The sequence below is a fragment of the Lutjanus erythropterus genome, chromosome 10 (genome assembly GCF_056507025.1).
Source record: "Lutjanus erythropterus isolate fLutEry1 chromosome 10, fLutEry1.hap2, whole genome shotgun sequence".
Classification (NCBI taxonomy): Eukaryota; Metazoa; Chordata; class Actinopteri; order Lutjaniformes; family Lutjanidae; genus Lutjanus; species Lutjanus erythropterus.
The window spans coordinates 30,888,045-31,032,223 of NC_139326.1; the positions used below are offsets into that span (position 1 = coordinate 30,888,045).

At 39.6% G+C, this 144,179-nt stretch overlaps 1 protein-coding gene across 11 annotated transcripts; it reads right to left on the reverse strand.

Moving 5' to 3' along the window:
• Window positions 1–2,395: 2,395 nt before the first annotated feature.
• Window positions 2,396–107,861, reverse strand: mef2cb (myocyte enhancer factor 2cb). 11 transcript variants are annotated; one of them, XM_084729021.1, is made up of 12 exons: window positions 107,585–107,861; window positions 94,166–94,295; window positions 63,204–63,417; window positions 44,948–45,151; window positions 25,752–25,895; window positions 25,428–25,565; window positions 21,782–21,968; window positions 19,371–19,418; window positions 9,818–9,990; window positions 7,706–7,835; window positions 6,402–6,537; window positions 2,396–6,162 (listed from the first exon to the last, which is right to left on the reverse strand). In XM_084729021.1, the coding sequence occupies exons 3-12, from the start codon at window positions 63,255–63,257 to the stop codon at window positions 5,814–5,816; spliced, it is 1,563 nt and encodes a 520-aa protein (XP_084585147.1). In that variant the 5' UTR covers window positions 63,258–63,417; window positions 94,166–94,295; window positions 107,585–107,861; the 3' UTR covers window positions 2,396–5,813. The 11 variants fall into 11 exon arrangements, with proteins under 11 accessions (XP_084585147.1, XP_084585148.1, XP_084585145.1 ...); XM_084729022.1 differs by having other exon boundaries at window positions 21,791–21,971; XM_084729019.1 differs by having other exon boundaries at window positions 21,782–21,971.
• Between the last annotated feature and the right edge of the window lie 36,318 nt (window positions 107,862–144,179).

The following is a 144,179-nucleotide window of genomic DNA, read 5'->3' on the forward strand; positions in this document are numbered from 1 at the left end:
TTTGACCTTTTGAGAAATTGTGAGAATAACTGTTGTCGCTAAAGATGATTTCTGACAGACAGTAAATTATATTGTGCAGACTACAGTCAGCCGTATTCACCACAGGCTCGCAGAATTAACCCCTCAAAATCCACTGTAGGGTTAAATTAATGAGGCAGCAGAGGGACTTCGTGCAGCGCGGCCTAATTAAAACCTGCGAAAATGCTTTCGAGCAGCCAACCCACAAGACGGTGCAGAGGAATTCATGTGCGGCCGGAAAATTGTCAAGATAAAAATATAAGCTACAAAAACAGCACAAAGGTCGCTTTTGAGCAGCAGAGACAGAATATTGCAGTAACACACAGCAATGTCATATAAATGGTCTCTTGAGTAGGCCACTGTGATTCATATTAGAGAGTGTTTCAAGAGGCAAAGTACAAAATGTTGAGAAATTTCGTTATTTTCGATTTTGTGCACTTTCACTAAAACATTTGATGACGATGGTGCGTCACAATACATTACGTTTTTTTCGTTTTTTTTTCTTGCAACCCTTTAATGAAACACTTTGTAATCTGCTACGTAAATAACATTTTACCCACTCTACTACTTACGTTACTCGTGAGATTAAAACACTGTCCAAAACGTGTCGAGCTCACTTTTTTGAGGGAACGTGAGAACACAACGTAATAACACGTTATAACACTTGGATTTGATTGAGGGGATTGCATTTTTTTAATTATTATTATTATTTTGCGTGTTTTTTTTTAAAGACATATCTTTATAATAGGATTATTAATAATAAATAATAAAGACAATTACTTTTCAGACTTACTCTCAAATCAATAATTTAATGGAAAGAATCGCAATAAAACTGGTTTAATTGTGACATTTTTAAAGAATTGAATTACTATATTTAAATTCTTTTAAAATTAAGATTTTGAAATGAATCAGGGAATTAAATGTATCACGACGAACAAACGAAATTTAGCCTACTTGTACAGGTAGACCTACATTTAGGTAAGCCTACTTTTAATAAGGTAACTTTTTTTTAATCTTCCCTTAAAAAACTCCAATCAAGCTAATTGACGCTGCTGGTTGATTAAAAGGTGAAATGTGATTCTAAATATGTGTCCTGAACCTGAAGTGAGTCAAAAGAAGAAGTTTCTTTCCTTCGAGCTCGGTTCATTTTCACAGTCGAGACGGAAGAAATGTGACTTTTAGTGACATGTGTCTAACCTGTCAAACATGCTTATGTAAACCAGATTCTGACGACACGAAAAACAAAATCTAATAATAAAAAAAACCACAGACATTATGTTATATAACAATAAATTACAATAATGACAGTTTGGGAAATCAGAAAAGGTTCGAAAATCTCGCCTAAACCTATCGAATTTCAAAGATACTAGAGATTTATATTGAAAACATTTTTACTTTTGCTTTTGCTTTTTTATTTTTTTTAATCCACTATAGATGATAAGAAGTATATTCAAGAGAAACAACTGATGATTTTTTAAGGTAAATTAAAATCATCAGAATGCGAGCCATTCTGTGGGTAGAAAAGAAATTCACATTTAGCAGGAGAAGAGGCCTGCAGAAATTCGCCCAGCTTGGATCAAATGTGCCTAATTTTTTATAATTTCCAAGTTGACAACATGCTGTCAACATGCATATAAACTCTCAATAAAATATATAACTGATCTTTCTGACTGCTGTATTTTCACAAGCCTGAAAATGCGTCATCCAGCGCCAGTTTAATTTAATTCGCAGCTCCATTTCTTTTCGTCAGACATTCACACCTGATTGTTACAAGGAAACCAAGGAAACTGAAAACTTTTTTTTTCCTTGGAGGAAACCACGAAAAAAAATAATAATAAAATAAATTCATGGATATACTGAATGAGCTCTTCTTTCCTCTTTTCTCTCCTTTTTCTTTTTCTTCTTTTATTCAGGAATGAATGAGACAGTTTTGGAGTAGGCCTTGACCATTTGCATGTGTATGTGTGTGTATTGGGGGATATTTTTTACATCTCTCTGATTTATAGGAGCAGACCACTGTGTTTGGATCTTTATAAACATATGTTTTTGCCTGTGAATATAAGGTTAATGTGTATTGTGTATTATAGCATAATGTATCACTGTGGGAGATGATGCCACTGTAATGCTAAGTGAGATAAACTTTGGCTTTAAATGCCAAATACATGTCTCCAGAATGAATACTTGTAATGTAAATGGACAGAAATGTGAAAATTATGCTTTTGTCATTATTTCATTGTCATATAATTAATATTGTCTTAAAGTGAAGCTGCTATGGAAGATTTTCATGTTGATATATGGTTATTTTATGGCAGGAACTTTTGCAGATGCATGCAGAAACAAGTCAAACACAATGAAATCACACCAAGTCACATCAGGATAACTAAGAAAGCCAGTAACTTTACTGAAATCTCTGCAAAATACAAATAGCCTTTCCCTCCAGCAGAGGAGACTTTTTTATTTCATCCCCATACGTTTTCACTACATACAGCTGAATCAAGTCCCTTGAGTTACAGAGATGTGGATTTAATTTAATACCATCTTAGTCTCAAGTGGCGACAAAGGCCAGCTTATGCCGCTGAAAGCCGCTCTCGCGTTCCAGAAAACATTAGTTCCAAACCTCCCCCCATTTTTCAGGTTTATACAAGCTACATTTGATACTACAGACTGACTTTTTTTTAAGCATTGTAACATATTAACTCTTTTTTTTTAAAAATTCCTTTTTCAGATTTTTGAATAACAACTTAAATAAAACCACAAACACGGTGGAGCAACACAGAATCCCATGTGAATGTAGGGACCGTAAGCAATGGTATTACATGGCTATTACACATGGCTGTACAGTTGTATGGTCTCCCCCCTTTTTTTTCCACTGCGAGTGACTTTATCAAAACATCAGCTGAGGTACTGCTTGGGTCAGATTTTGAGGTACCAACATTTAGTCTATTATAATAATAATAATGACAAAGAACAACTGATCAACAGGTGATGAAAAAGAATGGCTTCAAATTTAACAAACACAAAAAGAAAAAAGAAAAACAAAGATATAAAGACAAGTTTTCTCCATGTCTTTGGTTAAAATTATTGTAAGCACTCTAATTAACCATCAGGACACGCTGGCATTATTTCAATCAGATAAAAAGTGTGTAATGTGCTCAAGCCTAAATGATTATGCTGAGTGAAGAACAAATTGTAAATACAAAGTTGTTTTTTGCCTTTTCAATGCAATGCACAGGGGGACAAATGTGCGACAAACAGGTAAATTATTATGGTTTGTACTGACAATGCAGCTCGATTCTAAAGCCACATCTGACTGACTGAAATTGAAATGTGAAACCAATTGTACATTTGAGCAAATTCTTTTTATTGTCTTGTTTCAATGCTTGCAAAAAACCATAAATGAATGTGAAAATAAAAGTTGAGTTTTACAACACAGAAAATGCCACTGGCTTTGGTTTCTCCACACTTTATGCTGCCTGAAACATCACGTTTATTTTTTTTTTCTCAACCTTTTTGTATTGAATTTTAAAAAAAAGAAGAAGAACACCATTATAGAGGCTCTGCCCCTGTTTGACTACACAGACTGTATACAGTAACAACATAGTGAACCTGCATGAAATATGCACATAGAAATATCATAACACTTAAGTGACAGCAGATACGGGAAGTGGGAGGCAGAGAGATATGTGGCTAGTTTCATTGTTTTTAAAAATGAGAAAAAATCAAAACAGCTATTTATTTATTTAAAATAAACAATTGTGCTTCTTCCATACCAGCATGATCAATTTTGTCCTTGTGTGTCTGACGCTGCGGCGTCACTGACATGTGGTAAAATGATGTGGAACCTGTTCTGAGGAGTGGAACGTGAGGAGTCACAGGACGACACAGGATCAGGGATAATTACTCACAACGCACTTGCAAAATTATGTCAAATAAATATGATTCAAAGTAAAATTGTACAGATTGTTTCTGGGCTTGCGCACCAGCTAAGAATTAAGATGGAGCAGATGATATTAACTGTATTAAATTAGATAATTAAGCTTAAGAATGATGCATTAAAATGCACCTAGATGAGCTGAGGGTCAGTCATATTTCCTCATTAGTGTGACAATCATGTCCATCATGTGTCAACATTTATTTCTGTGTCATCCCCAGTTCCAGTCTCGTGACATTTTCCACTCACAGGTTGTTTTTTTTTTCAGCATTCAGGTCTGTCTGTCTGTCTGTCCTCCATCCGTCCATCTGTCAGTCACACAAACCCTGGCAATGCTTTCCAGCTGGTTTTTAAGGTTAGACTAAATACACGCCTGAACAGCACTGTTCAGGGCTCAAATGAAACAAACCAGACAACATGTGCAACTGCACATAGAAACTCCACTAAGAAACCAACAAAAATCATTAGTATATATATTTATATATTAGAAAGCTATACACAAGCATGTTAATTTCACAGATTTTTTTTTAAAGATTCTTAATATTACCATTATTATATATAATTAGAAATACACGTTTAAAAACAAACCTCTACAAAGATAAAACAGTTCAGCAAAGCATTGGATCTCAGTCTGTTTTTCATGGCTTAGGGCTTCAGAGCCCTGTCATTTCCCCCTCTGGGTGAACTATCCATCTCTTATTAGCAAAGCTATCAAAAAACACATTCTGGCTTATAGAAACTACAAAAAGCCACAAAAATGCTTTGCATTGTATTCCTTTCATATGAAAATATAAGCAAGTGTATCGTACAATTGTTTTTTATTTTTCCTTTTTTTCATTTATTAACACTGAATATTAATACTAGATCCAGAGTTTTCTTGATTACACTAATGTAGCTCTTAGATCAAAGGGTGGTCCTCGCTTGGCTCCGTTCTTTAAGGGGGAGCGCTAAAATCAAAGGTTCCACACGTTCTCGCATTGGGTCTGCCTGTTTACCTGTACAATCCTTCAAATGTTGCATAATAGCTTTTTCATTTAGTGAGTAAATAAATCTTGTAATGTCTGGCATCTTTTTGACCCCTGCCTGCCCCTTTTCCCCCCTTGACCCTCATATTTACATAAATACGTTGAACCTGCAACATGACATCATCTAATGTTAACACACATTTTTGCAAGGGAGAACTGCAGAGAAGGTATATAGCAATGAAACCGACACTGTACACATGTTATCGTCTGTCCAACTCAAGTGCTAAGGTGTTTTTCCACTGGACACACTCACTCTCATGTTAATGTTTTTTTGTTTTTTTTTTGTTTTTTTTTTCATCTCTAGTCACTGATATAATTGCTGAGGCAAAGTGTACGTACGTTTTTATGAAACAGAGTACCTGACTATTTTTTTTGTTTATTTGTTGATATGCATATATGTACACATACACACACGTGTAAAGATATATGCATACGTGAGTCTTTTTATCCACACACGATACAATTTATGCATAGTTCCCCAACAAAAATACCCCCAACCAACACCCACCCACTCCCAAAACCCCCATTACAACACCCCACTGGTTTATATAATGTCAATATGTATAGCACACACACACTCAGCAAAAAGAAAATAAAAAAGGAAAAGAAATTACAAACATATTTTTGATAAAAAGGGGCTGTCCCTTTTCTTTCCTTCAGCGTTAAAGAGATAAAAGGAGGAGGCCATGGGGTTGGGTGGCGGTGAGTGACTCGTGATATCGAGTGAGAGGAGGAGGAGGGAGTTGACTTGGGGGGCATCGTAACGCTGCGTTGTTGTCGGGGGGGGGGGTGGCGGGCTCAGGGCAACTTGGGGCACTGCCGGGGAGAGGACGCAGCTATCATGTGGCCCATCCTTCTGACAGACGCACCCGTTTGATGGAGGGGCTCTCGCGCTCGTCCAGGGCGGGCCGGGCCAGTCCCAGAGGTGAGTGGAACTCATTCCTGTGCTCGTCGCGGTCGCTGCCCTCGTGGGAGCTGCTACAACTGCTCAGGCTATCGACGGGTGAGCGTCCCGAGTCCTGGCGGGACGAGGGGTTCTGGGGAGGTGGTACGCCGCCACCGTAGCCCCCTGGTGTGCTGCTGGTGCGATCTCTAGGAGGAGAAACAGGTTCGGACTTGATGTGCAGGCTTTGAGCAGAGGGCAGGGAGAGATTTGAACCCTGACATAAGTGAGAGCTAGAGCAATTTCTGTAGGAAGGAAAGGAAACGCAAGGAGTTACAGAGTTACAGAGCAAGAATCAAAGTGACACACACACAAACACACTCATACTCATTAAAACAGAGGTGTCATATTTGTGTTGGACCTTGCAAACGAAGGTTGAAAACAGTGAAGGACTCTCTGTGTCTCAAAATAAAATCTCTGGTGATAATTTACGTGTTACATCATGCATCCACACAACACCTCAGATTCAGTTCAGTGCACTCACCCTAGCTGTCCAAGGGCTGAGTGCTGCATGTTCTGAAGGTGTTGCTGTTGCCACCCGCTCATCGAGCCGAGGTGAAGTGAGCTGCCGCTGTTGAAGCCAGACAGGGAGGACAAGTCTGCACTGTTCAGGGAATACTCTGTGCACAAACACACAAGAAGAGATTTAGATTATAGGTTGTTCAGAGGAGTTCAAACGAAGTTGCAAAGAGAGTGCAGCTCTGATACAAGCTGCTGGGATGTTACATCAATGTGTTCAGTGTGACAATAGCACCCCCTGCTGGTAGAATGCTGTCTAACATCTGAATTTGGGAAGGAGGTTTCAAAAGCAATGCTCACTGCATGCTTGAAATAAGGGTAGTAGGCATGGTTAAAAAAAAAAAAAAGCAATCAAATTGTGATTATTTTGACAGATGTTGCATTTTGGATATGAATCATGTTTAGGGGGTTTTGCGTTACAATTTAAATTTTTACTGAAAAAAAAAAATTGACATTTGTTGGGGTCTGTACCAAACAAACATGTTTTCTTACATCTGGAGAATAAGATTTGTAGGCTGTGACCTCTGCAGCTCTACAGTACTTGACCATATTGCGATTTAATAATATTTCAGTTGATTGTGCAGTACTACTTGAAATTAGAGCCTGACTGATACTAGATTTTCGGGGCTGATGACGATATTAGGAGGTAAAAAAAAAAAACATCCAAAATTGTTATCATTATATTGGCGATATTCTTCTTATTATTTTATTGTTATATTATTTTATTGTCATTTCAGTAAATCGTTTTATTTTGCTGTTGTGAAACACTTTGTAACTACGTTTTGAAAGTTGCTACACACAGGATTTGTACGTATTTTACTTTTCAAAATTCCATATTTTTCCAGATTCTAATTTACAGACTTCTCAGTATATTCTGACATCTGAATACATATAGTTGTATTGTAATATTTGTTATGTAAATAAATGATTTTAAAAATCCAACTGTGAAAGCTGGACAATGTAATTTCTGATGTAATGTAAACCGTTTGCTTGAAATGCCATGAAAAACATTCTGTATGTATGAAAAGTGTTTTCACAAGTTATGAATTTTATATTTTAGGAAAGAGAATGGTGGCAGTAGTCTGGAAACACAAATATTTTTCTATCTTTTTTCCAGTCTTGGAAATTACTTAAATCAAATTCCATATATTTTCATGATAAATACATACATAAAGAAGTCTAAATCTAAATCTAAAACCTGTACAAGGTAATCACAGAGAATGAGCCTGTGTTAATGGACACATGTATGTGTATGTATGTGGTACATACCGGTACCATAAGAAGTAGAGATGGCAGATGGGTAACCACCCATGCCCTGTCCTGGTAGGGTGGGAGTTGCTACTGATACCACTGGGGTGGCCAATGACTGAGCAGACTGAGAGTTGTTTATTCTCTGGTTCTGTGACAGAGTAAAGGAAGAGGACACAGACAGAGAGCAAGAGAGAGAGGGGAGAGGCTTGAGAACATGCAATCAACTCCCAGACAAAACAAACAAAAAAACTGCAATAAACCATGAAAGTTTTTTTTTGATTTTCTTTCATTTCGTTCTTTCACTCAACAGATGCTGAGAGAATGAATGTGATGCCAACTTCTGGGGAAATTAATCACTTGACATGCGGCACGGCTGAACCCTGCCAACCCTATCATTTACCACCCTTTCCGAGGGCCCACTGTCGCTATAGTAACACCATCGGTCTCCACAGCAACGCAGGGTAGCGACAGCGAGGGAGAGGCACTTTACTCCAGCACAGGGGAGGGTTTGGCAGAAAAGAATGGAGGTTTGATGCAAAAATTAAAGTGTAGTCTTTTGTTGTCCTCCACTTCTACATTCTGAGTAATAAAAGCTGTGAGCTGAATGTGTGCAGCGCAGACAACACGCAGGCGAGAAGATAAAAAGGAAGGAAGGGAGGAGTAGATACAGAGGGGCTGAGGCAGAAAAGAGGCCAGGCTGCTTTTACTCCAACGCACCACTGGATGGCAATATGTGCCCTCGCAAAATGTCATGTGAGGTGACATTGGAGCCTTCAGCAGAGTCAGCAACAATAAAGGTGAAAGTTTCTCTGGAGTCGGGGCCGCTTTTCTCGAAAAACTCTGTATCTGGTGTAATAATCTCAGTAGTGATAGCAGCAAATTAAGAGGTTAGACTCAGGTGACTGCAACGCTCTCAGTCCTACCAGGCTGCTCTCGAAAAACCGTTTTCTGATGAGAAAACCTCTAAAGTTTCAAATTCTTAAGACCCTGTTAGGGTTGTTTAAATTCTAAATTTGAGTGGCAGTCTGACTTACCAATAGCAGATCGACATCCTCAGACTGACGGCATTAAAAGGGGAGGGTAATAAATTCAAATTAGTGAGTGTGAGTAAGAATATAGGCTAGTAGCGGTGGCTAAGGGTGGAACTAGGGATGAGGCTGCTGTAGGAACTGCCCAACCAAAACAGAACTAATGTGAAAAGAGAATGCTGAGAGCTACTAAAACTACACTTACTTAACGCACCTTATAAGAAAGACAGGAGAACAAAATATCAGGGACTATAAGTATCAACATACGCACACAGACACAGCAGAGGAAACATATCTGACAGTATATCAGACTTGGGTAAAAAAAAAAAAAAAAGCCAAAAAATAAGAGTTTTTAAGAAAGTTTTAAAGAAAAGTGTTGGTGATTTGATATAGGCTTGTATGAGGTACTGGATCAGACAGCCTTATTTAGACGGAAAGCCAGTATTATACAAGCCAAATATTGCTCTGTCCAAACCAACCAAACTCCAATGTAATTTAACGTTGCAGATAAATGGAGTTGCTGGTCTACTTCTGCCTTGATCTATTAGTTTGTTTGAGTTATTGTGTGACTTAAGTGTTTTAAGGTGATAGTTCAGATTCACCAAAGTCACACAATAACACAAACAAACTAAAAGATTGAGGCAGTGAAAGACCAGTGACTCCCGTGTTAAAGAGGTAAACTTACCAATTTCACCTATGGAGTTTGGTTGTTTTGGAAAGAGCAATATTTGGCTTATATTAAAGCAAAGGAATTATTCTAAGTGCACACTACTCCACTGTACCTCATAAAATTCTTTCAATAAGTACCGCATACAACCCCACGTCAAATAATCTGAACTATCCCTTTAAGAAGCTGCCAAAGCACATGATAAAACAACAAAAATGCCATGAACCTAAAGTCAAGCTTATCACAAACATAACCTCATCAACCCAAGCCTGATATGAAGAGATGAAAGCCGCAGAGAGAACATAAAAGGAAATAAACAATTGCAAACAAACCCGAAAGACCCCCCCTCATAGATAGGAGGATATACAGTAGGGAATGGAGCGGTGGGGGAAGGAGGAATTATGACATGAAAAGAAGAACAGAATGATTACTCACGATGGAGGGCATGTTGTTCTTGGCACCAGGGGGGATGAGCACACGTAGGTCAGGTTTGCGGTTGTTCATGCCTAAGTTCATGGGTGGGGGAGACTTGGCCTGCATGTTCTTGTTCATGCCACCTGGAGAGACCAGCAGACCTGGCGAGTTGCGGTGGTTCCCATATCCATTTCCTGAGAGAGGACAGAAATGTTTGTGAGAAAGAGTCAGAAAAACATTAAATATACCATCATTTTTATGGTATTTGAACCAAAAATACAGCCGCATGTTATTGAATCTGTTTCAAAAGTTTAATGCATTTTGGAGATTTTCTGTTATTGGGTCAGGTCATTACTAAACACAACATACAGTATTCTTTCTATGCTGATGATACACACTTTTATGTGTCTTTACATTTCTGTATAATAGCAGCCCAGCCAAACTTACACCCCACCGTTTTGAGGTGGACTTAAAGACAAACTTAACAATGACAAAAATGAAATTATTGTCTTTGCTGCACCCAAAAGTCTGCAATCTTGCAGCCTTATCACATTATGTTAAGCCATCTGCAATGAATTTAGATTCTTGCCATTGTTTTGTTGGCCAAGTAAAGAAGGTTGTTCAGTCAAGTTTTTTCAACTTAAGTTTATTTAAAAAATTAGATCATTTTTATCCTTTGAGGATTTACACAGGGTTATTCATTCCTTCATTTTGTTTTCCCCGTTTAGATGACTGCAATGACCCCTACACAGGAATTACTCAGGCCTTTAATTAGTTAAAAATACTGCTGTTAAGATTCTCACCAGGTTAAGAAAACAAGATTATATAAGACCCATTCTTCTATGCATTGGCTTCCAGTTCAGTTTTTGAATTGATTTTAAAATGTTATTGTTCACCTTCAGACTTCACATGACCAGGCCCCTAATTATATCAGATCACGTCTGACCCCCTGTGAGCCTAGGCATTGTCTAAAATCAGCTGATGGTGGCTTTTTGGTCATTTCCAGAGCCCGACTGGTTACTTAAGGCAATCAGGAGTTTGCAGTCTGGGCCTCCAAACAGTGGAATTACTTAATTCTCTTCTTTAAAAAAAAGCTTTTATCTCTCTGTATATTTATTTTCTTTTCATTGTAATAACAGTTTTATTTTATCTTGTTTTATTGTGTTTTTATTTCTTTGTAAAGCACTTTGTAACAGCGTTAAAGGAGCAATATGTAGCAATTGCACGATGAGTTGGAGCCATAAACGATATATTAAATAGGTTGAAATCCTATTTAATAGGATTACAGTTCTATCTAATAGGATTTTAATAGGAAATACACACTCTGGAGATGGAGTTAAGTGACTGTCTGCCTTCTACCTTCCAGACTTCATTAACATATTGCTCAGTTTAAACATGTACTGCTTCTAAAACATTATTCATGATTTCTTATGATTCATAAACAGACACTAACTCATTCAGCAAAAATTCTGCATTAATTTTAACTCAAGTATTTCAATTGATCTCTGGTGACATATCATGATCATTTTATAATTTAGTACAGCAAATATATTACAAGAAAGTGCCATAAAATTTGCTATTATTATTATTTATTACTAGAAAGTTTATTAGCGCAACAATTTGAATGGACTTGTAGACTGACTTTAAAGAAAATGGTAGACACACACCACTGTTTGCTTAGTAATCATACTATGAAGGCCTCCACTCGAGAGGACCTCGCCCTCCACCTCTGTCACTGTCAGTTAAGGCTACATGTGCCCTGCAACAGCCAGCGAATCGTGTAAAAACATCTAATTACGGGTAGTGAGACCACAGAGGGATGGGGCCCGTCATTTGGCCATCAGAGCTAAACACATGTGCGGTTCTTCCAGACAAAGACCCTGCCTTGGGGTTGCCACCAGATCTGCATTACCCTTAAGTATGGAGGGCCAAGTGCAGCACCCATTTCCTCCTCAAAAAGCCAAAGGGGCGAAATCCCAGCAACATCATTAAAAAAAAACTGAGAGTGGAGCATTCTTGCAAGCAACATAGTCTTTGTTTCTAACCCAATCCCGCAGGCTGTTTTTCCCCTTACTTCTCCTTCCTTCTTCCAAGGGGTAGAACACAGGGCACTGTGTGGACGTTCCCACTTGAAAGACGGGCAGGAATTATACGTTAGACATAAATGAATTTCCTAATCATATACTCCAGGGGAAAATGAGTCGCAGATGTCTTCCTGGGCAATTTCCCTCGCTGATCTTTGTTTAATTTGAGAGCGAGGTTTTTGTTGTTTGGAAATGAAAAGTCTCAAAAGCTCAATTTGAACAATCTGAAGAGTAAACGACCGCTAGCGGTGAGAGAAAATGAGGCCGTGTGACAGAAAATGAGAAAAACAGTGTGTGCGACTGCTGCTATGTGTATGTGTTTGTGCCTCTGCTGTCATGTGTGAGCGTGTATAAGTTGATGTTAACATAGACTTTGTGTGTTTTTCTATGTTTTGTCGTCTACAATTTTTGCATGTGCATGAATCTACAGTATATAAGCACAATTTTCCTGTCAAACGCAACATACACGAGCACTGTATGACTTGATTTTATGAGACATGCTGTTTGACTGCTTATGCACGAGCCATGCATATGGATGCACGTGTGTGTTTTGTATTGGACCCTCTTAGTTCCAGTGTCAATCTCACATTAGCAAAGAGGCAGCTGCCTCTTCAGTTTTCCCGCTCTCTCATTCTCATGGCTCGCCCTTTGTGAGATTGAGTGGGTGCATGTGGAGATAGATGAATGAGACCTCACACACACATAAAACACACACACACGCTACACATACACACACTTTAGTAAATAACCCAGCAGGAAGTACATAAGTGTTTCTGTACAGATGAATAAAAAAAGAGATTGAGCTATAGAGAGACATTAATACACACTTTGGTCAAGATGACACGGACTTCATCTTGCTGACAGTTAATCAGACATCTGGGTATTGCCACCCTGTCGAGATGGCGGCAGTCCAGTCAATTATCTGCTGGATGACTATGATCATGAGTGGCATAGGCCAGTCCTTAAGCACTTCAAAAGTAAAATCATTAGCTAATTAAGCTAATGAAGGAAGAACTGTGACTCAAATCTTTCTATTCTGTAGCCTGATCACCCTGATTTTAGGACAGTTGCATTTAGTAGTGACACAATGACTCCATTACAGTCGTGTATTGAAACTATACATCTGGTGCCCACCGAACAGACCCACAACGCTGATTTCGGTGTTTCGTTTTGTTGCCACTTGAGCTGTCTGTTGACATAGTTGCCCTCTGGTGCAGACACTACAGACAACAGAAGCATCACAGCATGTGCCATCTCTAGTTATGTTCAGACAACACTATCTCTGCATGGCTCTGGCAGCAGGTAACGCAAGCCTACTGTCTAGCTAATAGTAACCTGAAACACAGTTAAAATGCCAAGCTAAATGTTTTTAGGTCCGGCTGTATTTCACTCGAAAGGATTCCAAAAGCGGGTGGGACATAGATGTCTGAAATTCATTAAGTAATAGCTAAACAGCAATACAGTGCGTGACAAAAGGAGCAGCGGCATGACACAGAAGCAAAGTACCCGGATGGGTTACTGTCATCCCTTGTGTGTAAAGGGGATAAGCATCTGGTGACGCTCCGGCTACACTTGGAAGCAGAGGGATGCCCTGTGCTTGCTTGTGACTCCGTGCCAAGCACATCAGCCGGCAGAACGGGTGTCCCTGACCCCGGCGATGGAAGATATAAAACACTAGATGTGACGTGGCATGATGAGTTGACATTCCTTTTTATGAAGGTGAGACCACTGATGATGACGACAGCAGCCTTTCCTCAGGCTAAAAAATATGATAATATTTCTACAAAAGAATTGCCAAGTTATGTTATTAGCACTGCAACTGTTGTGTTAAAACAGTGTAGTTCAGTTAGGCTTTATTTGTTATGTGAATTTCTTATATAAATTAGTTAAGTGTTTTGTATTTATTTTTATTTATATATTTAAGTATTCTTTACACTGTTAACAGTTGAGCTAATGTACTGTTCAATGAAAAGCAATGCAGGCAATGAAAACAATGAATAAAGCAGTTCTTTAATGTCATTAAGCATCATTTTGTGCTTCTTTTTAAAGTATTGGTTCAGACACCATTTTGGCACCGGCACAGTTTTGAAAGTATCGTTTTGACATTGGTCTCAGAAAAACCGAAAATGATACCCAATCCTAACTACAATATCCAGAGTTCACTTCCATTCTCCTCTTCTAATGCAACTCTGCACGGTCGAGCTGCGGCGCAGGCTGCCGTCGACCGTTTAGAGGAAGTACCAAAATGAAACAGAGCTCAGCCAGGAGTCTGCTGCTGTATCAAACTCACACATCTGATCTGAGATTCAGATAAACAGCTTTCTGCTATTTCTGAGGTGTGTGGGGACAACTGAGGTCAAAGCTGAAGGACTGCAATCTGTTTCTCTATAGGTGCCATGGTTACAACTTAGCGCACTTCGAGATGCATGTGTTTGACAAAGCCCCCCTAGGAGTGTTTGTTCTCTGTCTCACACACACACACACACACACACACACACACAAAGGAGAGGTGTGGTTAAACTCATGTACATTTTACTGTTACTGAACAAATTTCTGATGTCCTGTTGTGGTCTAACAGGCGCACTCCATTCTATTCCCCATACACACACTCTTCCGTTGCGGTTTGGCCAAATGTGCATTCAACTCTGAATTCTCCAACTGAACTAAGGTGTCACACTCGTGCTTACAGCTTGTACAGTTGCTGCCAAGATTGAGACACATTGTTTGATCTGCTGAACCTGACTTGCTTTCGCTTCTTGTATGAATGCTTTTTAGCCTGTAATTCTGTGTGATTTTGACCAGCGATGCCTTCAAGATGTACCTTGTATGTAACTCATTTAAGGGAGTAATTGGTGTGTGATCAAGGTGAGAGGTGACACAGGTTTCTTGTTAATTCCTTGCGGTGCTTTGGTGAGCGGGGTGCTGATCGGAGCATAGATGACAGCTACATAATTGCACAAATGGAGGTGGGAGGTTTTCACAAGCTGAGGCCTGGGTCCAGAGCTCCCTTCGTCAGCTTTCTTTCTCTCTTTCACTCATGTTTTGACTCTTTCCTCAACTTGCGCCCTCTCCCAGCCAGAAAAAGAGTTGACAGATTGAACACATACTGTATATAAATGAGCGAACATACACACACACGCACACACTTCCCACAATATTTCCATAGACCGAGACATGATGACTCAGCCTTTCAGTTACATGCCCTATTTGCACTGGACTAGAATTACCTGGGGAGCTCGTGTGATTTAGACCTTATCCCCCTGTCTGAGTTTCACACAGCATATTTGCACAGAATAAACAAAGTGTGTTGCAATTAAATTTGCTACCAAAATCCCAAGAATTATCTCCACATATGATGATTGAAATACAGTACATCTTCATGCAATAGCAGGGAACTCTCAAGTCTGTATTTTCTAAACGAGAAATCGAGTACATGACATGCTCGGGGTTCAGGTTTAAGTCATGAAACCACTGTTGCTAAGCAACTAACAACAAAAATGACTTTACCTTGTTCCTTTATAAAAATGGCCAATGATTTTGTGCTTAACTTCATAATTATTGATAGTATAAAAGAGTATCTCCCAGGTTATGACATTGTGAAGAAAATAGAAAAGAAAATGGGGAAAAAAATATGAGAGTAAGATAATTTACTGAGATGACAATCATACATATCTAAGGGTGGAATTCTAACTTTACAAATTCAGGACATGGTGGACTCTTATAGGATTGAAGAGATACTTTGGTTTATTTGATGCAGAGCTGTATGAGGGAATTATCTGTAGTAGAGAAGGACACCTTTGCATGGAAACTAAGCAGTGAACAGCTGTGGATGGGGTCAGCACCTTAAAAAAATCAAGTTTAAGTTTTGTTTAATGGGTGTTGTTGGTCTATTGCTGCCATGGACAAGCAACACCTGATTTCACCTATGGAGTTTAGTCGATTTGGAGATTATAATTTTTGGCTTATACTGGCTGTTTGGCTTATATTACAGCACTTAAGAGTCAGAAAAGACTGCCTGATGAAAAAGTGGTGAAAAAAAAACTTCTTTTATTTGGAGCTTTTTAAAATTACTTTTGTTACTGACTCTGTCCACATCAGTTCATTGCTTAGCTCTCATGCTGATGCCCCTCTGCTTCTCCTGAATAAGAGTGTACCGACCGCCATCTATTGTAGAGTAAGTACCTCATACAACCCCACTTCAAAAAATCCGAACTATCCCTTTAAGACACAAACAACTGCTGCAATCCCAGGTAATGTTAATCCCATGTGAACTGGGCTTTAAAAGCTGTCATTTTCTTGCTTTACAGACAGTGGAAACATGACATCTGAGGCACAAAGGAGGCGTTTATGTGCATGTCTGAACCACACACAGATACACACATCCACACACACACACACACATCCACACACACACACACACACACACACACACACACACACACATACACACACACACACACACACACACACACAAGGCCCCTCCTATGTCACTTAGGCCACGCCACTTAAGACACTCGCCCACGGGCCAGACAGCTACTTGTACGATTAGCTTATCAAAACTTACGGTGAGGAGGAGAGGAACATTAAAACAGGCTTTGTGGTGCCACAGTGGCCGGGCCACCTCACACTGAGTCACTTAGAGGAACATCATTAAAATGGCTGACCAAGTTCACAGAACACTTCCATCTGTGTTCCCCCACTATTTCTACTTTGCACACATGCTTCCACCATCAGTGGATATTCATCACTGGGGTTTCCCCCCCACACGCTCTTTCTCTCTCCCCCTCGATGAGATTTAAGAGAGCTTTGAATGGAATCTTTTAGCTCCCACATGACTCTCGCTCCACGTCGTGTTTTTCGCTGCTGCTGAGCGACACACAGCTCCTCACAGAGCGCCTCTGTTCCTTCAGCGCGGTGACACAAAGGCTACATTTGAAGCATGCTCTGCAGCACGCCGTCGACGGAACACACGCCACAACAAATGGTCCTGTTGTGTGTGTGATGAGTGACCAGACAGAGAAACCAGGCATTGACCCCTTGTGATGGAGCCCTAGGGGCCAGACAAGGCTGCCCAGCTGTGCCCCACTGAACCCCCCCCTCCCCACTCTCCATTTTTACACTCTGCACTGTACGTCGAAGCTGTAAAATTTAACCCTTTAAAAGGGGAGTCATTGCTATAAACTGGCCCTGACGTGTCCTCAGGGACAAACCCATTGACACACAGAAGCTAACACATAAGATTCCTTACACATGTTCCTCAAACATGGGCTGCTCCACTCTCCACGGGATCATTATGGCATGGTGAGCCACTCCAAACATTGAATTAATTTAGTTGCAGACATATGATAGCAGTTACTGTGCAGTGAGGTTGTGTGGCAAAACAAGTAGTTCCAAATGGGGGAGCTATGGGCGCTGTCATTTTGAATTTACATCCAAATCCATGAAATGGCTCATCATACACAGTAGAGGTGCACAGAGGCACCATTATCTGTATCTGTATCTATCCAACAAACAAAATTATCTGTACCTGTATTCAGATAGAAGACTGGAAGTGGGTGTGGCTTACACAAGAAGTCACATTCAATTGGACCGATGTTATAGTTTCTACATTAATATGAATAATACAGACAAAAATATAGGCAGACGGCAGAGTCTCTGTTAATAGAGCCACCGGCACACACTTCTCGTGGTTCAAAAGTGATGACCGAAAGTGATCACTTTATATGAGTCTATACATTGTTTTAAAAGGAAAACACTGCATATTATGCCTTTAATTTTGGTGTAGGATAGGTTGCGGGGGTTTACAAGAAGACTCCTCCTCGATGCGAGAGTTTCCCTGAGTGATAGCCGGAAACGATCAGCTCTCAGACCACTGCCTGCTGTGCACTGACTCTGTGAGGGCGGCTACAGAATATAGAGATCACTTTTCAATAATGTGGAGTAAATGAAATGACTAGTGTGTGAAGACAGTCCAAACTGTTACTGTTACACTGCACAGAATCTTTTGGGTCTAAAATACATCTGCATGGCATTATTTGAACATAAATATATGCATATACATATATATATATTTATCTACATATCATAATATTCAAATAACTGTTACATGGCTTGTATTCCTATAGTGCTTTATAATTCAATGTACAGCATTATTTATAGTTTCTTTATCTACTTTCCCATAATGTCAAATAACTGTTACAAGGCCCATACTGTTGACAGTTAAGACCTTTGCTATATATATTTTTATTCTGTTCACTGCTCTCATTCCACTGCAGATTTGCAGATGTTTACATAGGTGTGCATACTGCACTTTAAATGCCAGTACTTTTACCATGTGTATGTTGTCTTTATATACATTGTATTTTGTGTATTTCTTTGTTAGCACCTTGGACTGTGAGAAACATTTTGTTCCTGTATACCCTGTATGTGGAAATGACAAATAAACGACTTCAACTTGAACTAAATTGCAAACAAAATGACCACTTTTATCACGTGGCCATCTGCAATGATATGAATCAGTTTGAAGAAACTGACACAGATTTTTTTTTCCCCAAAATAATAATGAACATCTTTGGATTGAAAAAATATTTTACATTATTTGTGCTTTCCCAAATAATGTATTCAGATTTGGGTGCATCTAGGGCTGGGTATCTAACTTCAGTACTTTAATGGAACTGACCACATTGCTGCATTACTATCTAGTGTTGAAAAATGACATGTCATTTGATACCAGTTGTTGATACCTTAGGGCTAATTCTCCAATTTGTGGTTTATTTTTTATTGGTAAAAATGCTTTGAATGGAAAAATGCCAAAGTGCTGAAACATACAAGTAAAAGTTCAAAAGGACAACTTAAGTTGAACCACATTGTGGGAAATAGATATATATTTTTGTGTTATGAAACTGCTTTGAGTGTGTAGAAAGAAGCTGAAAACTGAAAGTAAGGATTTGTACAATAATGTGTAATGTCATTTTTTATCTTGTTAAAATTGAGTTTATAAATTTGGTATAGAAAAAAGTATAATTTAGGGTCCGGTATCAAAGTCAAGGTATCGCTACCAATACTGTATTAAAATTTTTGAAGTGATATCCAGCCCTAAGTAGATTCCTAATACAGAGAAACAAGAAATTCAACTGCACATTCAAAAGTCCAGCACCTCCCCTGACTGCCTGTCAGTCAATCTGCAGCTCCAGTATTCAGTGCAATTTTATTTCTCTTTTCCCCCACTTGTTCTAGAGTTTTATTGCTGAATGCAGGCAGGATGTGTCACAGCCCCAGCACTAGGCAAACATTCCCAGATGAACTCCACGACCACTAACATCAACACATCATGGACAAAATCTCCACTTGGGTTTGGGTTACTATTAGTCATGCATTTTATGGCCCCGAGAGGGTGAGTGGGTGCCATGTATGTGTGTGTGTGTATGTGTGTGGGTGTATGTGTGTGTGTTTGCAGACAACTGTGTGTAAGAAGAGGAGGCCATTCTTACCAGCACTGGTGCCTGCGCCAGTGGTGAGGTCAGCACCCATGAGGCCACCTGAAAGATGAAAGAGAGAAGAGAGCAGAAGAGAGAAAACCATTAGAGGATAGACACCCACGTAACATCCACAGTGGCTCCTGTCTCTTACCTCGCTGGCCTCTCACAAGCTAACTCCATTTAATCACAATCCACCCTGTGTGTGTGTGTGTGTGTGTGTGTGTATGTGTGTGTGTGTGTGTGTGTGTGTGTCTGTGTATGTGTCAGTACACTCTCAAAAATAAGAATCCCAAAAGGGTTGAGGGTCTATCTAAAACATTTTTTTTCCAAAAAACCTTTTTTTGTTTGTCATGGGTTCTTTGTAAGTTGCATTAAGAACCCGCTCCAGCCAAAGAAGCTTTTTTTGGAAGACATGTTCAGGGACTGTTGAAATCCCTCAAAAAAATCTTTTGTCAAGGATTCTTTGTACCATAATAGAGTAGAACCCTGAGATGGGTTCTAGATAAAACCCTTGGAATATAAAACGGTTATTAATAAAATTCCATTGGTGCGTTGTAGATACAATCCTTGGAATATAAAATGGTTCTTGATAACAACAGAACCCCCTTAATTTATTCTAGATTAAACTCTTAGAATATAAACAAATTCAATATATCCCAAGAGGATTCCCTGTAGAACCTCTCATAGGGGGTTCTAGGTGAAACCTTTCACAGATGGTTCTAGGTATAACCCTTTATGACGGGTTCTTGGTAGAACTCTCCGAAAGATTTCCAAGTTGAACCTTAAAAAACATTCTATCAGGAACCAAAAAGGCGTGTATATCATGTGTGCACTGATACCAGCAGTAATACTTGTTCCCACTCAGGCCCGAACACTCTGAACACTCTGAGCGACTGGACACTGTGAGTGGATACATTAAGCCGCCATCCAAGAAAAATGACACATTATTATTTTTAAGCCATGTGAGGTGGAAGAGTGGGAGGGTCCAGAGCGTGTGCGGTTTGGTGTGGATGCTGCGAGCGCCAAAACTCATATTTAGTTTGTGCTGGCGCTCCTAGCATCCAGTTGTAATGACAGGGTGAGGGTGTGGGCAGCAGCCTTCAGACCAGAGGGACAGAAAAAGGACTTTGGACAACAATAACAAACCAACAGGCCTGATTTGCTTATGTCACCAGCAACTCAATGCCTATACATAGGACCAGACATCCCATGTGTAGAACCTCACACTAAATCAACGAGACTGCGGGTTGGGGTTTAATATGATATTAAATCATCAACTTATTTTAAACAAAATACTGAGCAGGCAATACGTGAATATATAGCAGAGGGGGATGACTTTAGATTCATTCATTCCCTTCAGACGGGGCTTGAAATGAACCTTTTTTCTCAGTGTCCTGTAAATGTCCAAAATTCTATTTTCAGCTGCCCCAGACATTACAACCATTGTCCCAAACCAAAGTTATTTTTTTCATTCTGCTCATTAAAGATTCCCGAAGACAAGTACGCAATTATACATTTTTTAACAGCGCAATTATTATTTTGAAGCTTTCATTTTGTAAGATGGCCAGTATGGTGCAGCTCAATTAGCACGTGCAACTTTTCTGGCCCAGATATTATGGCAAAGCACCCGTAAAGGGAAACTTTTCATCTGGTTTCCAGTCAGTGTTGATGTTAAATCTAGTCTGTTGAAGCAATAAATTCCTCTGACCATGAAACCTGACTTCCACTGCTGCAAAATCTGTGATTCTTTTTACATCCAGTGATGTCACTGGACTACAGGTTATTTCTGCTTGGATTTCTAGTCTCCACCTCTGGGTAGTCAGGAGGCATGTTGAGTATTTTTGTCATTTTTATATTTAATTATATCAGTAGTTTTTTTTCCTTCTGTTGCTTATATGGAAAAGAAATCTCTATTGCTGTTTTGAGCTACACTGTGCAACATCAGTCTGCTTTACGGCTATGATGTCATCTTTGTTGTCGCTGTGCAAGTGTACGATACATGAGTGCTGGTGGCTGCTGCCTGGAAAAAAAACAGTAAAAAAATATACAGCAGACTCCTGTCTTTTTAAGAGTGCAACATTATACCTTAAAGGTGTAAGGTCTAACATGACCACGCTGTGACAATAAAAGCATTTTAGTTATTTTAAAAGAAAGTGCCTTGGAGTTTTTTTTATAATTTTTGTGAATGCCTATTGAAAAATCTGCTCCACTGTTTCTGTAACAAGTTTCAGGGTCAACAGGACATCCTCAATTTTGAGCGCTGTCTTTAGGTCAAATACTGCGACTAGCTGTCATAAATTTTGCTCATTGGATGTGTGTGTGTCTGTCTGTCAGCATGGCAGACCGGTACTCACACAGCTAGTAAAATAGACAGATGGGAAAACAGCATGTACATGGGTGCATGAGTGCAGGTAAGGCCCTACCTGTATTACCTGCACTGGGGGGTCTGTGAGTAACGCCGGGGGACATGCTGTTTCTCTGTAGGCCATGGTGCGCCAGGGGCAACAGGTTGTGGTTGCCTAGGGAACCACCAGGATGGCTGTAAATGAGATTGTTCTGGTTGCTAACGGGAATGGACACAGGCATGTCGTAGTTTGATGGGGGCACGGCCTGCTGAGAAAAAGAGGGGGAAAAGAGAGACAGACACACAAAGTTTGATTAGACACAATTTCAGCAAGTGAACAAGCTGAAACATGGACCCAGAAAGAGAGAAAGAGATGTGACAGTTCAGAAACACTCCAGGAACACAAAGGAATTTAAAATCCCAAAACAGTAGCAGTCAAACACAAAGGGAAAAACACAGAAGACAGCCAAGTTCAAAAGGACAAGTGGACATCTAACAATAGACAGCCATGCATAGATGAATGATACAGAGAACAAAGGCAAAAATACAAGACAGTATGGATGGTGAAAGGGAGCACAGCACAGAAATGACAGGGTAAGCGCCTAGAAAACTCCTCTCAGAGTTACTCAAATTGCCCTCAAGATGATATATGGTTTGGCAACACTTCATCATTCCAGCTTGATCCGGCATAGGTAGGTTACTTTGGAGGCTACTAGCATCTTCCCGTCACTCACATCTTGTTACATTTGTCATTTTGAAGGGGAAAAGTTTGACCTGAGGAAATACTGCGATGTGGTCACTGCATTTATATATCCTGAGATGCATTCCTGGTTTATTACATTTACGAAATAAGACGGCTATGGTTTACTGGGAATAAAGCCAATGGCATCCCACTGTTCTAAAAGAGCTAAAGATAATTCAGTCTGTCTTCACCTCACTAAAAAAAGGCTGCAGTATTTCTTGCAAGAGCAGCTTCAAGACTTGGAGAACTGAATGTAATTAGGAATAATTTATTTTTCTGTCACACGGAGCTAATGCAAAGTGTTTTTAAGTGGTAGACTCGGATCAGTCAGCAGTCTCATCAGGAACATGAGGAGAGGTAGCCTGCTGGCCCCGGGCGTCTAGTTTGTCATGTTTATTGTGTCACTTGGCAGAAGGGCTTAACCTTGGGAGTGCCCTGGAAGTGGTTGATCCTGCATGTTAGCTTTAGGAAGTAGAAAATAGGGCCCTAAATTACTGCCATGTGTCTCAGAGCCACGGAGGGAGCGCATCAGGGGGATCATCAGCCCAGCTTATACGTGGAAGTGGGACGTGTGCCTTAGCGCTGCTTCGTCTTCTTCAATTTTCTCCCTCTTGCTAACGTTCTTTTCGCAGGCCAAATATTATTTCAAAGCACAAAGACGATTACCTTAACCATATTTCGTTGCGGGCCTCTGCACGTTTCGCTTTTACTGCAACTTTACGCACGAGTGGGTTAGCCAAGAGCTATGGATGCTTTCTTTTATAACCAGTGAGGGGCTGCCTCTGGTTTTATTTTCTGAGGACTTTCAGTAATTTCTTCCATCTCGGATTCCTTGTTGGAGTTTTTATACCTCATGACTTCTCTGTGCGGTGGAGACGAGTGGGGGAAGCTGTGTCTGTGTGCACATTTGCATGAACACTATGGTTATTGGAGATAACTAAAAAGTAAACTAAAACTAAACTAAATCCAAGTGTGAAAAAACATTTTAGTCAAGTTAATTAAAAATAAAAAACAGACTTTAGAAACAAATCTAACTGAAACAATATTGTGTACTTACAAATTTAACTAAAATAAATATAAAGGAAATGACTTTATTTTTAGTCTGTTTAGAGAACACAGTAAGCATGAGGAGGCATTGTTGCTTGTAATATATTTATTGTAATAAATCATAAAATGACCATATATATGTCATCACCAATAAAGGAAAAATACTCACTTCTCTGACAACAATGCTAACAGCTGCAGTGTCCTCCTTTGAAATTTCTATTCCTGCAATAACTTGTGTAATTGTTTACCCATTTTATGTTTACTATAGTTAAAATTTATGCAGAATGTTCGGCAAGTGAGTAAGTGTATGTTTACGAGTTGTAAGAAATCAATACGAATCCTTTAGAAGGAGTAAATTTTTATACAGCCTAAAGTGAGCAATTTGTTAATGGAGTTTGGCAGGCAGTCACTGAACTACAACACGCTCAAAACAACTAGCTTCCACCATAGATTATAAATTGGGGTTTAACCTATTTAACATACCTAATTTATTAAATATAAAAACTAAACTATAAGAAACTGAAGCTAAACTGAAAAAAAACATTTAAAACAAGATAAAAACTAAAGAAAAATACAAATCTATACTATACAAAACTATAGTAACTGTGGTATACACACATACACACCCCATTGCTGGGTGCCAGGGCCCCGTCTGTAAGCTAAGCTGTCCTTACACTGGTGCCATCCTTCCTGTTTTCACTCATCTTCCTCCTCCGCCTCTCCCCACAGTCCCCTCAACAGTCCCCTGCAATCCAGAGGCCCAGTGCTTGGCAGCCACCCTGACCACACACTGAACTGCCACTTGTTGTGTGCAGAGTCCCCCCCCCACCTCCTCCAACACCACCACCCCCTGCTGTTCCACCCCCCCCACCATCCCCACCCAGCTCCGATCCCAAACCCACTCCACCCCGCCACACCAGCCCCAGCTCACCAACCCCTGCCTTGCTTCTAACCACATGTCCCCCTGCTCCACACAGCTTAGACACTACTGTTCTTCTCTGAATTATCTACCATGGAATTATCTCTTTCTCTGCACTAACCATTCCAATATGGTGGATTCTGAATGAAGGGCAGGCTCAGTTTACATAGAAAGCCGCTTTTATTTTGTGGTTTCTGGCAGCTGGTGATAGATTATATTCTTCTGTAAAATTAACACGATGTAACAAAAATTCAACATCTCACATGTCTGATATACCTACATATATATATACGTGCATTAATAAAGATATTTGTTTTAAAGATGATACAAAGCTACACAAAACTTTGCCTTTAATTATTTCAGTGAGGACAAGAGAGAATTAGAGAGAATTCAGCATCTCATGTGTCAAATATATCTACTACATATCTTCATCCATGAGCAAAGATGGTTTTTAAAAAGATGATATTGGGCTAAACAAAACTTTTCCATTAATTATTTCAGCGAGGACAAGAGATAATTTGAGTTTTGTGAAGTTCAGAGATGTGCTTAAGAGTGTTTGAATGTCTGCTCTGCTGTTATTGCCACAGTGTCTGTCCTTGCTGTTGCGGGTGACTGAGCGCTGTGTTTTGGTGCAGGAAAAAGGAAAAGCACATGCAGACCGCACCTCCCCTGAGAGCCAGGCAAGGCATTATGGGTAACGGGTTCAAGGAGGGAGCCCAGTAAGGTTAAAATTTGTCATGAGAGAAAGTCTGCAATTACTCTAGCGATGATGTCTGCTAGTTATGGTTACAGTTATGTCAAATTAGAGGACCGTTCCTCAACTGTAATCAAGTGAAATCAAAGAACTGTCATTTCTTTCACTGTAAGTATACAATATAATCCTACTCTCACTCTCACTTTGTGTATTTAGTCTAGTGGCAAACAATGGTGGTTAGCTGGGTTAGCTCAACAGTTACTGGCCAGTCAGCATTTTGTTAGCTTGCTGAGGGTGCGGCACGGTGTCAACCCAGTACTTACAGGTATCTTATGAGTTTTAATCATGTGATCAAACTCCTCGTTAATCTGTTTGTATTTCTCCTCAGTGCGTGGGGTGAGGATCAGAGCAGACTCGAGCTCCGGGCTCTCGCCGCCTTTGTTCTCCTTCTTGCTCAATGCCTGCCAGGTCCCACAACCAGAGAGACGGCCGGACGGAGGGGGAGACACAGATGAAGGGGTGGTAGGAACAGATGACGAAAACAAGGAGACGAGGACGAGGTGGCAGAAAGCACAAGGAGGGGAAAAAGGGGAAAGAAAGGAAAGAAAGGTGAGAGGAAGGTTCGGGGTTCAACGAGAGGTACTTACACACAGTCTCTGTCTGCTGATCATCAGATCAATGTCCTCGTTTATTTTCCTGTACTTGTCCTCGGACTCGGGGCTGTGGCCGACCGAGTCATCTGCGTCGGGGTCTGGGCTGTCACAGCCATTTAGGCCCTTCTTTCTCAATGTCTGCAAACAGAGCAGTTGTACAACATAGTTGAAGGGCTTTCGGGGTAGGGAACAGAAACTCAGGTGAACAGTTTGGGAGGGACAAATGGTGATGAGCTGTGAGGAGGCACCTTTTAGAATTGATCCTGACAAAAGACAAGTCCAAATAGAGGCAATCTGGAAGATTTCTTTCACAAAAGTATACAGGGTTCAACAATAAGGACTGCCTGCTTGCTCCGGGCAAGTAAAATGCCATGTCAGGCAAGTAGATCTGGCAACTGACTTTCTAAACCAGGCAAGAGGTAAAAAAAAAAAAAAAAAGAATTTAACAATTAAACTATTTTGATAATCGATTAACCGTCATTAATCCAATGATCTTTCATGCACAAATGTCAGAAAATGCTGGTTTCAACCTCTCAACTAAGGACATTTTTAATTTTCCTTCATTTATTATTATATTAAACTGAATATCTTTGGGTTTAGACTAACAAAATGAGACATCTAAAGACATCCCGTTGGACTTTTTTTTTTACGTTTTAAACATAGTACAGCTCTAGATTAAACATGACAATTTAGTCTTAATTGTTATTTGATAAGCGCTAACAAATAAAACAATTCATACAAGGGTAAGTAAGACTTGCCAAACCAAAAACCATTAAAGTTAAACCCTGGCATATCTTGATTAGGGCTGCACAATTAGTAAAAATATTATCAAAATTGCAATAATGCCAAGAGCATATCCAAAAGCTGCTATTTTTTGATTAAAGAAATGTCTGACAAAACAGCATTTTAATGAAGCACTGCAAGTGCTAAAGAGATGCCATGGCCTACAAATCTTCCATCCTCCGGATGTAAAAAATGTTTGTTAAGAACAAACCCCAACAAATGTCACATCGTCATGATTTTAATAGTTTCTTTCAGTGACAATGAAATTGTGAAGCAAAAGTGATAATTCCCACTAATCAGGAATCACAGTTATAGTATGTGTCAAAATAAACCCAATATGATTTTTTTTTACCATATCATGCAGTCCTGATCTTGATATATTTCAAATAAAAATGTCCAAAGTACTTTTTTTTTTCTAGAAAAAAACTGTCCTACAAAAGAGCTTCAACCTTTCCGATGATCATTTTGGCAGGCTCCATTCTAACCTCCATCAGTGCGGGGTGACATGAGGATACACTGGCTGCTTTGTGAACAAGTAAACATGCAGCTAAACATTCAAGATGGCACAAAGGATTTTTATCGTATCCAGTAACAAGACATAACAAATGAACAAACTTTTGACCAAAATGACAAATCATGGGACCTTGAAAACCTCATAATTACACAGGAAAGGGAAAACTCATAAAAGTAAAACAATTTTTAAAAACCATAATCATCAGTGGGTCATGAAATAGGATTAAAACACAGTAGAGGTGCGTGAGTTCATGTCATGACTGTGGTGTGTGTGTACTATTAAAAGTGGCAGTTTCTGTTTTGGCCACCTGATGGCCACCTGCCCCCATTAGAGTGGCCGGAAAACAGCAGACAGGCAGAAACGCACACTTGCTCACCACTCCCTCTGAGTGGAGGAGAGACACAGACAAAGAGAGAAAGCTGCCTCGGTCCTTTTTTAGATATTGTTGACAACCATAACAACAGGGATAAGTTTCAGAGCACATTACTGTGTGTGATAGCACGAGGGTATGTTTGCTTGAGCAAGCAGGCGTGTACCGATAGGTGCTGTGTTCATTTGCCTCGTAAAGTGCGAGACAAAGACAGAGCAGAAGAGAAGAAAAGTACAGTAGCTGACAGTTAGAGATCTCATCAAAGGCACCCCCCCTCCTCCTCTCCTCTCCATCCCCCTTTCACTCTCACCACCATCTTCCCCTCCACCCCTCCTTCCCTCTCTCCTCCTGGCTTTAATAAAGGGAGATTAGTCTACAGGAGGAATATCACGGGCCTGCTCCTGTCTGTGCAGTCGTCGCTTCACACTGCGCTCTCCTACTTTCATCTGAAGCTCCATATCAGACAGACGTAATTAAATTTACTTTAGCACACCCTGTATTTGATGCTGATCAAGTGTGTGCGTCTCTCTCTCTGTATATGTTGTAGTGTGTGTCTACTGGTGTGAGCGTGTGCATGTGTGTGGGAGGGGAAAGAGGGGAATGAGTCTGTGTTTGTGCATGCATGTGTGGGTGTGTGAGAGTGGGTGTTAGCGTCAAGAAAAAAGAAAGAGAAGAGTCTCGAGCAGGAGAAGGGAAGGAAGATAGATGCTAAGATAAGTTAATCTCAGTGAACTTCTTCCTCTCATTTGTTTGTCTCCGTCAGTACTCACTCACGGAAGAGATACGAGCGCTAGCTACTCCATCACAACCAGCGGCAGGAGTGACAGGGAGCGATCTGCCTACTTTAGAAAACAAATAACAATCCAGTCATCTCTCATGTCAGCACAACAAAGGCCTGTTTTGAGTGTGGTTTTAGTGAACTTAGAGGGCTTCTTTTGTGTGCGCGATAACTGTTTGATTCCTGAGGCGTCTCGTGGCGAGGCAGCTACTGTAAGCGTGTCAACATTCGCTGGCTCTCCTCTTCTCTCTCTGAATCCTCACTTGGCCCCCAGAGTGGAAATCTGGAATTCTGAATTTGAAAGCGTCTCTTACATCTTTGACAGTCTTCAGGAAATCACACCAAACAAATCAACCAAGGCGATGCAGGAGATCTGACTTCTAACAGACCCACAGTGAATCAGGCACTTCTTGCTCTATCTGAGGTGGATGAGTCAAAAGAACAAAGGGGTTGCAGAGGTTTAGCATGCTGTCTTTTTTGGCAAAGGCGTGAGATGTAAAACTTTTGCTGTTTCTTTTGTGTAGTTTCGTTCTGGCCTTGGCGATGCATCATATCGAACTGACAAGAGCTGAACCACTGGCCTTTTTCCGTTCACAGGAGAATGCATGCAAGAAAAAACAACTTTTCCTTCCTAGTTGCACAGATTTCCATGAGAGATTCACTTCCATTCTCGGAAGAGTAGCTAGGAGAGGAGAATGAGAGCTGGGGTAAAGGTGACACCCATATGGGGCAAGTGAGATGGTGGTCTGGCAGGGGGTTGGGCAATGGTTGTGTTGGGTGTTGATGGGGTGCAGGCAGACAGGGCATGAGTGTTATATGACTTTGAAGCATGTGGCTCAGGCTTAGCTTTCAAGCAGGGCTCAGCACATTGAGGGTGCAGTACAAGGGCGGTATGGCACTCATCCTAGTTATGCCCACCTGTTTAAAGACATCACACCTGTTGCCAAAGGGTGACATACAACCCAACAGCCAATCAGATCTGTTAGAGTGCTCTTATAGCCATAGAAGGGCCTTTCACTCTTGCGCTCACCGCCCTGACGCCCCTCTCTCGTCATCCTATATATTTTCCCCTTCTCTAATAGCCCATTGCTTTATCTGTGCCCTGAGTTTGTTACGTATTTCATGGCTCTGCTCCACAGAGTCGCCGAGTGCTGCTCCAAACAAGGCTTCGGTCTGTTTCAGTGACATCATCACTATATAAGACACATAAAAGATGTATATTTCAAAATGACTGGGAGAATAATGATCACTGGAAAAAAGCTTGCCACCCTTGTATTGAAGGAAAAAGAAGTACGGATATGAAGAGCTGGCATGAAAATAGAGTCTTTGGGGAATATGCTAATAGGATGAGGATTAAACAAAAACACTTTGGTGCAGTTCACTTGTGCCAAGAATTTTATGCACAAAATATTCACCCAAATTATCATTCTCATATTGAAATTATTCAATTTATCAAGTAACTAGGATTTTCAGTTTCATAGAGAAATGCTCATTATTTAATTCTTACAAAATGACTGCTGACATAAAAGGAAGACTTTTTACAAAGCATTGTTATTATTTAAATTCATAGCCATTTTATTGCCTCTGTTTACGAAAGTGACATCTTAACCATTAATTTATGATTTTTTGTACTTATCCAAAAGTCAAACAGTTTTTGAAATAAAAAAAAAGACTGAGAAAAAAAGAAAATCTTACATACTCCCGCTACAGTTTACACAACAGAAAAAAATTCCATTACAGTGAAGTGAGAAACCAGTTCATAAGAGAGACAGACAGATGGAGTTAGATAGGATAGATGAGACAGATATTTCTCAACATCATATTAACTATTTTTTGATATATTGTTTTGAGTATTTTTTTTTTTGGGAAAAAAGAAAAATGTCCCCTATGACAATGAATGGAATATCTTTGGGCTATGGACAAAATAAGACATTTGAAGATGTCACCTTGGGCTTTGGGAAATATTTTTCACCAATAGCTATCAACAGATTAATTGATAATGAAAGTAATAAGCAGATGCAGCCCTGAATGAGAGAAAAAGAAAGCCACAAAGCTATAAACTACTACAGTGTGAGCAGTCACTGGGCATGTTATGGAGTGTGAGTACAGTAAATGTGAGAGAGAAGAAGCAGAAAAAGTATGACAGAGAGGAAAGACTGCAAAAAAGCTGTGTATGCTTGCTTGGCTCTGTGTCTTTCTCTGTGGCCCCTTTGGAGGCTTGCTCCTAATTAAACTCCTTCTTCATGATGCTCCCTCATGACTCGACTTGTCACAGGGCCTGTGTGAAGCAGGCACAGCATAGACACGGCGTCCTACATATTTAGACACCCGTCTCATTGGTACCCTTCAGCACTGCACCTTCAACTAGGCTAGCCTAGACTAGACTGGGCTGGAGGACTATACTGAACAAGTCTAAGGGCGCATCCACACCAGCCTTGTTTAGTCCGGTTAACCGAACCGTGTGAACGCCAGACTCAAACCAGCCAAACACTTTCTGTTCCTCCTCAAAGGGGTGGTCTTTGGCTGCTGTCAAGTGAACTCTGGAGCGGTTCAGTTCTGGTGTGAACACCATTAGAACCAATCACAGAAGCGTACAATTGTATGTGTCATTTCACTGATTAAAAGAAGTTTTCTCTTCCTCAAAAGTCACAATAAACTCCAAGGTACTCTCTTTTAAAGCAATTAAAATGCCTTTATTGTCACAGCATGGTTATGCTAGACCTTAAAACAAACACAATCTAATGTGTTGTGGCATTACATTGTTTTAAGGTCTAACATGAACGTGCTGTAACAATATAAGCTTTTTAATTGTTTTAAAAGAGAGAGCCTTGGTGTTTTTTGTGATTTTTGAGAACACATGTTCTATCCAAAGAGCACCTCAAACAAATGTTTTGTGAGTCCAGGAAGTGCTCCTACCTAAACATTTTGGTTTTCTCTTCCTGTTTTGGTGACTGGTGATCAAGTAGTGCAATGGCTATCGAAATGTGGACTGGCAGGGGAAGAACCTGGACTCACCACAAAGTGACAAATGCCTGCATTATTAAATCATTTAATACTCTGCTGATATGCGCTCCAGATCAACACCAACATGAAGAAGACCAGTGTAAGACCAAGAATTCAGTGATATTTCCACCACATGACTCTTTGTTTACAGTTGAAACGTGAAATGCACATTTGAGTTTTGTCTTCGACACAAACCCAAACGCTGGAAAACGTATCATCCTCGCATTGGTTTGATTCAGTAAGCAGACCTTTGGGTGTGAATCCACCCTAAGAGAGGCAGCCTGGGCTGGATTGAGATAATTAGAGGCTAAGTGAAGCAGGCATGGGCAACAAGGGAACTGATTCAAAGATCTGCATTCTCTGGAAAAAGTCCAGCTTTATACTCATTTCGTAGTTTGGGGTGTGGGTGATAACTTCATGTAGCTTTTGAGAAAAACTGTGGAGGGTATTTGGGTGTGAATTCTGGGTGGCCCCAGGGGGTCTGCTAGGGACAGCTGACGCCTGCCCAGAGCTCCTGCCATACCAGGATCCGTCTGCTCGGCATTCTGCCACCCTGCTCACCCTCTCTATCCCTCTATCCGTCTCTCTGCCCCCATCTTTCTGTCTCAGTCTGCTGCTCAGTCTGTCTCTTTCTCCCTACCCCTGTCCTCTTCCTCTAATTTTCTGCAATACTACCAAGTCTCAACAGAAGCTGAGTCAAAACATTGTTGGCTTGATGGGTACAGCTTTATTTCTGATAGACTCAGGCTAGTTGATGGGTTGTGTTTGGAAAGAGTTTCATTGCTGACCATTCCCCCTCTGCAGTTATCTTGGCAGTGGCTGGAGGGTACGACACATTCAATATTGTGTTTATGGCTATTGGCGACAGCCAGGCCAGTGAATGTTTCTCAATGTCTTCAACCCAATGGCTGACAGCATCAGTGCAAAAACCCTCTGCAAAAACAGCCAGTTTATAATAGGCCTTTTATATGTTTGCCAACACTGTATGGTCTTCAGAATACACACACTATTGTAAGCAAAACCAAGACTTATGAAAGAGGATAGTATAGCACTGGGGAACAAAGAGTTTTCCCCAATAAAAGCAGCAGTTTATGGTTTTGCAGTATATTTCAGCAGTCGATGGAAAACAAGTCGCTGACAGTCGAGCACAATATAAAAGCATTAATATCTGTGCCACTTATGGTTAATCATGTTTGCTGTGCTGTTAAAATATAATAAAACTGTGCTGGAATAAACAGCTTTGCCTGGCAGGGTCTCAGCCTCTGTTTGTCACAATGTTAAAAATGGTAGAGAACAGATTGATTCACTCTGACTATCAAGAGATATTCCTTGAAGACATGACAATATGCAAATTATACAGACCTGCCTTCAGAATGTGTGAGGATTTGTGTAGGTTGAGTGTGACCATAGGGTGCACCTACAGTATGCTGTACAGTTTTTTTCACTGACTAGTTTAGGACCCAAAAGTGAATCACAATGGAATATTAAAGGGCTCCAAAATAATCTGCAAGAAAATGTCATCTAAAGCTGAGGGCTACAATAATTAAACAGGCTTTTTTAATTCACAGAATGTACAGAAGTCGCTTGCACTTTATTTAACAGTACACGCATGAAATCACAGCTTGTTATGTCTTATTAATGTACTGTAAAATAAAGTGCAACCCATTTTCTTTGACTTGTTTTCACTCTAACGTGCAATCGTAAGATTTAGATCGTGATTGTTTTGGGGGGAAAGTGAAAAAAGAGGAAAAGTTTGTAAAACCACAGGACAACAGGGAGCTCCCTCACTTTTACCAATTGACAAACTCAATTTCGTTGGAGCAGATTGGTGAGGAGCAATGTGGCTCAGTGTCAGCAGGGGTGAGGCAGTGGGGAGAAACGTTGTCCCTTCCCATCAGACATAACAAGATGGAGGTGGTCATGAAGTGGACCCGCTGTGGATTAAGACCCCCCAACACCACTACACAATGAGCACACTCAGGGTGGCCTTGCTGGCAGCAGGAATGGGGTAATAGTATGTTTGAGATGTGCTCTCATTCTCCTTATTTCTATTTCTTTTTTCTGTCTGTCTGGCTCATTCTTCGTTGCTCTCGTTTTTTTGTCTCTCCCCCTCACTCTCTCTGTCTCTCTGCTTTTCAGAGTGGAGGGAACATCAGAGGGATCAGGCTGGCTTAGCTTATTGGAAGCAGATGGCAGACCAAAGGCAAGAAGGCCACAGTTTCATGAAGCGTGGTTTGAACATGCCAGGACCATGTCGAGGGGCATGCCCATGGATGATGGCTACACGGTGTGTGTGAGTGAGTATATGTGTGTGTTAGTGAGCATTTGTGGGAGATGGTTGATTTTGTAGGTTACCAATCTGAGGAATGGGACCCCAAATCACAGCCTGTCCCTGCCTGTTTTTTTTTTTTCAGTCATCATCTGTGCATCACTTTGCACTGGTTGAGACGACGCATCAATGACTTTTCAGTGATTTGGTGGCTTTGAAGCCCCTTACTCCTGCTGCCCTGCTGGACTATAATCAGGAATCAAAGGCTGGCGCCTGGAATCCATCATCCCTGGGCAAAGTGGTCGTGTGTTCAGTAATAACGCCGGCTAACTGTGTAATTACTAGCTGTCTAGGGATTACTAGATTGGCTAAACATTTAAAAAGGGAGTGAGAAGTGGAGCAAAAAATAGAGAAAAGTGTTAAGAATAAGTGAGAAAGACAGAAAGGGTACTATGCACAATAAGGTTCCTCCACATTTCTCCAAACTGTGGCGTTTGATGGTGCATGTGCTAAAATCGCCATTAAGAAGAGCCCGCTGCAGACGAGAGCCCACTCACAGACAGACAGTCTTAGCTAGCCAGGACACAGCACAATACCAGATGGTGCAGTGTTTCCCATATGGAATAGACAAACACTAAGCACATGTCAGAATCCAACACTGTTTGCTACAGCAGCATGCCGGCCCTGGGAACAAAGTGGTCATTCAAACTAGTCACTACACTGTATAATTACCCAGATAGACATTATGAGACACAATGCCAGCTCAGTGAAACTGAATAAAGAGGGCACTTATGTCTGCACCCTCAACCTACCCATCTTTTATCCCATCTACACTTCAGTTGCGTAATACGGCTCTATTCAAATGAGAAAAATGAGAATATGTCTATATGTATTTCTCATTCAACATAGAAATCAATTTGTCAAGGCTAAATTGTGTCTGGAAAACATTCCCATACATGCTACACACTGTATGGGCAGTTGATGTACTACCACTCATGTCACTGCACTGTGACATTATCTATAAAGCCTTCAGTTACATATTTTAGTTCATCAGATAGCAACAGTGAACAGCCTCAGCAAAATGACTGGTTCTCTAAGGGTGTAAGTAAAACTTCAAGTCACCCTTCAGCCATCATCTATTCCTTCTTTGTCTCCCCACCAATCGTCACTTATAGTCTTTTGTCTCTCTGTCTCTTATCGTGCGGTGCCACAGCAGGAAAAGGCAGCCTGAGGGAGGCCTTGAGTAACAATGACCAGCCGGTTGACCTCTATACTGTGACCTTGAGTTTCCACACCCTGTCCAAAACGGCAATCATGGCCGGGGAGGGGCTGCGGCCAGGGGGGAAGCTCCAGGCAGGGCAGGGAATGCCATCTATAAAAATAGATCTTCATTATTCTGAATTTTCCACAAATAGTTTCAAAGAACAAGGCATCATTTCATCTTAATGGCTGGCGTGAATTGTTTTGGGCTGTGTAGTGGAAAAGCCTTGCCTTTTGGCAGCGTGTCCTCAGAAGTGGCCTGCCTTTTTCACCGCTCCACACCACAGGGACCACATATTGGCACATTTCAAACAGTCTATTTTTAAAACCTCTTTTTGTTGTTGTGTGACTACCTCAGACTTCCGCTTCAGTATATTGACCTTAAAAAACACCTCTGACAGAGATCCAAGTGCTACTTAGTTTCTTGTCTGAGGTTCTGCTTTTCTGGGCAGCGGGCGTCTGATGTGGAATAAAACGCTCAGCCTTTAGATCATGTACATTATCTGTCATCTTGCTTTTAGCCTCTCTTAAAAAGTGGAAGCATATAGTCTATAAAATAGGAACTCAGTAAACTTGCTCTCTTTATGTCTGAGGCTGGCGCCGCACACAGATGTGTTCTAGTGTGCCAGCCTAAAACTTAGACAGGGGTGGAATGCGGCTAATATAGTACTCCACTGCATTTGTCTGGCAGCTTTAGCTATTAATTAAATTTCAGATAAGAGTACATACAGATACTTTAAAGGGATAGTTTGGAGTTGATGTGGGGTCGTATGAGGTAGGGATGTGGATGTAGTAATATTTGGCTTGTATAATCCCATCAGAAAAGGCTGTCTGACATTGCTTAGTGTCTGCTGGTGCCCCTCTCTGCTTATCTAAACTGGGGGTGTGCTGACTGCCATCTACAATAGGTAATACATTACATTATCCCTTTAAGACTTTCACACAAGTGCAATTTGTATGACTTTCATTTTTAGTCAAGTAATATTTTAGCATGATATCTTCAAGTATGACTTTCAGGTACTTTTTACAAAACTGAATTTAGAGAAGACAATGAGAGGCTGTGAGAGGACACTAGCTTGGTTATGCGAGAATGACATCTCTAAGGGATGTTTTATGGGTAAACCTACTAATTAAAATGCACTAACTTCTGTTGACATAAATAATATAACTGTCCAGTATTTTCTCAAATAAAAAGTTTTTGAAAACAACCAGACAGGAAGCCTCTGTTTGGTAAAGTGTGGGTGGAGAAAAACAAGTGAATTAAATAACAGACGTCTTTATCAAAGGGATCAAATGTTTATGGGCACCGCAGGGTCTTAGACCGATGATCTTATGCATGTGGTCGCCGAGGGCAACGCTTCATGGTCGAGCCACAGAAAGAGAGAGAGAGAGACACTTGGAGGCTGAATGAATAGCCTGACACTTCGCTTACTCACTCCTCTGTTTCAAAAACAACCCCCACCCACCCTGTTGCAAACACATGGCGGGGGGAGTGAAAGAGAGAGAGAGAGAGAGATTCCATGCCTATTCTTCTACCCTCTCTCCCAGCAAGGACCGCCAGCTAGGCAACTATTTTTAGCCTCACCACACACTATTTTTAGACCGCTACCACTTTTTGAGGCATTTATTAGAAAAAGAGTACATCAAATAAAAGAGAGTGATGGTGGTGGTTGTTTTGGGGGCGGTGTTTTATTTTGACCCTCTAACAAACTGGTTTTTATGCGGTGAGTTCTGTACATTTGCCAATCACGTTGGAGTATGACTGGCTAAAATGAGACACATTTAAAGGATAACATGGACAACTACTTCTCATGTTTCTGCTGTCTGATTTAAACTTTACTATGCATTAGAACATACAATTTTCTATCTGAAGATAGAAATCCAAACAGAAGAGGACAGAGACGGGTGTGGACAGGAAAAGGAGGACAAAGGCATGTCTCTGTTTGTGTAATTCACGACACGTCGGACACCAGAAAGATGTTTCACGTGTACGGTATATAGAAGGTGTTCATGTGATGCCACAGAAGGTACAGTTACACCCACTGAGTGGCAAAAAGACTAAGTGCCAGAGTTAGCATTCAGCCTGCATGCCACGAAAACACAAAAGACACATCTAAAATGTGAAAAAGCTGTTGTGTGATTGACTGAACAAATAGATTCAAAAAGATCTTTTTACAAACTGCCAAAAGCTAAAGAAAAGAGAGGCAGATGGGTCGCTGCAATTCACAGGAACAACTGGAATCAAGGCACTGAATCGTGGATTTACAGTTGCCATTTTGTGTCAGATACGTTGGATATTAGGCCTGGGAAGATTCTATATTACTGTAATACTTCGGTACCAATTCAATATGTATGTATTATCAAGTACTGTCATTTGCGAATTAATTGTGATTTTTGTTAACTTTTTTTAGCACTAGCCCATGGGAATAAAGATGAATCATGCACCTCTAGAGACTGTATATCATGATTCATATTTCCAAAATCAATGCATATCACATGTCAGTCAGTCTTTGTGAGCTTTATTTCAGCAGCATCATTGCTATACTGCATATAAAGTGGTAAATAAAATACTTATTGAAGTAAACTGAGAACTAAGATTTTTTTTTTCTCCCATAAATCAAACCTTAGGTTATACTGTATTGACTAATGTTACTAATATTTAGTATCATTAATTTATATTCCATGCAACACCCTCAACACAAATGTGTCTCTCTAATAATGTCATAAAATAAAAATATCTGTATGGACAGAATATCCTTTGTTGTTCACGTCACTTTCTAAATCAGGTACATATTAAAGATCACTGCTGAGTCCAACTGCTTTTTACACATAAACTCAATTGTTTAACTCCCCGGTTTCCCCTGTTAAAGACGGCCATGTTGCAGGATGTTGCCACTCAGTCTGACTGATGGGGGGTGTCCCTGTGCAAAAGTGACATCAGTGCATACCCTCTATAGTGTGTTTATTTTTTCCACAAACCTCTTAGCTTGTTTGTAACTCTGTGAAAGACTTCCAAAGCCAACTTTACCACTGTTGGTAACACTGTAAATATAAATTATGAACTGAAAGTGGAGGTGTGTGAAAAGTTACGGACTTTTACTTACTTCTCTCACCCACTCTTCAACATGTAATAATCAACCTCATATGCTAACTCGCGTCCTTTATTTCTCTTTTCTAGCGTACACACTGTCATCAGAATCTTTGTTTTAACAAACTGCTATACTGTTCGCTCGCCAATGTCACAAGGTTAATTTACTTAGTCAGTCAAAGCAGCTTCAGACCTTAATCCTCAGCTCCCCAGGAAAAACAAGCCATGTTGCTGATGTGTTCATCACTAGTAAACACTGAGGCACTGTGATCGCTGTGACAACCCCACCCCTTTACCTCCACATCATGTTAAATCACATGTGTCCTCTCCTAAAACCTCAACATGACTCCATGCAAAATTACTCTGGACAAGTGTAAGACAGGAGATACGATATGACTCCTTTATTTCTTTTGGATGCTGACACATGTCAAAGTCGTTGGGGGATAAATGAGCGAATGCATTCAAGCCGGAGTAATTATACAGTATATTTGAGAGCCATGAGAAGAAGCCATTCAGTGAGCTGATCAACACAGAAAAACTCCTTAAGGCTAATGTTCTCCATGCTGTTTAGAAACCAAATAAGCACATAGAATAGCACACATGCTGGAAAATATTTTCACAGGAGTGAGGCAGAACATGAGCACACAGGCACTTCAGAGAAGAGAAATCACATGTCTTGTTGACTTGCAAGAACGTTACGAGAAAGCAGAGAAAAAGGCGTTTAAATTAATGAAGATGGACATTTTTGAGGTAAATTAGTCTCTGAAGTAGTTAGAATGTGTGGAAATTGCCAATTGAAACATTGTGCAAGGCATGTAGGGAACTGTGTGCATGTGTTACATTACTCTTTTTGCCATCTTCCAGACATACTTGCTTGATTTACTTTCTCTTTATGTTTCTTCATTTACACCCCCCACCCCCCACTTTCCCTCCCTCCCTCCCTCCCTCCAGTGGACTGTCACTGGGCTGAAATCACACCTGTGCTTCTCACACATCTCGGCACACGGGTGAAACATACGCAGGGTGAAACATGGTGAGGGAGCTTTGCTGAATCTCATTAGCCAAGCGGGTAGTCATTAACAGAATGACCTTTGGAAATAATTACCAGCCTTCCTCCCTCCATCCCTCTTTCCCTCCCTCCTTCTCTTCTCGCACTCATCCATCCCTCTGTCCCTCCCTCTCCCCCCCCCCCCCCATTCAATAGTTACTTCTAGGTGAGGACGGAGGGAGAGAAAAGGGGAAAAAGAAGGGAGAGAAATGAGTCGAGGATAGGTGGGGAGGCAGATCCCTGCTGCTGCTGCTGTTTAAGATTACAGGGTGAGCTGAACTTTCAGATTAGGTTAATCTGCTGGAAATGGGATTGGCCAATGGTCTTTCCTCTGGCAGGTAGTGAAGCAGGCAGGCAGGCAGGCAGGTCAGCTCAGTACCAGGAGCCATGTGCTATTCCATGTGATACTTGAGCCAGTGCCATCAGAGTGTGCTGTGCTGGCTGAGGTCATCACAATGCCGTCAGCTCTGCAGGGTTCGAGCCAATTGTCACCGTGTATGTACACACACATGCAGTGCAGCCATTGCGAGCACAGGCAAAACATACTTTTATGTCTGTTCATACGACCACAATAGCTGCAACTAACAATTATTTTCATTGTGGATTAATCTGATCTGCCTTTTTCCCTTGATATTTATATTATGATTATTATTATTAGTGGTAGCACTAGTTGTAGTAGTAAGATCACATGAGGCTGAAATTGAGCCTCAGTCTGGAAAGCTTGTGTGGTTTGTGTAATGTAACTTGTGTAATGGCATCCTTCAACCATTGTCGGGCACTGTAGGATTCTGGCATGTGACATTCACGTGTACAGCTGATTAACTGAGAGATGGCCCCGATTTGCATAATTTCCTAGGATGCATTGCTGAGAGTTTAAATTTGCAATTTTATGTTTCAAAATGCAAATGTTACTGTTTGTAATGTGTTTGTTCAGAACATGGTGGTTTATGGTGGCTCATGTTGAAAAGCAATATTCAAATAAACAAAACCCATGACAGAGATGTGGCAAACACATGGCAAACACGCTGCCGAATTTAGATCGCAATGTGAACAGGTTTCGCAAGTCTGATACCTGATGAATGCTTTATGTCAATATCGGGTCCTAATATTGGATCAGATCAGTCTCATCTCTAACAATTATCATAGCTTCCTTACCTCCTTCCACTCAAGTTTATTCAGAGGTATTGAGGGGATAAAGCTCCCTATCACAGCTTACTTGCTAACCCTTTAGTTGTTTCACAAACCTGTGTTCTTTGTTTCAACAGAGGGGAAAACAAACACATTGTGGAAGAGGGATTTGGCACTGCCCAAGTGTGTTGTTGGATTTGGGGCCATTCAATCACAGCAAGAACCAGCCAGCGCTGCTTAGGTTTAGGCTGCAATCATCGGGAGGGGAAAGAAAGGATTCTTTCATGTGCTATTGCAATTAACAACCCCCATACCGGCATAATAAATCACCAATAAGAGCTCAAAGTGATTATTCTTAAGCAGGAATTTTAAAAAAAGAAAGGAAAAAAGGAGAGATGGATCTATGCTCTTGTCATTTCCCAACGCGTCTTCCCGTTTCTCCTCTAATGCCGTTCACATGTCCAGGAAACCGTCCTGGCAGACAGCGAGTATAGGAAATCTATCTGCATGTTTGACTGTTTTATCTGGAGCCAGACTCGGAGTGTACTGTAGACCTGCCAGGACGACACACTTGGACATCCAGTGATGGAGGATCTGCCTCCGTGTTTGCTTTCATCAAGCTACGAGAGCCGAGATGTGCTTAGATGTCTCTTTGAACAATTAGCATTAATTAAGTAGACCTCCCCACTTGTTTAGGTAGCAGCTGATAGCACTGTACATGTTTTATTACAGTCTCCTGGGGGGAGTGTCTGCAAGTTTAGATACCACTGTATTAGGGCTGTGGTGCAGAATGTCCTGGCCTTCAAATCTTGCTTTCCAGATGTAAGAAAACATGTTTTTTTGGTACAAGCCCCAAAAATGTCTGATCAACATGATTTAATTTTTTTAATGTGGAAATTAGAGATCAAAATGATCATTCCCATTAATGGTGAATTACTACAATCGCAATATCTGTCAAAAATAATTGGAATATTTTTTTTTTATCATATTGTGCAATCCTACACTGTATCCTGTATGGCAGCACATGTGGTTTGGGATCAAATGTGCTCAGTTTGTTTCAAATTACCAGTGTATTTATGTGATTATTATAGGTTTCTGCGTGTCACGCATTGTGAATGTTACAATAATAACTTGTAGCCATTTTGATTAGCAATGCTTCTTTTGTTTTACAACTTGTGCTCAGAGGAGGGTTAGCTTTGGTTTCTTGGTCTTTTGCTTTCGCAGATATTTGTGGAAGTGTCATTCCCAGCTGAGACTGTTTTCAAGTGAGTCATCAAGACCTTCTTTACCACTCCTCTCCATCTCTCTTTCTCCCTCTCTTTCTATCTCCCTATTTCTGTCTCTCACATACATATACCGATTGACCCATACATAGCTTCAACATAACGCAAAAAAATCTTTTTTAAGTATGTATGTTCAATGAAAAAAATGGATAAAAAAAGAAAAAAAGAGTGAGAGAGAGAGAAAAAAGCCCTCCAGCCTCTTGTAAACATGCTGTAGCTAGAGAGGCTGTGCAACACTCTCAGTGCCACTCTCTCAACAACGCTAATTATCAACCAAAGACATGCTAATTACATAGAGCTTTATTGCTAATGTAGCAGGCCTCTATGCCAGCCGCCCACACTCTGAGCTCCGCTCCCCTACCTCTGTCTCTCCTCCCACTACACCTTCAGGCAAAGCAGCAACAGAGGGAGAGAGATGCACGCATTTTGTATACTTCTAAAGACGAAAGCTCTCTACAAATTTGAGATTAAATATGTCACGTATCAGATGTCATATTTGAGGTCGTACTGTTCCTCTGAGGGGGAACTATTGAGGATTTAGTTTACACCCCTAAATCCAGCCATTCATCTTGTTCTTGACCTCCTACTCATCATCCTGCCATATCAACAGGAAGTCCACTTCACCCCCCCTAAAACTCAAGGACCCACCCACGTTCCTGCACCTGTGACGTAGCCTAGCAGCGGCACACAAGGCTCGGCGGGAGAGATCCAGCCCCCAGTTCCCCCTTGCTCCCTCCTCCCCCTCTCGCCCATGCTAAACGTGCTAGTGTCAGCCCTGTGGCCAATCCCGTTAGCACGCCGCAGCTAAGGCTGAAGGCCTCTTCAGATCGATTTCTCCCGCTGCGAGTCGCTCAGAGTCCTCCAGGGATCACAGTGTAGGTAGTACTCCGCAGCACTCTCCCCCACTAGGCTCTTTAGCGTCTTCCCCTGACACGGCTGTTTACACGTTAGCCATCCTCTGCTCTCTAATGGAGACACAGTTAAAGAGAGAGCTTCAAAGCAGGGAGCTCTCGTCACAGGCACTTGCTGAAACATGTGACAGCTCTCTTCATGGGTTGAGCTTGGGCCGGGTAATACACTGACTGTACAGTGGCTGAAGGGCTTGGTGCATAAAAGATATCAGTGCTTGTAGGCACACTAAGGATATGAGTGGATGCTAAATGGGTTAATGTAAATGATATAATGCACAGAGGATTATTTTTTATCCCTTCTGATATACTTGGATACGATTAATTTCACACAAACGGTGGCAATTCATATTTATTTCTAATAAGACTTAAACTAAGCTTTGAAGACACAGCCTATATGTAAACAGCTTTACTGATTATTTAATGTTTAAGAGTTGCACAACATAATATAACCATGACAAAAGTGATGTGTTTTTAAAAAGAAAGTTAAAACCTCAGTCACATTAATAATTTAAAGAAGGCTCAATAATATGAATTATAGGAAGGGAATAAGAGCACATACATATTGCAAAAAAGAATAAGCTGTTATTTCTGTGTCTAGTGGATTTATCTGTGCCTCTAAACACTGCCCATGTTAATGCACCCAGTCCATTCTCTTTGTTTTCATCATTAAGGTCAGCCATATGTTGAGTGCTGTTGTATCCCTTGATGTATGGGCTACATTAACACACTACATATTTGACGGCACCAAAAGGAAATGGTGATGCATTTATTTATGTTGTTTTGCTTTCTTTACCTTCAACATGATATGACTGAAGAGGTAATCGTATAAAAGATGGGGGTAATGTAAGGCAAAATATCTTCCAAAGCAGAAGACAATTGATATCAATGTCTGTAAATTCAAAAGGTTTGTAGCCAGGTGCATAGTGCCATCTGGAATAGCAGGAGTGTTCCCGGTGGGCCTGACCATCCGGGCAACAAGCCCAGCAACACCCATATGAAAAGATAAAAACACGTCCCATGCTGTTTGATTCAGTGTTAGACTGGCCAGCCAGCTTTATAGGTGCACGAGTGCTAAAGGTATTGCATCTCGCTGCTCCCCACTTTTCCTTATGGTCTTTTTTAAACCCTGAGCACACGACAGACTTGCTGCGTTGTGCAGGGCTGCAACTAATGATTCTTTTCATTATCAATTAATCTGCAGATTATTTTCACGATTAATACATTAAGTCTATGAAATGTCAGAAAAATTATGAAAAATCACAGTTTCCTAGAGCCCAAAGTGATCTTCAAATTGCTGTTTTTGTCCAACCAACAGTCAAAAACCCAAAGACTCTTCATGTACTATCATAAATGACAAAGAAAAGCAGCAAATCATTACATTTAAGAAGCTGAAACCAGCAAATGTTTGAGATATTTGCTTGAAAAATGACTTAAATAATTCACCAATTATCAAAATAGCTGTCAATTTATTGTCTTTATTGATTATTCGACTACCCGCTGCAGCTCCAGTGTTGTGCATGACTTGTGACTAAGATGATCTAACAAGTTAACATTATGCTGCCAGCAAGTGGCTGTTGAATTACAAACTGAGCATAAACAATACAAATTATCTCTAATATCTACTATCCAAATATTATAGATGCTGTATCTACCATAGTCTACATACAGAATAAATGAAAATACAGACTTCATCTAAAATACTTCAAAAACTAGGCCATATCTCTAATAATTGTTCCACTTGTGTTTGAATTGTGATATGTCTGCAGAGTATGAACCATGAAAAACAAACAATATTTTAATGTTGAATTACTGACGAACATGTATGAAATGTATTTGACATCAAGAATTGTATATTTCATGTAATGATGCAGGAATGAAAAATGCCATCTGGATTTGCATATTTAACACCATATATGCATCCTATTGCTCTAAAGGATCCATGTAACAAGCACACAAAGAACTGAATATACTGTATGTGACATTTTCTTACATCTGAAAAGAAAATTTATTCAACATTACTTTAATCAGCAAGCATGGTGTGAGTGTAAAAGCGTGTGCGCAAGAGAAAGGGATAAACTCTGCATGAATGCATGCATGTCTACGTGTTTGGCCCACCACGTTTGTGAGAGCTCCAGTGTGAAGGTTGCATAACAGGTTCATGTTGAGAGCTTAAGGATCCTGGAGGGTGCTGGCGTCATTTCCTGCTTTATCTACCTGCCTACTGGCTGGCCTGACAGCGCTGTTTAACATCGCCTTGAGCCACACGAGCGACATGTGTCCAAAGCAAGTCAGATCAACATCCTCGTCTAAGAGGCACATCAATGGTGACAAGACACCAGAGGGGCAGGGGCTGGTGATTACACACCACAGGGGACAGTCTGAAAGGTCCAGATCAATGATAGGATGCCACTTTATTGTTACAAAGTACACACAACTCAAGGAAGCAATTAAAATAAACATATTTTCTTTAATTAATGAGTGAGTGAGTGAGTGAGTCTTAAAATACCATTTTTAAAAGTGATTGATATTGAGACTGAGCAGACTGACAAACTATGGGAGCAATTATTTCTTACACTATGTTAGGTGTGAAGACCAAAAGAGAGAAGTAAGGGTTGCTGAATGAGTCACAAATGCTGTAACCATCTGTCTGCTTGTGCGTTTCTGTGTGTTTGCATGAGTGTGCGTGCGTCTGTGCATGCTCCCGCGCATCTGTGCGCACATGCATATGTGCCGTCTGTGTTTCCTTGTAACTTACCTCCACAATATCAGAGTTGGTCCTGCTCTCGTGGGGCTCGTTGTACTCGGTGTATTTAAGCAGGACCTTGTCCATGTCTGTGCTGGCGTACTGGAACAGCTTGTTGGTGCTGTTGAAGATGATCAGGGCAATCTCACAGTCACACAGCACACTCAGCTCATACGCCTTCTTCATCAGGCCAAACTTTCGCTTTGTAAATGTCACCTAGGTAAAAAAAAAAATAACAGGAGGAGAAGAAATTAGGATGATGACTAGAAGAGGCGAGAACAATGTATAAATAATTTCTATCCACAGTGAGGAACTGCAGATTTGTGTGCACGCATACAGTGCAGCTGAACTAAATCGGCACAACAGCTGCAGCAATTAATCAATTAATCCATTATTAATAGATTATGAAAATGAATCTGCAAGTATTTTGATAATTGATAAAATGATTTGAGTAATGTTTTAAGAAAAAAAGTAAAAAAATCTCTGATTTCAGTTTCTTAAATGTGAATATTTTCTGGCTTCTTTACACTTTTGTGTCAGTAAGCTGAATATCTTTGCATTTGAGGATTTGAGGATTTCATTGTGGGCTTTGGGAGACAATTGTGACCATTTTTGACATTTTATAGACAAAACAACAAATTGATTAATTGAGAAAATTAGACAAATTAATCAACAATGAAAATAGTGCTGTGACTAACAACCATTTTCATAATTGATTTATCTGATGATTTTCTCCATTAGCTGTTTGGTTTGTAAAATGTCAGAAAATGGTGAAAAATGTTGATCATTATTTCTTAAGGTGCAAGATGCGAGACAGCCCAAAGATGAACAGTATCCTGTGACACTGAAGTAAAGGAAACAGAAAATATTCACATTTGAGAAGCTGAAATCAGAGAATTTATTTTATCAAAAATGACTCAATGGATTAATCAGTTGTCAAAATAGTTTCTGATTAATTTAATAGTTGATTAATAATGGTATAAGTGATTAATCATTGCCGCTCTAAATGAAAATAAGCGTTAGTTGCAGCCCTATCTGGCACCCGCATAATCAAATCAACCATCTTCTTTTTGCAGTAATTATTTAATTATAGCAAAAAAGATCCCCACCTTCGACACATTCAGTTTGTAATGAGGGAGTGAACAGGAATCTGGCATATTAACTTTTCCTTTTTAAAAGGAGCGTTTCTCAGAGAAACAGAATTAAAGGAAAGTGAATTTACTGAAGCTTCACCATCGCCTGACTGTAACAGTCCATCCACTATACCAGGAAAAAAGAAAAAAAAAAAGAAGCTGGGTGTACATTTAAGGAACTGAAAACACTCTGTCTCAGACAGATAACGGTAAAGAAGATCAGTTATTGCTTGTACATCAAAGTGAGCAGAGGTTCATCATGGAACATATGTCACGTTAAATCGTCCCTTTCATAATGCCTGAGTGCGGTTGCGCTCTCACTCCCGCATTTACAGAAAAGAAATGCACATACATATAACTATTTTAATCTCCCAAAAAAAGCTGAGGCATACTATTTTCTCACAGTGACATTAACACACGTTGTTCAGTTGTGTTGCCCAATTAACCGCCTCTCATAGTGAATAACAAGCTATTGATATAAATAACGGATGGGTTCCCTGCCTGTGCTTGAAGCTGTTTGTGTGTGCTCAAATAGTGACAATGCACTCAACTTAAACCACAAAAATTGTCTTCTCTAATGGGGCCTTTTTTCTCTCCCTCTGTTTGTGGGTATGTGCGAGCGTGTGCACATGTGTGTGTATGAGGCCCAAGACTGGTACCTTTAATAACACGCGCATACAAGTGCCCACATTGTCAAAATAGAACAGCCTCTATTCCTCTATTGTTTGGATCAAAACTAGAGCAGTGAAAGTGAGTTAATTCCAGTGAGCTGCACCTGGTTTCTTTTCCAAGCCATGTGTGTGTAAGCTCTTTGGCTGTATGGGGAAAAAAGAGAAAAATGTGCCACTGCCAGCTTCCTTCTCTGAATAACACTGCTTTTTTTTTGTCTTGAACTTTCTTTTATTTTCTTCTTCTGTGACTGTGTGTATTATTTACATTGGAGATCTGTATCGACAAAGCTTTTTACAGAGAGGAAATACTGCCAGGACTGTGCCCAGCTGGTAGCTAATGATCTCAGTTTGTTGATTAACTGCATGTTTGTCTATTCTCTTCTGACACTTAAGTGGGCCAAAAAATACAGAATGAAAACCTCCCAACACTCAGTTAAACATGCTCTGAATACAAGAATTAAGACTATAACTGCAGGCTATGTAAACTCTTACAACCCCTTTAAAGGACCAGTGTGTGGGATTAGTGGCACTCCGGATGAGACCATGTTTATCACAAACAGGCTCAACGAACGTGACAAGAAGGGAGTCCACGCAAGAGTTTTCCTTAAAAACAAGGTTAATACAAATCATAAGGCAAACAATAAGACAGTTATGCAGGCTGGATGCTAGCTGTAGGAAGGAAGAGGCATAGTGAACAAAGGGCCCAGCTTTTAAGCTCAAAGGTCTAAGTGAGCTCCATCAGCAAATGGCCCTCCCTTGTCAGCCAATTTCCCGATGAGGTTGGCCAGGGCAACCTCCAAGACAGTGAGGAGGCATCACACATCTAGTGGTGAGCTTGTAGACTGCAACCAACTGAATGCTGCTCACTTCACCCTCCCCTTCCAAGCATGTAGAAGAACCTACGGTGGCCTTGAAAATGCAAAAAGTCTGTATCTCGAGTCAGTGTTTGGTTTGTCCATTCTGGGCTGATGTGGAAACTTGGGCTGCAAATAATGATTATTTTCACTGTCAAATAATCTGTTGATTATTTTATCAATTAATCTATTTGTTATATCGGTCTATATAAGTATCAGTGTATATGTTGTCTGAAATGTGCCAATATGAAAACATTTTTTGAGTGAACATAATTCAAAATTATTTATAGTTTTAGAGTTTTTTTTATTATTTATAATTACTAAAAATACCAGTTTAGGTTTACTGTTTCAGTGACCTGATGTAACTTTGGATAATAAAGTTTATTATCAAACTGTAAAAAATCATCCTGCCTCTATTACATATCTTTGTTACAAATGTTGCAGGCATTTGAGGGATCACTGCAAAATAAATATCGATATCTTATTTATTTATTGTATTTTTAAACTTATCATTATCAGCTCCAAAAGTCCAGTATCAGTTGGGCAACGGTTGTCGATCAATTTAATAGTTGAGAACTAACTGATTAGATGAATAATCTTTGTAGTTTCAGTAGAAAAATGGGGGTTCGACATGGTGGCCTCCCTGAAAGACGGCCTGCTCCTTCTGCAGATATAAAGGCCTCGTTCCAAAGTGATGAAAACAAAACCATTTTTATTTCCATGTGATTATACACTGATGAAAACATAGTTATGAATATTATATTTCATTACTGTCATATTCTCCCGATGGATCCAATCTTCCACACTGGTACATTAAAGTTGGGATCTCTGTGTGTGGTTGATCAGGGAAATACATGAATAGATTTGTGGCATAAATCTATCATGCATTGCCCTTCACATTTTCACTTTACAACTCTGAGGTCTGAAAGAGGAGATAGGGTTCAATGGATATTGATAGATAGGTTTGGATTTCCTGAAATCATATCTCCCAGGATGAACCAGGGAAACCGAATATCAAACTATCTCTCACATCCACCCCGTCTTTCTCTCTGTCTCCCTCTCGACTGAAAACCTTACATGAACCGCTGTATCTTGGACCAGCTTCCCCACCTAAAAGTTTTCCAGTGATGTCACTGCGTCACGCCGAGCTGTGTGTCAGACAACTGAAACCAGAGACAAGGCGTTCAAACTCCGTACAAACTGGTGTGTGCGATGTCAGGTTCTGTGCCTCGGCACAAACACTCATCTGATTCACCAATGGCATGAGGCAAAAAAAGCTCCCCTGGGCTCTAAATACCATGCTGACATTTACACAGTCATACGGAAACGTGGAAAAAACAAGCCTCATTTTTAACGCTGTAAGATCAAAGGTATCTTGTGACAATAAGATTAATTGTCATATCCTATCCACTCTGAGCTCTAGCACCCAAAACTGAAATGTACGCACGCTAAAGTAGTCTGTCAGCCTTACAACAGCCGAGCTACAGTACAAATCGCACATGAGCGAGTAAATACGATGACAGGACTGTAGGACACGAGGTCAAAGCAGACTGTTCAGGAACAGGACATGTAGAGTGTTGTCTTCCCCTGGTGTTTCGATGCAAGGGGCACCAGGGGCAAACGCAGGACACAGCTAGCTGCCGGCCCAGCTCCGTTATCACCCACTCACTCAGTCACACACTCTGCTGGGGCCATTAATGTTTCAAAAGGTGGCACGTGGCACACGCAGTGGACTGGGTGGGAGTCCCAGAGGTCCACAGCTGCTAGTCTCAAAGGGGGACGTTTGACAAGCTGGGTAACATATCACTGGACCACTCGGCAGTGCACACTCTTGGAAATAAAAGTGATAACTAGAACCATGAAGGGTTCTTCGGCTTGTCCTCACAGGAGAACCCTTTTTGTTTCCTGGAAGAGCCTTTTCTAAAAGTTCCACTTGGATCCTTTTAAGAGAGTTCTACCTAGAACCCAACATAAAGAGTTATAACGAGAACCATCAGTGAAATTCAAAAGCTCCTGAGAGAGGTTGTACAGAGAACAGTCCATAGTGTCATGCTCTACCCAGAATCCTCTCTGGCCCATTTTCAACCAAATAAGTTCTGGTTCTTGAACTGGCTTTGTTCAAGATTCTGGGAACCGGTTTTCAGTGCATCCACTGTAATCAAGGGTCCCCAAGGAAAGCCTGCTATTGTTTGGTTCCAGCAGGGCCAGTTCACTGCTGGTGGAAATGCTCAGAATGATTCGAAGTTAGGTTCTTGAACATTCTAAAAGTGCTAACAAGAACCCACCCAGGGTTTTTACAGAGAATCTTTTTATAATCCAAGAGTTTTATCTAGGACTCAACCAGGGGGTGGCTACAGAGGAACTTTTTATATTCCAAGGATTTTATCGAGAACACACTCACTTCTACTGAGAACCTTTTCATAATCCAAGGGTTTTCTCTAGAACGCAGAGGGTTCTCTCAAAAACTCTTTTAAATTATTGTACAGGAACCCTTGATGAAAGAGTTCTTCAAGGATTTCAACAATCATTGAAGAACAATGTCTTGAAAGGGGTTCTTAATGGAACCCTCAGTCTTACAAAGAACCCCTGACAAACCATTTCTCAAAAAGGGATTCTTCAGAAGCAAATGGTTCTATGTAAAACCTCTGCCGTCAAGAGGAACCTCTTTGGAACCCCTCATTCTGAGTATAAGGTAACGAGAAACTTGGAAGATACTCATTCGCTGCTTCTCATTTCAACATGTAGAGAAGAAAAGCAGAATCCAATCAAAGTTGTCTTGAGCCTCACACTTTAAATGAGGAACTGTGCGTGCCGTTTCCCACATATTAAGATTCACACATTGACTGACTTTAACAACACCACAGGAAGAGAATGAGTGTGATTATGAAAAGCCTTAACTGACCAAACAATAACACTTACATAAATATCACACCGCACCCCCACATCTCAATCTGACACGTACAACCTGCTACCTCCAAATCACATAAATTACCAACACTATGCACATACACCCATAAATACACCCGCATATCTATACAGAGCAGAGCAAGCACACACACACACATTTTAAAAGACAGTTGGCTTGCACATGAAGGCCGTCTTGATGGTAAATACCGGTGCAAACATCATGTGGGATGTGCTAATTTGTATTTCAGCTATGCAATTTTTATGTTCAGTATTCAGTTTCACTGCTTGAGGTGACTCTGTCGTGACTTCATGGCTTCACATGATGCCATCATGTGACCCTGTTGGCCCATCAACATTCAAGCTGGTGATGTCACCACTTGCCTTTCCTGTGCAAGCTCAAAAACAGCTCTCCCGGCCCACACAGCAGCTGTAAACTAGTGCGCTAGACTTGTCTTTGAGGGCCCATTGCTCTGCACTCGCAGACGATGTGAATGGCACAACTGATCTATAAACATGTACAGATAGTTGTACATTAGTGAAAAGGTTATAGTCTATCTTGATAAAATAACTAAATATTATAATAATGAACTTATGACCATTAAAAGTTTTAATATATGCCATTATTTAAAGATTTTGCATACGAGGGAGCTAATTATTACTGTGCAGAAATCACAGTTATTTATACTGCAATATGATGTCTATATCGCCAGTTGAGTAACAATATCTATTTCTATCACTGAATGAAGCCTCTATCTTTGTTGTTAAACCAAAAGACTCATTGTAAAAACCACCCGTATGTCAGTGTGGGTGTAATTTTTGTTTCCTTGGTCAGTGGCAGCTGTTAGACACACCACTATGTTAATAACAGAGAGCATGACGTTACAGCACATTTGCAACTGTGCGTGCTGGTGAAAGGGACCAGTGTAAGTGTGTGAGTGTGAACCCGACTGTGTCTTTTCACAGTAAATTGGTCACCATGGTGTGAAACCTATCTTCACACACATAAACATGCACACACAGGGAAATTTTGGGGACCATCATGGCATAATGAGACACTTAAGTTTCAAGCTGTCATTGTGTGCTTCTAAGACAGTCTCTGTGAAGTGGTTGGAGGCTAAAATTCTCAACCCAACACACACATTTCTCGTAAAAAAAAAAATAAAGATGCAAGATGTGTTTATGAGGACAGCTCTCAAAAAACTCAAGCAACACATATGAATTGTAGTTCTGCATATGCAACAATGAATCTTCAAGAATGTCTGGCCTGAACATCCTACACAATCTCACAACAGTTCATAAAAAAGTCAAAAAACTTAATCTGAGAGATCTGTGTATACGAATTTTCCCTTTTTTGTGACACACAGCAAAACTTTCAAATTAATGTGTTATCCATCATTGTCACTTTGTTGTCAGGTTACACTTGGGTCTTGGGAAGGTTTAGGCAACAAAAGTACTTTGGTTAAAATAACTTCTCCCTTAAAATAATCGATATTAACTACTGGTTTCACACAGGGGCCCAAACCGATTCTCCTATATGAAAGTCCTGTGTTTGACCCAACCCACGACTCACGACACAGACTTTCTTGGATATTTAAGCTGTGTTAGTCCTCATTGCTTTGAAAGTTGTACTGATTGTTATGAAAAGTTTTGACTATTCGCGTCAATGTACACAAATCTGTAGATTACATTTTGTGACTATTTCACAAACTGTTGTAATGCTGGGCTCTCTGTCTCAAAGTCACTTTGAGTATTTGTGTTTGAAAACACTGTAAACTATCAACACCAACCAAATTTCACATTATTAGTTTAACCTTCTCGAAGATTATCCAGTCATAGGAAAGCTCATGAAGACAATAAAATACAACACACACAATTTTGGCTCCTTTCTTTAACTTTGTGAAAGAGACCAAAACACCCAAACCCTCCAATCATCCTACATTAACTAACTGTATGCACACAAATGCCTCTGTCCATGCTGTTTTCTAGTAATACTTTCAATTACACAGAATGGGCACTCACTCATAGGTGTGAGCATAGTGAAAAAAAAATGGTACTTTAGAGCTGAACCATATGCAAAAACATCATATTGAAATTATTTTGACAGATAATGAGATTGCAATATGAGTCACGATTTAAGTGTGAACACAAAGTTTGCATTCATTTCCACTGATGTGATTTTTGCTGGGAAACTGTTTTTTAATAATAATTTCCTCAACTACTAGCTACTTCACAATGACAGTAGTAGTAGTACATCTAGTAGTACATCTTAACCACTCTTAAAAAATGTAGCTTGTTAAACTAAAACTACTCTCAGGATGTATGTATGTATGATGGGAAATTATCACAGTCTGTGTCTGGACTCTCATGTTATTACACAAAGGTACAACTGAACTGACACTGAATGAAGTGCAGGTGTGTTTGAAGGAGAGGATAGGGAGCAATTGTTGAGGTATAACTGGAAAAATTTAAAGTTTCTGTGGAACTTCATAGTATCCAGTTGCAGACATCTTGGTTGCACAACCACAGGTTCAATCAAACAGCCTCCAGTTTGATTAAAATCGCTGTCACTAGTCATGGTTGACATTAAATGACAGCCATGACCAATGAGCTGTGGCACTGTACCATAATGTAGGGCTGAACAATATCAAAAAAATTTAATTGCAATTATTTTGACTGCACTCACAATATGACTTGGGATATGATAATTTTTAAATGACTATAATATGATTTTTATGAGGATCTGCACCAAATGAAGATGTTTTCTTAAATCCGTAGAACATGATGTGTAGGTCAGGACTTAATTTATAATGCCATTTTAACACATATTTTGCTTTTAACAAATATTGCACCTCCACCTACGATTTGAAAATTGTAGTTGCAGTTTGTAATTAAGTACCTAAGCAACATGACCTAAAGTACTTAACTGCTGAAAAAGTTACTGAGATTTAAATGTAGGTAAACTACCACCCAACTACTGCAAATTGTAGTTAAACTAGTAATTTAACTGAATGTACTGAATGTACAACCAAACACTGACAAATAAACATGTTTGGTTACGTCTTGAGAATAAAATTTCAAGGCCGGGAGATCTCTGCAGCACCACAATGCTTCATTTATGGGCTAATGGTAAGTTGTGACACATTCTGCATTTACCAAAAAACCTACAGCTCCTGTGATTTGGATATTGCACTTGGCCATATTGGAAGTTCAATAATATTTCCATTAATCGTTCAGTCTTACACCCACCCTATTCATTCACCCCTATCCACCTCCACAACCCCATCCCAAGAGAGATTCAGTCACATGCACACACAAATGCATTCAGACACACCCCCTTGTAAAACACCTGAATATATCACCACATTTCCAAAGCTTATGCCTCTCTTTTGTAATTTTTGTTTCAACCCTTTTTAATTCATTTCTGCTTTTCTTTCTTTTTTCTTCTTCTGCACGTGTCTGTTTGTGTGTTCTATGTAATTATATGTATGCTATCACTGGAAAATGACCAATTAAAAAAAAAATAATGAAATAAAATTATTAGTTACATTTCCTCTGGCAAAAAAAGTAGAAAAACGCCCAGGATAAACAGAGGGGATGAATATAAAGGAGGGACAGTGGCTGATTCTCCGCCACATGGGTGAGAGGGGAGAGAGAAAGAGGGGAGGGAGGGAGGGAGGAGGAGGAGGAGGGAGAAGAGAGGGGGCGGACGCACAGGAAGCACATTTGTATGCATTTCCTCTCATAACAGGAAGAGGCCAGTGGCTTCCCCTTCACAATGGCTTCGCTTCTGCTTCCCACCTCCTGCCTGCTTCCCTGGGGGAGGAGGAGGTGGAGGAAGAGGAGGAGTGGAGAGACAGGCACCAAAAACTGCTGGTTAGCAAACCAAACATGGCCATGCGGGGACACACAACACGCAAGCACGCACACACATAAATGTCAGTCAGCTATGGAGCAGCACGATTGGTCTTGAGACAAACACTTATCCCATTGTCAGAGGCCAAGCAGGAAGACACGGGCTTACGCAAAAGGAATAAGAGGAGCCCAAGACCTGGGCCTGAACTCTGCCTAGCAGCCAAAGAAGCTGTTAAGAGGGGCATTACGACAAAAGAGGCTTTGTCCCACCTCTAATATATGCTATGCTCTTCTATCTCCTCAAAACGCCACTTATCATCCTTTTTCAGGGCGCCTTCATTATACAGTAGGAACAGGAGGCAGCAGACTCCAAACATTTCTTCATTCAGCGTCTGAAGCGAAAGTGTCCACTTTGAGCAGTAAAAACCTGTAGAACTGATTGAACGGTGTCTTAATTATGCCAATTTTAGTTATAGGTGTCTTAAAATACACGTCAGTTTGGATTGTTCGTCTTACCAGAGCTTGTAATTACATTTCAGGACAGCACTGTAATAGCTGGCTGGGCTCCTTCTCTCTGTGCTCCTGTTTATGCTGAAAAACCGCAACTGGAAAAGGATATACCCACTGACTGAAAAAAAAAAAGTGGATGTTACAGTACAAGGCCGAAGTTAGTGGCCGGAATGACAAAAATAACTTTGTTGTCATTCACTTGAGGTGGATTAACTTGTGCTGTGGCACTAAGGCTGACTTTGTATACTTACTGTAAGGCACATTGTTTCACTTTTCACCATTTTTTAGGGGGAAAAAAGTAGCCAATTGGTTTAAACCAAGGACAAGGGTTCTCAATTTTGTCGAAAGAGAAATGTGGAGGGAGATCTTTAATGGGTGACGCACGCTTGACTGCCAGGAGGAAGATTATATATACATACATATTCATTAAGATTATAGATCGTTTGATTTAGTAGCCTATGACCTACTTTAGATTTAAAAACTAAAATATTGTTTGTTGAGGCCTTTTATGAAATGTATTACGATGAAAATAATACTAATAATGATAATAATAACAACCACTGGTTTAAACTGAATTATTTGTTACATTATGTCATCTACATAGTACACTAGTGAGTATGCCTACAATTTGCATTAATACCCAAATCTTTCATTTGCATTTTTGTAGCCAGTAAGGTTAAATTTGCCAGTGAAAGCTGTGACACACAGATGGAAAAAAAAAACAATGCTGCAGGCAAAGGACTGGGAAGGTGATCATGACCATTGATGAGAGCAGCTCGTTTAGACTTAAGACCCGAAGATTTGGAGAAACAGAAACTTCTTTCAATTAATTGCCTGCTACTGATAATGTATCAAAGATCAACTGTTTAAAAGTAACTAATACTTTGAGTAGTTTTTGAGATTTTTTTTACTTTTCAGTATTTTTTAACACCAGTAGTTTTACCTGTAGTTGAGTAATATTTCAGTAATGTAATAATTTTCAGCACTTTGTAATTGTTTTAGGCATTTCTGCTACAACACTAAGATGATATTAACTCCACTTTTCACTAAATGGAGTCTTCTTATTACAAGCACAGCTCAGAATTTGATTCTAGCAGTGAAAAGTGATAAGAAATATGGAAAGATGTAAATGAGATTATGAGCCAGTCCCTCAAAGTAATTTTTAAAAAAGCAAAACATTGTTTATCACCACACAACAAACACACAGCAAGAATATGTTTTAAGTATAGTCTGATTTTTACATATAACTTTGAACTAATATAATGCACAATATGATAAAATATTTGGATATGATTTACGTTAAGTGGGAATGATTTTATTTTTTCATGATGATGTAACATTTGTACATTAACATATTTATATACATATTTTACATATCATAAGAGTGAACAGGATTTGTAAGCCACAGCACCACTGCAGTACTACAGTACTTCATTGTACATACATTTTACCTTGATCAAGAAATTGCAGCTTCTGCGATTTGGATATTGCACTTGTCCATATATTTGATCCCGTCAGTTTTGCCATTAATTGTGCAGCCTATTTTGACAATTTTTCATCCAATTTCACTATTTTTTTTAATGTTCAAAATAAGCCCTGATAAATAAACAGATTTTTATTTGAAAATTAAAAGCCTGACATAACGAGCACTATAGCCGACAAAGGAAACAAAAGAGAAAAAGCTAGACACACCATCAAAACTTTTCTAGCAAGTGAAAATTACGAGAGAGAGGTGAGAGAGCAAAACGAACCATGTGAAGAACATGCGAATGAGAAACACGAAACAAGAAATAAGTTGAGGAGGCAAAAGAGAATAAAAATACGGAAGGGGAGAAGGTGAGAGCTTAGTGAGCCCTTTTCAGGTGAGGTCTTGCAGTGCTGAACATATGACAACGAGGAGTGCCACTCGCTGTGGTAAAAGAAGGAAATGGTAGAAGGTGGGAAACAGGGAATTAGAGGAGGGGTGCAGGGGTGACTAGCTACCCTGTGGGCCTCATTATTTTCCTGCTGTTAATTTCACTTGCACATTTTCTCACCCCAGTGCTGTTGATTGGAGAGAAGAATGCTTTGTCGTAGAAACAAAAAGAGCCCTTATTTCAGCTGAAGCTCTGCATGGCGAGGGAAGAGACGCAGCGTATGCATGAAGACATAAAAACGTGTATTCTTTTATCTTCTGGTATGTGTTGGTTTGAGTGTTGTTTGTGGGAGTTGGGAGATCCTGTTGTTTTACTTCCTGTCGCTGATGACCTGATCCATGTTTAACCTTTGGCCCTGGGTCCCTTCCCCCTTGGAAACCACATGTTCCACACAAACACACACACACGCATACACACAGATTTGCACAGACAAGTCATCCTAAATTAAGCCCACTGAGTGCACTGGCTGGAGAGGTAACACTAATTAGAGCCAATTGCAGCAAATTAGTCGATCCCCAAGACTGACTCCAGAGAGATACATGTGTTTTAGATGTGTACATGTATTTACAAGCATGCATTTGTCTACGCTGCAAACAAGACATTAAACACACCATAAAGTGCTGTGTCTCTATGCCACACACACACCTGTGCATGTATCTTGTACTGTAGGTGTGTGCCTATCTGTGTGTGTGCTTAGCAGTTGCAAGAGAGTCTGCTCTCTGTGTGCCGCCCATGAGTTTATGGCACAGGGGGCTCTTTCATGTGCCCGAGGCTGGGAGAGGGTCTGAGTGGTCGGGGGGCTTGGAGCCAGGGCTCACACACTGCTGCCCACTGTCCAGAGCTCCGGGCAGCCAGTCAACGCCAGGGAGGCCTGGTCCTTCTGCCCCTGCTCTGGGGAAGTGTTTCGGGGCCTGGGGGTGGCAGCCCAAAGTGGCCGCCCAGAGAGAGCTAGGCCCTGTGCCCACTGTGATACCACTGCTGCAGGGAGGGCAGGGGTGGGGTTGGGGGGGCAGAGCAGCCCTGTAGGTGGCAAGGTAGCGTTGACAGCCACACAGAGTGGTGCCACTCCAAAGAGGACTCCTCTGTGAAGTGTATATGCAGACATCTAAGAATCAGGGGGAATTTTACACTGACTTTATATCGCTATTTTGGACTGAAACTGGGATTGAACCTTCGTAAATCCTGCCCCTTAATACTCTGTGCTCCAATAACAGTTAAGCAAGCTTGGTACCTCAGTCAACTTTCTCCTTTCCTAATTCCTTTACTTGGATTCCTTTTGAAGTTGGTTAAAAGACATTGTTGGGGGACTTGTACAAGTAACATATATTCTCATCTGACGCTAGCGAACTAGCTCATGTTTTGCTAACATTATCTAGCATTTTGCAAACATGACCAAGTTTCCTCAACTGTTACTGAAGCACAGAGCAAAAGGGGCGGGACTTAGGAAGGGTCAACTGACCCATTTTCTGTTTTGTACACATTAATGAACTTTTGAATATTGTTGTAAAAGGTATCAATACTTTGATAGTTTTTCAATACCACATGTTTAAAAATGGTACAATATCCATTCATCATGGCAGTAGTTTTCAAACTAGGGTCCAGGGACCAACAGGGGACCTTGATTGGTTTCTAGGGAGTTGCCAGCAAAAGGAGAAATACAATGTTGTAACTTTAATCACACTTTTTAGAAGTTGGATCAACAAGGAACGAAATAGGCTTGGCTCATTTGATTGACTGTAATCTGCAGTAATCCTAGAGTGATCACTGACTGACTATGAAAACTATTATCCTCAAACCTAAAAATAAAAAAACATATATTCAGACGGGATTCCATTAGGGCCCTAACTAACTATTATTTTCAATACTGATTAATCAATTAATTATTTTCTCAATTAACAGATTAGTTTTTTGGTCTATAGGAAAATGAAAATGGTGAAAAATGTTCATCTGTGTTTTCTAAAAAAAAAAAAAAAAAATCCAAGTAATTAAGCAATTACCAAAACAGTTGCAGATTAATTTAATAGTTTTGATTATTCAATTAATTTGTGCAGCTCTAGATTCCTTAAGATAAAATCCTCAATTTCGGTGTCTGTGGTCTAATGTGAAAAATGAAAAAGAAAAAAAAAAAACTTAAGTACTTACTCAAGATTTCAGTTCAGTCTTTATTGGCCTGCCTGACATTTGGTTTGCAGCTAAATCAGACAGTGTTCAGTGACTTTTTCTGTACTGTGTTCACGTTGTTAATTAAAAAAAAATCTTATTTTATGTACCTAGGATATTTTTCTTTTTGTTATGTATTGAAAGAGGTATCAAATATCATTTTTATGTACTACTATAGTACCAAAGTTTAAAAATCTGGTATCTTGACACTCAGCTTTATACTATTTATTTTGTACAGTCATAAAAACAGTACTAATCTGTTAACCACAGAAAAGCATCAAGAAGTCAGAAAAACTTTTTAGACATGAAACAGTAAAAGTATGTGAAGAATGTGAGGTTGAAAGCAACACTATACAAATTCCTCTGGTGTTTATTTGGTTTGGGCTCTGGAACATTTCCTCAAAAAGGAAGTGAAAATATGCAAATCCAACGCTTCCGTTTTTTCTTTTTTTTTTCCTTTTAAGAAGAAAATTTAAGTTTCTGTCTGTCTCCATCCCTGTCTTGTGATGTCCGCCTCTACAAAATATGGTGATGTCATTTATCTAGGCCATAGTTTGAATGACACTGAATACCGTGAGCTCTGGATGCATGTGGTGTTTTCCACATGACTCCATGACATCATATCAGAAGGAACCGCGATTTGGACTTAAACAAACAACAAACTGAGTAATCTATCATTTTAGAGATCAAAACAACAAAATCCAGTGATATATTGATTTTCTTTTCCCTGAACCCTTTCTCTCTCCTCTCCTCTTCTCTCCTCCCTCCTCCTCTCTCTGTAAGTAAAGCCCGGATATCTCAGGCATCGATTCCCCTCAGGTGTCCTTCCTGTCTCCCTCTTTCCCTCCTTATCCGCAGGAGCCGGAGTGCCTGGTGCAAGTGGCGGGCCCAGTCTAAGGTGGGATGAGAGAGAAGGGCTGAGATAACAGTAAGGAGGAAGTGTGGGTGCTGCTGCAACACGATAGCTTCAGTCCTCATCTAAAACTCTGTGACCTCCTCCTTGCTCTTCCTCTGGTCTTTCTGTCGGCCTGTCTCTCTTTCAATAACAAATACATAAATCAGAATAGAGAGCAGATGCATACTGTCACATATCCTCCATGGCCTTTTTGAATTGATGTAGCTTTCTCATTTTCTACTGTTTATTCTTCTGGTGTGACTCCAAATCAGACTTATTCAACTGGCCACACATGGTCCAAATCCAGCCCTTTACCAACCTTAAACCAGCCCTTTGATCATTTATAAATATGAAAAAAGTAGAGTACTGTGATTTCATTATATAAGCTGTTAAAATTCTAAGTTAATTTGTATTTATATTGTTTATTAGAAGATCTTTTCTTTTTATTAGTATGATAATTAGCCCATTCATTGGTTGTGTCTGTATGTAAACACAGAGAAATAAATTATTTTGAAAAGTTTCAACTTTGGTTGTTTAAGCAGAGGGAATTTAGAAGCATCATACTTACTGCAAAAAGATGTTAAATGCAATTTCAGCTGCAACAATTGATCATTTTTTTGGATTAGTTGAACTAAAAGAACCTAGTTGTCAGCTATTTTGATAAGTGATTCATTGTTTCAGGCATTTTTCAAGCAAAAAATGTCAAACATTTGCTGGTTCCATCTTCTTAAATGTGAGGATTTGCTACTTTTTTCATTATTTATGACAGAAAAGAAACTTTTGGTTGGACAAAAGAAGCAATGTGAGCTCTGGGAAATTCATAATTTTTTTACATTCTATAGACTGAAACATTATCGATTAATCAAGAAAATAATTGGCAGCTTAAATGCAACATTACGTTTATTAAAACAAGCTTCATATCTGGGATTAAATAGGTACATTGTTTTTCCCTGTACTTTTATACAAAATGTTTCTTTTTCCAAATGTGAAAACTACTAAATTGGAGAAAAAATAAAAAGGAGTATTGTTTTACACATTTAAATTCTAAACATGAAAAATGTAAATGTTCAGCTCCCTTGGCACTTTCACTTTTTTTAACCTGCTCTATAAGCACCCTGGTTTTGAGATGAGAACGTTGCGTATCACAAACAGTAACATCGTGATTCCTGGAATTATCTCAGGTCCACTCACTTTCTGACTCCCTTCTCACTCTCCTCTTGTTACTTACAATTACACTTATTGAGATGAGTCTCAAAAGGGGTCACAATCTGCTTCAATTACTCCTCCAGTATTGACCAATCGATTCCCTGAGCCTCCTTGTGTCACTTTACTCCAGCCGCAAATGACTGTGTTTGATAAAGCGTGCTGTGAGAAATGGTCGTGGACTATCATTATGGATGTCGGACGATGAAGACGTGGAAAAAGCAATGAAGCGGGGCTGTGTTCAGACAAGGTGTGGGTGTGTACGTGCGTGTTTGACCTGTGATCCAGGGGCCACGTTAGCAGCGTATGGATCCAATTGGGCTGCCAGGAAGCTGACAAAGTGTCAGTGGTCAGTCGTGCCACAGGAAGTGATCAATTGTGGGCCTCGAGGGCAGTGAGAGAGCTCTGTCTCTATCTAGTTCCTGCCACAGACGGTGGTGTCTGCCTGAATCATGCTGTCCACAATTTATTATGTCTTGCTCAAGTAATGCCAGCTGTTGTTAAAAAGTGTCTTGCAGGAATTCCATTGTTACTTTGTTAGGTTTGTTATTAGACCATTACTATGTACAGTATCTCTGATTTAAAGGTCTAGTGTGTTAAATTTATGGGGATTTATTAGCAGAATGTGCCTGAAATGGAATATAATATTCATAAGTATGTTTTCATTAGTGTGTAATGACCTGAATGTAAGAACTGTTGTGTTTTCATTACCTTAAAATGAAAACACAACAATTCTTTCAGGTTTACTCTCGCAGTAGGCAGCCCAATAAATATGTGCAGTAGTGCTTCTCCTGCTGGCCCTGCTCCCGCTCGGCCCATACACTTCAAACTGTGATGACATCAGAGATGTTTAAATCACTTTGCTCAGCTCTAGGAAGGTTTTGCAGACAAAACATCCATGTATCAAAAAATTTATATTACAAAGACAGTTCGAGATATCCTGCCAACAGTCTCTTTTATAATGGTGGCTTATGGGGAAAATGCTTTTTCACTGCAATATCGCAAGTGTCCACTTTGAAAAAACTGGACGATCTCAGAGTTTCTCAAACTTTTTACACTGCATATCAGAAAAAACTGAGTTCTCTACTTACGTTCACTTCATTTTCAAAGCGGCTGCTCGAAATATTCTCATGATCTGCATTTCTCTGTATGCATAATGATTACATAGAAAAACTGATTTTAAAATCCATTTTGGCGATTTCATATTTTATTTAATTTCAGTCAAAATTTTGTTGTATTTGACAGTAGAATATGTTTTTAAATTAATTTATTTCATTTAAGAAAAAAATTCTGACATTCCTCCGTGTACCACTAAAGGAATCTAGTTCATTATACATCTACCTCTTCTATCGATGCCACCATGTTGCACCGCCATTTTTCTTTATAACGAACAAACAAAGATAACCTAGAATCAACCTTTTCCTTTTTTTTGTGAATTTTAGGGGCACTGTAGATTTTCATACATGCTTGGAAGGGGATGGAAAGATACAATCTGAGAGCTCATTGCTAGATGCCACTAAATCCTACACAATGGTCCTTTAAAAAAATGTATCTCTTATGCTTCGCAGAGGAAATCTACAGCAGTCCCACTGTTACTGATTTAGCTCAAGAAAAATACTGATTCAGTGTTTGTCTCCTTCATCTCCGCCCTGTGTCACTTCAGACCATCCCATCTCTGTTTGTTGGTTTGTTTATGTTTTCTCCCACCCTGCCTCTCTGGTGCTTCCACCCTCTGCCCGGTAATATTCCACTGCCAGTGAGCTCAGCTGGGTGGCATGGTGTGAGAGGTTGGGTGTGTGAAGGGTGCTACAGTTGTGTGTAGGCTGCGGCCCTCAGAGCGGGCGATGATATGCAGAATGGGTTTTGGAGAATTACAAATGTTCTCATGCAAATCCCTTTTTGGAAACATCCTCCCGGTGCCCTCACGCTGGTTTGTTGGGCTGAGGGGAAACAAACCTGCCATTATAAGCCAATGGAACTCTTCCACCCAAAGCAATATCCCCGCGTACACTTCTCTGTCGCCCAGTTCACATATTGCCCAGACTCCCAGTAGACCTTCATTGTTGAGGGCTGTGTGGGGTGTAGGGTGTTTCTCCTTCCTCCCCCTTCCACCCCTCCTCTTCCCCACCCTCATACTCATCCATCCTCCCATCCCCCAGGGACTTACCTGTCTGTTGCGTTCATCCATAATCCGCGTGATCTGAATCTTTTTCCTCCCCATCGTCCCCGTCTCTTTCTTTTTCTCCTCTTTCTAAAGAACTTTATGCTTTCTTCACTCTCCTCTTTCTTCTTCTTCTTTCTCTTCACTCTTCTGCTCTTTCTTTATCTTTTTTTCTGCTTTCTATTTGTTCCAATCAACTCAAAGATTCCAGCATCCGTACCTGCAAGAAAGAAATGGGGAGGGGGAGAGAGGGAGAGAGGGAGAGGATGAGCATTAAATGAAATGAAATATGGCAAAATACTGAGAGAAAAAATAATAAAAGTGGCATCATGGCAGCCACAAGGGAGGGTGAAGAAAGACAAAGAATCTGTCAACAATGTTGTGAGAACCGCTGTGTTTTTCACTGTCGATATCATGCAAATCAGTTTTTGCATTTTTTTCCCAGGCACCGACTATGAGAGGAGACAGCGCTGTCAGGATCTCGCTTCGTTCACAGAGAGTTTGACAGTGTTTTGGAAGTGCCGCTAACTTAAACGCTCTAATCACCAACACTGTAACATTACCTCCAGACTGAGAAATACATTTTGTTTCTTCCCACGAACTGCACTGTATTGACAGTGGAACTGCCAGACACAGATTTTTCTACTCTATCTGCAGCTCATCTCCAAAATGGCAGATGAGAGTCGCAGGATGGAATACAGATGTAAAAGCGAGCACAGTCTTGCCATGTTCTGGTAAAACAAAGCCAAAAACACAAAAGAAGAAGAAAAGAAAAAAAGGTGCCAAGAGTGATCTTTTGAAACATGGTAAAAGACCGTTTCTTAGAGACAGAAATCAAACAAAATTCCAAAATGAACTTAATCCAGCTGGAGACATTGCATGTCAATGGGTGCATCTGAGGAGCATCTGAATCAATGCACTTGTGTGTGTGCAGATGAGTGTGTGTGTGTGTGCAGACCAGTGTGTGTGCGCCCGTGTTGAGGCCAGCAGCTGATGAGCTGGACTGCATGTGCGAAGAAGAAAGCCGCGCTCCAAAAAGTTTGCGTGAGTGAGTGACTGTGTGTCCGTGTGAACGTGCACATGTGCGTGTGTACGAGTGCACACATGTGTGTGTTCTTGTGTTAGTTTGGCTAAGCCAGAGCTCCAGTGCATCTCTCCAGAGTGCTAAAGTAGGCCAACCCAATCTATCTCAGGGAGGAGCAGAAGAACTGTTGTTGTGTTTTCTTTTGACAGTAGAGGTGATAACGTCCCTCGTTATGCAAATGAGCATCCCATTATTTAAGCTCAGTGCAATGCAGGGGAGCTGTCAGCGCCGTCACATAAAAAAAAAAAAAAAAAAATCCTCCATCTACCCTGCCTTTTTTTCTCTACTTTCCCCTTCTTCTCTCTTCTCTCCTTTCTGAACCAGATTTCCGGCACCTGGCAGCACAAGCATCAGACATTGATGTGGAAGACGACACCGCTTCACCAAAAGACATGTCAGTCTCAGTCTCTCTCTCTATCACTCTCTCCCTCTCTCTTCTCTCACACACCCTTGCTCTCTTCCTCACTCTCTCATATTCTCTCCCGCACACATACATGCACATTGTAATGCACTTCCTTTCCCTCTTCTTTCCTTTTTTTTCTTATCTTCCCCCTAACCTGAATCCATGTATTTATTGAGTAACATGCATGAGAAAGCACAAGAAAGCTCCAAACCCCTGAGGTGAGCGCAGCACATTGCTATGCACTTGACCTCTTTGTGCGAGAGAGTAGGACACTGATAATGAAAGCGCGTAATAGGGACATCCAGGGATACTGTGGCTCTTAGTGACAGACCAAGGCCTGTAGTGGTAGTGCATAACTGTGGATCTTTTCATTTGTAACAGAAAACACAGGCTGTGTATGACCTGCATCAGTATCCTAATACTGATTTTTTACTTATTTTTTTAATACTGTATTTTTAAAGTATCGACTGTAGGGATGCAACTAACGATTATTTTACTATCAATTAATTTGGCAATCATTTTCTCTATACGTTGTTTTGTCCATAAAATGTCATAAAATAGTGAAAAATGTTGATCAGTGTTTCCCAAAGCCAAAGATGACGCTCTCAAAAGTCTTGGTTTGTCCACAACACAAAGATATTCTCTCCATTCCAATGATACATGCATTCAATCCTATTTGTGTCTAGATCTGACACAGAGCTCAACAATAAGGATTGCTCATTTTGTAAAAAATAAATAAATAATAATAATAATTAAAAATGTAATTATTTAACTGTTTGGATCAACTATTCATCATTAAAGCATTTTTTCATGCAAAAATGGCAGAAAATACTGTGTTTAGCCTCTCAAATTTGGAGATTTTCCACTTTTTTTTTTCCCATTTACTGTCATAATAAAGTTGTAGTTTGAAAAACAGGGATGGATATTTTCCACTATTTTCTGACATTTTATAAAAACTGCAGCCCCAGATTATACATGAAAATAAACTTTAGTCTTTGTTGTTATTTATTAACCACTAATAAATAAGCCGGTTTGTACCAGGCAAGTAAACACTGACTTCAGGGAAGTAGATTTCTGACCCACTTGACCGATCAGGCAAGTAAAAAAAAAAACACACATTAACATTGAATCCTCGGTGTATTTGACAGATATGGCAGTTCAATGTCATCAAAATGTTGAGAAGTAACTCGAATAAAGTAGGAAAATAGGTGTGAAATTAAGTTCTCTATTGGCAATGGTATCACTTTAAGGGTACCAGTCCTATGCGTGACTGTTTTAGTTTAGATAGGGCTAGTATGATGATGTAGGGTAGTGTATAGAGTGTGGGTAGGACTTGATAAGTACTCACTCCTTTTCAGACATGTACAGTTTATTTCTGCTGAATGTTTGCTGTTAAGTTCATTTGTTACTCTTGTTTTTCTGTGAGTTTTCTCCTTACTTGCATATTTTATCTTTCTTTTTATAACACATTCTAAATAAAATCCAATCTTATCTAATCAAATCTAATGTGGGCTTGCTGAGGCCATATGCATAACACTAACTGAGAAAATATATTCAATTTTTAAGGCATAACATCACATCGATTATTATGTATATTATTCTCTGCCAAAAACTTCCATCACACAAAGATGGAAAACAAAGTGAGACAATACAATATGAACAATGATGAAATGCATGACAAAAAACTTCCTGAGTTGATGGCTTGGAATACGCCCACTTATGGGAGAAATGAGATACAAACATAAATGCATCATTTGGCAGTTAGGACAACAGCCGGACTGCACCATCATAATAATAACAAGATCTAAAATAACTTTGTGGCAGCTCTGAAGAGGCTATCCAAAACATTTTAGCATTGCTCTGCGCAAACACACCCATCCATAGACAGAAAAACAAAGAGCTGCCCTCTGGAAGAAAACAAAGGAGGATGTTGTCAGACAAACTAGGATTACAAGCCAACACCAAGGCGCTTGGCACAAGACAGCCAGACAAGGATATCAATCAAGCCGGCGTACCTCAATCACAGGCTGACAGCATCATCCCCTCCCAGTCTTTGTACTCAACACTACCCAGCCCAGGCATCGCTCCAAACAAGGAGGCGTTACCTCTGTGATCCCTGCCTCCTGGCCTCCACCTCCTCCTCGTTCCTCCCACAGCCCGCTGAGCAGAGCTGAACCTCTCAATGTCAACAACCGCTGGGGCAACACCTTAGGCCTTACGTAACATTAACGCTAAGACTAAGCCCGTGTCCTGAACATTTAATCCCTGCTTTTGGCTCCCAGCGCCAGCCAACGCTCCCTGAGGTGAGGCTCTGCTGCCGCTTAGCCCCGTGTCGGTGCCTCCCCGCCTCAGCCCACCCCCCTTCGCTATCCCTTCTCACTATTGCCTCCTCTTCCTCCTCCTACACACAAGTTCCCTTCCCTCCATCCCCATCTTCTCCTCGCCACCACCCCCTCCACTTCTCCTCACACCCGCCCCCGTCCCATATGAGTGCCAAGGCAGCTCCTGGATAAGAACTGAGCACCCACCTCCTCATCGGGCTCCCTTCCCTCTCCCTTTCTGTCTCCTTCCTCCCTCGTGGTGGATGGAGCATCACTTAACTTAACAGATTACCACTGAATCACTCAATCCAATTTAGCCTCATGACGCCAAGACAGTGAAACGGAGGGAAATGCAGGAAACAAGCACTGCTTAGTGAGCGTGGTCAAGTGGCTCAGGACAGTAATCCTCAGCGGGAATTTTTCGCAGGGGACCGTCACTGACACCTGACCTTGAGAGGGCAAATGAGGTGAGAAAGAAACAAGAGGGAAGATGAAGACACACAGAGCGAGACAGAAGAAAGAACTAACAAGCTTGTGCACATTAAGCCAATTTACTAATCCCAAAGTAAGGCGTAGGGGAAGAGGGAATGAGCTGCGGAGAAGGAAGAATACACAAAAGCGTTTCTTTATCTTCTCCGTGGAGTCTGACTAATGGTATGTCTGCGTTCACACCAGGCTGGAAGGAGGCCGGAGCTGGAGCCCGCTTAGGTCAGAGAGCGCACTGGCACCCAGCAGAAAGAAGGGTTGCTCCTCTGCTTGTTTTATATCCTGGGTCCCAACTCTCTGTGCTTTGAGTTGGAGAGGTGACAATGAAAAGAGAAGGAAGGGTGGAAGAGAGAGGAAAACAGAGAGAAGAGAAGGGAAATGGAGTGAAGCATAAAGAGGGATCTTTTTGAACAGGCACCAGGCCTCTCCAGGGGGAGGGGAAGAGCTGTATCCACGACCCTCCCATCTGTTAAGCAGACGGACGGAGAGAGAGAGGGAGGGAGGGATGAAGGTTGGGGGGAGGATGGAGAGGGAGAGATGAAGAGGGAGCAGCGATTCAGCACATAGATCTAATGAGCATTCTCCCTCTCTGTGTGTCTCAGAAGTGGAGCTGAGAGGACGATGAGAACATATACACTCAGTGCACCACAAGGCTTGATTCTAGGTCGCCTCTCTCCCAAGTGTTTAGTCACTAAAAACTAATATACAGCACATGGCGCTTTTTCACATTCTAATAGACGGTCTGCAGGGTGCTTGTTAATGTGGCTTTGTTATTGAGGACAGACACCGAAGACGAGGCTGACAGAAAGAGGAACTTTACCTTGACTCATGCTTGGGACTAATTCGTCACTTTGAAAGACAGCTGCAGAGTTTTGTTTGCGAGTGAGGAGAAGGGAGAAGGCATTAATCCGAGTTCCAAGAACAAAAGTTGCTATCAGATTATTTCTGCATTCAGAGAATTGTGTCGTAAAATGAAACTGGTGTGCCTATGAATGCAGTGTGCGCAAATTTCTGCTGATGCCGATGTTCTCGAATCCTAATTCTACACATGTTATAGCAAATTGGGGAAGGTGATTTATCATGACAGGATTGGTGATGTTTTTCCAAGAAACCCCACCTCGGCAGCGTAGCCTCCGCTCATGGTACATCTGCAACACATTTGGTAATAGCATGTGTCCTGAAGAAGAAGAAAAAATACTGTATATAACGCCAGTATCCCCTATCCTCCTAGGAAATGTGGTTGTGAGGATTTGAAATAACATATTACACTGCAGTAAGTAAACCTTTTAGGAGGTGTATGGTACATTAAATAAACGCTCTCTCTTTTTAAATAAACTCCCATTTCCTTGAAGAGGAGGACGAAAAAAAAGGCGCTTTAATATGGTTTTCCAAATACAATCTGAATGTCAGTACACACTCGCAGTGCTCCATTTTTTACTTGCGCATTTCTGTCATGAAGAAGATTTTTTTTTTTCCTCGAGAACATTGAAGTTTTTTTTCCACGTGTAGATTTTTGGTGTTTTTGATGCTGCTATATTTGCGCGTGCCGGCATAAACGTGTGTTTGTGGGTGCGTTTATGTGTGTTTGTGCTTTATTTGGAAATAGTGGTACACAGCACTTTATCTCCTGTCAGGATGGATGGAGATATAGCAGCAGAAATGAGAGGAGGGGAAGGATCAGGCAAAGGAGCGAGTCGATGGCCAGGCAGGATGGGAACAGAAAAAAATGTGTATCAGGTCTCATTGTGCCTCTAATGTCATTACAGGCAGTGACTCCTCTATGTGGCACGCTGCACTACCCATCTGTCAGAGCGAGATAGGCAGGGTGACGAATGGCTATCACTGCTACTTCCCTCAACCCCCACCACCCCCACCCCCCCCACACTCTAATGTCTGTATCTTTTTCAAGTGCTGGGGGAGAAGAGTGACCTAAACCTGGGCGGTAGCCCACGCGTAGGTGGGCCTCTATGGCTCTGAATCTCAGCAGATATTAGGGCTAATTTAACATGTTAGCGGCTAAAGAGATTAGCAACATGTACATCTGGGGATTAGAGTGATAGCGGTGGATCATCTTATAATGTGTTCATTCCTTTTTTTTCTTTTTTCTCCCAGTGAGCGTTCTAGCTAAACTTGAATTTGAGAGGCTGCAGTGTGTGTGTGTGTGTGTGTGTGTGTGTGTGTGTGTGTGTGTGTGTGTGTGTGTGTGTGTGTTCTTATGTGTGTGTTGGAGGATATGTCTTCACCTGTCTCTCTCTATTAGCTCATGATTTAGTCGGATCATTAGTGAGACAGAGACAGTTTCACATGTATTCTATTTTCAATCTCCATGTGCCTTTGAACTGAGACACCTGTCTATTGATGAGGAGGAAAGTGAGCCAATAGCCGCTGGTTGGCACAAGTTTTACACACTCTGTCAAGCACTCGTAAGTGTGATTGACATTATGGAACAAAGTATATTGTTATAAGTAGCAGCTCGAGCGCTATTAGACAAGCTCTCCCCAAACCCCAGTTCAACCAATTTCTCAACTTAAAAACTTCATACTTCAACTTTAAACTTAATTGATTTTCATATTAATGGGACCCAGCGCTGTTTCCCCTCTCATCCTTCTATCCAACAGCTCTGCCCCGGGGTCTTGGAGGACAGAAAGACAGGAAACACACACACACACACACACACACACACACACACACACACAGCTTGGAGGAAGGATGTGACATCAGCAGGCACAGACAATCAAAGGTGCCAAAGGTGCTTCCTTCCCTAAATCACTCTGTTCACTGAAAAGGGGAATCAAAATGCAATTGTCAATAGATATGCCAAAAAAAAAGAAATGTTTTCTGAAAATGACATACTATGTTGAGTTTCCTAAAATGCCGCTTTTGCTTTATATGGCCCACATACTTGTGTATTTATAAGAGAATTATTAATCAAAAAACAAAGAGTCTTAAACAATAGGGTAACATACATATTGTGAAAACAGCTGACTGGGAAACTGGGTTGAAAAAATAATTGTTCAAAATAAATCTTCACTGTGCAAAGCATTTGTTTCTGCCTACATAAATTCTACCAACTTTTAAATAAATGTAAGATTTTAAACTTTAAAAAACTGCATGAAAGTTATTTTGGGAAAATCCCTGTGATTAGAGGAGCACAATATAAGAGCATTAATTGGCATTAATATAAGTACTTTTTAAAAACTTTTTATTGCCAATTCTATTCAGCACATGAGCTGCAAAAACTTTCCTTTACAACGGCAATCAAACTGAAACAGTCAGTCGCTTCCAATGAAGAAAAAAATCACCTGTCTTAATATTTCTGATGAAAATCAAGCTCTAAAGAAATAAAAGGTGATTTGTCTAAAATTACTTATGATGTGTCAGCTTTTCATGTAAAATGCAAAGTAAAATTATACAAAATGCTTACAACATTAAATTTAGAGTTATTCTATCTGTCTAAATCAAGCAAGTATTGCTGATTTTATTTTCTTGTCACATTTAATATGATTCATTGAGGCTTGTATATTTAGATTAGACATTTTAATGTTTATGAAGAGTTTTGCCAACTGTAGTGTGACAGTATCAGGTAATAACAGGTGGGTAGAAGTGACGGTAGACGCATACGGAGCCCTGCCCTTCGTTTGGGCAGCTGCTGCGTCTCACTCAGCACCAGCAAACAGGGGCCTTGGGCCATCAGAGCTGCAACGGAGACAGGTAGCCATCCGTCAGAGCCAGTATGGAGACAGGTGAGAGCCGTCTTTCCATATCCCATTGCTGACTTCCCCAAGGACAAAATGACTTGACACAATGCGTCAACCCCCCTCTTTGAATGGAGGCCAAGGGCTATAAAGCCACAGCTGCTAGGCCAACGGCAGACGAGCAAGAGGGCACACATGAAAGCGTGGCGAAGCTACACAGACAGGGACGGGGAGGAAGAGGAGCTGTCGTGGTTAAAAAGGCATTCCCTGTCGATTGTCAGCAGCTTGGTGTTGTGACAGTGGCTTATAGCCATGAGCGATAAACAAATAAACTTAGAGGACCGCAATGACAAACTCACCACACACATACCCTTGTGCCAAGCTGGAAAAAATGGTATCAGAAAAAAAAGGAGAAGAGAAGAAAAAGCAGAAGCACAGGCGAGCCACAATTTGGAGAGGCCCCGGAAAGGCTGGAATGAATCACCATTTAGTGCATTCAGTCTTTCCATGGCATGAGCATAAGGAGGGGCAATGGACGCGCTCAAGTATAAAGAAGAGATAGAAAAGATGATATAAAGAAAAAAAGAATCAACCTAATAGAGGTGACACAGTGCAAGGTGGAAACAGAGTGAAGCTGGCCAGAAGGGGATAAAATAAGAAAGGTATTGAAATGGTTTTGAATATGGAAGTGGTGCACATTGTGGTAATATGCAGATCTGATGTTTTAACACAAATAGCTTCACTTAAGTTTCATTTTATCAACGCTGCCACAGTTGCTTTCACTTCTTCCTATCTCTGTCTCCCTCTCAGTCTCTTTCTCTCTTTCCAGTCATTGTAAAGTCATTCACAAAGCAGTGCCGCAGGTCATGTTTTCCAGTGCAAACCGCCACGCCGCAGGACCCAGGTGTAACCAACAGCTAACACGGGAACAGAAAATGAACACACATATGTACAGCAACGATCACACATTCACAAAGGTGCACAGATAACTAATTCCCTGCTTGTCTATTATGTTCATAAAACAAGCACAAAGAAAAAAAAACACGCAATGAACAATGAACCAATGTGGTGGAATTGCAGTATAAACCGTTCAATGAGTGTACCCAGCCCCCACAGGAACAGCCGGGAGTCATGTCACTAAGAACACAAAGCACTGACATATTCACCCAATTATGTTCCCTGCCGAGTATGACAATGTCTCAGGATGTTAGCAATGTTCTCCAGTGGGGGGAGAAGGGCAGAGAGTGTGTGTATGTGTGTGTGTTTTGAAACTGAGGCTGCAGCATGGTCCACGCTTACTTATGTTCACAGCAAACTTCCCAGTAGTCATCTGTGCCTTGACTCTCATGCTCCCACCCCCCTTCCCCCACATTACACTGTATTAACACCAAAAATCATGGTTAAGACGATCCACTGATGATTTCATCACCACCACCACCACCACCACCACCACCACCCCACACACACACCCCTTACTCTTTCTCTTTGCCACAGCATTCTAATCACCCTAATTAAAAGCTTTGTTCATTTAGAAATCTCTGATGACAATTTGTTTCACTCTACCCTACAGCAGTGGTGGCTGTGAAGAGAGGAGAATTAAATTTGATCTTCTGACAGCAATTATTAAATGCTCCCTCCTGGCCTCAATTAAGGCCCGCAGGCTAATGCTAACATGGCTAACCCTCATGCAACCACGAGATGCCGGCGCACTTCCTTTTTCTTCACCAGCTTCATTTTTGTCATCCTTCACAGCAAGTATGTGTGTGCGCGGGTGCATCTGTGCATGTCTGTCAGCTTGGTGGGTATGGAAATGGAAATGCCTGCTTGCTCATGGGTCATTATCTGTTTTGCATACTTGCTGATGGGAAGAGACAAATGAAATGATTTCCTTTTTTGGCTGTTTGTTGTAACTAAGTCAGCATGCGGCGATGGGCAGATCTACAGGGAAGTTGTGGAATTTACTATTTTCTCTTGTCTCGCCTAATCAGCACATTTCAGTCCACAATGATACTATGATGTCAAGTGATTATTTTTGAAGTTGTGGCCATAACAAGCAAGTAATGAAGCTGCTGAACACTGGTGATCTCATTTAGTTTGCTATAGGGTTGGGTAAAGGGCAGGATAGAGTATGGTAGGGTTAAGGTAGGGCAGGGTAGTAAAAGGTTGGGGAAGGGTAGGGTTAGGGTTGGGCAATGAAAGGGTAGGATAGGGGTACCTTACCCAGCCCTAGTTGTATAGGGTAGGGTAGTGGTAGGGTAGGGTTAGGGTGTGGTATGGTAGACTAGGATAGAGTAGTATAGGGTAGGGCAGGGTAAAGCGTAGGGTACAGCCACATTGCCCCCCTTTGAAATTGCCATTCCAGGCTGGAATTATTGTTTTTGTTCGCCTGTTAACTGATTACTCGGGTTAAGGGTTGAAGTTCATGGAATGACAAGTGTCTGTTAATGAGTTGTAAGATATCATTACTAATCTTTCAAAAGGAATAGATGTTTCAAACGGTTAAATTGAGCATAATGTTAACGGAGTCTGGCAGGCAGTGAGGCAGGCAGTCACTGAACACGGTGGGCTTTTGTTTTCAGGATAACAGGCTGAGCTTTACATTGACAGACAACTGACAGTTATAAACAGCTGATCAACTTACAGTGTAGCACTCGCCATCACTTGCTTGTCCAATTGTAATGTTGCGCTCAACTTACAGGGAAACTGCCTGAGTTTCGAGTCTGGAGAGGCTGAGGCGGGGGCAGAAACAACTTGCTTCAATCATAGATCATATATTAAATAGGGATTCAACCTATTTAATATACTGTGTATGACTTCAACCCCCTACTTGGACTGCAGTTCAGTTCAATCTGTCTTCTCATCACTTGCAAAATGCTAAGGTGCTTTAGTTTATGTAGCATTAGGGCCATGATTGAGCCATGATTTCTTGCCGAACCAAAAAATCCTGGGTACTGAAATGGTGAAAAACAGTTTAATGGCACAATTAAGTACTACATAGTTCACAGTCTTTTCACATGTTTTCAGCAATTATTTTGTCACACGTATAATGTGTTTAGAAACACATCACTGAATTTCCTTTACACAGACTTTAACTTACATACATAATTATTAATAAAACAGACACTTGTCATAATTAGCATCACTCTGTATTGCACTGGGCACATGCACATGCCTTAAAGACACAAAACTAGCACTTAAAAAGCAAATAAACTACAAATTATAAACAGTTAACACTCTGAAGAACACTGTCTCTCCCTGTCGTTGTGACACTCCAACCGCATTACGTGTCATGGTCACAGCCTTGCTGAGCTGAAGTGAGAGCCACAGCACTGCTTTGAGTCTATGCACAGCGTGTGGGTAATTTGCAGAGAAGTAGAAGGTTGCACACTTCAACAAGGATGTCCTTCATAGATTCGACCTTCTATTTTTTTTTTTTTTTCTTCCTCCGGTCCCTGTGCTCTGCTAGGAAACCGAGTAACCTAGATCGTAGAGTAGGGAGAGAGGGACTGTGACAGAGAAAGAGAGGAGAGACAGAGGCAGAGAAGCAGTAGGACAGATTGAAGGGAGACGGAGTCAGAATTTGACACCCCACCACCCCACCCGACACAAAGATGAAAAAAAAAAAAAAAAACAGGATGATGTCAGGTTCGCTCCTCTTTTTTCTGGTTACCGCAAGCTGATTGTGCTGATTATTGGTGAGCATTGTTTCCCTGTTGACGCTGCGCATCATTAAACAGAGATTGTTCCACTGTTAGTGTTTGTTTAAGCAAGGCTGGTATAATGTTTCCAGGCACTTTCTCTTCACCACAGACACACACATACACACCCACACACACAATGCAAACTCGAGACACAAGTTATATGCCTATATATGCCTCTATACATTACTCCTGTGCTTTGTTTCGAGTCCTTCAAACATAAAGAAAGCAAATTAAATCAAGAAGAAATCTGTATTAAAAACTTTTCCAATGAAAAGTTATAGTGAAGTTATAATGAAAAAATTGGCATAACATATACACACGTCTTAGAAATGAGTCTTTTTCACATAGCCTGAACTACTCTCACAGTGCTTTACAGTTCCCAGAGGAGAGCTGGTGGTGGGGTGCATGAGGCGAAAGGTTGTATGGATTGTGGAGGGTGTGTTGCGGCATACGAGTACCTACAGATCAGCCTCTGTTTAGGGGAGTGGCCCCACCAAGGCCAGAGCCGGGCCAGACCGAGTCCAAGCCTCTCATTAGTCATCGGCTGGGTGCCGCGTTTCTTTTTGGAGTGGTTAAGGGGGAACCGGCGAGGGTCTGGCAGTTCCACTGTACTCCACTCCCAGCACCATCACAACCCGACCTCATCAAAGCGAGCGCTCGTAATTTGTCACAGAAAGCAGCCAATTAACATATGTTAAGGGAGGAGGGACGACGAGAAGAAGGGTGGAGAGGAGGGGAGGGCGAGTGAAAAAAGATAGCGTATGATTAAAGAGTCTGCACAGCTGCACAAAATCAAGATGGCAAAGAGAGGTTTGAAAGAGACCTCAGACCCAGTAATCTGATAAAGCTTACTGTTACTTAACCCCCATAAGCAAGACAGAACGGGAGAAGCAGAGAGGGGGAGAATGAAATAATAGAGACAAACAAATATTAAATTACTGCTGTGAAGCTACAAGCTTTGGCAGAGTGCCTCTGCTCTCAATATGTGGCTACAGTGAAGGCCACTGTATCACATGGAGATGACCCCTCTTGCCAAAGCACTACTGCTGTTTGACCACGCTCTATTTTTAGCTCAGCGCTCACCATTGTGCTTAACATAGTTCACAGTTGAGCTAAAATCTGCCAGGAATTTCTTTGTTTTTTTACACGTTTTTGGAAGAAAAAAAAAATTGAATGCCTGGTACACCACAACAATTTAGCTCCCTTTCTCATAAAACAAAATGTGTTTTTTTCATTTTTCATTTATTTTTCTGTCACAAAGTCTCAGACAAGTTGCTTACATTCTGACTTGTTTGTTTGCTTTCAAATTCTTGTTCCTCATGGTTGGTTTTTAACATGCTGCGTGTGGTTATTTATGCATGTGTGCACGCCTGTGTGCGACTGCATGCGCGCGTGTGTGCATTTATATGTCTGTTATTGTTGATGTTGTTGTTGTAGGAACATCTTGTGAAGTGAGTTGTGTGATATTTTGCCTTGTTGTTGGATACGGTGGCAGGCTGAATGCATTAGCCGTGCACGCCGGTGCCATTCTGTGTTCTGTTGTCTCTCAGCCACCTCTGCCTTGTCTCTCTTACAGCGACTGATCACACAGGCTGACAAGCAAGTTTGGGTCTTCGTCGTCTGCCGCGCCATCGTTCGCTACGTGGGCTCTGACTCTTTTCAGCGAGCAGAATAAGAGAGGTGGGGAGGAAGCTTTAAACAAATTTGAGTGATTTTTGGAATTGTACGTCAAGTCTTGGGGAAATCCCAACGAACAAAAAGGCAGCAAACTTGAACAACAATTCTGTAGTCTTAATACAGTTATATGAAAACATTGTTATTTTTGTTATTGTTATTATAATTATAGGGCTGCAACTAGTGATTATTTTCATTGTTGATTAAACTGGTGACTATTTTCTCAATTAATCGATTAATTATGTCTGTCACAATCTTGTCAGTTGAAAAATGGGTTCAAACATTTGGAGCACCTATTTGTCTTTCCTGTAACGATAATTTTCATTGTCAATCAATCGGTTGATCGTTTTGTCCACTAATTGATAAGTCATTTGTTCTGTAAAATGGCAGAAAATGTCCAAGATGACGTCCTCCAATGTCTAGTCGTGTAATCAACCCAGTGATATCGAGTTTACTGTCAGAGAGGAGAAACAAACAGAAAATATTCACATTTAAGAAGCTGAAATCTGAGAATTTTGACATTTTTCTTTTCTTAAAAAAATCACTCAAAGCGATTAATTGATTATCGAAATAGTTGGTGATCAGTTTTCGTTTCAGCTCTAATTATTATTACTGAATAAAAGTTATTTTGACTGAAATCAGAGATGAAAATGGACGGTAAAACCACAAATGGCCGTCCAAAAAGCATACCCTACACTATATATAAATCATGACTGTTTCTTTTTTCCTCCTCTTCCTCTCTCTTGCACTCTTATCCTTGCCATCAAGCATCAATCGTTATTTATTTATTTTTCCTATTTGGGAAGTAAAGGGCTAGAGTGGAGGAGCGGAGGAGTGAAGGAGTGGGGGATGGAGGGAGGGAGGGACGGCGGACAGAGGGGGCGGCGGCGAGTCGTGTTTGGTTCACAAGGCTTGCTCGCTGCTTGCTTGCTTGCTCGGTTGAATTTTTCTCTTCTTCTCTTCTCCTCTCTGTGTTGCGAGCTGAGCTGGTGGTTCAGTGAAGGACCTGGCTGCCTGGAGTTCCCCCCCTCCACTCAAATCCCTCTGCTGCGCGCACAGCTGCACCGTTCACATAACCTCGCCTGCCCCCTCCTACTCCCCCCCACCCCCACCTCCCCCCCACCCCCAGCTAATGATAGCAGAGCACGTCCCCTCCACAAGGCAACAGCTTTTTCCACTTCATGTACGTACACACAAACTTCGAGAGCATTGGACACACGCGCACGGGCCAGTGGGCACAACATATCTCCCTTCCCTTCATTTTTTCTCATATCGTTCAATTTCTTCCCCTTCTCTTCACCCTGAGAAAAATCCCCTACCCTTATGACCCAAGGAAGGCCTGAGAACGTCACCCCCCTCCACCCCCACCCACATACACAGACATACACACTGTAAACCCACCCCTCCAACTCCAAACTCCCCGGCTTTCTCCCTTCTGCACAGCAAGTGACCTGCATCACAGCTGTGTGTGGGAATTTGTTCGGGTGTGTGTTTTTGTAGGAGTGTGTGAATGCATGTATTTGCACATACCTGCTCACGTCAACGCTCACACCACGTATGCTGCGACTACATTGCTGCGTAACTGCATGTGTTATACATTTACTTGTGTACATATTTCTATTGTGTGTATGTGTAAGCGGAGGAAGGGGGGGGGGGTTGAGGGCAGCTCTGGGCTGCTGCTGCGCCTACTGTGCATTATCCCAAATAAACAACTCATTACACGTGTACTTAACCAAGGGGAGCTGGCGAGCAGTGGAAGCTAATCCCTGTTATCGTTCCCAGCGTTTCTCTTCCGATTAGGCTACAGGGAAGAAGAAGAGGAGCCCAAGAAGGTAGGCTGGAGGAGTGAGGAGGAGGAGGCGAGAGAGAGAAGAAAGAACAGCATTTGAGTCAACTTCCCACAAGTGCCTTTCTTACTTATAGTATCCCTCCTCACTCTGTCTTTCTCTCCCGCTACCCTCTTGCCTTCTCTCCTTCCTTTTCCCTGTGGATTTTTGCTCTGCTCTTCCTTGTTTTCGACCATCTCTCAGAACTGGGTCATCGACAGACTGTGCGGCAGCATTTTGAAGAACATGGGAGGGAGGAAAAAAAAAAAAAAAGCATGTTCTTTCTATGAGAACAATCCGAGGCTTCTTTAACAAGTAGCCCGCTTATCAAATTAAGCTGTCAAAAGCACATTAATAACAGGCAGCACAATTTCCTTCACAGAGAGAGGGAGAAAAAAAACACATTGGAGGAAAAAAAGAGAATGATTTCTCTTTCACCATGTAAAGAGACAGTCCACCAAGGGCAGTAAAGCTTTTCAAAGATTTCTCTCTATATATTTCTCTCTTTCTGTCCCACTCCCAATATGATTACAGTGCCCCTATTACGAGGGGCCAAGATTTAAAGTGCCACTCATTTAGAGCAGGGATGATGCTCATGTTAAATAGAATTACAGGCTTAACATACACTGTTTTTCCACTTTCTACTACATAGACTCAACCACTTGTGCTGGATGACAGTTAAACAGATAAAAGAGAATCTCAGGGGGACAACGTGGATCCAAGACCAAATAATTAGATGGTTTGATAGAGGAATATAATGCCAGAGTAAGGGATAACATAATTGAGATATTAAACAATAGTTTGACCCTGGATATTCTGAATCTTTGCTGAAATAAACATGGCTCAACAATAGAGACTGCCCACTTGTAAGTAAAATGCTATATCGAGCAAGTAAACCTGGAAACTGGAAAAAAAAAAAGAAATAAAGAAAAGCGGCATAAAGAATTAAACTATTTTGATTATTGGTCATTTTTCATGCAAAAAGTCACAGACACAAGATGAGACACAAAGACAACTTAAAACAGACTTTCGAAAGAAAAAAAAAAAACACTGCCATTGAAGCCTAAAAAGATGTAGAAGTTTAAATAAGGCTATAATAAATCAATTCATCTCTCAAACCTAACATTATTCATCAGTAATCCTTCAGTTTGTTCACACGTTTTTTTGTTTTTTTTTTATTTAGGGCTCCCTCATTCCAAAACTCTCATTACCCTCAGAAATGTGAAGCCATATCATCGTGTAAGAAAGTGAGAGCAGAATGTGAGGGAAACAGAGTATGGCAGTGAGGCAAAGAGAGAAAGTTAACACTCTCAGTGCTGTTCACATGGCATATGCCTGAGATGCAGAAATGAAATTAACAAGACACCTCGGCGTACAGATGGCAGAGAGGAGAGAAAACCACCCTATGACCTTACACTCACAGACTAAGTGTCTAAAAAACACACTTCTCATTTTGAAGACATTCTATTGTATTGCCATCTTGACAGACACTCCTCCTGAAGCCTTATTCTCTTTATAAAAACATATTAACTAATCCGTACTTTGCAACATCTGACAGTGTCAGCCAGGCTGCTCGTACTGGACAGCGAGCCCGTGTTGTGTTTTACTCCAGAGACTGATTTTCTCACACCCTCAATTTGAGTCCCATCCCGTTTTGCTCGCATCCCCAAGGGGGCTGCTCCGCTGTGGCCTGGAGTGGGCCGGCGGTGGATGGATGTGACGTGTAGGCACTGGGACTCTGCTGGAGGGAGGCTGGAGCCACGACAGGTATCCCCCGCACTTCCTCGGCTATTTATAAAACCATGAGTCCAGCACAGGGCCAAAAATAAGACGGAGGCCATTTTTATCCCAAATAATAAAGGCGGCTCACTCCTTTTACTCGCAGACTTTACTGCTCTCTCTCTCGCTCTCTCTCTCTCTCTCTCTCACACACACACACACCAGGAGCAGAAAAATATCCATCCATACTAGAGCTGCAATGATTAGTCATTGAACTATTAAATTAATCACCAACTATTTCAATAATCGATCACTTCAGTCATTTCTTTTTTAAAGAAAATTAATGAAATAGATTAATGAAACAGGGTTAGGGTTCGAAAAAATGTCGATCAGTGTTTCCCATAGTGACAATGATGTCCTCAAATGCCTTGTTTTGCCCACAATCCAAAGACAATACAGTTTACTATCACTGAGGAGTAAAGAAAAAAAAACATTTATCTTTCGTTATTGTTTTACAAGAAAATAAAATTCTCTGATTTCAGCTTCTCAAATGTGAATATTTTCTGGTTTCTTTGGTCCTCTGTGACAGTAAATTGAATGACCTTAGGGTTGGGGGCAAAACAAGAGAATTGAGGACGTCATCTTGGTATTTCTCATCATTTTCTGACATTTTATAGACCAAACAACTAATCAATTAATCAAAAAAAAGATCAACAGATTAATTAACAATGAAAATAATTCTTAGTTGCAGCCCTACTTGTTTGGTCCAGAAAATATCCCAGGCCAAGCTGACGTCCTCGAATGTCCTGTTCTGTGCCACAACCCAAAGATAATTCAGTTTGCTGTCACAGAGGAGTCGAGAAACCAAAACATATTTACACTGGAGAAACTGAAATCAGAAAATTTAGACACGCTTTTCTTAAAAACTAACTCAAACCGAATAATCGACAATCAAAATAGCTGGTACTCGACAGCTAATCAACAAATTGTTGCAGCTCTAAAAATATCCATCCACCCCACACAAAAATTAACAACAGATACCAACAAAGTGAAAAACTCCTCACTAGACAATGAAACCGTCTCTGTCCTCCTATTGAGCATGCTCAAACGTGCACATCCACACACACACACGCACAGCAGACAAAAGTCAATATCAAGGCTGAGCTATTTCTGTAGAGAGCACTATTTAGGAAGTGTGGGCTGGGTGCCAGTATTCTCCTCAGTATCGTCTGGGCGTCATTGCACTGCTGCTGTTATACAAACTCACCTCTTTCCTCTCCCTCACCCTCTCCTCACCCTTTCCACCCAACCCCTTGTTCCATTGTCAGTGCTTTCTTTCCCTCTCCATCTCTCTATCTCTCCCTCTGTTTCTCTTCTACACACACACACACACACACACACACACACACACACACAAGGTTATTTGTTTTTCCACTGGGTCGAACCACAGTGCCAGGTGAAAGCATCTATTGGCAGGATAAAGAGAGTGGCTGGTGTGAGATCACAAGGCCCCACTCTGCCCAGCAAACCTTGAAGTGAAGCGCCGGGCTGGAGTTTCAAACAAAGTGCCCCCTCATTCATTATACATGCAACTGCACTGAAAATCTCCTTCCGCAACACCATCTCTTCTCCTCTCCCTCTTTCTCTTCCTCCCTCTCTCCTCACATCGTCCCTCTCCCCCCTTTTTTCTCTCGTTTTTTCCAGACAGAGCATCCATAAAGTATGAATAAAATTAATGACATCACGAGCTGCACTTTGGAAGAGCCACTGCAGGAAAAAGCCATACATCACGGGGCAGAAGGAGCCAGGACGAAAGAGATGTAGAAAAAATTGACAGAGTGAGAGAAAAGGGTTATGCATGTGGAGGGGGGCGTTACTTCACCCGTCTCCACCCTCGGGGCATTTCATAGTGCTGATGTTATTGTGTGTTATTAAGTTTGATTTCAGATGCACTTAGGTTGAAATGTTAATTTTATTCTTTTCAAGTGTATTCCTGTAGCACAGGGTTCAATGTTACAGTGCTTTTTTAGACTTGCCTGGCCAGGCAAGTGGGTCAGTTTACTTGCACAAAGTCAATTTTTACTGACAAACTATTTTATTTATTAGAGGTTATCAAATCACCTCTAAAAGTTAAGACTAAAGTTATTTGTCATCTTTATTCTAGGGCTGCAATGTCTATAAAATGTTTTTCAGAGTCCATGGTGTCTCTAATTGTCTCATTTCGTGACTCAAATCCAAAGATATTCAGTTTAATATGATAATAAATGGAGAAAGTAAGGAAATGTCTATATTTGCTAGGCTGAAAACAGCATTTTCTACAATTTTTTGCATTAAAAATGCCTTAATAATTAATTACTTTAATTTATTAGTGGTTATCAAACAAAAACAAAGTCTAAAGTTAATTTAACCTGGGGAAGCAATGTCTATAAAATGCCCAAAGTCCAAGGTGTCTCTAATAATATCGTTTTATGAGACTTAAATCCAAACATATTCAGTTTATGATATCTATGATAATAAACAAAAAAAAGTGGGAAAATGTCCATATTTGATTATTTCATTTGCCATTTTCGCATGAAAAATTACTTTAACGATTAACTGATTATCAAAAGCATTTAACGGTTTAATTCTTGTCAGATTTACTTGCCTGAAAAGACATTTTACTTGCCCCGGGCCAGTGGGCAATCCTTATTGTTGAGCCCTGTAGCTGCAACACCCTCACTTCTTTTTCTGCATTTCTTTGTCCTGCTTTCTCTGTGACTTTTTTTGGTCAGCGGAGTAATGTAAGCATCCAAAACAGTCCTGTGCTGCGCATTCTTTTACAGGCTGGCCTTTGGTGTGGGAATGGCACAGATGACAGTGGAAAGGAACACTGGTGTGGACTTTGGCAGGACACCGCCTGGTTAAGCTGTGTGCTCCTGCGGAAGAGGGAGAGCACTGAGCGTGGATTCTTATATAGCTGTTTCTCGACTTAGATGGTGTTAACAGCAATTTCAACAGCCCGGTCCCCTCGGAGTTGAGCAGCGAACCTCCTGATGTTACAGACTTTGCCCAGATATCTGAGACTCTACGGTGAAAAATAAGCATCCGATTTAAGACTGTAATATTCTTCCTTAGAGCAGGAGAAGAAGAGATGGATTTATCAATCGCGCTGCCTATTATTGGCAATTTAGTGTGACACTGTTTCATCACACAAAAGCCTGACTGGGTAAAATTCGAGACCTTATTCCTCTGAATCCAGCGTGATCTGCTAAAAATACGCAATAGCAAAGTGAAGCTCAGCAGCAGCAGTGTGGATGAGGAGCAGTGGCGGCAAGCGGCGCAGATTGTGGCAGCCGAGTGAGCAGAGGGTTTCAGATGGATGTGAGCTTGTGTGAGGGCCAAGGCACAGAGCTACCTCTGTGCGTCTCACCGGACTATGTTGCAGAATGACTCGGCTATGTTGCAGTCGTGACAAAGATAAATTACAGCCACTGGAAAACATTTCTACATTTTTTTTTCTCTCTCCTTCTCCACACCTCTTTTCTTTTTTTTTTGCCATTGGGTGTAGTCCAAATGTGTGCCACACTGAAGAGAGATGATGAAGAGGAGGGGGGGTGTCTCTGAAAATATATTAGGGCGTAAAAAGTTGCCCCCTTAATGTTCACAGGTCAGGTAGTGTGTTTTATGATGGAGCATGCCTTCTGTCGCTAGATTTATGCACACTTCTCCCTCAAACTAACCCCAAAATCCAGTTAATTCTGGATTTACCACACAACACGTTTAGAGCAGGTATTACAGATATACCCTGAATGTGTTGTTTCAAACTAGGCTGCCTGTATCCGGAATAAAAATTAAAAATCACACAGGAAGGAAGCTAAAGCAAGTGTCTGGTGGAGAAGTTAATGATATCATTTATGAATGTGTTAACTTTCACTTTAACCTTTAAGTCTTGAGGCATTCGGCCTGATCTGAACCATCTAATGTTTAGACAAAGAAATCCAAAACTCTGTTCTACTCTAAATGTTTCTCTTTGTCTTATCATTCAGAGTCCTCTGTTCCCTGTACTCCTCCAGCCTTCTCGCCTCCCCGGAGTCTCTCCCTGTCCAAATATTTCAGGGAGCAGGCCTCAAGTATGGCGAGGTGTTTTGGGTGTCTCTTTAGGTGGGCTGCAGCTGATGATATGATTGTGTGGTCAGCAGTGCTGAGCGCAGACCACCCAGCTGGCAGCTGCTGCCATAATGACCTACAGGCCGGGCAGGAAACAGGAAACAGGAAGAAGAAGGCAGGACATCCTGTTCATCTAGATCAGTGTGTTGAGCATGACATCACGAAAGCATCACTTTTTAATGAAGAATACCTGATCAGAGGCCAAATATTCTGTCACGCCGCTCAAATAAATTTTCGTTTTCTCTCCGTGTGTGTCTTTCCCTGTCTTTTCTACGCATCTGTCTTCTCAGTTTGCCTTTTCAGCACTCACACTGACACTGTTTTCCAGACTGCTCCATCATCCAACACATCAAAATCCTACCCTCTTCAGTGCAAGAAGAAAGGCAGAAAAAGAAATACACGCATTTTCATTTGAATATACACCAGCAACAACCTCACAAAAACTCAGACAAAAAAACACAAAAGCACAAACATTCCGACGCGCAAAACAGACGCAGACAGGGCACAAACTTGAACGCACACACACACGCGCACACACGCACCTCCCAGACACACAGCACATACTGACAGACAAACACACAAAGAAACAGCAAACACAAAGCACAGCACAGCCAGAAGTCTACTTTATGCAGAAATATTCTAAAGTGTGTTTTACAATACAATTAAACATCAAAGGCTGATATATTCCTCTGTGATCTTTAACACCCCAGTGAACAAACCCCATACACCCCCATCCACTTACAGCATACAGAGAAAGTTGCTGAACGTCACCGCTAATTACTAGATAGAGACAGAAGAAGACTTTGCATCATTATGCAAAAACCAGGACATATTCAAATATATGCATTCAATCCACCATAAACCATTCAAGGACTGTGTTATTTACTTTAGATTATTATTTTTTAAGTTTTAGGAGTAATTGCAGCTCTTATGAAGATATACAGACAGAGCTCCTAAGGCAAAGAAACATTCGGGTAAACATTTCTAACATGCACAACAGTTAGGACAATGAAAGGGAGATCTGTATGAAATGAGTAAATAAACACATGGTGAGGGCGAGCCCTGCGCTTTTCATTAGTACAATAAAAATGTATGAAAACGAAAAAGAGGCTTTTCCTGCCATGTAGCAAAAAAAAGAGGGAACACCTGCCTGGTGCAATAAACAAGAATACAACAAGCCCTTGAGTTATTATAAAAGTTAAGTGTTTTCATCTGCTTATAAGCAGGCAAGAAAAGAGTTATTCAGAGCAAACAGTTTAACATTTCCACATTATTTGTGTCAGATAAACGCACTAAAAAGAGACCTTATCTTTATTCATTCACATCTGGATTTTAGCTGTTCACTGTAGCATTTATAAACCAAAATATACTGCATTATTTACAGGATATACAGCGGTGTCTCTTGATGGTTTAAGATTTTATACACTCCTTATATACGAGGTAAATACGATTCCCTACAATTGACTCTTATATTACCTTCTCGTTTGAGCCAAAGGGCACGAAGTCCAATTACAGTACTTCAATATCTACCTGCAGATCTTGCCAACCTGCAATCTGCAAATGAGCGTTTTACTGAGCAAACTCTGCAAACCCCTTCCAAAATATTTGAAACCATTAGTGAAAAAAAACTTTAAAGCATAGCAAAAGGGGCTATTAAATTATTTACTTAAACATAAATGCTTCTGATGTTTCCAATAAGAATAATGTTTTCACAGATCTGGTTTTCCATGAGGAGGGAAATCTTGAAATGTGCCTTCTGTACAGTATTACAGCACAGTGGTATACTTTACTACTTTTTAAAAAAAGATGCAAGCCTGATGACACATATTTAGGTTAATATTTACACATTATCAGACATTATATTATTATGAGTAAAGATATAAGGATGCTGATTTTGTCTGAGGACTTTTACGACATGTCAGACCCTGCATGGCACACAATGTGTCCCTTCCCTTCACTTAACTAAAGCTTTACTGAGCCCCTGGTGTACAGCAAAGTGCCCTGACAATCGGCTCAATGCCCTGGCCAATCACAGAGACACGTGACCTTCTAATCCCTCTCTGTGAGAAGGGTAAGAGTGTGTTGTCACTGTTGGTTTTGTGAATCAGCGCCCAAAATCCCAAATGATTTGTCAAGAGGGAGGGGTCTTAAGAGAATAAGAGAAACAAAAGCAGCGCAGGCCAGATAGTGTGGGTGTCAGTGTGTGCATGTGTGTGTGCAACAGAAAGACAGACAGAGAGAGGAGGCAGACCATGCTTTTGTCTATGCATTGGTGTGTGTTTGAGTGCATGTGTATGTGCGAGCGTGTGTGTGTGTGTGTTTGTACAGGGTCTCCGAGATTACAGAGCTTGGCTGACAGAGTCCTCTGTGTGTAATCGTGGGTCCACATGCGAGCGCTCACCTTCCTCTGAGCGGATTAACCTAACGCTAAATCCCAAGAGAGCAACAGGCCAGACAGGCCACACAGAACAACTTCATTGACGATGGGAAGAAGAGGGGAGGCCATGTGTAAAATCTTTTTTATAGATTATTACTCTTTTATATGTTTTATCGTGAGTAAACAACTCATATAAAACAGCCTCGAGGACTGTAAAAAGTAACGGGACAACGCACAGGACACTACCTCTCCTTAAAATTTAAAAATGTGTCTTAAATGTTGCATATAGTTTATATAAGCTGTGTCTTTTTTTTCTAATTAAACAAACTGTGAAAAGCAATCAAGCAGTAAATGAGTGAGTGTATGCAGTACGCTTTTCACACAATCACAAATTAGGTTGATATGCTGTAGCAGACAGCAACACTTTTATCACTTAAAAATGTCTACTTTTCCAGAGTGCTCACTAATAAACTGCATTTCAAATTTAATAGCTCTTATAGGTCTAAAAATGTGCTGTGAATATTGTATTAGTTATATTAATTTTGAGAAACTGCAGCTATCTCTACATTAAGAGCATTTTTTAAAACTTTAAAAATGGACAGTATTTATTTAACTGATTAAAATTGCTGTTTGGCTTTATAACAATTTCATCAGAATATGGGTTTTAGAGATTTACTTTTATGATTATATTAATGAGCTTGAGTTAAATGCACACAGCCCAGTCAGTTCCACAATTGGTCTAAATTAAAATGAAGTATGGTGGAGTCGTTTTAAATTTTGTAACCGTGCTCAGTTCATATGCACATTTCATCAGTGGGCCTCATGGCCACGCTTTAAAAACGAATAAATCTGATTTTATTTATAAAGCTGCAACCTGTGAAAGTTGTCACAGGTTAATTACAGTGTCATTATTAATCCTCTCACTGCAACAGGTTCAACTGAGCCACATGAGACTGAACTAAACTCACCTCATACAGTAAATATATGATTCTCGCTGCAGTGAGAAAAGTCTATCAATAAGTCACAGAAAACAAATTATAACTGAGCCTCGAGACACCAAACCTTCTCAAAAACACTGATTTAATGTACTGTTACTACCACGTCTGCAGGAATTACCATTCAAAGAAGTTTCACAAACTGTGCTCTCCTGTTTTGCACTTTAGAAAATACTGAAGATTACATCAGTTGGTCTTCTTTAAAATATTTATTAAAGTTGCCAATGCGCAAGTTATCCTGATTTGATGAATAATAACACAGGGTATTTGTGATCATAAGTGTACAAGTGTTTAGTTTGTTTAAACAGCTAGCAAATAATTATGTATCTGCAAAGTAGAGCCATGTTATGCGTTAGTTTTCCTACATTTTGTAGCTTTAATGAAGCAAATTATCTGAAATTTAAAAACTTCTGAACTGCATACATTTTTTTCACATTTTCTTTGAGTTTTTGTAAGTTTCTTCTCATAATATCTAGTAAAATTGTACAGGCTACATAGATTAAACACTACATTTTTTTAAACCTTCTAGTGTAACTTTTCCTGTTCCACAGCGCAGAACAGTATGAACACTCTGTATTCTGTTATATTAAGGAGGGCAGCCTGTTCAGTAGCTGTGGCTTTGGGGGCTTTGCGCCTGCATGTGGACACGAGAAAGCTCCACAAGGTCGACACACTGCCTAAAACACGAGCCAGACCTTGACTCTCCTAATAGACCATAAACAGCTATTTGATGTCAGCCTGTAATTATATGACACTTGTCACCGGCGTGAGTCGATCAGGGTCACAACAGATCAATACGCGCAGTTACTGTACTTTGTTGAGGAGGTAAAATAGAGCCGCAAGTTTCCCTCTGGAAGACTAGAAATAAAGATCATCTGATGCGACGTGTCTAGTGGATGTTTGCGAGTGCGAGCGCCGTGGGTACTTACTTTATTTCGCATGAAATCTTGTCCGGGTGTAAGTAGTGAAAGATAGAGGAAGAAGAAGCGGTCCGTCGGTTGTTTGCTCCAGCCGGCCGGTTGACAGGAGGGTTGAAGCCGCTGCGTGATGGTGACAGACTTCGCCAAGACGCACTTAAAATCCAGGAGCGCAACTTCGTCGCCGCGAGGGGAAAAAAAGTAACGTGCAGTAGGTGAAAAGAGTCTCTATAATGTGAGAGAAAACTACTCTGTGTCTCTCTTCTTCTTCTTCTGTGGTCGGACAGTGTCTGCTGAGCTCGGGAGGCGGTGTGAGTGCGCTGCGCTGCGCTGCGCCTGGTCTCTCTGCGAGGTGCCGGTGAGCGGAGAGGGACCCGGTGGAGCGGCGATGGATGGTGGAGGTGGTGCTGCTGGTGTAACTGCTGCTGGACGTCTGGAGCTTGATGGTGATGTTGGAGAGGCTGTTTCTTGTTCCTTCCCACAATCCTGACCGAGTCTTTCCCCAAACCCTCTCCTCTCCCAGTGCGAGGAGAAATAATCGATTTTTTTTCTCTCTTCTTTTTTTTTTTTTTTTTGACTCCTGAAAGGGGGCGGGCTCACATTTCCCAACTCTACTTTAATGAAAGAGGCACGGCTCTTAATGCTTTATTATCGCGCCAGCCCCGGTAGAGTGGACGCGCAATTAAGTGCTCAGAGAGAGGACCACTGGAGGAACATGAGGGGTAATGTGTGCTTTAACTAATGAACCAACGGAGAGCACGTTAAACGTCTGACTGCAGCCGACTTTAGCCTGCTCAATCCGAGCCGCTCAAAGTTGTTGTTGTTGTTGGGGCAGACACAGTTCTCGCCTGTTGTTTCATGGATGTCACTCCAAATGGGAAGAATGTTAAAACGTGAGCCCCAAAAAAGACATCTACATGTTATATAGCAAATCTCCTGAAGCTGTTTCACTTGTTTTTACTCTAGAAACACTAAATACTTCAGAAAAAGACAGAAAAGGCACCTCTTTGCTGTGAAGACAAGATGAATTATCTCTTATAATAAGAAAAATGAGATTGAAGACTCATTGTTGCGTTGCATTACCTACGATATTAAATATGATATGCTTCTTGCAATATGATGGCAACAGAAAGTATCTATCAAAGTATCAATACTTTTTCAATACCACACAGCTGAAAACAAAGATTGTTGAATGCACTGAAGCTATAAAAAATGAGCTGCATGCTCATTCCAGACCTCAGTTCAGTCTTTATTGTCCTGCCTGAAATTTGCCTTGCAGCAAAACCAGACAGGGTTCTGTGACTTTTTCTGTACCAGCACTGTGTGCAGGTTGTTAATACCACAAGAGGAATTGAGTATCGTTTATATCAAAGTTTAAAATTCTGGTAAAGCGACAACTGTACAACTCTCGTACAGTCAGTCAACCCAAAATAATGCAATTTGAGCTGCAGCTAACAATTATTTTCATTGTTGTTTGGTCAATAAAATGTCAGAAAGTGATGAAAAATGTCGGTCAGTGTGTCCAAAAGCCCCAAGATGATGTCCTCAAATGTCTTGTTTTGTCCACAACCTAAAGATATGTAGTTCACTGTCATAAAGGATTAAAGGAATCAAAAAAAAAAAAAAGTTCACATTTAAGATTTTGAGACTCGAGCTGCTTAAAGTTGATGTTAGGGTTGGGCAGACTCTCCTGTTGTTTCATTCATGTCACATCAAAAGGGAAGAAAGCTAACACTTAAGTCAGACTCATACAAAAAAACACATCAACATGATACAAAGAAAATTTTCTGAAACAGTTTAGAAACACTAAATACTTTTGTCAAGACAGAAAAAAACAAGTCTCTCCACTCAAGAAAATTAAATGGCAGAAAAAACATGGTGAGTTATTTTAAGAAGAATATTTTAAGACACATTATTACATTACATTTAATGATAAGCAGAGTAACAAAGCACAGATACTTAGTTACTGTACTTAAGCAGAGTTTTAAGGTATTTGTACTTTACTTGAGTATTTATTTTCAGATGGCTTTTTGCTTTTACTTTCTACATTCTCAATACAAGATTAGATCTGCAGTAATAAGCTGATTAATCATTTTGTTGTCAACTATTATATGATTCAGGAACTATTTTAATAATCGATTGATTTGGGTTGTTTTTTTAAAAAAACAAAAATGTCCAGATTCTCTGATTTCAGCTTCTCAAATGTGATCACGCTATGTTTTTTAGTCCTCTATGAAAGTAAACTGAATATCTTTGGGTTGTGGACAAAACAAGACATTTGCAGACATGATCTTGGGTTTCGGGCTGACAGTGATTAACATTTTTCACCATTTTCAGACATCTTGTAGACTAAATAATTAATTGATTAATCACGAAAACAGAGAAATACAGAAAATAGATTAATAGGTCCTTATATTTTCAGCATGCTTGTTCCTGAAGTTATAATGTATGTGAGCAGAATTATTGCACACCGCCTTCCCAACATCAAGATCGATTTCAACCAAAATGGATGAGAATAAAACAGAGAAAAGGATTCCTCGGTGTATCCATCAATGCATATCACACACGACAGACGTAAAAAGACAAAAATAATGTAACAAACCGAAACTCGACTCGACAACAGAGAAAAGGAGAGTTTCAGTTAGCTTTGCACAGAAACAGCCAGTAGAAATGTCCCTCAAAAGGTGACTTTTTACTTTTATACTTTTAGTACTTTTCACTTTTAATTGAGTAAAGAAATTACTTTTAGAAATATATGTACTTTTACTTCAGTAAAGAATGTGTGTGCTTTAGCCACCTCTGATGATATGATATGCCTCTTGCAATATGATAACAATAAAAAAGTAGCTTCAACTCATATTTCTTGTTCAATAAGACCCAAACAACATGGTTTTCTTCCATGTCTGCATGTGCTACATGAACGCTGCTTCCACTCTGAGTCACTACAAACTTTCCACCTCCTGCACGCTGCCAATCATTCTCCAGGACCCCACTATCTCCTGCAGATAAGCCCTGACACAGACAGTAAGCATGGGGGAATTACCAAGCCTTTATCCGTCCAACCAAATGATTTCAAAACATCCACTCTATTAGTGTGAAGATAACAATTAGAACAGCAAGTTTGCCACTTCAGATAAGACGCAGACAGGCAGCACGATGGCTTTCTCTACAAAGATGTATCTCAGATAGGCCTTGTAATACTGTGGCTCTATTATTCTCACATTATACGGGTGCCGTATCAGTTTAAAGACTTTTAATGGTAGTCTTGAATGAAGGCTGTTATACCCTTAGAGGCAGCATCAGGTCTCACTCTTGAGTTTTCATTAATCCATTCTCAGAAAAAGAAAATACATAATTCTATAGGTTGTGATTAACATCATACATACAGTTGATAATCTTAACCATTTCCATACTAAACAAATCAAAGTCCTTTGAATTTTCCTCCAGAAAGTTCACTAAAGCATGCACATCCACACCCAGTGACGGAATTACATAGTACTTTAGGGTGGCTGACTGTGAACGACACTGGTGACAAAAGCCTTTTGAGTTTGTGTTATAATGTACATCATAAAAAGAAACCAAGAGCTATTTATCATTGACTCCATTTGCTAAGAGATAGACACTCGATCAATACGAGAACAACCACAGGCACAAATTATGTCTTTGCCAAAACCAAAATTAGAGCTTAGTAAAAGAGCGTTCTCCTGTCAGGCTTGTCAAAGGTGTAATAAACTACCTGACACCACAGGGGAAATGTCTGTGAATAGTTTTAAAAAATAAAATATCTTGCGGTAATGTATGTGAGACAACAGAAATATTAATAATGATATATTTCATTGTATATAATGGGGGTTACCTGCCTCTGGATGCCGATTTGATGATTTTAATTGGTGTACCCTGTTGTAATGTTCTAATTTTATTTTGTGTGTTATGCAATGTATGGGGTTAGTTGTGGATTTTAAGTGCCCTGCTTGTACAACTGTTGTTTGTATCTATTAAAGTGATGTTTTTATAAGAGAAAGTCTGCACGATGATGCTCCCATGAACATTACAAATGTGCTGAGTAGGTTTTTCTTCTTTCAATATTCTACAATAGTATATGATGATTTTCTACCTGATGATTTTCTTACAGTATATATAGGTGGTTTGGAATATATTACACATATGAATTATACTTACAAGATCCATTAGCCTATATCTAATGTACTATTCACTCTGTTTACCATTTTATGCATTTCTTTTTCCTTGTTTTTTAGTTTACTATGTTGTAATCACATGATCTGTCAGGCAGAGGTATAACAAAGTATAGAGGATGTTTTTGTGTTAATGTATTGATTCTCAAAAACACTGTATTGTGACATCTAGGGCTGCAGCTAACAAATATTTCATTATCTTTTAATCTGTCAATTATTTTCACACTTAATTGTTTAGTCCATAACATGTCAAATAACTGAAAAATGCTCTTCAAAATTTCCCAAAGCCCTAAGTGACATCTTTAAATTGCTTTTTTTTTGTCCAACCAACAATCCAAAACCCAAAGACTTTTCATTTACTATAGTAAATGACAAAGAAAAGCAATCTAAGCAATTCCTTGGATTTAAGATGCTGGATGGAAGCAGCAGCACTGAATATTTTGTGCAAAAAAAATGACTGAAACAATTATTATTAATTAGTAGACTGAATGAAAATTAGTTAGCGATAACTGATTAATCGACTAATCATTGCAGCTTTAGTGATGTCATGATACATGCAAAGATTTGTGGCAGTGGTTCTTTTTGTTTTGTTTTTAAACCCCAACTGTGTTAGATAGTAGTAAAGGCAAAACTACACTTTTAAAACTTCAATCAATATATCACCTTACTTACAATATCACAATATATATTGCAATATATTGAATGGTAACCCCAGTATCATGATATCTACCGTATTGCTACTACACAACCCAACTGTCAGGATAGGTACAGTTGACTTTATTTTCCTTGAAATCCTTTTTTTCACTGAAAATTTAACTCAGATTGACAAACTTTTTGGTCTGAATGCAGACATACAGCAAAGCATTTCCCTCACAAGCTTAACTTTGTGGTACATGCCATGTCACTACCAGTTGCGTGAAGTGTAAGTGGACACCAAGCAGCACCCTAATCTTTCCCTTCCTTTGAAGTTCACCTGTGAAGCATAAGGCATGTATGCAACCAGCCAGCCAACCAACCAGTCAGTCAGGGTAGGAAATGGCGGGACATGAAATCAGTTAATAAATAAATCAAGCTGGCTAATCTGCTTGACGGGCGGACATTACAGCCTGTAACTGAAGCCGCGGGTGTCTTATGACTCGGGATACCACCTTCACATCACCTGACCCTTTAATCTTTAATAGCATTTCCTCTGGCCCCCAGACCTCCATGATAATCAATAAGGTGTAGTCTGTTAGACACAGTGGGTTCATAAATGCAACATGGCAGATATCTATGGCATCACATATCTGTGTATATGAAATGAAAGACACAGATTTGACACCTTTAACAGACACAGTTTCCCTCTTTTTCTTTTAGACCTTTAAGAGGAAATTGCATTAAATGTGTCACTGACATTTGGGCACCTATAGGTGCCTGCATGATCGTACATACCACGTTCAATGCTCCTTCGTCTGCCGTCTTTCGTGCCCTCAGTCTCGTAGCTTTCTATGCTGCCTGTCAGCGATTCATCGGAGAGGTCCTTTCAGTGCTCACAATGCTTGAGGTTGTCTTTGGTTGGCACCTGAGGAGGAGAGGCAACATAGGGAAGCATGAGGGGAAGAAGAGAGGGTGAACCTGCCTGTGAAATGGTAATTGTTTGCATGCACCGTGCACATACTAGTGAGCAGGATCCATGCTAACATCCGTGTGTGTGTGTGCATGTGCGTGTGTGTACATGTGTGTTTGTGCGTTTAATGGCCATATGAAATAGAGAGAAATAAATGGGGGGAGGTGGATTGAATATATTTGAATGGTGAAAAATCATTAAACGAGGAAAACACTGGCTCATGCATATTCATAAATGACTGTCTGACTTGTCTACAGGGGTAAACTTATAGTGAAGGCATACTAACAGCCTCATTCTACGGCTCATACATTTAATGCAAAATAGGAAAGACCCACTGTATATTTTGCCCCTGAGATTACCGAGCGAGAGTCTACGGCTAAATCTGAATATGGTAGAAACAGCTAAAAGCATTATAGCCAGATTATTGTTACGTGTTATGTCGTTTGGAGTTTGTCACATTATGCCTTTGACAGATGGTAAATTTAGGCAGGTACGCAATAAGGGTGTGCAAACATGCTGAGCGTGTTTTAGGTTAAATCCTGTAGATTGCATGGATGGAAATAATGAATTACAACTACTCAAATTACCGTAATTAAGTCAGTTTTTATTGTCAAGTCTGTAATTTTTCTCTTATTTAAAGGGATAGTTTGGATTTTTTGATATGGGGTTGTATGAGGCATTTCTGAATAGTCAGTGTTTTACCTAATAGGATGGCAGCCGGCACGCCCAGTTTGGAGAACCGGGGGGAACACCGGCACGGAAGGTAAGCAATGAATTGCTGTGGACAGGATCGCCAACAAAATGTATTTCAGCCACTTAAAAAAGGTCCATGTTAAAAATATCAATGTCAGTGTACAGTATAGTGTACAGTATATAGCCTTTTCTGACGGGAAACCAAGCAATTATTTCTCTCTCCAAACCAACCAAACTCCATAGGCAAAATCAGTCATTTTAACTTGTAGGACACATGAGCTACTGGACCACCACTGTCTCATTCTGTTAGTTTTTGTGTGTGACTTTAATGATTTAGAAGGATGGTTCAGATTCATCGAAGTCCCACAAAAACATAAACAAACTAACTGATCAAGGCAGCAGTAGACCAACAATTCCCAAGTTTTGCAAGGTAAAATGACTGATTTCGTCTATGGAGTTTGGTTGGTTTGGACGGAGCAATTCAACAGCTTATATAACAGCAGTTTCCCATCACAAAAAGCTGTCTGATGGCAAAATAAAGTGATGAAAATATTCTAAATAAAGTGTACACTTATTGTATTGATGGACCTTTTTTAAGTAGCTAAATACCTTTTGTTGCTGACCCTGTCCATTTAGATACTTTGAAAATCATAATTCACTGATTCCAAACAGCAGTGATTAAAAAGAAACTAATATTCCGAGTAGTTTTTGAGAAGAATACTTTGTACTTTTACTTTAGTATTTTTAACACCAGCAGTTTTACTTGCAGTTAGGCAATATTTCAGTAATGTAACAGTACTTCTGCTTGAGAAAAGATTTTCATTACTCTTTCAACCACAAGTAGGTTGTGGCATTTGTGTTATCTTCAGCCAAAGTATTTTCCCCTTAATTAAAACAAACTTTATTTTTAGTTTCTTGCTATCTGAAACTTTCCCTGCTCAACTCATTAGCCATTGTCCCTCCCTCCTACTCTTAGAACATGCAATCCTAAACTTCGGTTTGGACGTGTGTGTGTGTGTGTCAAGTGTGGGTTGACAGTCTCATCAAAGCCTGGTGGAGAAAAATCAACAGTTTGCCAAAACAATTATGTAATTTCGAATATGTCACAGTGTGTGTACACACACTTTAGGCTTTTGGGTAAATGCAATTTTCGTGAGGTTTGGCATCAGCCGCGCATAAAAAGAGAGGAGGGGAAACTGCGACTGCATGTTAAGTCAAACACATAAGTGCGGTTTGCTGATATTGATCTTGCTTGGATTGTTTCTTAAGCCTCTCCTGGCAGTCACTTCACAGCATGTGTCACACACACACACACGCACATACACACATGCGGAACAGCTCGCCTGAAAATGTGTGTTTTTTTGTAACGGAGGGAGAAAGAAAGAAAGGAATGCCTCTCTCTCTCAAGCAAAAAGATAAACACAAACACATTTCCAGGGCAAACAAGAACAGCCTGGGCTCAGTGCAATCTGTTGTCGATCATGCTCACGTGAAAACACAATCTGCCTGTCACAGTAGATGATGTTGTCAAGCACTCTGCCTCGCTGCTCCTGAGAATTAGCCCAGCGATTGCGGAAGCACTACGAGACACATTTGTTGTATGTCAGATATGTCTGAGGATGCTCCCAGCTTTATTTGGTATTTACTGCTTTCAGTCATTCTTCCCGCGCTCGGTCCCTAATGAATTTGAGAGACATTTGCAGTTTTGACACTAGATTGATGCTACATGATGTGACGACCAAACTCTTCACAGGGGGTACAGAAAGACCTGCAGGCCAATTTAACTCATAGGCTCAGCTGGGGATCTATAGATCTTACTCCTGCACGTGTGTAGGTGTTTGTGTGTGTGCGTGTGTGTGTGTGTGTGTGTGTGTGTGTGTCTGTGTCTTAAGGGTAGAACATTATGAATGTTTGAGGGACTCTTCCCAGTACTAATATTTTTAGAGTGAAGCATTAATACATCCTGCTGATACATACTTGGAATATTATGAATAAATATATAAACTTTTCCTCTGAAATGTTATTTTTGACAGGATGGAAAAGCCTCTGAAAAAGCATTTACACCACCACATATTAAAGTCTGTTCCATTTAGCTGTACGAAAAACTGAGAAAAATTACGTAAGCCTGAGAAAATAAACTAAGAAGTAAAATATAGGAATACAAAAATAGCAATTATTGCACTTATAAGAAGTCATATATGAAACTAACATGTCCGTATCCATATTTGTAAAGGCTAGTATCAGCCTGATAAAATTGCAAGTCCCATTTAATAACTGACAATAATGTAAAGATTTTCTCATTCTTAATTTAATAAGATTCAATATTGTAATAAAAATTTGGAATCAATAACCTAATAACATTTTGTAGATAATATTGACTGGTTATTACAGTACTGTATGGGTTTAGGAAAAAACATACAAAATATATTAACCAAAGCTGATAATGTAAAAATACATTGATATAATTTTCTTTAAAGGCATACTATGCAAGATTACTCTAAAATTACAGTGTACAGACATTGAATGTCACTTGGTCAGTTATATTATTTTTAATGCAAAGTTGAGATTGTTTGAGATCTCTTTGTCATGACAACTAACATTATCAAACTTAAAGAGACACATAAATGTATTGATATAAATTCTAGTACATTATTGCCTCCGGTTGTTGCATTTGATATTTTTAAACCAAATAATACAATAATCAGTCAATAATATAATAACTTATTACATTACGTGAAAAAGCTATTATGCGTTTGGTTCAGTGTTTGCTACATGCTGTGTGTTTGAGAGTAAAATGTATGTAATCATCTCTGTCCATGTCAGAGTGTTTATACAACACATAATTTACACATTGCTTAAAGAAATATAACACATTTAAACCACGCTGTCTTACATTCAGTCTTCGTTAATGTTAACAGATGACATCTGTATTACACAGGACTTGATCAGCCTGAACATCTGGGTTCTGTTCTCAGGGAAAACATGTCTACTTTAGAAGTCGACTCATACTTTGTAGGAGAGATGAGAGACATTTCCCTGCCGATCTGCGCCTGGTCTTTGTCTAAGTCATCCAAAGCGTTATATTACACTTGATTCAGAGCTCCTTATTAATAAGGTTTATAATGAAACTCAGAGGGCAATATCATCAGTAATTACAGTCGCAGGAATTGTACCACTGTACAGTATAATTAGGGGAGCAAAGGTGAGAAAATCACTTTTAATTAACTGAAATCATATATCCTCATATTACAAAATATATAAAACAAAGAAATTCATGAGTCTGAAGAAGTATTTATTTGTGCACTCAAATGAGTTTTTCTAATATAAAGCTGACATTCCCCTTCGTAATTTTAGATTGAAGGCAATATTATCTTGATGATTCTACCATTGAAAGAAAGAAGTAAGGGAGTATGTTCAGACTTTTTTGAGTCAGAACTGTGTAAACCAATGCTTTGTGGTAACTGCGTTTGCAAAACTATGACTATGTATATTTTGAAATGCATACATATATTACACTGTATGTAAACATGTTACTGTGGACATTGCGGTAAGGTTGTCAAAAGTATCAATACTTCAATACTTTTTCATGAGAAAGTTACAATGCAATACAATACGTTTCATAGCATTAAAAGTACCAAAGCATCATCAAAGTGCTTATTCAACATCTCATTTCAGTTGAGTCTTTATTTTCTGGCCTGAAACTTGGCTTGCAGCATAGCAAAACCAGACAAGTCTTCAGTGATTTTTTTTCTGTTCTCGCACTGTGTGCAGGTTGTTAGCTTTAAAAAATAAAAAAAATGATCCTATTTTGTGTGCCTAGGGCTTTTTTCTTTTTGCCATGGTATCAAAAGAGGTATCAAGTATCTTTTTTTTCACTATTATTGTATCAAAGCTTAAAATTCTGGTTTCGTGACAACAGCATTGGGATGCTACTTTACAATAAGACTACCATTATAAATGATTTCTAGATTATTACTTAGGTTCTAAGTCATTAATAAGATGTTACAACACATTAGATAAAAAGGGCAATACTGACCTGCTCCTTACCAAACAATGAGCCCACATCTATCTGTACTGTTAAGCCTCAGATCTCACTGCTCACTTATACCTTACTTTGTCTTCTCCGTCAGCAGCATTTATACCTGTCAGCTCGATCAGATATTTGTTAATAATTTATTTGCATTTAAACACCATGTGCATAACTTAATTGTCATTCATTTGCCATACCAAATTAATCACATCACATAATGATGACATTATTAGAGTCACACACTAAGGCTTTGGCAATATTGTTTACTTTACCTTTATATTTTCAGTATGAACGGTTTTACACTTTACAAAATGTCCCCCTTTTCCCAGTTATAAATGTTATTAACTCATTCATAAGATTAATGAGTAGTAAGCACTACCTGGATCTTGCCAAATACTGATTCTACATGAATGTATGAAAGTAGTCATACATTCATACAATAGTTTTTGTTGATATTTAAGAGCCACCAGTAACACAATTTGTGCAGGCAAGTCAACATTGACTTTGGGCAAGTAGATTTCTGACCCACTTGCCCAACCGCTCAAGTGAAAACACTGAGCCCTGAAATAGTACCGACATTGCTGTCAAGCCTTGTTCTTGAACGACAGCTTATTAAATACAGCCATTTCATTTCTTCTCATCTGTATCACTTTGAAAAACTAAAGAAATCCCTCTACAATATAAAGATTTTGACATTAAATGATCCCACAAATCTCATAAACTTAAAGCCACCTCAGTAATTTACAGCTTTGGTCAGCCGTAATTCCTGGAGGGAAAAAAAGCTAGGCAAAAATAAAATAATAATAATAAAAAAAAGTTCTGTCTACTTATCATTAGCTGCTGTGTTCCATAATGGCATGAGTCATTTTTCAGTGAAACCATACAGAGCTTTATTTTCAATAACACAATTTTTCTGTGTGGTTTGGCCATTAACTGTGTCTGGCCAGCATGAAATTCAGTGTACCATTTCATACATTTCCTTGTCCTTACAGTTCAGTTTGAGAGCAGCGCCCTGACGGACCAAACCACACAAAACAGACTTGAACGCAATAATAACAAAGTCAGAAGGCCTCTGTGACTGTAATCGCCACATAACGACCCCTTGCTGAGCAGTGTCAAACGAGAGACAGCGCTGGTGATTTGCATGTGTCGTGTTTAACCAACAGTTTTCTGTCTGTACACCTTTTATGCATTATGGATGAGGCACAAGCTGAACAACAAGCTCTCCCTTTGTTCTGCCTGATGCTCCAGTTACATCATAGGAAAAGCCCCATGGTCCTGTGACTGCGCTGACTGACTGAGACACAGAGCCGTTGGGGAGCTGTTGATCAGACCTGTTGATTCTTCACTTTGTTATACTATCATGTGTATGTATGTTTACATGGAGACACCGGCACAGCTCCACACACACTTACACCCAGTTATTGATCTACACTTAATAAAAATATACACGCTTTTGATATTACTCCCATTTTTCATGTGTTTTAGTAGAAAAATCTAAGACTTCTTTTGTGCTCACGAAAGGCTTAGTTGTCTCAAATTTTCATACATTTTTTAAAATTCATGTCAGTGAGGCGCCTTTGCCAAGACAGTCCATCTACCTGACATGAGTGGCATATAGAAAGGCTGATTTTGTTTATGAGGTGCGAACTATTTTATATAGGGCTAGAGATACCACTTTTTTTTTTTTTTTTTGTAGGGCAAAGTCATGACTCACCCTTCTCTGTCACTGATTGGCTAGTCCTCACTGCCTTTGTTGGTTGGGTTGGTTAGGTTTAAGGCCCGGTCAACAGGGCTGCCAGGTCTGTGTGACAAAACCAGCCCAATGGCAGATTAAAACCAGCCCAACAGCCAATTAAACCAGTGCTAGCAGGAGGACGGCGAGAGAGAGTGTGTATTTATGCAGTCGTGTGTGTGATGTGTACCCAGGTCTGTGTGTGTATGCGCTTATCTGGGGTCAGTTTGGTAAGATTTAGGTATAAATAAATTATTTCATTTCAAATTCAAATGTGTATTTAAAGGTGTTATTAATGTAATTTGCATGCAAAATAGGTCCACCCTACCAGCCAACAAACCCTGCAACATTTCAAAAGTAGCCCTATTCGGTAGGAAAATCATGGATCTGGCAACCCTGCCAGTCACCCGTGCAAATTGAGGGGAGCGACCATGAATGTGCGACTTTTCTTCACATCAAGTTCCAATTCCACAGCCTCAAACATTAGCAAAGACGTGTGTTGTTTGCCCTGGCAGGCAGTAGCCACTCCCCACCATTCACATTGGCTGGTGTTGAAGAATGTCAGGGTAAGCCAATCAAAAGCATTAAAATGTTGTTTTTTCAAGAAAAAGGCCTGGTCATACATATGTGAATGTGGGGGAGTGGCCATCACCTACCAGGACAAAAATGTTTGCTATTGGTCAACGCTGTGACTGCGTCTCCTCAAGATTCAGCAAAGTTGAACTGAACGCAAATAACAGACGCAAATTCACGTCCTCTCCGCTTAATTTGCATATGTGTTACTGAGCCCTAAAACTGATCATTTCAGAATGACCTTTTATTGTGACCAGTCTAAAACACACCTTTGTAATAATCATAAAGTTTAATCAGCAGCTCTATATGCCACACCTGTCAAGTGGATGGATTATCTTGACAAAGGAGAAATACACACAAACACAGATTTTAACAAATTTGTGAAATAAATCGAAAGAAGTTATTTAATTTTCTTAATCTATATGAGTTAAAGTCAAAGACAATACTATGCCACCTCTTGAATTTAATGAATGATAGTACATAAATAAATAATTTAGATATTCAGAATCCAAAGAGCAGCTGTTGACTACATTCATTATTTGATTATTCAGGCTTGATATCTGCAGATTAATTCATTTGATGAAACTGCCAAGACTGCTTACTGATTTTAAATGCTTTAATGTCATGTTTGTAATAAATGTATATGTGACAGGTGCCATCAGTGTGCCACCTGCTACATATTAAAAGCACATTTTGCCCTAAAGTGGTGCATTTAGACACTGCTGTGTAATTAAACGTGCTGCCTGCAGGGGAGCTCTGCATCCTTCTTGGCATAAACTGCATGGGTTAACTGATGGTCTCCCCCAAACACTTTAACCTGTTTTTTAACCCTGTATTATTTTAATTTAGTGGATAGCCATTTTCATTGAGAAGAATCATCTGAACATTTAAGCAGTCATTTTATGTTGAAATAAATTAAATGTCAGTAACCATTGTCCCACATGCAAACATTTTAATTATTTTTATTTTAATTTGCATCCTTTTTAATTCTAATCCCTGACATTGGCACTTCTCTCTCCTCTCTTCCCGTGTCTTCTGTGTAATTGCCAGACTTTCTGTCTGTATATCAGTGACTCAAAGTTCTCTTTGTCTCCACTAGATTGCTTCATGTGAGGGGAAAAAAAAAGAAACTCACTTTCAGCTAATGATTTTTCCTCCTTTTGAATGGCTGGAAAGTAATTCCTATGAACTGCTCCAACACAGGCACAGTTATTTCATTGTTCTCACTGCCCTTTCTCTAATTGTGCCCATAAAGGAGAGATGCCAGTGTTACAGTTTTTTTTTTTTTTTTTTTTTTGTCTCTGTTCGAGGGCTACCCACCGGTGTTTCCTGAAGTGGTGCAAAAGCTGTGTCTGAAACATTATTAGTGCTAACTGTGCAGAAATGGAATAGATCCCAAGCTTGAGCAAGTTCCATGATCAACATGTGAAAGTATAAATTATGTGAAATAAGAGCTGTTATAAACTTCAATTAGCCAAATTTTCAGTTTAAGTTTGCTTCACAGTTACATATTTATAATCCACACCACAAAGTGCCAGGATTGGTTTTTTGTTTAAATGCCTGAACTGGTCCAATGTCTCTGTGACCGAGGAAATTAAGAGCCTTATTGGTTTAGGAGCAGAGGTTGAATTAACGTGACGTGATGGAGTGTGTGACTTTGACATGGGACACCGCTGTTTGTTTCCCATTTTTTTTCCAGCTGTCAACATTGGTTTGTTTTAACCATGACCACGATAGTTCCCTAAACTTGAGTAACAGTTCTTTTTAAATTCAAACCATCTTTCCCTAACCTTAACCAAGTAGGTTTTGTGACTAAACCTAAAGAAATCAGAGTGGTGTCAGTTCAAAAAACGGTCCTATGAATGTGCTTTGTAATGTGCATTTAGAAAAGAACTGACAAACAGTGTCCTGCCGTGGAACCAGATCAACAAACGCTACTGTGGGTTTGTTTTGGAAGGCAATGGTAACACGTTTGGTCATTTAGCACTTATCATTCATTCTATATTATGATTTATTTCATTTTTTGTTTGCTTTTTTCACACTAGAGCATGTGAAAAAGTTGAGTTGAGTAATATTTCCATTCTAGTTAGTCAGTCTTTCTGAGTTTTATGTCAGCAGCATCACTGCTAGCTGTTCCTGCTCACCAAACTAATGCTATACGAATAAGAAATAAAATACAAAATATAAATATACACTGTATATGTGTATGAATGGAATGAATGTCCCCACCTAGTATTTTAAAACCTAGTGGGAATTTGAAGTCAGCAGCTATAGTTCATTTTCACAAAGTTTTATGCTGAAGCATGTGAAGTAAAATGGATCCATCATGGCGATGATAACAGTAATTTCTGTTGGTGCATTAATGGTAATTCCTATCATCATTTAGCATCGAGCTATCAGAGTAAGAACTGGTTATTTTGCATATATAAAAACAGATTCAGGAATTAAAATATCAACACAGAAATAGCAAAAACAATCATGATACTTGTCACAATTGTTTTTCCACCTCTATAGTGTATCCTTCTTTTAAGTAAGCCATTTTCTGGAGCTTAAGTAAATAATGATAGATATGTAGATATCATCCTGCAGCTGTTCAGAGGGATCATTAACCAAATTAATCATATCATGAATACTGTCACTTCAGGTGTCTCGATTCTCTGTGAAGGTAAGAGGAAAAAGAGAATATCAGGCCGTAACAGACTAAAGCTGTAAGAAAAATTTTAATGTCTGTGTAAAATATTATTTTAGTCCAGTGTGATCTCAGTGATTCAGTGCTAGATAACACAAAGACCTGTTGAGAAGTCCAACACAAGATCATTTTATCATTCACTCTTTTATTCTTTTGATCACTTCTCTGATAATGTGTTTGGCAGACAGTGTCTAACCTGTATGCTTTAATACATTCAGCTGTAGCGCAAAAACATACAGTCATCACTGTTTCTAATTCCCATAGTAACCATTACACAGCAGAAGTCCCTCCTGCAGCTGTTGACCTCAGCCAACTCCCTTGACAATTAAAGATCACTCAGCATGGCTATGCAACTTCTCCCACACTCTCAACAAGCAGCTGATAGCATCTCGCTGTGAAGAAAAGCAAGTGGAGCGGAATATAATGTGTGTCTAAATGAGGGATCCCCAGCTCTGATGTGTGATAGCGAGGCCTAGCGACCATTGGTGCGGGCCCGCGTTACACGGTGGAGCTCGGCAGACGAGCGGCAGCGTCTAAAGCTCTTTGTGCCTCCAGGATCACCCCGACTCATTCTTATTCAGACATGATCAGAGGGGAGGCAGGAAACTGAGATTAGCTGCAGATCAAAGGAGCTGCCTCGCGCCAGCACTCGTGTTTTGTAGATTTAGGCGGCCCCGGCGCACAGGCATTGTATAGTGACGGCGGAGCGTCATACTGTTTTCTGGCCTCGACAGTGCTCAGGGGGGTAGATGGAAAGAGAGTTTTCATACAGGAGGCTGGACGGCTGCTGGAAATCTTCCAAAATTAAATAATAAAAGACAATAGAAGGAAATGAAAAGGAAAAATAAGAGCAAAATTACTATGCCGTTACTGTAAGCCATTACAGTGGAACAAAGATACTTGTAGTTTCCAAGCCATCGCAATCGAAACTGCTTCCATATGTGTAATTGGTCTTGGTTCAGTGATAATTTGTTTTAAAAATGAAATGCACTTTCTACAGTAACATGTCTTAGGTAACTCAAGAGCATCTGGAACAGTTGTGCCCACTAAATAACCATGGAAACTAACTACAGCACCAGCAAATTACTTCTATGCTGTGTCTTAACCTTTGTATTAATTTAGACAAAAACACCAGTGGAAACCTCAGACAGCATATCTGCATTCAATTACATTCCACTTAAACAAGCAGCAACCACAAATCTCTTTGTCTTTGATTCAGCAAGTTTCAGCTTTTCTTAAACGAATGGCAGTAAAACTGCGACTAAAGTTGCATTTCATCTACATTCACGTTGCATACATCACCAGAGAAGATAAACAAACTTCCCTCACTATTCATACTGCATAGAGAACAGCAACAATGAAACTAATAGCAGAGTGTGAAGGTGAAATGACAGGATGAAGAGAGTTTCAAAGGCAGAGAGGCAACTGCGTAAGAGCGCTCACCGCCCTACAGAGAAAGAAAACAACGCGCTTCCTCAACTGCGCTGACCATCAAAGCCGTGGAATTCAGGGGCAGGAAAGCTAATAAGTGAGGACCGAGCGGTTCCTGTAAACTGGGTCAAAGTTTCTCAGGTCCTGCCTCTTCTGGTTAAAACCAAGTGGACAGTATCTCTTCCCAGGTATGAAATTAGGGACACAAATTCATGTTGGCTTGTCTAATCATACCCCTCTCTCTCTCTCTACATATATATATATATATATATATATATATATATATATATATATATATATATATATATATATTTAAATATGTTAATTTTAGTTTGTTATAGTTCAGTTTGAAGGAGCAATATGTAACATTGTTGGGAGTTGGAGTAGGTTGAAATCCTATTTAATACACAGTTAATGGTTGAATTGTTTATAACTGTCAATTGTCTGTCAATGTAAAGCTAAGCTCCTGAAAAACAAAAGCACACTGATCTGAAAATACACACTCTGGAGTTTGAGTTCAGTCCCTGCTTGTCTCACTGCCTGCCAGACTCCATACAAACATATTGCCCAACTGAACCTTTATAAACATCTGCTCCTTCTAAAAGATTATTAAAGATTTTTTTTAACTCATAAACAGACACTAAGTCATTCTGCGAACATTCTGCATCAATTTGAACTCTAACTCATGTAAAACAGGCATACAAAAAGTTATTCTAGCTGGAAATAAAAACTTTAAAGGAGGGTACTGCGGCTGCTGTGTTGCTGCTGAGTAGTGAGTATTTCAACTTATATCTATATTTTGTATGTAGAATTTCTGATAACATGTCATAGTCATTTTATGATTTATTACAGTAAATATATTACAGATTTCTCCTTTAAGCTTTGCTCAGGAAGGCAGAAATTCAGGGCTCTTGATTGTCATCATCATTATTATTATTATTATTATTATTATTATTATTATTATTATTAATTGTATTTGTGGTAGCAAATGTACAATAACGATATAGTATGAAATGTACAATCTGAAATAAAATTTACTCGATATACAAGACTATCAAATTCAGGAATAATATTACTTTTTCTCTTATTTCATCCAAGAGCAACAGTTAAATCAAATGTTGAAGGAAAATATCCAACAGTCGTTCACCACTCATTACAATGAAACAAAGCCTTGCTTTAGTATGAAATTCCATTTGGTTGTTTTGGGACAAGTGCCCTACAGTAGAGACCTATTCTTATGCCTCCTGCAAACCCCTTTGGTTCGGAATAAACCCCTCTCTGTTCATTTAGTATGACAAAAGTTTCTCATTTGTTTCAAAAGTTTACTCAATATGTCTTACTTTAACACCGAACTGTGTGACACATATTACTACTGAAGTGTGTATTTGCCACTTAGGTAGCTACCTCGAGGGAATGAGTCATTTCTAAAGCAAACAGCATGTTAAGGCCATGCTCTTTTCTCTCACTGATAATTCCAGATTGTGCAATGAGATGTTCTAAGCAATTACCCTTAAAAGTACCAGTAACCTAAACTGACTGTGAAGAATTAGAAGCAGAGAAACTACACAATATAAAGTTCCACTTTAGTGGCTTGAATCATTTGTCTTGCCTTGGAGAAATAAAAATGTAGACTTTTAAAACTTAAACACGCTCACTCAATCAGCTATTCCGCAAGTGTTCCACAGAGGTGATTGGCAACAGCTGGGACCTGACTCCTCCTTCAGCTGTGTTAGAGCTTCTCTGGTGTCTTTCTACTTTGTCAAGAGCAGGAAAAACTCAAAGTAAACACGAGTTAGGTGTATCTTTTGGTCTGGTTCATACTGATAAAGTCATTTCTGTATTTGGCTAAATGACAAAGACATCATTCATAAATCAAGCAAAGGTATAATCAAATAATTAGACGAGAGCACTTCAAAATAAATTTGAGAACGGTTCAAATTAAGCAGCTCAAATATCAAAATTATGGCTTAATGTGTTAAACATGTCATGACCCATTGCGTATGGTTTGAAATCCTGACAGAGACAGGTTTTCCACTGACAGAATGAGATCTAGAGGAAAAAAGGAAGGGAATAGGTGTACTGTGAAAACTCACCCGTGCCGTTTCTCTGCTTCCCCAGGAAGTTAACACCCTGCAGCACCAGCTCAGGCCCGGCTCAATCAAACAGTTCAAAAATTAAAAAAAAAAAAAGAAGAAGAAAGGAAAACAAATGAGACAGCTGACAAAAAGAAAACAAAAAATACCGACAAACTGCCTAAAATAAATGTCCTGCATGTGATAAAGCCAGACCAGCTGGCTTTGAATAGAAACCCCCGATTTGGGTTGTGTGTTTGTCCCCGATCTCTGTCTGAACTGAAACCAGGTTTGGTTCTTTCCAACCACCCCCCCACCCCTGCCCCTCTGTCCCAGCTGAATCCACCTGTTCCCATCACTCCTGGGTAAATTTAGCCTTTGAGGGATCAGTGAGTCCCCCCTTTCACGCACACACACACACACACATCCCAGACCTTTGTCAGCACTGGCATATATGCCCTGGATTATTGCCCCCCCAAGAATGCTGCCATCTTCACAGTGGCAAAAAAAGACCGCCACCCCCCTTTCCCCTTCACACATTCACAACTCGAAACTGTAGAGACAACATTCTTCTCATTAGTTGTGATCGTTTTAAACAGAACTGTTAAATATCCAAACTTTACACACTTTCCATAAACGTATCACATAAAAGATACCCTACTTTAGGGCTGCAACTAACATTTTTTTTCATAGTTGATTAATTGATTAATAGTTGTTTGCCTATAAAATGTCAGAAAATGGTGAAAAATGTTGATCAGTGTTTCCCAAATCCCAAAACGACGTCCTCAGATATCTCTAACCTACTTTAATTAATTACATGGCTTTACATATTAAAGGGATAGCTTGGATTTTTTGAAGTGGGTTTGTATGAGGTACATATCCATAGACACCTACAGTGGATGGTGGTCAGCACACTCCAAGTGTGGAGAAGCAGCAGGAGTACCGGATTGTGAAGCTAAGCAATGTACTGCTGAGGACAGGATCAGCAGCAATACACATTTTAAATTATTTAACCTTTTCTGACAGGAAACCACCGTTATACAATCCAAATACTGCTCTTAACAAAGCCCCCAGACTCTATTTGCAAAAACAGTCATTTTAACACACAGAACACCAGAGTTGATTTGTTAGTTTGTTTTTGTTATTGTGTGACTTTGGTGAATCTGAACTAACCTTCTAAACATTAACACAACAAACTAACCAGTTCAGGAAGTAGTAAACAAGGAGATCCACTGGTCTGTGAGGTAAAAATACTGATTTTGCCTATGGAGTTTGGTTGGTTTGGAGAAAGCAATATTTGACTCATATGACTTTGGTTTACCTTTGGTAAAGTAGTGAAAATATTCTAAATATAGTGTACACTTAAACTAGTATTAATGGTTTTATGTGGGCCTTTTTAGGTGGCTAAAATATGTTTTGCTGCTGCCCCTGTCCACAGCATTACATTTCTTAGGTTCCTACTCCGCTAATCCTGCTGCTTCTCCAAAGTGAGTACGGATAAGTACCTCATATAAACCCTCTTCAAAAAATCCAAACAATCCCTTTAACTGAACCAGATCTGTTAGACCTATGTTACAAATGATCCCAAATTAAAAACTAATTTAAATAAGATCATAAAGTATTTCTGAAAATGTTATTACTTCATAAATTTGATGACCTAGGTTATCACAGCTACAAAACATTAAATAAATTTTGCTGAAACAAATACTGTTACCCCTTTCATAACCAGCATCAGTGTAATCTATGTGAATCATAAATAAATTATCCAATGGAAGAGATTAGCCAGCATTGATAGCATCTTGTCAAAAGTCAAAATACCAGGTGCACTGGTATACACCTATAATTTGGTAATTATAAACTCATTTAACTAAGTATATCTATGACTAAAATCCGCCTACAGTTTTGCTTTTTTTCAAAGAACCACAGGGCTCAGGAAATGTAATTTTTTCATTAATACCTGATAAAAATCATACATCCACATCCCAGAGAAAAGTTTTGAGTTTCCCTAAGCCGCTGGCATCCTGACTGTAAGCCATTTCTCCTTCTAAATGATACATTCAGTAGAATGTAAGTATCAACAAGCTTAAATCGTAATATCCTCTGTGACTGTTTTCACATTAGCAGAGTTTTGTGGGGGTGGCACAGGCATAATTGTATTTTTTATCAAGTACTTTCCAGTCAGGATCTTATACCTGATGCCAAAATCTAATGCAGATAATGACACGGAATCATACACCCAAATTAATGTTTTATATATCCCTCTTAAATCAGCCAATTTGCTAATGTAGAGATTGATGGTGTAAAGGAAAGATGAGTAGGATATAGATTGGTATTTTCCCAGAATACATCCAAAAGAGGAAATCCACCGCAAGAGGAGATAAAACAGTGGTGTTCCCTTGATGATTGATGGTGATGTATTCACACTCTTCTGACAGTGAAATATATTTTGTATTGATCTGCTTGTATTGTTTACATGTTTCTGGGCACAGATAATCAACTAATCTGTTTATTTTTGAAGATTTCTGTCACCATGACTACCTGTACTCCTATACATCTGGATGATTAGTGTCTCAGCACAGTCTGGTGCTTGTGATGACCTCACAGACAGGAATTCAGCGATCTGTTTGGGTGGAGATAGGGGATGGTTGATGGATGCTAGTGGGAGTTTATTTAATTATAACATCCCTAGATGAAGGAGGGATCTGGTGTCTTGATCAAAGTAACTTTAGAGGGTAACTTTGTATTTTTTCCATGTTTTCGTGTGTAACTGATCAGTGGGGACAACAATTTTTTGAATTGGTCCAGTATTTAGGGAGAATGCTGCATCTGCAGAAGTGAAACTAAGCCACAATGTAATCGCTCCTGGCAACTGTGCACCATCATCATCATCACCATCAAATTAAGTCCTCTAAAAGTGCTTGTTTTTGCCACTGACAGGCTCAGATTGTTATTTTAAGTGTCTGACAACAATATGGAAACTATCCCTGCAGATTGTCCCTGTTTTATTGCTCATGACAAACTAACCAAACTCCTTTTGCAAAACTGTACTTTTAACATTGTCATCTTTATTCAAACTCAGCAGAAACAAAATAAAACTCCAACCAAAAGCGTCCTGGCTCCTCCTCCATAGTGTTCCATCTGAGCCTGTCAGAGTCAAACACGTGCACTTTTCGTGGACATATCTGACAGTGCACCGTTGCCCTGAGGGATTATCTTGTAGTTTAGTTTCGCTTCCGCCAGCTGCAGCACTCTCAATACGAGACCAATTTTAAAAATCGTTGTCCCCATTCAGATACAAAAACATGAGAAAAAAGGCTCCAAGCAAAATAAATACCAAAGCTGCCCTTTAACACTGCGACATGATCTGTGCAGTACCCACAAAGCCAACTTACTGCTTTTGATGCCACAGAGCCAGAACAATACACAACCATTTGCACACTGCACTGCCTTCATTTACTGGCTTGTGTATTTTGGATAAAGACTTCCTCTCAAAACACTGCCGTCCCAGTAAGGGCCTGGTAAGAGGGCATTTTAGCTCTGTCTCCCTTTTAATGGGGTTGTGAAGGGACTAAGTCGAGGGACACAGGACTAAAGCCTTGCTGTCTTTTTATGAGTGTGGCAGGGTCAAGAGGGGGAAAAACAGAGAGCAGCATGGCAGTCCGTGGCACACTACTGACCACAAGAAGACCAATGCACGGCTGCAGTACAGTCAGTAAACTTTAAGAGAAATCCTGTCCTAATCAAATGAGAACTAGCTGGTCCACATACATTCTGTCTGGTTTGGGTGGAAGGATTTTGCATTGCCTATGTGTGTGTTCATGTAAGCAGTGGTAGTAGAGTGCTGACAACTTATACTCCAGTAAAAGTACAATTACACCCACAATTAAAGACTCAAGTGAAAGTGAACATTACCATTTCAGAAACATACACAAGTAGAAGTAACAGGTTAATAAATTATACTAGTGGCAATACCAGTAATCTTAAAATGGTACCAATACCAAGAGTGTTTCGTTCAATACCTTCTCTTCTGTTTTGGTGGCACCTCGGTACACTGAACTACCAACTCTGTCAAACACACCACACTAGACTTCACCACACCATAGAGTGTATGTAGCTTTTGGCTGCTACCTGTAGATGTGGTAATGATCCAATCTTACATTGTATACAAATAGTTTTTTATTTCTAGAGCTGGGTATGAAAAGGGTTGAATGCAGGTATCATTCGAGAGGAGAAGTTTCAATACTACTTGGTAGTGGGTTATTTGAATTGATATCTTAAAGGTATTGAGTACCAATACTCAGCCCTATTCACACCATCGCCAAACTATGTCTTCTGTTATTGTTATAATTTCCCTTAGCAGCAGAATTTACATATTGTGCATTTAATATTTTTATGCTGTACTGAACTTGCATGAAAGTAACGTTAATGTTCAAAGATTAACATTACACATGAAAAATGAACATAGCTAATGTTAGCTGGGCTAAGCACATTTTCACCTACAGTATGTGCAACTTATGTCAATGTACCTGCGAAGGTTAGAGGCACAGGAAGCACTTTATCGTGTAACTGTTATCTTTAGAAGTTCTGGTGCAAAACTTTGGACAGATGTGGACAGGGATTGTTAGTGAAAGCTGACCCTTGTTCTGTTATCACTGCATCATGGTCAAAAAGACAGGTGGTGCTTATTTTTCTTTCAGGTGGCTAGCAACTTATAAAGGTGCACTTAATCCACACACTTGGCTCAAAAACATATTCAAGTGGGAGTAAAAGTCCAGTCTATGAAAAACATACTTTTTGCTCTTGTTTATTACTTGTAACTCATTATTATCCACACCTGCATGCAAGTATGAAATTCACTCATTATTGCACATACGTACGTGTTTTCTTGTGCATATTAGTGGGGGTGAGGCTGTGTGTCCGTGCTGTGGCTCACACCACTGTGGGCTATGCCAGTGGTGAAACACAAAGTGTTCTGTCAGCTGAGAGGTGACAGGCGCTCAACAGGAAACGTGGCATGGCGTCTCCTCTGAAAACTCCTTTCACTCCGTTTTATTTTCTCTCTCTGTTTCTGTTGCTTTATCATTAAATCATCAACAGAAAATTAAAGTAATTATTGTAATGAACCCACTGACAGGTTTATGTAACTCTGGGTGGATTTATGAGCGCTTTTAAAACAACTCTACAGTAGACTCAGGCAACCCTACAGTCTGGCTCGGAGCTGATTATTATGAGGATCACTGGTATAAGAATGCATGCATGTGTAAGTTAGTTTTCTTCTTAAACATAGGTGAGAAGTAACTGATAACAAATGCTTTGTTGCTGTATTTAAGTAGTGTTTTCAGGTATCTGTACTTATTTGAGTATTTATTTTTCTAGCAACTTTTTACTTTCACTCCCTACATTTTGACACAAATATCTGTACTTTCTACTCCTTACATTTTCAAATCAGGCTTGGTACTTTAGTTTGAGGGGAATTATTGATTACTTTTATTTTGCATCATGGTATACCACCTTCCTATCATCAGGACCGATTTCAACCGTATTGGATATTAGCACACAGAAAAAAAAAACAATTTCTTCTTTCTATTTCTTGGTGTATGCATCAGTGTAATTTAAGCATGACAGATGTAACAAGATGAAAATGATGTAACAAGACCAAAAAGACATAACAAGACAAAGAATGATGTAAAACACATAACAAGATGTAAGACAAAACTGCATAACAAATGACGTACAAGTAAGAAGATGAAAATGACATAAGATAGAACGATAAAAGATGAAAAACAACCCAAAAATATGTAACAAGACAAAAAATAAGTAACAAAATGAAAAACAAAAAACAAAAAACAACGTAAAATAAAAAGTAGTTGCAAGACAACAAAAGATATAACAAGATTAAAAGGATGTAACAAGATGAAAAACAATGTTCAAGACAAGATCAAATCTATAACAAGACAAAAAACAACGTAATAACATATTAAGACAAAAAACCTGTAACAAGTCAAAAAACACTGTAAAAGACTAAACACGAAAGAGATGAAAATGACGTAAAAGAGACAACAAGACAAAAAAAAAGAGGCAATGAGATGGAAAACAACATAAAAGATGTAACAAGACAAAAAAGATATAACAAGATGAAAACAGTGCAAGACAAGATGAAACAAACAAAAGGAGGATCAACAAAAGAAAAGCTGAGGTTCAATTAGCTTTGCACAGAAACACCCAGTAGAAAAGTCCTTCAAAATGCTACAAAATGTTACTTTAATAGATTTCAGAACCTGAACTTCTTAACCTTTACTTGAGTAAGACGTTTACTTTTGTGACCTCTGTTTTAAAATCATAATAATGCAGAAGAATATTTGAGTGTGTAATCCAGAAGGATCTTTTTTTTTTTTTTTTTTTTTTTTTTGCCAACAGTGCACTGCATGGCGTGAGCTGACTTCAGCGTGTCTGCCCAGCCCTCCGCTCCACACAAGGTCGCTCTGTGTGTGTTCGGCCTCGGAGAATGAGGGGAGGCCGCGGCGCACAATCACCACTAAGCACATACCTTTCTGCCCCACAGCCCCACCAGCCCAGACACAAACCCAGGGGCTGTATGTTTATCAAGCGTCTCAGGGTAAGACTGCTGATTTAGGACCACTGCTCAGGTCCCCTTTAACCATCGTTTTCATCACGAATCACTCTCAATGAAAAGGATTGGAAGCGCTGACTTTAAAGTCAGCACTCAAAATCTGATATGCTTGATAAATACCAGGCGAAGCCTTAACCCAACGTGGACCGCAGCAGATTAACGAGGTTTGACCGAACCGGTCCTCTAGAGCTCGATCCTGATGAGCTCTGTTGGTTTTATAAGAGGCCCCCTGTGACAGGATCTGATAAAACACAGCAGGAGGAGGGTTTGAAAGAGAGCTGGAGAGTACAAGAGAGAAAGAGATTGAGAGAGACAAGGATATAGAGAGATTGAGGGAGCACAAGAGTGAGAGAGCGACTACACACCTCAATCCAAAAACAATATTTTGACTGAAACCTTACCCTCCCCATCTGGCTCTTTTGAAGGGTGGATTATGACTGGTGCCATGGCTAACTCTTTATCCCACACTGTTCCTTCTGTAAGTCCACTCTGACATTTTTCCTAAAGGACAGTTGTACAGGAAATACATGTGAGTCCTGTGACGACTATCAAGCAACCAGGATATAAATCACACACACTGGGCTTCATGCAAGAACATTTTTGTGTGCTTAACTTAAATTTCTCTTAGTTTTTTTTTTCAAAGGGCTCTGAACATGCCATGTCAGATGTAACAAATGCTTAGAATTTCAGAAAAATGTAAATGACCTGCCTATGTATATCTAAGTGTATGTGCACGAGACACCCCAATAAGACCATATAAGGCTATGCTTCCTGCCTCCTATATCAGGAAGGGTTCATTTATGAAAATGGCATCAAAGAGTAAAAACAGGGCTGCATGATATGGTAAAAAACTCATATTGTGCTTATTTTGACTGAAATTGCAATTGTGATATGTAATTAAATTAGTGGAAATAATTTTTTAAATAAATTACCATTTAGTTCTGGTTCTGATTTGAATTTTGCATAATTTGTAATTGAATGACTGTTAAATAAATGCAGGCAACATACTGGATAATATAATGAAATATACATAATATGGTACTTTTTTAACTCGCAAGAGGATTGTGAGTGACAGCATGAGCTCTCCTCCTCCTTTCTTACCATAGTGTGATTCAAAATATGGCCCCAGGCACCATCTTTAAAGTGACGGGCGGTCCAATTGAAACGTCAGTCCCATATCTGCAATTTAGGGGAAACGTCAAAGATATTAACAAAAGAGAAAGAAAGGGCAAAAATAGGGTGACTTCTTGATTAGCCACAAAGCTTTCATAAGTAGATCGGACCAAACTCACAATATCAAAAATGAGCGTTTGATTAATATTCATGCTTTAAGTTTTAATCATTGACGTTGGATCATTCAATTAAATCTCAGTGCTTTAACTCCCATTTTCTCCTCATATTGCTCTTTGAGTGTTTTCACCCCTGAGTAAACCTCCATGGCAAATGTTTTGACTTGAAAGCCAATAGGAAGTGAGACAGTGATGAACTTGTGATGCCATTTGAACCTGACTTAACTACTGCTGTATTCAGTAATGTCATATTAACTCTATATGATCCCGACTTCCTTTGAAAGCATGCCAGGCATTTGCCTATTAGTGTATTTTTTCAAAGTGAGGCTATATTTAGCATCAGCACATAAGGAGCTGATCCTTAGCTTGTTGAATCAGAGAATTACAAACTGTACTACAACCAGGGGCGCTGCCAGGGATTTTGAATAGATATGACATTGGGCCCCACAACCACAAGCCACGCTAACTCTGACCACACCTCCAGAACCCGATGGACCCATTCAAAGCTTTGAAGGATTGGTTCAGATTATCTGAGGCGGGGTTGTATGAGGTACTTATCCATAGTCTGTGTATTAAAAATAAGTATCAGTTTAAGTGTACACTATATTTATAAAATTTCCAACAGCAAGCTGTCATTATATAGCTAAGTCAAATATCGCACTCTCTCTCACTCAACCAGACTCCTTTTGTAAAAACAGTAACTTTACCTCACAGAACACAGAAGTTGCTGGACTGCCACTGCCCTATTTGATGCAAGACTGATACCTAAAAATGTATTAAAGGTTGTCTTTCACAGTCTTAATGTCATTTTAACGGTAAAATTCTTGAAGTCTTTAAACTAAAATATATATTAACCTCTACAATTGAACATTAGTCTGACTCACCAGATGCACAGATACAAGTCCTGCCAATTGTCACTTGCTTTAAATCCCCTACCTACATTTTTAACGTCCTGGGGAAACCAGAACAACCCCCAAGCTGCAACCTACACTCTGAAAATGGCAAATTAGCACCTGGGATGCTACTGGTACCAACACAAACAAATGCAAGACTAATTTAACTTAACCATTATCACCTAACTTAAATACAGAGTGATTCACTCAACGCTTTAAACTGTCCAGCATACAGACTATAATCTGTTTTTGTTTCAAATCTTGATGCCTAAGTGAAAAAATAAGTACAGTGTTTTAATTCTTATCATAGAAAATGATTTAATATTTTTTCTTTTTTTAAATTATAATTAAAAAAAAGAAATTTCTGCAATTATTCCAACTGACATGTCATTCAACACAGTGCTGCTCACCTTCTTCTCCAGGTAAGAGTAGAAACTGCACCTGTTGACAAGACAAGAGCAAGTCATTTAGTATGAATAGGCTGCCTGTATTAAGTCAGTGTTGACTAAAGGAGTAAAATGTTAACACTCAGAAACTTCTGTGAAGATATTAAGTATTAAGCTATAGCTAACTGTTAGGTGAGCAAAAGTAATGCTAGCCTATTCCACTGTGGATTAACCTAGCTCAAGGTTAATATCCAAACCTCACAGACTACACCCACCTTTCTTTGTGAAAAAAACTAGTCACCCTTTCTTTTCTGTCTCTCCTGTCTTTCTTTTCTTTCTTTTGGTTTTTGGTCTTTAGAGGGCCGAGACATGACTGTCACTCGTCTCCTACAATTAACTGCTAGCAAATAAGTTTGTGACCCCGTCAGTCACAGTCATCCTGAGCGTCACTGTTGCTGAGGCTCTATGTTGACTTTTTACAAAAAACTAGCAGAGAAAAAGAAAGCTTTTGTATTATTTACAACACTGAAAATGTCCATAGAGTCATCCAAACTCATTGTTGTAATGCTACATCTACAAATCATTAAATTTCTATGTAAACACCCTCTGTAGATGATTGAAATCTAAGATAACGTAGCATTGTTTAAGAAATCATCAGTGGTATATTTACTTTGTGTTTATGTGTAAGTCCATTTGTGTAACATTATATTGCTCTTATGTCTGCCCAGTACTTTTGCACCTCATGGTTGTTGTCATATATCGAACCTCTCTGCAAACCACATGATGAACCATAAAATAAATGGAAAATCTTATTTTCTTTAATGAATCTAGATTTGATCATTTTGCATGGGGAGTCACATGCATTGAGAAATTACAGTACTTACTGACAGACACTGCTTCTAAGAGCACAACATCTGGTGTCTTTATTTTGCTCATATAAATATGCAAAACCGCTTTTGGTCCAAAAGTTTGTGTCTACAGCTAAATTCACATTTCAAGGAAAGTTATTGACATTGTGTTGAAATATACTGTTAATGTCTACATCAACATATGTGTGCCGAAGCAAACAGAAACCATTATGATGTCCGTGTGTGTGTCACACCACCTTATTTCATGGGATATCGACACACTCTAAGGGGAAATTATTTGCTCTCTTCATTCCTCCTTGTTACTCACTTAGCAGAAAATTCAGTCTTTCAAGATTTCCAACCTGTTATCTTTGTGTTGTATCACTTTGATAGCTCATTTTCATTCTCCTTTAAGTATAGGCTCAGTTAGTAAACCGCCAACATCACATTCACTTATCACCGTCAACAGCTAAGGTCTATTTATTTGGATATATTGACGCTTCTATCTCACAGCACAAATTTCAGAGGTTTTGTGGTTTTCCTTCAGATTTAGTTTTATGTCGTCTGAGAAATTTTAACTGGCCATATACTGTAGGTCCATTTGAGCTAAATGAAAATGTTGATGTGAGTTGATGAATTGTGTCGGTCTGGCGGGTACAGCTTGACTTTTTTTTTGTAAGAGTAATTTTCAGATGTACTTTCCTAATGTTCCACTGGGCATTGTGAATAAGTCAGAATGAAATATAATAACATTTCCATTCTTGCACACACCTTGCAGCATTCCCAACATTCCCGTAAGGCTCAAGAAGCGATTGTCAGTACTTGTGGTGCGTGCAGTGATATCTGGGTAAAACTGTATGATGGCTGAGGTGTACCCACACTTTGCTCCACCCTTTGAGATTATGATGACAAACGAGTGTAACACTTGCTTATGTCGACTGCATGTCATGAGAGAGTACAGTGAACCAGCCACAGCCAGCAGCTCACAGCAGACCAAACCCGGAGGGAGTACAGTGTTCTGGTGCCCAGGGAAAACAAAGTCTCAGGCCAGGATTTAGGGTGTTGCCTGGCTCCTCTGTCAACTGCATTTAACATGACAGAACACAACTCTGACTCAGACCACATAGATAGAAACCTTCTGACTATGTCAGGGGAAAAAGTGATATGTCAGTTGTTTCATTGTGGCATATTCTGTATGACTGCCACGCATACAAAGGAGGAAAAGCCATATAAGTTGTTTAAAAAAAAATACAGAAAGAATTTCAAGAAAGTCATTGTTGAAATGTTCTTAACAAAACAACACCACCTACATGACAAAAATAAGAGAATATATTGTATGTATTATGTTTATGAACAGTATATATGGACTTTCACTAGAATGGGATAAGAAGAGTACAAGAAACAAAATGTTTACTGTTGTGGTGAGCCATCTTGATTTCATCTGTGCACATATGCTGAAAAGTGCACACTGCAATTTTCTCTGTCTCCTAAAGACTTTTATCTGCGTTCATACGCACACACACACACACACACACACACACACACACACACACACACACACACACACACACACACACACAGAGAGAGAGACACACACACACACACACAGTTGTGGAAGAAATACTTTGATCTTTCACTTAAAGGCATAATGTGCAACATTAGCCTTTTAGAATTTTAGAATAATATAAATTATCTGACTGTATTATTTTATTAGTTGTTTCTTAACAAATTAAGTCATATATAGTCATATATAACAAGTAATTTTCCCACTGGGGACCAATAAGGTCTTATTGGTATAATAGTATCATAAAATGTAGTGGAGTAAAAGGTACAATATTTTCCCCTGAGATGTAGGGGAGTAGAGGTATAAAGTTGGAAACTGTACCAAAAGTTATAAAGTTCCACCATTGCAGACATATATATTAAATGAACAAAAATTTCAATGAATTTATTAGGTGTTCAGGGTTAATAAATTACTTCTCTTGCCTATGTGCTGCCAGAGATAACGGTATTTTGGCCATTCTGCATAATGAATACTTTTATTTTTGGTACGTTATTTAAGTGCCATTTTCAATGCAGAACTTTTCAATTCAGCACGATTACACATATATCTATAAGACTTGCCATCTTTGTTTTACAAAAACGTAACAACTTGAAGGAAATTACTTTATTTGAAGGGCATCATTAGATACAATCTAGCAATGAATACAACTAAATAAGGTGGGACATCCCAGTGTCAGGCCATGTCTTCCCTTCACTGTTGTGTCTCAGTCTGATTTGTATTTATATTTTTGATTATATATTTCAGAGCACAGTGTGATATTTCTTAAATTAGCGTCTTCATTAAAAGGTGTCTTGTTTCTTCCATTAGATGCTGTCATGGTGGTGGTGCTGTAATCTGTCTGATGTAAATCCTCTCTGCTTTGTGGCTCTGAGTAAGGAACTCCGCAGGGCTTATACGCATGCCTGCCAGCCATATCCTGCACACACTCACACATCCTGATGCACACACGCACACGCAGGCGGGCATAGACAGCACACAAACCCATACACACCGAGCACACATATACATACATACACTTACACTGTATGCATATGTTCACAGAGAGAAAGAGGGAGCGAGGCTTGTCATCCACCTGTCAGGAGCAGTAATCATTTCAAAGTGTTTCTCTCGGTGGCCTGTGCCACACGCCCTCCATGTTGAACACCGGAGAATAATCATTTAAATGTCTCCCAATCAGCCCTTTTGCCATCTTCAATTACACCTTTCCACCCTTACATTTGTATAATTTTCTAATCTAGCCGAGGCGTGGAGCTGTCAAATGTGCCAGAGAAAGCAGCAAAGCGCCGCCAAAGACTGACAGATGGATCTACCAAGATGGAGAGGCATGTCTCTGGATCTTCCATATGCCCTGGCACTGCTGGTGGATTATGGTCACATCCGGCTGGATTTTCACTGTCATTACTGAAAGTACTAATGGTTGTTTTCTGTCTCCTGATAACCACGTATTTCTTTATACAATAAATGCAAAGCTCACTCTTTGAAATAAGGGTCCCAACAGGGTCCAAAGTTTTTTTTTTGTAAAACTTAAGGTTGCCTTAAGAACCCTTTTAATCCATTGAACCCATTTTGGAAAAAAAGAGTCCTTAAAAGATTGTTGAAATCCTTGAAGAACTCTTTTTTGTCAAGTTTTTTTTTTGTTCTAGATAAAATCCTTGGAATGTAAAATAATTCTCTGTAGAGCCCCGTCTGTGGGTTCTAGACAAAACCCTTGGAAGATAAAGGGGTTCTTGCTAGAATGCCCTGGTTGGGTTCTAAATGAAACTCTTGAAATATAAAAACAATTCTCAGTAGAACCCCCTGGATGGAACCCCCAGACAGGATTCTGGGTGCAACCCCTTGGTGGGTAAACCCTTGTAATCTAAGAAGGTGCCTGTAGAATCTCCTGACATGGTACATAAAAAGTTTCTTATTAGAGCCCGCTGGGTTCCCAGTAGTACCCATAGAAGATGGGTTGGTTTTGGATAGAACCTGTAGACAGGGTTCTGGGTAGAACCATTACACCATAGAATGGTTCCCTGTAGAACCTCTGGGTGAAACCTTTCACAGATGGTCCTGGTATAACCCTTTATGCAGAAACATAAGGAATATTGCTGAAGATGAAAAATAGTGCCTTCATAAAACGTGACAGAACGGAAAATGTTCATCTCTGACTAAGTTTATCGTTGTTTAACATCACACACATTGACTAGTTATTCCACTTTAAGAACTACAGAGTGATAACTTGTGCCTGCAGTCCCTCTGATTCTACTCAGTATTGATTTTCTGTCATTTCACAGGTCCAGAACTTACTACCTTTGTGTGGAGGCACTACGGGGTAAAAGCATTTTGAAAGGGCAGCTCTTGGTTGAGTTTAGTTTCTGGTAGTGCTGTTCTGAGTAGATGGATGTGGAGTGCCAGTATAACCCTGAGTCGTCACCCATTACTGTGTTTTAGGTTAAAGTGCCCAACTGCCCACCACCACTCTGGTAACTGAAAAAAAAGCACCTATAGTGAAAGGACAGTGGTGGAGGGCACAGCCTGTGTTCTCTCTTTTTCCTCCTTTATTTCTGGAATTAAACTTAATTTAAAAATAAACTGTAATAAGGGATATTTTCCCTTTTCCCTGCTATTTAAATTATTCTTACCACTTTAAAAATAAAATTGCCTTTAAAAATGACCTAGAAATTATAATAAAAATGATTATAATTAGGTTAAAAAAACATTAATATGCTTTTGCAACACACAAGATAAAACGGGCAATCATGGCCTTTTGCTTGCCGCATAGTGAGCCCACAGTTATTTGTATACCATTTTTTTCCGTCTTACCAGTGCTGCTTTTAATCCATCCAGATAGTTTTGTTGTGAGTTGCCAGTATAATGGGACTAAATGAATTGTGGTGCTCAGAGTGCCAAAGTAAACAAATTAAAAAATCAAAATCAAAAAAGTGAAAAAATCAAAAATCATGACCAAGTCATTCAAGATAATCCTCAGACATTGCTCTGAGCAGTTTCATATGGGAACTATTTTCTTTCTAGTATAAAGAAAGTAATTCTGGTTATCTTGCTGAATATTGCTGTTGAGTTTTTCAAATATGTGTGTTTTTTGACCCTTTTAGCACCACGAGTGCCGCTGACTGCAGCTCAGTCCCATTGTCATCAAGAGAACCAAAAACAATATAGAGACAAAGCACTAAAGTTAAGAAGCAAAATATGTAGTTTTGATTTTGGTGTGAACTGTCCTTTTAAGCCTTCAATCTCATTTCTTAGCTTACTTTTACTCCTCATCAGTAACATTTATACCCATCAGCTTCATCACATATTTCAGTTATTAGCATTTAAGCATCATATGCAGATTTTAATGGTCAAAAAGTTTAATTTGACAAATCAAAACACATCAATACAGTCAAAATTTAACTTAAAAAGTTACTGTCAGGTTAGTCTTACAACTTTAAGTTCACTGAATTTGAGAAAATTTCAGGGCACTAGATTTCCAAGTATTCAATCAAACTCAAACTCTTAAGTTTTGAAATAATCAAATCAAAGTTTGGCAGACCCATAACCTTTTGTTCATTCACTGTGTTGGAATTAAATGAATACAGCTGAAAATACTGAATTATTAACCATTATTCACTATCACTTCAATGAGTTTATTCAACAACAACAGCAAAAAAAAAAAAAAAAAAATTGGGGGGGTTGCTTAAACTCAAAGATTCAAGTTTTTCTAAAGAAGCAAAGTAAATGGTCGCACCATTCATTCAACTTCTCATTTCAAGTTAAAAGGCTTCAAGGTAGAAGAACTCATCTTCATAAGTTCTGAAAACAAGTACTAGAAATTTTAATTTTAATTAACCTGCATAAATAAAACGTCTGTATTTATGTTTGACTTTGACAATATTGTTGACCTTTACATTTTCAGCATGCACCATTTTACATGAAACAATAAAGCTCCCTTTTGCCAGTAATAAATGTTAGTAACTCATTAGTGAGATTAATTAGTAGTAAGCAATAATTGGATCTTGCCAAATAGTGAGTCCACATAGGTGTATGAAAACTGTTATAACATCTGTATAATTCATTAATCATTCATGATTTATAAAGTATTTACACCCTAATTAATTATCATAAACCATTCATTAATAATTAATGTCTTATTGTAAAGTGCTACCAAATTATTAAATATTCACAGCAGCTAGTCTCTTTAATATTCACCTGCAAAAAGTCAAACTTTCAGACGCATCATTAAGAGGAATGAAAATGTAATCAGTGTGATTGCCTGGCAATGACAATGTAAATAACATTTTAAATGCTTCTCCAAGGACAAAAATAAGAGATCAGTGGCAATCACTGCCACAGTAATTTTCAAAGATTGGTCAAACACGCACACAATCACACACACTCACACACACATACACACGCACAGACTGATTAGTTAATGCAGCTTTGTTATGAACAAATGTGATGCTTCAGTTCTGCTGGCAAATCAAACAGCTTTGGCTTGCGGTTTCAGACTCATTAGAATAGATCTAAGAGATCTGTTAAAATGGAACATGTGTCCTTGGTTTTGACTCAAATACCTGATCCAATCCATCAGCTCTCGGAGCGAGTCGGAGCCAAGGCCTGCTCATCAAGACACATTCATCTGCTCGAAAAGTGCAAATAGAGAAATATACAAAAGATTTTATTCCAATGGGGAAAAGTCAATATTTTCTGTAACATACACATAAAATTTGAATTAATTTCTATGATTTGAAATTCATTTTGAGTGATTAATCAGCTTTTGAGACAGGGTGTCATTTTTCATAACACTCACCATTTGGCTGATGTGCCCTCCATAGTAAACATCAGAGAGCGACTGCAGCTACAGCAATTTACGACTTACACTTAATATCTGCCTCTTGTAAACATGTTTTTTTTCTTCTTTTATTCAGTGTATCCTTCTGAAAGTGGAGGACATCCACTGATATTCTCATGTCTTTCATTTCCTTCCTCTGGAACAGGCTTTGGCTGCAGCTTTACAACACAGATGTGACAATTTAAAAAGGCAAATGCGTGGTCTCCCCCATCAGAAAACAGCCCCTCTTTTGTAACCATCTGTTTAGAGGACTTTAAACCAATGCTCTATGTTATATTTAGTGCCATTCTTCATTTCTCACAGGCAGTTTTGATATTGCTGAGTGACAAGTGTAATTTCGCCAAGGTCTGTGTTTTGGTTAAAAAGTAAACAAAACAACGGCGGGCATCTTTACCTTTGGCTCAGAATAAAAGGCAGAATAGGAACGAATAAATGGAAATAGTAATTTGTTAACAATACAAATTCTCAACAGCAACATAAAGATGCAGCTATGGCCTACAAAAGACAGACAGCGAGACAAACACTGCCTGAGGCCATTTTTCGCAGAGCGTCATTGATCTCATCCTCATCAAAACTTGAATTTTTTCTCACAGTGCTGCCTGTCCTCAGATCCTGTACACAGACGCTGTAAAAAAGTGTATTTAATTTGTAGTTAAATTAATGTAATGTTCTGAATGAGTCCCATTCAGATTTCTGGTAGTCCATTTTTGTTGATTATAACAACTTGAAATTATACCCCGTGCCTTTAACCTGCTGTTCTCTTTTCAGCACCAGCAGGGTTTCTCTTATTGTACATCTGATGCTATAATGTCCACGTCTTTGCCAGATTGTTTCCCCTGCAGGTGAGCTGCCATTTCCTCTTGGTGACTCGGACAGAAGGTCAAGTCTAATTGCAAGACAAAATTATACTTTGTGTTCAGGTAATGTGTTATGCTAGATGTGAAATGGTCCGCTTAAATTGGTTAAATTGTGCTGTTCCACTTTTTGTAAACTCACGGAATGAAACGGCTATTGTTAAGTCATGCTAACATTAGCAATTATATTCATTATATAAAAAAAATTGGTTGATATAAAAACTACTTTTTCTGAAATCATACAATTCACTCTTAGAAGTAAAGGTGTTAACTAAAGGGTTCCTCAGCTTGTCCTGACAAGAAAACTCTTTTAGGTTCCTGGTAGAACCTTCTTCTAAAAGTTCCACATGGACCCCTTTCACAGTGTTTTACCTAGAACAAATCATAAATGGTCATATCTAGAACCATCAGTGAAAGGTTTCACTCAGAACCCCCTACAAGAGGTTCTACAGAGAACACTTCAGTGGCGTAATGGTTGCACCCAGATTCCTCTCCATCTAGTGGGTTCTACTGAGAACCTTTTTATGTTCCAAGGGTTTTATTTCCAACCCACCCAGGGAGTTCTAGCAAGAACCCTTTAATATTCCAAGGGTTTTGTCAAGAACCCACACAGGTGGCTCTACAGAGAATTCTTTTATATTCCAAGGACTTTATCTCAAACCCACCCAGGTGGTTCTACTGAGAACCCTTTACAGTAATAGTACAAAGATCCCAGAGGATTTTTGAAATCCATGATGAACTCTTTCTTCCAAAAAGGGTTGTTTGGATGAAAAGTGTTCTTAATGGAACCCTTTGTCATATAAAGAACCCTTTAAAACCTCAGCCCTTTTGGAAGAACCCTTTTGGAACCCTTTTTTCTAAGAGTGCTAGGTTGTTAAGGAGCAGAATTTCACGAAAATTGGAAACTTTTAAGTTGACCTGCCTTAAGTTTAGGTTGCATTGATGCAAACTGTTGATTTGAAAGCATTAAGATCATCCATTTTGTTTATATAAATTGTTAAAAAACTTAATTCACTTGTGAGTCCTCCTTCTTCATTGCCTGCTGTCTTGGGGTATCTGATAAACAATACATCTTCGTCATGAGGCTTCCGTGTTGAACAGCTTTCTGTTTGAAGACAAGTGTAGCTGCTCAGATTTTCCCAACTGGACTTCTGACAGACACTTAAACAAACAGAAATGCAACACCTCTGCATCAGATTCCTCACCACGGCTGAAGGAGGGAGTGAAAGAGGGAGGCAGAGAGAAGGAAAACAGACATAGTGTGTGTACTAATACATATGTGTACATTTATATATATAAACTAATATAAGATAATGTTGCTACCTGTCTATTCAGTGCACAGAGTCAGTGCACTGATGAACATTCTGTTCTCACAGTGTTCAGAACAGCCTCTGACTGGCTCTGAATAAGAGTCATCTGTCAACACTATTTTCAGACTCACTCTCCGGCGAGTATCAAAACTAAACTGGGCTTTCCTCTCACAAACCAGGAGAGAAAGTCGACACAGATCACACAATATAATCTTTATGTTTAAAGACAGCTGTTCTAAATCCTTAATTGAAAGTCGGAATCAAATGCACCATGAACACGAGCGCACAGAGATGTGTGAAGTAATCCAGTGGAGCTGTTTTATGTGTTAAGGCGTAGCAAGGCACTTTTATGCTTTTCCAATAATGCAAAATGACACTAAAACAGCAAAACCAATGTTTAACACTGACATGTGGAGGCTGAATATTGTTCTTTACATGAATTTTATATCGCAGGGTAGTCACAGTGACTCATCGAGCAACTCGCTCTCCTGCTGTTCAGCACAAAACCTGTCAAGTGAGGGTTTTTAATCCATATTTTCCTAAACTTAAACTGCAATTCAACTCGGTGGCAAAATAATGTTCTATTTCCCACACAGTCAATGAAGTTTAATGATTTTTGTTTAACATAGCTGTTGGTGTGTCGCAGGCAGTTGCTCTGCCCAATCACACTTCTTCATTCAGATTTTGAGAAGTTGAAAAAAATATTTAAAATATCATCTGTCTATTGAGGATGAACATAATGAGTGCACCAGAAAGGAGATTATTTGATATTTTTTTTCCAGGTGAAATCTAGTTTAGTGTTGCAACCATGGGGAAGCGCAGCATTTGGTTGGCTAAGGGCCTCTTTTTATGTTTGAGTTTCAGGATGAGTCATGTGTTTTTGTTTGTTTGTTTGTTTTTGAGGAACTCGTGAGACAGTTGCGCCCACAGACCTCCATGCACGTACCTCTGTGACATCTAAACTGTTACATGCCTCTCTTCTGTTTTAACCTGTGCATCGCTAGCTTTCTCTTCTCAGTGTAACATCCTTTTTCAAATTCATTCAACATATTCATCCATTTGTAAGCCCCTCTGAGGGTTTTGTGCACATCTGCATCATACTTTATGATGTCTATGTATATATTAAGTTGTATCTTTTGTATATGGGCGAACAAATGAAAATCGGAAACAATCACACAAGTTTCAATAGTGCATCTGTGGGAAAGACTCATGCTGTTTAATTCAAACAAAATAAATATTCTATAATCACTGTTAAAATACGCTATCTACTATAACATGGATTATATCCATTTCATTATAAAAATGCTTAAACTATTAGAGAAATATAATGTTAATGTTACAGCATATAATTTTGTGGTGGTTGACACATCATAGACACCTGTCCAATATAATATAACCAAATACAATATCTCTGCCTCAAATATTACCTTAATAAACATTATAATACATCTTTTTTGTACTACTGTGTACACAATTTCTCTACATGGTAGTGGATGGAGCACAGATACACAGCAGTGATTCTTGACCGTACTCAGTGCTGCCTGAAAAATAAGTGGCAAAAGTGTAATGTCTGTGAATGTGATGCACTGAACACCACGGCATCATTAGGAAACCAGAAGTATGATTAAAGTATATTGTCAGACATTATTGCATGATTATTTTGATGTGTTGCATTCTGTGTAATAAAATTAACAATCAAATCATCTGCCACAAATCACCAAACATGGCCTGTAAAATTGTAAAGCTAAATTTATTTATTTATTTATTTATTGGATACCTTAGATATTTTATGAAGTTTTGGACAATGAGTTACATTTCAAATAAAGTGGGGGTACATTTCATAGAACAGCTATGGGTAGAAATTTAAGTAGGTACTATACTTTGATATGAAATGCGCAAAACAAATGTTTACCAAAGTAAACAAAGAGCTTTACATCTACAGACTTGATATTGCTTATATAGAAGTGACGACACAAAACAAATACAATAGATGCGCCACAAACACTACCTTAATAAAGACTGTAATATATGCATATTTATTTGTGAGAATGGGTAAGATAGGTGTTAATAAGTGTTTAAATTTGCATCTTGAATCATGATGAGAATAAGGATGCTTTATTTTTCATTTGAGAGCATTTAAACATGAACGAAATGAAGTACTCAGATCTCATGTAGGCAGGAGTTTAAAAAAATAATCACAAGACAAGGAAGCAAACAATAAAAACACAACAAACAGTAAAAGTATTAAAAGAATGTGCTGACTAAGGTGGCCAGTGCCCAGATGAATAGCACAATAAATAAATAATCTGACTTATAAATATTTTTCACAAAATTTGGTCCCTTCAGAAAAGCAAGTTCATACACTCTTCACAACCTTGCAGTTTTCTCCAAATACCACAACTTTTCCACAAATTTGACCAATCATCACAGTTCTGGCAGTTCCACCAATCACAGCAGTCCCCCGTGCAAAAGTCACACATGTGCATCTCAATTAATCAACTCAGTGTTTTATAATTTATTTGTATTTATTATTCATTTTTTTATTTGTCACTGGTACTGAAAAGAACACAAGGTTTTCTCTTTGTTATTGATATTCATCAATGCTCTGGGCACTTTAATATTTTATAATTTTGTGCTTGCTGTTTTGACGCCAAAAATATTTTGCATCTTCGTTTAACACCCCTCAGGTTCACCTCTTCATTTAAAAATAAAGTATATTTTGTTAGGATTTTGGTCATCCTGAAGCTTTTTGGAAATGTTCAAACACTCAGAGTGCAGCTTTATTCTGCCTTTGATTTGTAGTGCATAATACAACAACAATAAAAGGCATTTTTGGCAACTTTTTGTTGGCAACTTTTACTTACTCTTGTGATTTTACTGCAATGCATCATCACAAATCACAATTTTTTAGAAAAAGTGCTGTAAAATTTGGCCTTTCAGGCCACAACAATCCCCCCAAAAAAGATGCAAAATCCCAGCTGGACTGAAAATTATTACATAGTTACATCACAATATGCACAATATCATGAAATATGGGGAGGAAAGAAGTGAATTACTCTTTGCAACCTGCACCCACTGTTATTGATCTACTGGTCCTTGGCTCTTACATTAGAAGAGAGAAGAGATCACAAAAGGAGCCACAGTGAGCTGCTGTGTACACAATTTCTCCATATGACGGCTGATGGAGCACAGTGATTCTTGAGTGTACTCAGTCAGTGCTGACTAAAACTAAGAGGCTAATAAGAAATGCACATGCAAAACATGCACTGAACACATGGGATATACTCTAACTCATTACCATATGATCATTTTAATGTGATGCACTGTCCACATGTAATTATAATTCAACATCAAATCATTCATATTCTCCTATTGACACCAACCTGTTTGTTTTTTAAAACCACAAAGCATTAAAGCTCCACCTGTCTTCTTGGATATTTTGATCATTTTTAAACTAATGTGGGAATGCATTTCTTACCAACGTTCTGAATAAGATTTACAAAACTCTATTTTTACAGTATTTTCATACTGAATATGCTGAAAAATGTCAACTACAGAGTAAATAAAAGCAAAGCTCTGCATGTACAGCTTATATAAAAGCAATATCACAAAACAAAACCTCCTGCAAAAAAAGCACACAAACAAATTAACACTCTGCACAAATTTAAAGAGCTGAAAGAGCAAAAGACAGGGCAGAAATCATCTGCCAGTAATTGTCTCAGCAAAACTTCCTTCTTGAGCTGAAAAGCGAGGGCTTGGACCTCCGCTGCAGCTGATAAGGCTTTGTGTGGAGTTAGTTATTTTTTGAGGGAGTGGTGCAACCCGACTAAGAGACTTTATTGATTCAAATTAATTAATCCACTTACAGAGGAAGGGGATTCTGTAGCTCGGGAGCGACTTAAATAGTCCACACAAATTAAACTGTAAATTTGTTGCCTTTAATGATATTCCCAAGTAATTGAATTGCAGGAATGCTTCAAAATATGTGGCATTAGCATGCAAAAACCATGTGTTTTAGCAATGGATAACCCAAATAAATTTGATATTAATTAATTTTTGATACGGTTCAAGCCTGTTTAGTGTGATTGTAATTACCATCTCTGCGGTGAAGTAAAAGCATGTGGGTTTAGTGAGGAAGAGCAGATAAAGCTAATACAAATTCATGTTTCAGATGTTAGCAAAGAATATACAGCAAAATGTATGTGAAAAGAGGTTTACTTGTGTGCATTTATCACTGAAGTGCATAATTTCAATTTATATAATAAGAATTATCAATGCAACATTGCAGGATGTGTTTTGTTTAATAATTCCACTGCTGTGCACTCAAACTGCACACAAGTATTTGAGGCGCTGTTAGGTGTTTTTTTAAACTTTTTAAAATATATATACTGAATTTGGTCTGGCAGTAAAGTTGCAGGTGTCCCATATTGCTACTGTTCTTCTTTCTGCCTCTCTAATACTTTTTGACAGCCGTACCACAGCATCCTTGGCTAATCCCAACAGGAACCGCACAGATTAGACATTTTGTACCTGCACAGATGATTTTACATGCACTCCATGACAACTGCCACTACTCATGCCAAAAAACGCAAAAGTGAAAAAGATAGACACGGTAGAAAAATAAGTACGACATAATTATCCCTTTCTAATTTACCAAGTGAAGTTGGGAGGATAATTGATGCAGCGTTGTTCCTCACACATCTGTTTTCCATGATGCATGGCACACTGTGTATATACATGTGTGTGTGTGTGTGTGTGTGAGTGTTTGGCATGCTTCTGGCTTGAGACAGGTGAGAGTGCCTTCACACCTTTGCTGTCACACATATACTCACACACACACACACACACACACACACACACACACACACACACACACACACACACACACACACACACACACACACACACACACGCTTTAAGAAACATCATTCCACCTCCATTGTGTTTATGAACATAGTGGACATCCCATATATTGTGGAACTTACACTTAAGTTTGAACTCTGCAATCTGAGAACAGCATTTGTAATCACATTTAACCCTTACAATAGCAGATGTTTTATTTCAAGTTTAATTTATACATAGCCCACTGTAACTTCTCATAAACAACAACCGAACCTAAAGAATTAGCTCCACCAGGCCTGGGGGGGGGGTCATTCAATCATTTGCATGTGCAGTTCTATCAGAACTGGAGCTTGTCCTCAGCCTAATTTTGTGCACTTTCATAACTGAACCCAGAATGACCTTTTTGAAAAACCTTGACAAACCTTTTTCATGGCTCCACACCAGCGACAGTAGTGGCCAGAGGACTTATGTTCACCATTCTTATGCAAATGAGGGAGTTGGTACAAATGTCCACTTGGACTCCAGGACAAACTAGATTTTGGTGGTCAAAGGCCATTGTGACCTCACAAAAGACATTTTGGACATAACTCAAGAATTCATACACTAATAATAACAAAATCATTCAAAATGTTGGTGATTAGAAAATGTTGGTGAAATATTCTTTTCACATTGCTTAGAAAAGATCTGCACTCCACTGCTCTTCTAATCACATATCATAGTCATTTGCTGGTAATCACAACATGGTTGTGCACACTGAACACACAGCTAAACTTTTTTGCAGTCAAGCCTGGATGGACAGATGTGGTATCTTCAGTGTTTTTGTGGAGTTTTTTAGCTGAAGCATTTTTGGGGGGCAAAAACTATTTAAATCATCCATCAGTCACAACAACTGATGGTCAAGATTTTCCTGAAAGTATGATTCTTGAGAGCTTTTGGCTTCCCAAGTTGGAAATTTGGACAGGGAAACTACTTGTGTGTTTAAAGCAGCTGAGGTAGTCTGACTCACCAGATGCCAACTGTGTGTCTGCCACTGGTCGCTTGTTTGAAGCGCTATCGCAGCGTCAGCTATCTACGTTTTCAAAGTCCCCAGGAAACAAGAGCAACCACTGAGCTGCAACGTACATGATGAAAACAGCAAATAAGTGCCTGTGATGCTAACAGTACAAACGTAAACAAGCTAATAGCTAACATAAGCTAAGCCAACATCAACCAAGAAAGTGAAAACAATCCAGTCATCTCCAGCAACACCTTATCCAAAAAGCTTATTAATCACCTGAAGATGTCAATAGAGTTGTTGACGCCTCACTTGAAGTTACATTTTCCGTGTAGGTTTCTGTCTCTATTGCTATCAAACACAGTACACTCTAAAGCAGTGTTTTGTGGTCAGACCTTGGCGAGCTTTGCATTTTGCATAACAAATATTGCAGCCAGAGTTGGCTGCACCATGTTTTGAAAAGTTTAACCACACTAGTGACTGGTTTTGACTCACTATATTCACTCAGTGTGACTTGAACAAGCCGCTTTACTCTCCCTTTAATAAAGTACCAAAATTTGGCACCGATAGATTTCTAGTAATGTGATTCACAGGCAGACATGGCCACAGAATTCCGCTATTTCCGCAAATTGTCAGCAGATTTTGAATTAATAGAGATGCCGCTTGTAAAACTCAAAATGTTACCAAGCACATTACAATTATTTGTCTGCATATGTGCTGAAGTGGTAATTGTTAGGAGATTAATGGTTTCACAAATTAGGCCTAATTTTTAATCTCTGTTCCACCTTGAACTTTGCGTTTCAGTGGAGATGTGACCTACTTTTTATACTCGTTGGTTTTTCCAACAAATGTTCACACTTTGTTTGAATGTTGGTAATGAAAAATGAACCACACACCTTGCAAGTTCTACTACAATCGTACTAAATGTTTCGTTCGGCCCTTGGCTTGCTTTCACGTATTGTGACTGCATATTTTCGCTCAAAAATTTAAATGAATGGCAATCTTAACTCCTACAATAAATTCATCACAGTCATAAAAAAAATATTCTGGTGCAACTCCCATTTCATCAAAACACTGTTCAGTTTAATTTTGCTCACTGGGCTGTCATTAATTTGTGGGCAGGCAGTGAAGTTGACACTTTAATGCAGCTTTTACACCTTTTTAAACAGCTTTTTAATGTTCTCAACACTCCAGTATTATTGGTGAGATCTGAGTGTGTATTTGTGAAGTAGAGTGTGTTTCATATGTATCTCCATTATGAGTACTGAAACTATTTTATATATAATCCTTATTAAGACGTTACAGTTTTCCCTGGAGATGCTGCGTTGAACGTATTTTCACCAACAATGCTGAATCACAGTTGACAGCATGCCATTACAGCAGACGCAACAAGATGACCTCCCCCAGTCAAGGCTTAATCCCCCCTTCTTTAAAAGGACCCTATGGTGAGGGCTAATGAAATGCAACTCCTCTCCAGCTCCCCAGTGAGTGCAAGAGGATTTTTCTGATTGAAAACTTCCTGGAGGTGTCTTGCTTGGTTTGTGAAACGTTGTAATTACTGCTGGGGGTCTCCTCCCGCTCTGTTTGTAGGGGGGCTGAGCAGCGTTTGCTCGCGCTCCAGGGTTCTCCCTCAGTTCAGCACACTTAGGCCCGTCTAATTAGAGTCTCTGCCACGTCTCTCTACTGCTGTCTCCACGCGCAGCTGGGGACAACCTCCAAATCAAGCTGTGGCACACAAACGCTCACAGAACATCGGTCGGCAAGCAACAACAGGCGACACTCTCAGTGCGATGTGAACATTAGCTCCTTCCCTCTCTATCTCTCTCTCATTCATCCCCTCCCTTCTCCACTTCCTCCACCACCACCTCAGTCCTCTTTTCTCCATCCTTCTTGTTTTTTTTTTTTTTCCCTTGCTTTGTTCTCCCTGTTCTCCTCACCAAGCTCAGGCACAGCGGCTACAAAGAGCCCCACATAGGAAGATGAGAGGGAGCACAGAGTGAAGAGGGTTCAGATGCTGCACAGCGCTGGTGTGTTTGTGTTTCCGTGCGTGTGTGTGTGTGAAAGTCTGAGAGTGTGAGGCGGCAGGAGATCGCCAGGGTAGTGAGAGTCGGTAGTACACCCAGAGGCACTGAGAAAGAACAGAGAGAACACTTGCCCCCCCATCAAGAGCAGTTGTTCAACCCCCCGAGGCGAGGTGATGCAGGGATGGGGGGAGCAACGAAGGGCACGAAGGTGGCAGGCAAAGCTACACTCGTCTGCTTTTCTCTTTCACCTGTTCACCTTTACAGTCTCTTCAAACTCTCCCCCACCCGTTCCTTATACCCAGTGGGTTCATGGAGACTGCTGGTGTAGATTTTTTTTTCTTTCACTTCTCCTTGTCTCAGATAAAGTTGAGAAAACACCAGCTGCCTGTATACTTGCAAATCTATAAGATACGAGCAGATGTGCTAATCTCTTGTACAGGTGAAATTCCCATGGATGCGAACATGCACTGTAAAAAAAAAAAAAAAAGACTGTTCTAACTTTAAGAAGTGTCTTTAAAAACTGAATTTGAAAAGACAAGTTGAGGTAATTTTACAAGGATTCAAAACTAACTTTTCTGGTAAAATAAACTTGATATCTCAACAAACACAGTATGTGCCTGCAGCATCACAATTTTGAAGTATCATTTGTGATGTTGTAACAGTATTACTGGTAACAGGTATTCTATCTTATTTTTGCAAAGTCTGCTCAGCATCGTCTGCATGACTTTTCTTGCACTTTATATAATGATGTTGCTGCAACATTGCTAAATTGAAAACAAAACATTGTAGAAACACTAGGACAACATACAATTAAGTTGTACTTAAGAAAACATGTTCAATAAGCTTAAGATATTAAAGGGATAATTTACCTAAAACTGAAAATTCAGTCATTATCTACTGACCCTCATCCCACTTGAGGCCCGGTTTATTTTTTTAGCCCACAAAACACTGCTGGAGTTTCACAGGAAAACAGAGTTCTTAGTTCAACATGCCATTCAGTTGCACAAGCACACGGTCACACCACACACCCAGTTCAGATGGTGTACACGCCCACCCATCCACCCAACTTGCCATGTTGGGGCTTTAAGAGACTTGGAATACACCAGACAAGCAAACTCCAGCAGTGTTTTGTGGACTGAAAAACTCATCCCGACCTTCAGTTGGCACGAGTTAATAATGACTGAATTTTCAATTTTTGGTGATAGTTCACCAAAAATTGAAAAGTTGAACCAACAACCCTCAAATCACGATGCCCTTTTCCACCAAATTATCTGTGACACAATATGCAACAACCTGCAGAATATGACACACACACATTTTTAGGCCTTTTCTATGGAACCTTATTGAACAAACTGATTCAGAACCCAAAAAGCTGGTTCCCAGCTGAGAACAACAAATTTCAGGTTTTCCTTGGGAAACTCAGAGCCATATTCCACCAAATTACCTATGGTTCTTGAACCGGCTCAGCTCAAAAGTCTTGGGACCTTGGTGCATTGGTTCACAAGGAAAACTTGCTAAATTAAATTCTAGCCGGGAACCAACTTTTTTAGGTTAAGAACCAGTTTATATTTGTTGGAAATGCTCAGAAAGGTTCAAAATTAAGTGCTTGAATAGGAACGGGGCCAGTTCCTGGTTCCATGGAAAAGGCGTGTGTGTGTCATATTCTTAACTTAAACTTGATTAGTAGGATAGAGCAGAATAGTTCTGCACAAAACTGGTAGAAATGTGGGGTGGTTTGCCAGAAAGCACCAGAGATAATCAGAACCAGAAGCACAGGAACCGGAATGAGGCCGGTTCTATGTTTGTGGAAAAGGCCTAACTGATAAACATTACAAACACATTTGATTTCCTTCTTCATTTTCTAAGTTTAAAAAGTCAGTTCTCCACTTCACACAATGAACCAGCTGTGCTCCAGAGCTGGCACAAACACAGTATGTCAGTGTATTTAACAAGCAGCAATTTTCTTAAAGTGTGTATACTCTCTTCAAAATATATAAAAAAGAAGATTCTCAGGAGAAACAATTCTCAAACAATGCATGCTGGGAGATCTGCTAGTCTGTTTATTTAGAAATTGAACTTAATGTGTTGATTGAACTCACTGCACATTCACTCCTTTCAAGTCAAAAGATTTAAGCTGAGAGAACTCATGCCTAAAAGTTCTGAAGTGTGTGAAAATAAACACTAGAAATTTTAAGATTAATTCAACAAATATAATTTGTATGATTTCATCAGATTAATGAGAAAAAAAAAGAGTTGATTCCACTAAATATCTGTATGGTTTTTTACAGTGAAATTAATATTCAATGTGGCCATAAGCACTCTCTATTGCAATACAGATATACTCTCAGATTGTCCATTTGCTTTTTTGTGCACTGAGTATTTAATTACTCTCTGTGGCCTTTGATTCTCGCTGGGAAAAGAGGTTTGTAACTGCTGTTGTCAAACCTCACCTTCTAAACTCAGAGAGAGGAGGGTGTCGTCCTACTCTGAGGCTCTGCTGTGTTCATTATGTATACTGCTTGTATGTTTCTATGCATGTATGCATGTGTTTGTGTGTGAGTGTGTGTCTGCGTCTAATGAGGCTGTGCTTGTTTCTATCAAGAGGGAGGGGTGCATAAACACGGATGGGAACAGCAGTGTTTGAGTCATATACAATGAGGGATGAAACAGTGTGCAACATAGAGCATGATGTATCCTCTGGGACTTGTTCAGACACACACACATACACACACACAAAGAAAAATACACATATAGACTGTGCACCCCAGCATCCTAATCAATTGGGAAAAACAACACAAACCAAAGAGCGGCCATGTTTTGAAGAGGCCCTTGTTCTGATCATTTGAAACAATGCATATGTTTGCACATATATGCATTCTTCTTTCTCTTATGTATAATACTTGCATGGTTAAAAAAAAAAGAGATGGGGTGGAAAAAAAGATAACGTGACCTTGTTTTCTCCCAACCATACGATCCCGCACCTGGAGAGTTGAGGGAAGTGACCATATCTACTGAGCACACTCTCAGTTCTGCTCTGGCTTTTCTTCCATTTCTCCCTCCCTCTGTGTCTCGTGTTTGAGAACACACACCTGCAGCCAGCCTCTAACCACGCGCCATGCTTCAGTAATCTGCTGACTCTCTCTGATTTACAGCTTTATGTCTGGTGAGTAGCCAAAGAACTCTGGCTGCCTGGTAACTTGACACTGTACAACATTTATTACACCCACTCACCTACAGTGTATACCATACCAAAAGAAGGGCAGCAAACAACTTGTGTGTGTCAGGGCTTAGTTTTCTGACTCAAAGACTACCTCTGTGAAGGTGTGATTTAGATGACAGCAACACTGAGAAACACTTTCATACTTAAAGTATACACTTAAAGTATGGTAAAGTATACACAATGCAGTGTTTTCTTGGATACTTTTGTTTCAATGCTTTCTAGTATCTTTTCAAGGGATTTTTAATTAATTTGCAGGGCTCAAACATGGGAAGGCCCCTGAGAAATTATGTTTGATTTTACATGTAATTTTTTTGTTGGAGAATTTGGCAGACAATTCTATATATTATATATTATATTAGTTAGTCGACTCCATTGACTGAGTAAAGAGGGAAGATGCGTCCTATGCCTCCTCACACTGTACAAAAATGAAAAAATATCCGTGATACCAGCACTGCCATCTTGCACTGGTGAATAAATTTGGAGCCAGAGTCTGTGCAGTGGTGATCAGGATCGCAATATTGAGATCCTATCCACCCATCCCATCCCTCCAGCAAGGCTTATCTGCCAATCACGGTGTGAAACCAAAAATAACACTTGAACAAACAACAGTGTGATAATGACAACCTAAAATGACAAAAAAAAAAAAAAAAAAAAACGTATTTGGCAAGCATTTATTTGACGAGTGTTTTGAATTTTTAGTTTGGTCCAGGTCCCATATACATGGACAGGGCAGGATTTATGACCTGTGCAGCCAGCTACCAAACTGTTATGTTGTCTACCTTTATGTATGTCATTGGTCGGACACAAGTAATTTGTCCCAAAAAATGATTATTGTGCTCATGCTTATGCAGGCATTTAAAAAGAACTTCCTGATAACCATGTCTTTCACAAAACTGAATGCAGACTAAATGAGATGAAGTGAGAAAGAAGTTTGAGTTTGAGAGAAGGTTTAGTATTAGCACATAGATTGAGCCTGGCTAGCTAGCACTGCAATAAGTAGCCCCGACCCCCATTTACTCATGTTACCAAGGTTAAGTGAGCTCATAATCAGAGTCAATCCAACTTACTAGCACTGCAAAATGTGACTCCAACAAGTCTTCTTAAGGTTACTATGCAAAGCATTTTACATGCATTAATGCCTTGCCAATATTTTACTGGGATTGTAATCTAACTTTAAAAATTAGAACATCTCTGACTTTGTTGGTTGCCTATAACAGTGGAAAGAGTTCTACTTAAAAGACGTGACAGTTTTTTTCCTGGATTTTCCTGGATAAGAATGTGACATTTTTGCGCCTTGCCTGACTTCAGCTCCCCTGCAGCTCCAACAGCACTCAACCTTAGCTGACGTTCACTGAGAAAGAATTTGCTAAGGTCAACAAACAACTCCCGCCGAGCACAACACAAGCCTAAATTTATTCAGCTCATCAACTTGATGTTAGGTTCAGTCTCGTGTATGTGACGTCACTGTTTTGGCTTGGCTGCTCACTTCAGAATGCAGCCACTGGATTCTGGAAATTTCACATGTTACCTTTAAGTTATTTATGATGAAATACAGTGAAATATAGTGTTTTTCTATATTTGTTTTTATGTCCAGGGCCTAGCAAAAACCTAAATAACTACAGGAATCATGCTTTTGAACAATCTCTCCAAACAAAGTTCATAGCAACAATAGTACAGATTAATACTTGCCTAAAATGCGTTTGTGGTGTAAAAGAGTTATACTCATTACCTTAATATCCTCTACAGATGTATATATTTTGTTGTCATTCTGTCATGTATTAATAAGAAGGAAACTGGGTACACTGACACTGCATAATACATGGGCTCCAATTTTCTACCAATGAGCCATATTAGAGAAGAGCAGTAAAGGTCCCTCACTGGACTCATACAGAAAACATGGTGATTACGCTGTCAGCGTCTCACTCTAAAGCCACTGGACACTTTAAACCACTGCTTTCAATATTATATCAAAATCAGAAGTTGAATCTTAGTGTTACTAGTAATTAAAATTGAATTTGATAAAAAAAAAAAAAAAAAAAAGGAAAATACAGATGTGTTGTTTTAATTTCAAAGTTTTCATGTTCGACCTTTTGTAACACCAACAGAATTGTTTATGAATTTAAACAGGATGGAAAACTTTTTGTTTTAATTTTTGTAATTTTTGTTAAAAAAAGAATAAATGAAAGAAAATATGTCTAAATTTTTTTTTTTTACCCAAACACAACTCCCACTCAAAGAAGAGAACGTGCTGCTTGGACTCTTCTCCCTCATGATTTCACCAGTAGCCTAACACTGTCATTAACACTGTCAAGAGAGCAGCTCTTAAAACCGAGCGTGTCTTGCTTTTTCCCTCCACGGTGTAGGCCGTGCGGATGGAGTTGTCATCAGTTTAGTCCTCGCCCTTGTTTTAACACATCTCCAGGGATCACTGCTTCTTGAGCAGACATTTACATTTACTCTTTTTACACAGATATTTTTTTTTCCGCTTTAAACTTGTTTCTTGGCAGGTTGACCTGTCGAGAGGAAGCCCACGGTGTCTCACAGCCAGTTCAGCTGCGTTAAAAAGCTGTTAGAACTGTGTTCAAAAATGCCTCCTCTGGTTTCAGCCTCTGGGGAGCTCAGAATACTCTGGAGAGCAGCGTTTCTGTCTAAGACAAACTTGAGAGTATAATAATAAAAAAATAAAAAAGTTTTAAAAAGTCAATAAAATCATGACTCTTCAACAGTAAAACATGGCCAAAGAAGTAATTATTACTTTTATTACCAATTAGGATTGCACTTTATTTAAAGTACAGTAATTAGACATAACAAGCCATACTTTGTATCAAATCAGAAAAAAATGGAAATTATATATTCCGTCTTAGACAATTGGATTATACCTTTATTAGACTTTATTAGGGGGTAATTAGGGACACATTACAACAAAACTGTACAGCAAACTAATGTGATTTTATTAAAGAGGTAGGCACCTGTCTCGGCTATTCTTGACTAATTATGTTGGATCAGCCAAAGACGGTGTGTCTCAAGTAGCAGATATGTGATTTTACTTTAGTTTACTGTAAAATTCTGTTGTAATGTGTCCCCAGTTACCATGAAGTTAGTCTAATAGGGTCTAACTGTGGAAAATAACATACTTTAGTTTACAGTACAGTTATGTTGTAATGTGTCCCTAATTAGCATCTAATAAAGTCTAATAACAGTCTAACAGGCCCTAATTATGTTCTAAGAAAGTCTAATAGGTGGGAAACAATACACTTGAGTTTACAGTACAGTTCTAGTGTAATGTGTCCCTAATTACACTCTAAGAAAGTCTAATAAGGGTATAATAAAGGGTTGAATACTGTCCAATAAAGAACATATCATCTCTAGTTTTTGACTGATTGTGTAAATTGTGTATTGTATTGTAAAATAAAGTGTGACCCAGATTAGTTAGCTTGTTGATTATATCACCAAGCTTTCCATACTGGTTATAATGAGACCATGTGACGTTGGCCACACAGAACTGAGCTCTATACTTTCTATGAACAAAAATCAACCTCTATGTTTTGGAATTTGGTGGTCTCTATTGAACGGTGACAACATGTATGATTTATTCAGTGTATGTAGGCTCATGTGCACATCTTAAAGACTTGTTGTATGTTCTATGTTTACTGTGATGTTTCTTACATTAGTCATTTGTCGTGTCCTCCATATGTGTGTGCTTCCCTCAGGTTAGGGGTGTGTGGGTGGGGGCTGGGATACTGTATACACTCATAAATGGATTTCAGGAAAAATGGTCTACATATATGTATTTTTCTGTTTACAGTAGCTGCTTTTATTTAATGTACACTTACTATGAAATACTAATTAAAATAATAAAAAATACTGAACAAGAACAAAAACTGAGTGAGGTCTAACGTGAAGCACATCTGAGGAAGTCCTTGATGAGCAATAAAAGTCTGCTGCAACAAGTCTGATATGTTAAAGTGGCTTTAAGCAGATACTGATGTAAATGCGCAGACTCTCAAGGCTAAGAGAAAAGAAAATCAGTCATGGTTTGTGAAAGAGGGAGTATCTCCATCGCCTTGTCCTCAAAAGCAAAGATAATTACATGGAAGCGATCATGTGAGCGTAATCTTAAAAAAGAAAGAAATGTATATAAAGGGCAAGAATGTGCATGCAGCCATAAAATGCAGAACACATACATGTAAACGCAAACTTGGCATCCAGCTTAACTGAGCAATAAAATGTGAGTTATTTGTTTGTGAAAGTGAGAGTGAAAGAGAGAAGCAGCAGACAAAGAGAGCTGCACGGCCTCCCATCGCACGAAGGGAGAGTGATACAACTGAGAAAGCAGGAGGATGTGGGAGGCGAGCGGGTGGGTGAGGGGTGAAGGGGAGCATTATCTAAACTCATTTTGAAAATCAGAACTTCTTTTCTAAAGTCAGCATTTCAAATCAGAGCGTGTCCCCTCTCATTTAATGCATCATTTTGCGAAGTGATAAATTTATGAATTAGACATACATCCTTTTTGCTTTTAAGATACTGGGGCCTCATAAGGGAGGGAGCAGTGTGGAGGATTTAAGAGCGTTTCGCCGTGTCAAACATTAAAACCCACAGGGAGAGCATCAGCACAATTAGACTGGGGTGAAGGGAAGAGAGAGGGGAAAAAAAATCCAGACAAAATCAGGATCTTAAGAGCAGCGGCGTTATTCGTCTGTACAGTAACGTGGTTATCTGTCGCGGGTGATCCTTTTAAACGCTTCGTTTGCAGGGATAAAAGCAGAGCGGAGGAAATAAACTTAGTTCTGCCTCCAATCTGCAAATCCTTGGTGGTCATGGAAGATGATCCCAATTTGCTTCTGAGCAGCACTGTCAGATCTCACAATAATAAATAATTTAAGACTTTAAGCGGCAATTATGCTCGATAAATGTGGAAAGCCTGTAGACCACTGCCTGCCGTAGCCAGACGATGCAGAGGTTCCTGCAAAAATACACCAGTCGCTACTTATGTCATAGCCAATACATCATGAAAGAAAGGTTAATGAGTTTGATTGAATAACAGGTACATCAGAAAACCTACAGAAAAGGTCTTTAAGTTTATGTAAGGTCTATAAATGTATTTGTTCATAATTCGTAGATGATTTGTTTGTAATACCATTAACACCTTTTCAAATTCTGAATTTGAATGAGTGTTATCCTTGACCCTCAAGTTGTGTTTGGGGTCCTGGAGACCCTGGGACAACTTTAACAGTCCAAAAATCACACACTGTTTTGCCATACATTGTGTTCATATGTTGTTTTGATGACTTTTCTCACCTTTCTCAAACTTCTCTGCTACTGTTTTGGTCTCAAAAACCTTACCTGTAAAACATGGTAAATTACAATGGATATTTTCAGCCCTGTCTTAGAAATACTACAAAGAACTTGCAACAGCAAATATGTTTTGAGGGAAATATAATGCAGAACAGACGATGTTTTCTACAAACACGATGACGAAATCTTAATTAACGCATGTCGCAAATTTTGAAACTAAACGTATCAGTAAAATATTCACTGACAACGTATTTACACTCGTAGAGACTACAAGATATTTGAGTCAGTAGTGACTTGAGATATTAGATTTCCTTACCTTAACCAAGTTTCTTTTGTTGCAGGAGGATGTGAACCCTGTACACTAGAGTCACAGTTCTGCACTTTGCATCCCAACCACATCCACATCCAAGGTAGTGTTTCATTCACTCAGAGAAGTGTTGTGTGTGAACATAATCCAGGCAGAAATTCACCACAAAGTAATTATGAAAATGACAGCATTGGGATTTACTCTGTATCTGTAACTGGTGTTGGCAGTATTTTATATGCACTTCCAGAATCCCAGATAACTCTGTTTGGATTGATATTAGTGGAGTTCTATAACATTTAGGTCTATTGGGAAGTTGTGAGCTAACTGACCATATGTCACTATGTATGATAGCCGTCTGTGGGCCCCCAAAAAGAGCTGAAAGTAACAACTGTGATTATTTTCTTGCTTAATCATTTAGTCTAAAAAAACATCAGAAAATAGTGAAAAAGTCCAAATTCATGTAAAAATAGTTACAAATAAAAAGTTGAATGGCATTTTCACTTGAATAAGTGGCAAACAAATTGAGTCATGGTGGGAGAAAATAATCACACAATTGTAGCCATGATGCAAAAACTAATATTTTATCAACGTTTCAACATCATGGGTATGAATGTGCAACTATTGTCACCAACAGCAACAACAATGGTCTGTACCTCTCCAGTACCAGTCTGTATTCATCCCTCCTCCATAAAACAAACTGACTTAAACAATCAGTGGAACGTGAGATTAGTTGCCAATTATTTTTCTGCCCATTGCATAATTAATTAATTGAGTTTTAGCTCTATCCCCACACAATGAGGGAGCAGATTTCAATAAAGTCCAACAATACTGTTGTTGTTGTTGTTGTTGTTGTGATTGATTGATTCACAATCACACATCAGTGAACGGGAAGTCATGTCTGATAATTAGAGTAGGTAAAGATATGTGAACTAGAAATGTCATGCACCTCACAGTTGATAAAGACACAAGGCTGTAATGTAAATAAAGGTGTTTCAATGTGCAAGAGTTGACAGGCTGACTTACTGTATATGAATTCATTATATGTTAATAAATACATAAATACATGCCAGAGCTGCATTAAAACAACATTAATACTGATAACAACTCCTTGAGATCATAAAACACGTCACTTCAGATCATCACACTCCACATCTGGATCGTAACCAATGGACCAATCAGTCAACCAGCCAAGTAAACAATAAGTAGAAACAACCTGAGCCGAGGCATGCAGGGAGATAGTGCTGTCTGGTTTCAGAGGGCTGTGCTTGGGTTTGATTTCTCCCTCTGTGGTGTGGTTTGTTCTCTCATGAGCTGTCTGCCTCTTCCGT

Bases quoted from the DNA above. Each gene is read 5' to 3' on its own strand.
- mef2cb (XM_084729019.1), bottom strand. From the start codon at position 63,257: ATGGGGAGGAAAAAGATTCAGATCACGCGGATTATGGATGAACGCAAC. The intron at 45,152-63,203 runs GTAAGTCCCTGG...TTTTTTACCTAG, and splicing joins TGGATGAACGCAACAGACAG to GTGACATTTACAAAGCGAAA. The intron at 25,896-44,947 runs GTAAGTTACAAG...CTCTGTTTGCAG, and splicing joins CCAACTCTGATATTGTGGAG to ACATTGAGAAAGAAGGGCCT.